This window comes from Lemur catta, chromosome 1 (assembly GCF_020740605.2).
Source record: "Lemur catta isolate mLemCat1 chromosome 1, mLemCat1.pri, whole genome shotgun sequence".
NCBI lineage: Eukaryota > Metazoa > Chordata > Mammalia > Primates > Lemuridae > Lemur > Lemur catta.
In genome coordinates this window covers 170,763,096-170,906,818 of record NC_059128.1, presented here as the reverse complement: position 1 = coordinate 170,906,818, position 143,723 = coordinate 170,763,096, and the positions used below count along the sequence as shown (strand labels likewise).

At 47.9% G+C, this 143,723-nt stretch overlaps 2 protein-coding genes and 1 pseudogene across 10 annotated transcripts in view; 1 reads left to right on the top strand and 2 right to left on the bottom strand.

Moving 5' to 3' along the window:
• ESYT3 (extended synaptotagmin 3) overlaps positions 1-32,477 on the bottom strand; it is a 42,292-nt gene extending 9,815 nt beyond the window's left edge. Inside the window, exons 1-13 of the mRNA XM_045539193.1 lie at positions 31,920-32,477; positions 14,934-14,975; positions 13,164-13,298; positions 9,861-9,937; positions 8,348-8,414; positions 7,578-7,667; positions 6,999-7,054; positions 5,388-5,508; positions 3,785-3,955; positions 2,916-2,998; positions 1,190-1,238; positions 616-705; positions 95-157 (exon numbers count right to left, since the gene is read on the bottom strand). Coding sequence (XP_045395149.1) covers positions 95-157; positions 616-705; positions 1,190-1,238; positions 2,916-2,998; positions 3,785-3,955; positions 5,388-5,508; positions 6,999-7,054; positions 7,578-7,667; positions 8,348-8,414; positions 9,861-9,937; positions 13,164-13,298; positions 14,934-14,975; positions 31,920-32,246 — 1,371 coding nt within the window. The 5' untranslated portion in view covers positions 32,247-32,477. The remainder of the gene's footprint in view (positions 1-94; positions 158-615; positions 706-1,189; positions 1,239-2,915; positions 2,999-3,784; positions 3,956-5,387; positions 5,509-6,998; positions 7,055-7,577; positions 7,668-8,347; positions 8,415-9,860; positions 9,938-13,163; positions 13,299-14,933; positions 14,976-31,919) is intronic.
• A 48,069-nt stretch (positions 32,478-80,546) lies between these two features.
• On the bottom strand, positions 80,547-137,237 carry MRAS (muscle RAS oncogene homolog). Of its 9 annotated transcripts, none has more exons than XM_045539175.1 (8): positions 136,361-136,496; positions 124,824-124,905; positions 120,311-120,460; positions 113,121-113,331; positions 88,536-88,689; positions 87,116-87,215; positions 82,743-82,822; positions 80,547-81,479 (listed from the first exon to the last, which is right to left on the bottom strand). In XM_045539175.1, exons 4-8 carry the CDS (start codon positions 113,311-113,313, stop codon positions 81,380-81,382), a joined length of 627 nt encoding a protein of 208 aa, XP_045395131.1. In that variant the 5' UTR covers positions 113,314-113,331; positions 120,311-120,460; positions 124,824-124,905; positions 136,361-136,496; the 3' UTR covers positions 80,547-81,379. The 9 variants fall into 9 exon arrangements, with proteins under 9 accessions (XP_045395131.1, XP_045395133.1, XP_045395130.1 ...); XM_045539177.1 differs by lacking the exon at positions 136,361-136,496 and adding an exon at positions 136,090-136,257; XM_045539174.1 differs by lacking the exon at positions 124,824-124,905.
• On the top strand, positions 105,504-106,860 carry LOC123643189 (annotated as a pseudogene).
• Positions 137,238-143,723: the final 6,486 nt, after the last annotated feature.

The window sequence follows — 143,723 nt, the reverse complement described above, 5'->3', positions numbered from 1 at the left end:
CACAAGAATAATAGGGTTGAAGGAACACATGGACATGTGAAACTGATGGGCCCAAGGTCGGGGAGTATGACACTCAGGACACGTCGCCACTCACCGGCAGGTTGCAGGCACTCTCCAAGAAGACCACGAGGATGGCAGTGGAAAGGCCACCATGGTCCTGCAAACACACACAGACCCTCACTGGGTGCCTGCAGCAGCAGGAGACACGGACTGGTTTGGGGGACACCTACTCATGGCAGAAGGAAGCCAGCCAGCCCTTACACTCCAGACTAGCAGTAAGATCTCTCACAACTTAGCTTTTTGTTGAGGCTAAGAATGCTCCTGCAGCATGACAGATTCAAGTTAGACACAAGGGTGGATTTCCCTATGAACTTGGATGACAGGCACTGACACGGAGCTCTAAGGACCCCATCATTCCTGAAGCTGACTGAGGTGCTCAGAGCTATTTGCTGAGAGATTAGGAACTCCCCTCTGGAGACAGGGGCTGAGTGACATACTGTCCAAGTGAGCAAGGACAGGGGCTCCGTCTCCCTCTCAGCCTCCACCTGCACACAGCCTGTGTCACATGGGACCCTCCACCTTCCTGCCAGGGAGTCCTTGACACCCTGCACTCACCTGGGTCAGAGCTTCCTGGTCAGTGAGCAGTGAAAGCCACTCCAGCCGCAGGTGCAGCCGCCCGCTGGTGGTGCCATTGAGGACAAACCACTGTGGGGCGAGAGCAGGGGTAGAAAGCTCGAGGTAAGGGCCGGGGAGATGCTACTGACCCTCTTGGGGCAGCCCAGTCCTGGGACTGGTAGGGCCCTAGCAGGGGCTCCAGGGAAAACGTGGACCAGCCCAGACAGGGTCACTCTGGGCTCACGGGGACTGGGAGACGTGGTTATAGGAAGGCAGAAGTGCTACCATTTAGGATGGAAAACCCATGTCTAGCCTGCCCTCCCCTATGATGTCACTGTCCTTTGCTGGGGTTCCTTAGGCCATGGGCATTTCTCAGGGGAGCTTCTTCCAAGCAGGCCCTGGGGAGTTCCCTGGAGCCATCTGTGCCTCAACCAGCTCTTGGCCCTGAGGATGGGCCCTGTGTGCAGCACAGAGGGGGCCCATTTCATCGGACTCGCCGGGCTGAAGCAACCTGCTGTCCGTAGGGAGGGGGGCTACACTGAAACTCCCGCGGGGCTGCAGGTACCAACTCTACCTCATCCACCACTCTGTTCGTCATGACATCCCCGAGGCAGATCTGCAGGCTGCAAGACACAGGGAGAGGGGGCAGCTCAGAGGAGGCAGGCAGCAGAGGGTGTGGAGGCACACCCTGGAATCTATGTTGAAATGTCAGTGGGACCATTAAGACGGAGGATCTCATTCATCCCATGGAACCAATGGGAGACCAATTTTGGCTCAGGTGAAGGAAGGACTAGCTAATAACCATCAGGGCTGCTCCCAGGGGGTGTGCTGCCCGGGGAGCAGAGGCTGCTAGACACGTCGCCTCGGGATTTCACAATGACGGTGCTACTGGTATTCTGAGTGGGATGAATCTCCATTGTACAAAACTGTCCGTGCGTTGCAGGAATTTAGCCTCCCAGTCCTGTGCCCTCTAAATGCCAGGGCCATCACCTCCCCCAGTCATTTTAACAACCCCAAATGCTCTTTGGTTTCCAAAACTGCCCTAAGTGCCCTGCAAAGGATAAGTATAGTTGGCACGTGTGTGTGAGAGGAGGTAACACCCACATCACAGCGTCCCCCTAACCTGCCTGGAACCAAGGCCAGCCAGAAGGGCCGGCCTGATAGCCAGAGGGATAGTGTAAATCTGCGTAACTGTTAGCACAGCTGAGCACAAAACACACCAGAGCTCAGTTACATAAAGCAAGACCCACAGGCCACATTTCTAATCTGCAACATTACAAAAACTGCAACTGTTTTCATTAAGATGAAAACCAAAAAATGGTAAGCAACATCTGCTGGTGGGCTGTTTCTTGGGCTGTCACATTGTGCCCCGCCCATTTTGTTTTATTTCTACTTTTTAAAATTATGTGCTCATGGAAACAAGCTAAACAATACAGGAGCCCCCTGAAGATCTGGGTAAAACTCCCTTCTCTGCCTCCTAATCTGAGATGAGCAATGTTTAAAGGCCGCCGTGTAGCTTCCACACCTTTCTCTGCTCATATGCACACGCAAAAATACATACTCGAGGGGCTCTCCTGGAGGATCAAACAAATGACAGGTTACTCCCAACTGTTCTCCCCCACTTACTAACACAGCATGGATTCTACTTATTTTTCAAAGCTGCAGACTATTCTGTAGTTTAGCAATGGCAAACTTATTCAAACATTCAGCCAATATCCTCTGAGGCTGGATATTCATATTTCCAGTGGGTTGTTTTGCTACTACAGATAACTTCTGCAATGAACATTTCAGGTTCTAGTGTTTATTTTACAGGAGATTCCCAGGGGTGGGACTGCTGGACCGAGAGACATAGAAATTTGGGGTTTTGCTAGCCAGCCCACCCTGGCCATTTCAGTCCTCCCATAACCCTGAGGGTTCCAGCCCTGAGAGCACAGCCAGGGTCCCTTGGGACTGGGCGCCTAGCCCATGCCAGCCTTGCCCACTACTCTAGACGGGGACACCTGGGTACATTATCAGGAGGCCAGAAAGCAAAGCCAAAGGTGTACAAACCCTGAAGCCCTCTCCGTACCCCACCAGGGCCTAGGTCAGGGCTGGGCACTCAGGAGACATCTAGAAAGGCTTGTGGCAGGAATATGGAAAAGTGGGGCAGGTGGCCTGGCACAGTCCCCAGGTCAGAGTGGCCAGAGAGGGTTGCAGGTCACTGAGTGATGGAAGCAGGGGTGCCGTGGCCCAAGGCCTGGCCCAGCGCCGGGGAGGGGAGGGAAGGCTGCCCCCAAGCCCAGCTCCACTGTCCTCCTCACCTGCCCAGGAAGTCATCCCTGTCAGGATCCTCATCATACAGGTCCACCTCCAGGTCCTGCCCAGGGACCTCATACACCATGAACTAGAAGGAAAGACAGGGGTCTCAACCTGTTGGCCAGCACGACCGATGAACTGACCTTACGTAGGACCCAAGGGGAGCCAGTTCCCAGCTCAGAGCCCTGGCAGGTTCCTGGCCTTCTCAGTGCCTTGAAAACCCCACCCATGAGAAGGGAGTGATGTCCCTCCCCTGCAGTGTGGAAGAAAGTATTAGAGACAACACGTGCCAGCCTGCGGCAGAGCGGGTACTCAGGGGACAGCAGCTCCCAGAGCACTTGCCTGTCATACTCCCCTGGCCCCATGGGTCTGGAACACCAGGAAGCCAAGCTGCCTTTTATCAGCCCTGCTCCCACTGCCTCCCCCCAAATGTTACAAATCACCCACATGATGTGTTGGGAGGGGTCACCTTGGAGGTGTAATCAGAGGGCCTTCAAGGCCTAGACAGGCTGTGGTCCCACCCTTCAAGCAGTAGGGATTGTGACAACTTCAGGCTCCTGGTGCTTGCCTCTGGCAGGGAAGCCTGGGAGGAGTGGGGCAGAACTTCCTCTGAGGTTCTTTTAGTTTGATCTGAAAACTTCTAACAAAGCCAACCGTGGTGGGGAAAGGAGGTAGGAATTTGCCTGTGGGCTGCCCCTCCGCCTCTGGAAGCCTGGTACGTACGGGAAGCAGAAACTGCACAGACCTGCCTGCCCGTCTCCAAGGCCCACTCCCCGGGGCTCGTGTTGCCCCGTGAGTACGTGAGGGAAAGGCCCTCCCTTGCCTGTGCCCAGCATGACCCAGAGTGGAGCCTGGAGGGCACTGAGACCCTCACCTCAAACACCTCGTTCCAGGTGGGGTTCAGGTTCTTGTAGATGGTCCTGCTCCGGAAATGCTGCAGGCCGATGCTCACCTTGGCGTAGGGGTCTGACTTGCCTCGGAGGCCCAGGAAGTGGTCCTTCTGGGCCAGCTCCTCTGCCGCCAGCAAGTGGACTCTGATCACGCCCTGGAAATTGCCCAAGCCCAGGACTCACAGCTACTTCCTGGGCCACACCAGCCCCCAATACCCAGAATATCAGAGAAAAAGCCATCAGAAATCCCCCCACCCCCATCTTGCCCGTCCCTGGTCTGGACAAGGAGTCAGAAGCCAGAGATAGCAGTGACCTGTCCAAGACCACACAGCGAGTGACGGCAGGGCCCAGGGCTCTCTCCACGGCATTAGGAAGTCTGCCCACATCCCTGGCCTGCCTACACTCCCTGCCTCCAAACTGCTCCAAACTGCGGCTATTTGCCCCTCCTGTGCCAACAACCCCGCCACCCCACCACACTCTGGGCTAAGCTGTAGGGCAGACCCCTTCCCCACACTCACATGCATGGTTGTTAAAAAAGAAATAAAAAAAAAAAAATAACTTCTTACAAAGAACAGAGCACAGGGATTAGCAAAAGCAAAGTTCATGGGGTTTAAGGTATACCTCCTTCCTAGAAATATTATTTTTTTAAATATCAGTAAATATACATGCATTTACCCTTTGACCCCAAAATCCAACTTCTAGCAATCTATCCCAAGGGCATACTAGCAAAAACATAAAAAGACATGTGCTCACGGCTATTCATTACACTATTATTTATAAAAGCAAAAGACTCAACACAGCTGTCCACCAGTGGAGACCTGGCTGAACAAACTTCAGTACATTCACAGAGTGGAGTACTCTCCAGCTGTTAAAAGGGATGAGGAAGGTCTCGCCAGGCGTGGTGGCTCACGCCTGTAATCCTAGCACTCTGGAAGGCCGAGACAGGAGGATCGCTTGAGCTCAGGAATTTGAGACCAGCCTGAGCAAGCAGGAGATCCTGTCTCTACTAAAAATAGAAAAATTAGCTGGGCGTGGTGGTGCGCGGGCATGCCTGTAGTCTCAACTGCTCGGGAGGCTGAGGCAGGGGGATCACTTGAGCTCAGGTGTTTGAGACCAGCCTAAGCAAGAGTGAGACCCCGTCTCCATAAAAAATAGAAAACTAGCTGGGCGTAGTGGTGTGTGCCTGTAGTCCCAGCTGCTAGGGGGGCTGACAAAGGAGGATGGCTTCAGCCCAGGAGTGTGAAGTTGCAGTGAGCTATAATGACGCCAGTGCACTCTGGCTGGGGCGACAGAGCAAGATCTGTTTCCAAAAAAAATGAATGTGGAAGATCTCGATCCACACTAGCATGGTGTGATCTCCATGACGTATTTAGTGATAAAGCTCTCCTCTCCAGATGGGTGACTTTGGACAAGTCATTCAGCTTCCCCAAGCCTCATTCTCCTCCCTATTAAAGGGGCGTGCTCTCACAGGGCAGAAATAAGGATTGCCACCTGAGAACGCACTCAAGGTGACAGGACACCCCCCCGACCACCCATCTGTCCCTCAGCACTGGGCCCAGGGCTCTGTGGCTGGTACTGGGTACTCACGCAGGGCAGAGGGAAGCGCAGGTTGGTCACATCCAGTCCCTTCTTCACAGGCACAGTGACGCGGTTGGGTAGCACCAGGTGGGTGGCAATGAGGTCCTCCAGCAGGCTGTCTGACACCTCACTGGAATGCCAGGCAAGACCAGCTGTGGACGGGGCCTTTCCTCCCCATGCTACCTGCCCCTCCGTCCATCTGCAGAGCTGGAACCAGGGCCAGCTTGGCAGAGTGGGCCCTGCCTAGAAAACAGCCCTGACCCCATCTTGCCCGGATGCAGGCGGGGGTATGTATACACTGTGACAACCCGACATTCTGTGGCAACAGCAGCCCTCCCGCTACTCGTCCCCACGCCATGCCCCTATCCTGCTTTGTTCCCTGAGACGGCACAGCATGGTGGCTTAGAGCAGGGGCCCCTAAGCCTGTGTTACAATCTCAGCCACACCACCACTAGCTGTGTGACCTCGGCAAGTCGCTGACCTCTCTGGACTTTGGCGTCCTCATTTCTGCCATGGGGCTATTAATGTCTACTCCTACGGTGGCTGTGGGATGAGCAAGTGGTGCGAGGTGCTGGGAACAGCGCCTAGGCCACAGCAGGTGCTGCGACACAGCCCTTCCACTCCCTGACATCGCTCACGTTCTCTGCACTGCCTGACTCTACCTCCCGGTACAGGGAGACAGGGACATGGCCTGGAACAGGCCCGGCACAAAGTGTAAGTGCTTAATAAATATTTTTTGAATGAAAGAGTGCACGCCTGCATTCTCTTTGTCCAGAGCACCTGAGATCAGTGTGGGTGTCCCCAGTGAGCGAGCTGAGTGGCCCTCCCCTGAGCCATCCAGTAGGGCCGGAACCCTTTTCTGCTCCTCTCAGTGGGTCTGGGGCTGTGCGAGCAGCCTTCACCTGGCCCCAGGAAGGTGGGGTCTCCAGGACCAGCTCCTCCTCGCTGGCCTCTGCGGTGACAGCCGCCCTCCTACCCTGGGTTTGTGACCATGGTCGGGGGAGGTAACACAGGCTTCTTGCCACACACGTGGGTCGAGGAGGGGCTGGAATGAGGAAGAAAGGACGACACTCGTGCGTCCACACCCACTGTGCTGCCACCACACACACCTGAGTGTTCTCCCAGGGACCCCAAGACAGGAACCAGGCTCCCCTTTTACTGAGGAAGAGCCTGGAGAAGTGAAGTAACTCATCCACTGTCACTCGTTGCTAAGTGACAGAGCCAGGAGCTGGCCGGGTCTACTTCCAGGGCCTGTGCTCGCCTCTTGCTAGCCCACACGGCCTCCTCTAGCACCACATCTCATCGGATCAGAGCCACTCTCCCCTGCAGCAGGACAGAGACCTGAACGTCCCTCAGCCCGACATTCAACAAAGCAGTTCTCGCTCACGGCGTGCGTGTGCGTGTGCGTGTGCCCGCTCCGGGCACAGTGCCTGCCCACGGAGGCCGCACACACCGTCAGCCTCCCGCGCCCACCGCAAACACGTGCACGCTCTTCCCCCGCAGAGGGAGGGCAGGGCCTCCGTGCGCCCCGAGAACAGGGCCCCGGCCATGCGAGCGCGACGCAGAGCCCCGAGGACCCCCACGCTTAGGACCTCCCTGGCGGCTCTCCCAGGCCCCTACTTGATTCCTGGCGCGTCCAGCAGGTTCGTCAGGCCTGTCCAGTTGATCTGCAGGTGCTGCAGGGGCAGAGGGGGGCTGTTAGGCTGCAGAGGGCTGGGGGCCCAGGGCCGACACCTCTGTGAAGGAACGGAAAACCCGGCCTGCTGGGAGGCGCCTTCTGCAGGGGTGTCAGGCAGCTGAGGGCTCCTCCCGGCCCTGCTCAGGCCCCCAGGGGCGCCCAGGCCCAAGCTCTAGCACAGGATGGGGCAGGGGCCGCCGGGCCTGCTGCTTCCCGCAGGGACCCCCCCAGGAGCGGGCCAGGCACGTGGCCACGGCCGGCCTGGACTTCCAGAGCTCTGCTTTGAGTCTCAGCCCCACTTCAGGCCATCTGTGTGCTCTGAGCTTAGCTGCCTCCTCTCTGGGAGGGCAGAGTCTAGCTCCTCCGGCTGCCTTAAGGATTCAATGAGACAGGGTGTGAGCGCCCGGGTCTAGGCGGGCTAGGACAGTGGGGTTTGTGAGCTCAAACCCAATGTCTGGGGTCCAGCGGACAAATGCTCACTCACAGGGGCAGCAGGCCGGCCTCTCGTCCCCGGGACTCACCGGCTTCTGAAGGAAGAACACAGTCACGGCTCCCACGAAGGGCTTGTCCACCAGGAGGGGCTCCAGGATGATCCGCAGGGTGCCCTGCAACTGGATGGGCACAGAGGCCCATGAGGGGCCCAAGCCTCCTTTCTTCCCACGCCTGCTGGGCTTGGCTGAGGCCATCTGCAGCCTCATTTCATGCCCATGCCACCCCCAAATGTCAGGACCACCTGCCATAGGCCACTTGCTGTCACGCAGGGTATAGAGGCTTGGACATAGGTGTGCCCCCTTTGCCGGCCACCAGGGGCCACGAGCCGGCCCCCACTGCCTCCCTCTGGTGCGCTGGCCCGAGGGACCTGCAGCCTTTGCCCAGTTTCAGGCTGGCCCAGCCAGCGGGGACCCAGGAGCCATTTCCAGCCCCAACTCAGCTCCTCTACTCCTGGCATGAGTTATTTCCACCTCCTGGGCCCACCTCGGTTTCTAAGCGATGGCTGTCCGTCACCCCGCGAGCACCACCTCTACTTGTGCGGGCAGCCAAAGCCTCTGGGGGCCTCTGCCATCAGAGGCAGGCGTGTGGGACCCGGAGGCGGAGCAGCAGGTTGGTAAAGCCCAGCCGCCACTTCCCGGCCATGTGACCTCATGCCAGCAGTTCCTCTCTGGTCACCAGCCTCTGTGTCTGGTGCCCTCGCTGCCTCCTGCATCCTGCTCTGGCATGAGCCCGCTTCCCCCTTCCCTGGTCCCCACCCCCAGGGGCTGGAACTGAGGCAGCCAGGCTGGGCCCCACCCACCTGGATCCCGTTCACACCAGCCTGTATCTTCTGCAGCTCCACACTGATCTCACAGTCCCCGATGTAGCTGAAACAGGGAGGGACAGGAAAGGTTGGGGGAGGGGCGGGTCCACCGCTCAGAGAGGTTGAGAAACTTGCCCAGCATCACACAGCCTGAGCTTGGGTAGCCAGTCGCCAAGCCCCATAATACCGCAAAGATGAAAAGGAGGGGCTCTTGGTAAATACATCGCCCACTTCTCCACACTGCTGCCCCCTGCCCCATCTCTGCCCAGGTCTCTCCCACGAGGGCACAGAAGCAGCCCCTGCTGTATACATCCAGCCACTGTCCCAGGTGGTGCTGGGGGTGGAGGGGGGCAAAGGTAATGAGCCCTCAGGACAGGAGCCCGAGTCCAGCTGATGGCTCTTGCCAGGTGATGGGCACAGGGAGGCCAGGTGGGTGCCCTTGAGGGTGAAGATCAGGAGACCCCGTCAATGGACTGAAGGAGACTAAGGGGAGGAGAGAGCGGCTGTCAAACATCTGCAGGGCACGGGCACAGGAGCCCAGTGTCACAAGTAACAGAAATGCGGATGCCCCTTGAGAGGATGGAGGAGATGGGAACCCCAGGAGCTGCCTGAGTGGCTGAGTGGGCCAGATGACCTCAGTGTGCCCCAGCTATTCATGCAGGGATCTTATGGCAGAGCCCCAGGGGCCAGGAGCAATGGATAGCCCATCACTATCCCAATACACTTGAGACTGGCCCCCAAACGGGGATGGGTAGTCCCAGAACTGGCTCCTGTCTTCCCAATATGCTCTCAGTGCCAGCCTCTGGGCTAAGGACAGGAAATATGAAACACTGGAAAGGAATGGCAACACTCTGGAACTTCAGGAGTTGACCCTTTGCCTTTTAAAGGACAATTCAAATCTCGCCACCTCCAGGAAGACTTCCTGGATTGAATCTCCCTTCTTCCTGACTCAAGCCCATTATGAACCTCATTCAAAAGAGATACCCTTGCCCAATCCCCTGAATTAGTCACTGATGTGTCTTCGTGTCCTCTAGCTTTCCTGAGGAGCCACAAAGCCCAGTTCTCCAGCTAGCCTCTCACAGTCTGCACTTGGAATTCTCCAGGCCTCACTACAAGATCCCAGATCTTCTTGTCACAGCTGTTCCCTCCAGCCACCTCCTCTCTGAGGCAGTTGGTCTGACCCACCAGGTGGCCTGGCCATGGCTTCCAAGAAAGCTGTTGTCTGTGCTTTGATACCCAGAGTGTGCCATGGGATGGCAGAAGCCAGGCCTGGGCCAAGGGGTCAGAGGTGGCTCCCCTGGAACCTGTCATTCTTCCATTTCATCATCCTGACACTCCTCTCCCTCCTCAAGAAGGACCTTATGCCCCAGCCCCAGGGGGAGGGTCCAGTGAGGGGTTTCACACCCCAAATCAGAGTGTGTATGGTGCCTTTCCATCTTCAAACTGGCTGTTCCCAGTGTCCCCTGCCACCCCGCAGCGCACACCTGGCCCCTCAGGCAACAGGGCTCACCATATCTGCAGGTCCAGGACCACCTGTCTTCGGTTGCACTTGTTAGTGTGTGCCTTGACTCCGTTGACCCTGGGGCACTGGAAGAGGGTGCCAGAAGGGTTAGGTCAGAGGGTTCTTGCGGCAGGGCATGGCTGCCAGCCCCTCTCCTAGCCCCGGGCCTCGTCAGCAACACTCGTGACCACCACACTCTCGGGATGAGGCACAAACACAGAAAGCCGCCCTCATGCCCCCTGAGACCTCCCTCCCGGGAATGTGTCCCCTCTCTTTCTCTACCCTGCCACAGGTGTTTGTGGAGCACGCACTCTGTGCCGGGCACTGGACAGCGGAGAAGGCCGGGCAAGGCGGCCGAGCCTGCCCCGTGGGCTCACGGCCCAGCACAGGAGGCGAATGGGGGCCTCGCGATGAGGAGCAGCCCATGCTGTCACATGGGGGTCTGGGGACTGCAGGAACACCTCCCAACCCAGCCTGGGGTGGGGGGATGTTAGTGGAGGCTTCCTGGAGGAAGAAGCATCTAAACTAAGTCTGCAGATGAGTAGGAGCCGCACCACGAGGGCAAGGGAAGTTACCAGGGTCCCTGCTGAGGGCTCTAACCCTCAGAATTGAAGTGCCCACTCCAGAGCCGCCTAGGTAATTTTTCTTATGTTATCATCTTCTCCCTCGGCCCAGGCTCTCCTCCTCCTGTCGGGTGGCATTGGAGTGGGGTCTGGTTATTAATCATCAAGAAAAAACAAATTTCATTTGAATTTGAGTTAATGATATGTATGCTGAAGTGGTTAGGGATGAAGTTCACTGATGTCTGCTATTTAATTTGAAATGCATTTTTAATCATGAATAGAGAGGTAGATGCAAAGACGTGCAATGAAGCAAAAACAGCAAAAAGTTAACACTTGTACAACCCAGATGGTAGGTATGTGATGTTCACTGAATAATTCTTCCAACTCTTTTTTATGTTTGGAATTTTTCATAATAAAATGCTGGGGGAAATATTCAACAATCACATTAGAGGAAAGAATCCATCATCTTTTGATTTGCTCCATAGAAAGTGGTAAGTACACATGCACTGTCACATGAAAAGGTTCTCAGAGGACGGAGCCCAAAATGCAGGGGGAAAGTATCACAGGGACACGCTGAGCTGTTAATTAAAAATATCAGGTGGTTTTTCCAGGGTTTGTGATATGTATGATATGTCAGCTTTTTAAAATGTATAGCTTGCTGTGATTTTCTTTCTTCCTTTCTCATATTTACTTAATATTCATTTTTTGTCCTAATTTTGCATTTTTAATTTTATATTCTTTTTCTTTAAGAGGGTCCCCAGGATTGTAGAAGCTTCAGACCTCACAGCCCCTGGCTCCACCCTGGGCTCGATGGAAGCCTGGGTCAGACGACAGGGCGCTGTGACGAACCTCCCACAGCCCGGGCCTGCAGGGGGGTGGTTTGCCCGGCACCTAGGAAAGCCCAGCCAGCCCAAGACCCCCATGTGCAGAGACAGGTCCTGGGGAGGGCTCCCTGCCCAGAGGTCACTACCACAGAGAGGAGAGTAACCTCCATTCGAGCACCGCTCAATGCCAGGCAGGGTGGCCCTGGCCCAGGGCTACAGTCAGGCAAGGGCGCCAGGCTAGAACCTGGCCTCCCCCGGCCCTCTCAGCCAGGGGCCCTGTGCAGGGCACAACCCACACAGCCGCACAGGGCGGCCCTGGGGCCAGGCCTGTTGCTCATGCCTCACAACAACCTTTACAAGTGGTGCCTTCCTTTTATACAAGAGGAAACTGGAGCTCAAAAAAGTCAAGTACTGGCCCAAGGTCCCCCCAGCACCGAGGGGAGCTGGCCATAGACACAGGAATCGGAAGGAACAGGTGTGAAGGAAGCGGGTACACAGAGTGCACTGAGTCCTGGCCAGGCCCAGGAGGGTCCCATGAGGTGTTCTCTGTGACCCCAGAACGGAGAAGAGGGGAAATGTGGGGAATGGGAGCACAGAGGGGAGGCGAGAGGAGTCAGGACACGGAGGGCCGTGAATGCCAGGATCAGGAGTCCGTGCTTCTCCTGCAGGGCAGGGACATCTGGTCAGCCTGCAGCTTCCCCCTCCATGTTCTCCTGACACAGTAAAAATCATTTCTTGGGGTCGCCTGCCAGCAACCACATCCCAAAGACCAAAGACACCATGGCCAGAGCAGCAGCCTGGCCAAGCAGGCTCTGCTAGAAACGCAGCAGTCTGCAGGCTTCCTGGCTCCTGGCCTGCTCAACTTGTCAAAGGCCAACTCAGATACCACCTCCTCCTGGAAGTCTTCCCCAACTACCACAGCCCCTCCACCCCTCCACTTCGGAACTCATGCATTCCTCTACCGCCGTGCGCACACACACTGCCGTGTTGTCATCCACCAGTTTATGTCCCTGCCTCCCACAGGCAGGGGCGCGGCCCCACCCTACTCTGTCTGGGGTGCCTAGTGCACAGCACGCGCTCAGTCACAGGTGATGGAACAAGGGATGAATACACGAACCAACACATGCTGGCACAAGCCTGTCCTGGCAGAGTCTGCGTGGCATAAACCAGAATCTCCAGGGCTCAGGCATGCCTAGCGCAGCCCCTATTAGGGCCTAGCCAGGCAGGGCTGGCAGGCAGCTCTCAGCAGGCTGGCCCGCGCTCTGACACCTGCTCCTTCCAGAACAGACTGGATGCCAACACCTCTGATTTGCTGGGTGACAGACGTCACAGCAGCTCTCTGCCTGGGAGACGCATTTTGGATGATCAAGTTAAGACTCACATCATTGGGACGCACTGGAACAGGAAGAGTGGGGCACAGAGGGTGAAACAGGAAGCTTGGTCTAGAACAGGGACCCTGACGGTAGGTACAATAAACATAAACTTCTTTGCCGAGGACCATCTTATCCTGCGACACCTACTGATCGTCACAGAGCTAGAGAGGACTTGGAACGCTGATTGCCAGAACCAACCAATTAGTAGAGAATTATAAACCGCTGTGGCACTGACTATCTCAAGCCACGAAGGTGTGTTTGCCCAGCTGGTGCCCGAGGTTAGCGACTATGAATGTTCATCTCTATATCTGTCTGGCTACCACCATGGCACGTTTCCAAAATTTTGCTTAAGAAACGTGGAACTATTCCCAACCTCTCCTTTCTGTTCCCTGAGCCAGGCTTCCTTGGAACCTGGAGAGACGGATGCGCTGGGACGAGTGGTCCAGGGGGATCTTTGCAGTCAGGTGACAGACTGGGGTGGGGGTTGGCGGGAGGGGAGGGAACAGAGACTGCACAGCGAGGCCAGGCTGACCTTCCTGAGGCAGCACCCACCTTCTGTCCAAAGTAGAGCTTGGTGAAGGTGAAGGTCCTCAGGTGGGCGCTCTTCTCCCGGATCTTGGGCTCCAGTTTCTCCCGGAACTTGTTTTCCATGATAATGCTTAGGTAGGGCCAGATCTGCGAGATGACCTATGACAACAGGAAGAGGCCTTCGGCGGTCAGGTCTGTGACCCGCAGCTGTGCAGAACAAGGGCCTGACGCGCTGCAGCACCCCTCTGCCTGCCTGCCCACCCCCACCTATCCGACCGTCTCCATCACACACCTGGTAACTACAGCAGTGGTTCCCACTCCCGTGTAGGCAGCAGGACCCCGAGATTTGGTGCCATTTTGCAGAGCACCATGAAATATTCATTCACGAAATTTAAAATTATGAAGCCCTTTAATTCTGAGCTAAAACATAATCTCATTCTACATTATAGTTTAAATGAAACATAGCAGATACTAGAAGTGTAGGACCAAAATTACAGAAGAGAAAGTTAAGTTGTTTCCTGTGGATTCAGTTTTCTAACAATCAGAAAAGGCAGCCTTTGGCTGACTTCTGCAGCAGAGTGACTCCTTGAGCTGGTCCGGGAACCTGGCTGGGACCTGGGGAGCAGAAGGTGGCAGAAATGGCTCGTGATGGCAGTGATCAGAGAGGGGTCAGGACAGCCAGCAGGTACATGTGCCCTGTTTGGGGCAGAGGCTTCTCCCTCTTCTCTCCTGTGGACTTGGGCTGCAGTTTAAACACGAGCCTGCTTCCTCCGTGCACCCATTCCAAACCCACCACGGGAGGAGCCCGAACACGGAGATTTCAGGGCTCATTGTTCCCATTTCTCTCAGGGGTCTCTTCCAACCCCAGGCTCTACTTTCTAGGGGCCAGTCCCATCTTCCTGTCTCGCTGGTTTGTCATTCGCTGAGGGCTGCTTGACGCACTTGCCAATGACATTTCTGGTAATGCGAAGAAAATCCCAACCTTAGGTCAATAACTGTCAGGAAGTCCTTTCTTATACCTAACCTAAGTCATTCCTACCAGAACAGAGGCAAGGTTTGTATCAGAAAAAGTCCCAAGCCGGGAGAGTTGAGGTGGGGGCTGCGATGGAGCCTTCTCATTTAGGGAAAGGTCTGGCAGATCAGGTACGGGCAGGACTCTGGTTCCTCATCTGTAAAGCCGGGATTCCTGGGGGAGGGCGACAGGGAGGCATCCGACAGGGCCCTCCTCAGGGCATCTGGCAGCGGAGCCCACGGGAGTTCCCCTGGTGACCTAATAGCCATCACAACAATGACATCAGTGGATCTAAGCCAGGGCAGGAACCATAAGCATTCCCATTTTACGGATAAGGAAACCAGTGAGAGACATTGGGCAATCTGCCCAAGGTCACACAGCCAGTGGTGTGAATCTAGGCTGGGAACCAGGAGGAACCCAGAAGCTATTGTCTAATTAGTGTTTTCCTCTCCCTCAGAAAGTGCAGATCTTGGCCTGGTGGGTCAGTGGAGGATTGTACTTTTCTCTATACTTCTCTGTATTTTCTAACTTTTCTGGTGTGGCCATGTATTAATTTAAGATGTATTAATTAAAAAAAAAACATTTTTAAAGAGAAGAAAGCCATTCTGGTGAATGAAGAAGGAGGGGAAGCTGCCTCCCCAGCAGTAGAGAAGCCATCCCTGCCCCTCCCCTACCCCGGGGCCTTTGATCACATGCCTGCGGCCACCATCACCACTGCTGATGGCGCTGGAGACGCAGGGAGGACAGGTCCGAAGTGTGTCTAGCCCCACCGGTGGCCTTACCTTGTTGGCCCACTCCACCCGCTCCACGTCCGGGAAGTGGATCTAGGAAACAGAAGCCCAGAGGAGAAGTTAGACTCAAATCCCCATGCCCCTGGGAACGAAGCAAGCATGCCCGGCCTTGCAGGCTCCTGGTTCATCACAAACGCACTCTCAGCACCCCCTCACAGCCAGCCCTGCCCTGAAGGAGCACACTGTCGGGTGGGGTAGGCAGCAAATAAACAGAGAAGCCAGCGAGCCGGCATGGATTGGCGGTGGAAGCCAGTTCCTGGGCGTCCCTGGGCCTGTGATCAGTCAAGTAGTTTCGCCCCTCCCCTCCCCAGTCCTACACGCCAGGGGAGGTGGGATGCCAGGCGGCAAGAGGGGTTGGAAACTGCTTGTTTGTGTAGGCAAATAAGCCCCACCCTGCCCCGCCCCCTCCCTGCAGAAGCACAGGTCTCCCCCATCTGGACCGGGCTAGGGTAACACTCGAGTTTGCTCCTTGCAAATTCCATCCTCCTTATTCGTCTTAATGACACAAGCAATACAGTCTGTGTAGAAAAGTTACAAAACACAAAAACCAGCTAAGTAAAAAGAGAAAATATTTCATTAGAGAATGCCACCACCCAATGACAAGTATCTAACAGGCTGCTGTTTTCATTGACAACTGGGGGTGGAGTGCTGTGGGGCACCCCTCCCACCCCTGCCCACCTAGGCTCCCAGGAGGTGGTCCCAAGCCTACCCGCTTCCCCCGCAGGGAGGGCCCTCAGGCCCTGTCTTACAGCCACACAGCTTCCAACTATGTGGCACAACTCCCAGCCACTCCACCTGCTGGGTGAATCTTGGCTGAGCCACAGTGGGGGGCCACGGGGGCTGGGTCTGAGAGTGTTTAATCCCCTCCTCACAGGAGTCTCAGTCTTTGCATATGGTCTCCAGAGCTTCTCATTCCTCCCTCCCTCCCCAGGGTTTTCTGGGAAGGACAGAGGAGTAAGTGTGTGCGTGTACAGGGTGCCTGGCACACAAAATGTGGATCACTAAAATGGCAGCCACAGCCACCACTGTCACCATGTCCCAAGTCCCCTGAGCATGAGGCTGGTCTGGAACCACCCAAGTTGGGGAAGGGCCTGCCCTCCCCATCTGGGGGCTCAAAGGGCTCGCTCTCCAGGGACTGAGTAGATGTGTTGGTGCAGTTCACGTACTCCTGCACACCCACAAAGTACCAGGCCCTAAGCTAGCTTTGCAGTTGCCCTGAAGAGTCAAATGCATGACAGCCATTCCCAAAGGAGGGAACAGAGTAATTTAATTCTCTTAGAACAGCTTTTAACATCCTTGGGAGGCCAGAGGAGTCTCATGCTCCTGACAGCCCTAGGACATCATGCTATTCTCACAGCCTCAGTTTTCTCAACTCTGGGCAATGGCCTGTACTAACGCAGGGAAGTTAATATTCCTAGATGCTGAAAGAAAAATACTGCCTGCTTTCCAGAGGCGGAGCTGGCCCGGCCCACAGGAACAGAGGGGAACGACAGGGGAAGGAACCTAGGGCAAGTGTGCAGGAGCACGGGTCAGCCCACCCTGTCCAGCTGGGCAGATGCAGCCTGTCACCACACAGTCCCTGCAGCCGCCCTGGGTCAGGTCCCAAGCTGGGAACCAGGCATGTGCAGGGAGAGACCCTATCACCACTGCTCCCTGTCACACCAACCAGCACTAAAGTAAAACCTCCTGCACATGGGCCTGGAGAGGGGCCCCAGCTCACATCACAGCCTCATTCCCCACTCCCCGTGGGACCTTCCAGTGCAGCCACCTTCTCCGTTTCTGTTCCCCCCAAGGGCCTGCCCATGCCATCCCCTGTGTCGGAAACAGTCTTCCCTACTCCCCTTTGATCGCTTCGTTCATCACCGTCTTAGACTTCACTTCTCCAGGAAGCCTCTCCAGGTCTCCCAAGTTGGAGACAGGTGTCCCCATTAGGTGGCTGCTGGCTGTCCATCGCAGCATTTGACACACATCATTAGAGCTGCTTGGTCTTACTGCTTGCCCCTCTACTCCACTGGAAGGTCTAGGAGGGCTGACTGGGCCTAGTTCCCTGTTAGAGCCTCTCCCTAGCCTATGAACATCTTAATAAATATCTGTGGAATGAATGAATGTATGAATGAATGCAAGGTTCTTGCCCTCCCAGGCTTGCGAAGGAGGCAGGCAAGGGACAGGCCATCCCGGTCCAGCATCAGTACCAAGGCGGGGAGCTTGCTGGCTGCACTGCTCACTCTCTTCCTCCCAGCCCAGTCATTGCACTTCCCATCGCACCCTGGCACATCTCACACACACACCCCTTCCACATCCCAGCCCACGTGGCTCCACATCCTTGGGAGCTGAGTCTACCTCCAGACCCTGGAAAGGGGATCCAGCTTGGCAGGTCCAACCCTGGCCGCCCTTGGGAGCTGGTCAGACAAAGATTCCTGAGCTGCCTCGCACCTGCTGAATCAGAATACATCAGGGTGGGGCCCTGCAACTTATTTTTAACAAGCTCCTGGCCTGATTCTGGAATTTAGTCAGGGCTGGTATTAATGACCAGCCCACCTCTTGCATTAGGGTGACCCACACCCACCCTGAAAGCGTGGGCAGCAACAGATTGACCAAGGCCCACACTGATGAAGTTTTCATGGTCTCTCTTGGCTGTCCACACCTGTATTCGAGGCTCTTCACTAAGAGGTTCCTCCATAGATGAGTCTGAACCCCCTGAAAACAGCAGCAATTCAGTCCAAGAAAATAAAAGATCATCAAGTGTCCCTATTCTGCGTAGGAAGCGGAAAGCCCTGCCTCAGCCGGATCCCAGCACCTGCCTTCACTCTCCTTCCTCCTGACAGCCCCTGAGTAAATCTGGAGCAGGGGATGAAATCACAGACACTGATACTCAGGGAGCAACTACCCAATGCTTTCCCATTTTGACATAGCTCAGTCTATTTTTCCATTATAATTGGTCTTTTCTGGAAGAAATCTTTCCCCACCCCAAATTCTCAGAATTATCCTACATTTTTTATCTATTGTTTTTCACATTTAGGTCTTCAATCTTTCTGGAAATTTTTTATATAGGGTGAGATAGGAATATAATTTTATTTCTCTCTCCTCTCTACTTCATTAAAGCAATTTTCCAGTAAAATAAAAAAAAAAATCCATCTTTTCCCCTGACCTGTGAAGCTACTTCACTCAAAAAACAGCTACTTGGCTCAAAACACAGCTTCTCGTACTTACTCAGTTGTGCTTCTGGACTCGGCATTTAACTCCATCGGCCTGTTGGCTCGTTCCTGTGCCAGTGTCACCCCGTTTTATTCACTATGTTTTTGCAAAATGATCCCGTTTTGCTTTTCTTTTTCAAACTGATTGAGACAATAGTAGGCATTTATTCTGCCAGATGAATTTTAGAATCAGCTTGTAAATCTTCAGAAAAAATCCTTCTGGGCGTTTGATTGTTATATTTTTGAAGTTACAATTTGTGGGAGAACTGACATCTTTACAATATTAAGTTCTGCATCCATGAACAAAATATTCCCATTTATTCACATTATATTCATGTTTAGGATCATAAACTTTTAAAAATAAAAGTCCTATATATTTTTTGTTAGATTACTCTGTGATATTCCATTTTCTGGGCAACTTTGCTGAAATGTGTTAATAGCTCTAATTTTTCACTGATTCTCCTAGGTCAGCGGTGGGGACGCAGGTTCCCCATCCCTGTCCCAGGTTCTTTATATACTTCTATTATCTCCAAATAATAATTTTTGTCTTTTTGGCTCCCATCCTTATTTTTCTTACTTTACTTCATTGGCCAGGCCCTCTGGTACTGTGGTAAGCTGCAGTGGAGGTAGCCAGAATCTTTGTCTTGCTCCTGATTTTAAAGGGAAGCTCCTAAAGTTTTCCCATTAAACAGATTTTTCCTGTAGATATTTGGAGGACAGTGTCTATCACATTGAGGAAATTCTTTTCAATTCCTAATTTTCCAAGAGCTTTCATTATAAACAGGCATTGAACTATATTCAATACTTTCTTAAACCTATTGAAATAATCATGTTCCTCCTCCCCCCTCAGTCCGTTACTGTGGTACTTAAGTAGTGATGGTTCTTGCCACAGACTCTCTAGTTTCTGAGATAAACCTCTCTTGTTATAACACAGCTGGCCTGATACTTCATTTAGGTTCTATACGCCCTGATTCAAATTGATACCCGTAATTTTTGTATCTGGTTTTAGTATAAAGATTTTATAATAAATTGTAAAACAAATGGGACAGCTTTCCCTACCCTCCTATTTTCTGAAGCAAGTGGTAAATGTAGGAATTGTATGATCCATGAAGTTTAGTATAGCTTACCTATAAAACCATCTAGGTCTAAGGCTTTTAGGGGTGGTGAATTACCACTTAATCACTAATCACTATTTGTGGTTAATGGTGTATTCAAGGTCTACTTATCTCTTATTACAGCAATTTTGGCATTTATATTTTTCTAGAAATATATCTACTTCAAGTAGGTTTCAAACTGATATATAGTTGGTTATACTAGTTTATTAGTTTCAATCTGTTATATCTGTATAATTTTTATACATGCTATATCTGTATAATTTTTATATCTGTATTAGTTTTTTTCATTCTGTATTTTATTTTATTTTCCTATTTTTAAATGATCCATCCTGCCAAAGGTTTTGCGATTGTATTAGCCTTTTCAGAGGACTAGCTTTCGTTCTTAGTGCTATTCATTCTCTTTCCTCTTTTCCTTTATTTTAAAAATACTGTTCATTTTCATCTTTATATTTATTATTTCCTTCCTTATTTCTTTAATCCAAATCAGTTGCTCTTTTATGTTTTTAGAGTTGAATTTCTTGAGTCTTAGAGTTGTACCATTTACTTTCAATGTTTTATGATAAATAAATGCAAAGCTTTATATCCCAAGTTTTTAACATGTTTTCTTGTTATTCTGCTCTCAGTTTTTTCTATTTCATGACTTCTTTTTAATGAGTTTTTAAAATAGTTATGTTTTAAAATATCTAGACATGAGACTTTGATAGCTACATATTTATTGTTTTCCAATAATAATTTCATTTCTTTGTGGTCCACACAGTTTAAAGGATGTCAGTTCATTGGAATGTATGGATAATTCCTTTTGGCCTAGTATATGATTAATCTCCTTGACTATTCCATGTGTGATCGAGTTATTAATCATGTCCTTCTAATATACTTTATCCTTGCTTGTGTACTTGATTTATCACTTCCAGAAAGGGATGTATTAAAAATTTCCAAGCCCAACTGTTGATTTATCTACTTCCTCATGTCAGTTGTTGATTTATATTTCAAGTTTATATTGTACAGTACATATATGTCCATGGTCATTATGGCCTAACTATTGCCCTTTACAAGTAATATCCTTCTTTGTCTTTATCATACATTTGAGTTATATTCTATTTTTGGCCTAGTATGTAAATTTCTACCCCAGCTTTGTTTCAAAATTGCCCAGTTGTATCTTTTTCCATCCTATTTTCAACCTTTTTGAGTTCATGTTGCCTCATGTCATTTAATATTCACCTACTCCCTTATCAGCCCCATTTTACAGATAAGGAAACCAAGGCTCAGGGAGGTCACATGACCTAATTGCCAGCTGTGGAGTGCTAGCACTGAGACCCAGATCAGGTCTGTCTGTGCTTTTCCACTCTGCCCCACTCACTCCTCTGAAGAAAATCTTACATAGCACTATATTTCTCTCTTTTATAGGAAGTCTGGCACAGCGGAAGATTGCCCTCATGCCATGCTTCATAGCTTACAAAGGGCACTCCATAAACATTTTCATCTGATACTCCTAATACTCTATAAGGCGAACAGCAAAGATGTAATTATACTTATTATACAAATGAGGAGAGGCTCAGAGACTAGTTAATACTTGCCAAGATTACCCAGGTGACCAGAACCCAGATCTCACCTGTATGTGATTTGAGCCCAACCATAAAACCTTTTTCTCATCAATTTCTCCTCCCCTTTCTTCACCTGAAATGTCAGCATTTGAAGTCCATTCCTAGTGTTTTTCTAACCCATTCCTTGTGCATTTAAAATCCCATCTCTCTAAGCCTCAGTTTTCTCATGTACAAGATGGGTACAGCACCGCCAGCTTCACAGTTCCTGAGAAGACTACATGCACGGCAGGTGCTCAGTACCCTTTCTGGCTCAGAGTAAGTACTCCAGAAGTCATAGCTGCTGTTGGGAATTGTACGGACCCTGACCACTTTGACCCCAGGTACCTGTAAGAACAGGTCACTTGGGCATGTGTCCAGTTCTGCCTGACCCAAAGCCCAGCAAATTCTCGAGTTTCCTAGAGCACTTTGAGAGACACCACTAAGAGGGGAGAACGAGGAAAGGAGAGAACACAGCGGAAGAAGGAACACGGTTGTTGTATCCCCGGCCTCCGCTGACTGGCCAGGGGACCTGTAGCCCAGACAAAGAGCCACAGACAGGCCAGGCCCAGTGCCTGCCAGGCACCCAGGTGAAACTCTGCCCAGTGGGGCACTCCACAGTGAAGCCTGGCAAAGGGACCCAATCAGAGCCACTGTCTTGTGTCTTTCTTTGCTAAGGAAACAAAGAGAAGGCTGAAAAATGAGTGGCTCACCATCAGACTGAGTCCTAAAATCACTGAACTTTTGTTTCAATTCCCTGTGAGTCTAGGAGGCTCTGGGACAAGCTAGGAGGAGATACCCCACGCCACCTGGCAAGGCAAAGAGAGAGACTGCAGGGATTCTCAGACTTTGTGTACAAAAATACCACCTGGAGAGCTCGTTAAAATAAAGATTCTTGGCCTGGCATGGTGGCTTATGCCTGTAATCCTAGCACTCTGGGAGGCTGAGGCAAGAGGATCATTTGAGGTCAGGAGTGAGAGACTGAGCAAGAGCAAGACCCCATCTCTACTAAGAATAGAAAAAATTAGCCAAGCGTGGTGGCGCACGCCTGTAGTCCCAGCTACGGGGGAGGCTGGGGCAGGAGGATCACTGGGCCAGGAGTTTGATGATACAATGAGCTATGACGACATCACTGCGCTCTGGCCTGGGCAACAGAGTGAGGCTGTCTGGGGGCGCGGGGAGAAGCAGATTCTCAGTCAGGGCCCAGAGATTTTGGTTCAGGAGGATTGGGGCAGGGGCCTGGAAACCTGCATGTCTACCAAGCTCCTGGGTGGTTCTGAGCTTGGTGGAGGGTATGGAAGAAGGAATAGACAGGGCCCCCCAGGCTGGAGGGCCTGCTCAGGCCCTGGAAGAAGATGGCCCTTCTGCCCGCAGGGGTTCCTGACTAGGCTCCAAAGTCACAGCCTGGGTCTCCAGCTGTCACTGCTGGGAGAATACTGCTGTGTCACCAAATTCTCCCCAGCAGCCCATGGACCTCAATTCCTTCACAAAGGGAACTCTTCCACAAAGAGCAAGGGGAGGCGAGGGCTAGAAGGCAAAAAGCAATTACAATATTATGATTTTTCCTCACTCTGGGAACTGCTATTCTGCTCAAAGGTGATCATCCCCAGCCACTAATCTGTTTTCTGTAGCCAGGCAGGAAGAGAGAGTGCAGCTGGGGGTCAGAGGAGCAGAGTTCTGCTCCCAACTTCTTTAGCCTCAGGTTTCTCACTAATAGATAAGTGAGGCTGGTACTTCCTGTTCTCCCCAGATTCACAATTTAAGCAGGGTAATGGACGTGAATCTCCCTCTAAATGGTTTAGTGCTGGACCCAAATTCAGTGCTCTAGTAATCTTCATCCTTGTAGAATCATGTACACTATCCCGACTGATGTATTCCAGGTGGGAACATTTCCCTGAGCAGGCCTGGAAAATTGAAAAAATGCCCATGCACATGATCAAGTCTCCAGCATCTCAGATCTCTGCCCCTGCCCCTGCACAACCTCTCAGAGAAGTTTCAATAGTTCACAGCCCCACCCCCATCTAGATGCTGTTAGTGTACTCGGGCCAAAGCCTTCCAGGCACAGTGAGCTAGTGTTTTAATGACAGCATTTTTAGACATTGTCAAGGGGGTGGTGGCAATGAGAATTTAGAGAGGAGACACAGACTACACAGGAAACTCAAGTCTAAGTCAGAATTCCACGCTAGCAGAGGCCACAAAGAGGCCCGCACCAAAACTCCATCTTTAGGTGGTGACACCTGTGCTTTATTTCTTAAACCCTTTAGGAAAATGATGCCACAGCAGTGAGGAAATGGAGCCAGAGTGATGGCTGCCTCCCAGCAGGGCCAAGGCCTGGGTGGGGCTCACACAGATGGGTCTGGGGTTGGGGTAGGAGGCCTTGGCAGGAGGCAGAGGGAATGGGGGCTTCACTTAAAGGGCCTCCCTGTCACTAGGTGGACTCTGCCAACTCCCTCTTACAGGGATGGTAGTTCCTCCCATGGGGGCAGCCACGCACAGACACAAGAGATGCAGAGACACTCCCAGATACAGAGATACACAGATAAACACACACAAAGATACACACTCACAACTATAGAGACACATCCACAGAATCACACATACAAATACACACACTCTTTCCTAAAAAAGCCTCATGGCTCTTCCCTGCTCCAAAGGGCATCCTTACACACACACACACACACACACCCCAGCACCTCATCATGTCCCCATGCTCAGACAGGAGAGGAGACCTACTCACTCTGGTGAGTCAGTGGTGTCTACAATTGGTGTCACCAATTCTGGTGCCCTGCAGAATTGTCCTACAGAAGGAGGCCGCTGGACTCCAGGCTGGTTCTTGTCTTCCTGAGATAAGCCACTGCTCAGGGGGGCCCAGTCAGTGGTTCCTGCTTTACTCACTTTTCTCCTTGTGCCCCTTTTTTCCTCTCTTCAAGGGAACCAAACATTTAACCATGAAAACTGCTTCTAAATCTTCTCACTCTTCTGCTTTAAATTACCCTGCTAAAAGTGCTTTAAGCGAAATAATTGCTTGGCCAACTTGAAATTCTGTCTAACACTGCTCTCTAATCCACAGGCTCCTTAACGCCACGCCCTGTGGGAGGACTGGCCTAATCAGCCGGACCCAGCAGCAGAACCGAGACGAAAGTCCACGGGCCGTCAGTCACCAGTGGTGAGAACACTGATGCCCGGAAGCCTGGCACCTTTGCTAAGGAACGAGGGCTCAGAGCAGAGGGGGTTGGCCCTGAGCTGTCCACAGAGCAGGTTTTTAAAGGGGACCTGAGTGATAATGGTAAGTTGCAGGAGAGTTCCATGATCCAGTTAGGTTTGGTAAAGCCTGAGGTTAAAAAACTTATCCTCTTGCTTGTCAAACTAGTAAACGTCCAAAAAAGGTAATATTCAATATTGATAAGGCCACAAGGAAGTGGGCGAAAGTGTCTTTAAAATGTTCATAAGCTTTGATATATTGGTTTAACTTCTAGGAATCTACAGTAAGGAAATTGAGAAATGTGGACTTAGATTTACATAGCAGACATCCGCTGTAATGTTCATTCGACAGATCTTTACCGAGTGCTTACTACGTACTGGGCACTGAGCTGGGAACTAAGGGTACAGAGATGCACAAAAAACATGCTTTACTTTAAAAGAACATTCAGTATGTTAAAAAAGTCAGACATAAAAATAGGTAAGTGCTTCGAAACCACAGTACAGTCCATAAAAAAAGAAAAAATAGGTAGGTGCAGATCAGTATGGGAGGCTCAGGGTTCTTTGGGAGCCCGGGGAGAAGGGTCCCGGGGTGGGGGGTGCCTGAGCTTGGACTTGACAGATGAGTCACGGGATCCGGATGGCCAGATCAGAAGGAAAATTCCAGACAGATATAGGAAGCACTGCCCCCTCAGATAGCCACACAAATAGGAGAACTTGGAAATAACCGAAATAATCGTTAGAGAAATGGTTAAGCAACTTACGGTATATTCATATTAAGGACACCATAGTCCTTAAACACGTTTTTAGAAAATGTTTGTAATATAAGGACATGAAAAATGAGAAGGAAAGAAAAAGGGGGGAAAGGGTGTTAGTTATTTTAGAAATTGTTTTCCTGTACCTTCTATGTAAAGGAAGTACACCCAAATACAACACCACGTCTCTGGGGGGAGGGGCTGTAAATGCTTACTCAAATTTTAACATTTAGGCCATTTTCAAATATTCTACAGTGAGAATACCTTTACTTTTATAACCAGAAAAACCAGATTTTTAACCAGTTTATAACCAGTTATGTTAAAAAAGTAAATAAAAAATAGGCAAAGGAATGGAGTAGGTGATTACGATCTTGAAACATCTGGGATCTTGTAAAAAAAAAAAATATTGCTTTGACCCTTTAATAGTTCCCAATGAGGCAGAAAAACCTCTTAAATCCCTCTTCAGTATTTGCAGTAGAGGAGGAGGAGGAAAAAGGAAGTCACTTGCCTCAAGCACACGTGAACACCTGTGTGCTGCAAGCTCCAGGCTCCCAGAGACTGAGAAAGCCCTGGAACGCTGCTGGGAGGAGGAGGAGGAGGAAGGCAGTCTGAGGCCCCCGCTCCCATATGTGGCTGTGCTGTGGCCCTCCCAGGTCCTCAGGGGGGCAGCTCACACCTCCCAGAGGCTCCCTCAAAGTCACTGGGGACATTCCCACAGAAGCGCCGTCTCTGCCTGCTACAAGGCTCAGGACCAGGAGCTGAGGGAAGCCGGTGATCAGCTCTCCACACCTCTCCTCCCACTGGAGAGGGGGCTGCCCCCACTCTTGGCCCTCATCCTCTCCCACCATGTGACCTCCCAATTACCTGGACACCTGGCTTGCAGAAAAGGGTGCCCTGGACACTCCTGTCCCAGGAAGAGTCAGCCCTTGTAAATGAAGCAATGGGTAGTCTCACGTGAGTCTAGGTATCGTAAGTGCTGTCCCAGGAGCTGCTCACCCCAGGATGAGATGATGGACTCAACTGAACAAACCTGTGAAAACCTTTGGGCCCAGAGTCCCCCAGTCCCCCCACAGCCAGCAACACTAGAGCGCCTTTTCCTCCAAGAAGGCGTCCCGGGCCACTTCCTGCCTGGGCTAGATCCCTCCCCTGTGCTTCCTCAGCACCTTGGCCGGCCACCTCACAGGACGATCACACTGTATCAGAAAAGGCTGTTTTTGTGGGTCTGAATCCCCATCTAGCTCATGAGCAGGGGCCATGTGTCACTGACATCTGTGGCCCTGCCTGCAGCACCGTGCCTGACACACTGCAGGCCCTTGATAAATGCTTGCTGACTGAGTACAGTAATGAATACACGGATGCCTGAGATCCCTGTGTTGGGCTTGGAGGAAAGAAGGCCCACACTCTGTCACTAGTGTTGCTCAATCCTGGTCTCCGGGGACAATAAGTCCATGAACCATCATTAAGACATAGGGCAGAAACCCAAGGGACATGACTAAAACCTGTCTGCCTCGTCCTTCCTGAGGACAGGCCTGACTCCAAGCCCATCTGAATAACTTCTCAGGGCCACAGGGACCTCAGGGGTAAGAGGTCCCCTAAATTCCAAGTGGCCTCCAGCCAGTCCTGACATTTAAAACTAGGCACCATGACACTGGCTCCAAGGATTAAGCTTTATGGTCTCATTTAAGAGTGCCGGCCAGCTCAGAGCTGTCACTGCATTTACTTCCCTTAATTAACAGACGTATCAGCACAGGACAGACCATGGAGTGCCTGGGTCCCAGCATGTTTGCTGCTGCACCCGTAGAAAGGGTCAAATCTCAGCACCAGGAAAGCAAAGCACTCAGCCCTGGCTGTCTCCTGAATAGCTGGCAGGGAGGTCTTGAGGGGACAGTCCCCAGGGCCACTGCCATGAGCCTCAGGGTGCTCACTGCTAAGGTGAATGGTTCACCTTTCCCTGGTGCTCACCTCGCTGGCATCCCCAGTTAGATGAGGGCAGCAGGAAAGGTTGGGGAATGGGTCCTGTGGACGTGCGGTCCCAGAGAAAAGCTGACTTGGGGCTGGTTAATGATGGCAGGTTCCTGCAGCTAAAAAGACTCTAGAGCATCTCCCAAAACTTTATTTTCAGAGAGAAATCAGAGGCTGGGAGAGGGGAGGAGATCTTCTCAAGCTCCCCCAGAGAATGAGCATCAGACTCTAAGCCCATACCTCCCCCCACATCAGACCACCCCCCTCCAGCAGATACACAGGGTTAATTGTCCCTAACAAAGCTGCCAACCAATTGCTACCAGCTGGTAGGAGAGCAAGCCCAACCACAGACAGAAGGCCAAGTTTCCCGACAGCTCTTGCTCCTCGCTACCCTGCCTCGGGCTATTTTCCTACCACTCGCTCTCATTCCCCAAACACATCCAACCTGACCTGGAACCAGGTGAGGCTTTCACCAAACTTCCCTCCTCACACCAGCCCAGTCATGGCAGGAGCAAAATAAATGTATGATAAACAAACCAATCATCCAATTGGTACACTGATCAATAACTCAGTGAATAACTGGAAACCGCATGGGTCTGTCAAGGGCTGAACCAGGGCACAAATCCAGGGATGAGGCTGCAGAGCTTCAAACCGGGGCCCACGCCCTGGGAGTTGGTCAGGGGACAGCGGCAGCAAAGGTTACCCCAAGAAGGGCCTTGAGGAGCTCAGAGCACAAAGGATGGCTCTGAAGGCTGGAAGGGAAGCCCCAGTGGAGCAGCGCAGCTGGAACTCTGGGAACCCACAGGAGCAGGCCCCAGGGAGAGCCAGGGGCCCAGGACGGAGGTTCACTGAAGTGCTCTGCATGTCCCTCCTGCTCACTCCACTCCTCAACAGCCATCCAGCACCCACAAAGACGAGTTTGCCACAGGGGCACCAAGTCATTAATTTCCTATCAGGTAGGGTTAGGAGGCTGGGACATTTGAGGAGCATAAAGTGACAGCCCCCACCAAGCGCATACTTGTGTCTGGCTCTGCACAAGCGGCTTCTCAAACATTCAACTCATCACAACCAGCTTTAGTGATGGCTTCAGTGGTTGACCAGGGCCTACGGCTGAATGAGTAATAGCGAGGGCTTCCTGCATGTCACTGTGCTGCCCACAGTCCCCACTCCTGACAAGGGCAGCTGACTGAGGCGGCTCTTCATTCCTCCAAAAATGCATCTAAACACCGAGTCAGAGGAGCGTCCTCATGCAATCCTGCAGCCTCTGCTCTGTTCAAGGGTGAGCAGCAGGGGTCACCTGCCTCCTCCTTGTGGTCAGGCCACACTCCCAAGACAAAGGGGATCCACTGCTTCTATATTAGGGGCCACTTTTAAAGCCCAAGAATTTTTCCTTCTAGCTATATCCCCCATAAAAGGGAACCTAGGGGAGGGGCAGGACTGTCGGCAGTTTGACTAGAAATCAGACATCAGGGCTGAGATGGCTTTAAAAGACCATCCAACACAACCTCCTTTTACAGGTTGACAACTGAGCTTCAGCAAGGGAAAGCAATTTCTACGATCACCTGGAGGCAGCAGCTTGTGGCAACGTGTTGAGGAGTTCAAGACCAGGCAAGAAAGATGTGCACAACTGAGGACTGACGATGGCAGCTGTGGCCTCACAGAGGACAGTGATGGCATCTCCACTCCAGCTCTGCCTGCCCTCAGCCTCTACCCCTTCATGGGCACTTGGTACAAATTAGAAAAAGGTACAGGTGGGCTGGACAGTCATCCCCGCTCACTGGGGGCTTATGTACCAGGAACACAGGGGCTTGTGTACCTTGCACAGCTGTGCAAGGCAGGCCAGAGTGTGGCAGCACATGGGAGGCCCTCGGATGCACAACTTTCCTCCAATCTCCCCATTATTGATTTGCCATCTGTTAACTTACAAAAATATTTCTTGATACCAAAGGAGGTCACAAGCCGTCATCCCTTCTTCCCTGTGAAGAAATCAGTTCTCAAAAGAGGGAAGGCAGGCTAAAAGGTCAGCAGGTAATGATAAAGATATCCCTTCATTCATCCGTGCTCCAAAATCTTGGGCAAGGGTTGTGCTGCCCCCACCACACCCAGAGCCCCGTCTCTTTGCCTTCACAAACAGCATGTTCCTCTCGGGGCAGAGAGAAGGGAGAAGAGTATTCAACCAAGTAGGCTCCAGGTTTTCCACATCAACCCTGCGCTTGGAAACTTTCCCGAGGCGAGTCAAAAAGCCCACACTTGCATCGTGTTATATGGTCTTCCAGGTGCTCCCACAGGTAATCAACCCCCCCAGACCTGCTTCTCATTCTGGAATCCCAATCACAGTCATAGGCACCTAGCTCCCCAAGCCAGAAAATTCCCTGGAAGACCCCTGGGTCTCTCCCACACTCCCACTCTAGAGGCCACCAGGCATCTAGAGCCCCACTCGCACACATCTCTCACCCCTCCTCATGGTTCCCACTACTGCCATCTTGGCTCAAATCATTTTCCAACTGATCTGTCTCCTACAGCCTTACTTGTCCCTCCTATGCTGCTTTCTGAAGGGCCTTTCAAAACCTCGCACAGGCTCCTTGCAGCCTTCGGAATCGAGCCCAACCTCCATCAAGCCCGCCTCAGCCTGGCCCTGTCAGCTCCTACCACACACTTTAGCCAGGCCAAGCACACAGTGCTCCCTCATACAGGGGCCAGGCCTCGCCTTCACGCTGCGCCTACAGCCTCCTTTGACCTGGAATGCCTTCTGCAGCACCAGTGCCTCAAGCCAATGGGTCGTCCAGGCTCTGACCCTGCAAACTGGCCAGATAAGCCAGCCAGGGAGTCTGGAGAATGTAGGCTGAGGCCAGAGCCTTCCAAGGAGGCAGGAGGCTATGGTTTGGGAACTCCGATATGGAAACCAGGTAGGAAGTCCTCTACCCCAGGCCTTCGACCTGACTCAGCCCTGTTCAGACTCCTGCCTCCAACTTCTCCAGGACCTCTAAGGCAATTACCTGTTATGCATCTGTCTCCTGTCTAAGACTGCCCTCTTGGTATGAGAGACACCATCACTTTCCTCTGTGTATCCCTATGCCAAACTGAGTCAGGCATGGGGTACAGCTTGTGGGGTAAAAACCCAGGAGGTGCCTTCTTGTGTTCAGGTTGAGCTCCCTGTTGGTTAGGTCATGCTGCTCCTGGGGTCCCTCTCCCCAGCAGAGGCCAGAACTGTTTCTATGGTGTGGGAGGGTGGAGGGTGTCGATGCCCCTACAGGATCTGATTCTTGGCCCAATCTCAGAAATGCGGCCTTTGCATACTGCTAAGTGTCTAGAGGCTTCCCTAATACAAAAAGGGAAAAAAAGGAGGGCTGTTACTTGGCGAGGTCTCACAGGCTCACCCTCATGGGCTGAGATCACCATGGGGTCACAACAGAGGTCTGACAGGCAGCCTGGGCTCCCTCAACAGTGAACAAAGGATGTGGACAGGTCAGGCATGTTCTCTAGGTCCACTCCTTTCAGAATCTCAAGTCCTCATAGAACCACCGGGATGGGAAGGTCTGGGGAGTCAGGACCTATCCCCTTCCCCTATGGCTGGTATCACAGCAAAGTGGTCACTATGTTTTTTATTGTGTACTCTTATCAGTAAAAGTCTTTAGCCCCCTCATCCCCAATATATTAATATGTAAGCCTATTTACAAAGCTGTACTTTTAAGCTTTACTGTACATTAAATATTAGTAAGTCTAATGGGCTGAATTGTGTGCCCCCTCCCAATTCACATATTGAAGTGCTAATCCCTAGTGTCTCAGAATGTGACTGTATTTGGAGCTAAGGTGTTTAAAGAGGTAATTAAGTTAAAGTAAGGTCATTAGGGTGGGCCCCAATCCAATACGTCTGGTGTCCTTATGAGATTAGGACACGGACACACACAGAAGACCACACGAAGACAGGAAGAAGACGGGCATCTGCACGCAAGGAAAGAGGCCTCAGGAAAGACCAACCCTGCCAACACCTTGATCGTGGACTTCCGGGCCCCAGAAATAAGAGGAAAACAGTGTTGTATAAGCCACCCAGCCTGTGGTACTTTGTTATGGCAGCCTGAGCAGACTCTTAGTAAGGCTTAATTTTGCTTTTATTTTTGTTAAAATAAATAGGCCTTTCTCATATTTTCTTCTCACACCCTACTTTGGAGGCTACAGTCATGAGGAACCTATGGCCCAGCTGGATTTTAGAGTACAGGCCTCAGGCTAGAGAAAACGAGGGTTCTGGTAGTCTCTGGACACCCCACCCCTCGTGGGCCTGAGCGTATCTGGACGAAATCTGAGAAGCCAGAGCCCCCAGTTCCAGAGGGACAGTACAGGTTTGCCCAGGCCAACCCTCCGACTGAACACCCCTCTTGCCAGTGTTTCCCAAACTCACCTAATCGAGAGAATCGCCCCGGCTGCCTTGGCCCCACCCTGGGAGCTGTACCATGGGGCCCAGAACTCAGTTTTGTCAAGCGAGCCAGGCGATTCTCGGGACCAGAAGCGTTGGAGAGGCCGTAGTCCAGGCCATTCCACGCCAGGAGACGGGCGTGCAGCGGCAGCGCGCGTGCTCCGGTGTGTGCGCATCCCGGGCGGGCAGCGAGGGGAGCCCGCGGCCCTGCGCAGGCGGCCTCCTCCCCGCCGCTCCCACCTGCGGCCCGCGGAGGCCGCCCCGCTCCGCTCCCGCCTCCCCCCCCGCCCCTCCCCCGTTCCGGCCCCCACTGAGAGCCACCGGGGTCCGCGTTTCTGCCAGTCCTGTATTTGTCCATCTACGTTTTGCGTACTGCGTTGGTTCTTTGAATCAACAAGCAGGTGGAAGAAATGCCTCTGTTTCCCTCACAAATAACTTTGCAAAGTTCAACACGCCCTTGTTTTTCTTCTGGGTGTGGCCCGCCCTAGACTTTTGGCTCAGGCTCTGGCCCTTAACTGAAACCCAGGTTCCTCGCTCCCACCGCAGCCGGACCAGAGGAGGCCACGATGCGGGACGCCGCGGCTCTGGGACGGCCGCCGACCCCGGGGCCTGCATGCCGGGCACGGTGGGGAACGGGGTATGCGGGTCGCGGGGCTCCCGCCCTCCCTTGGGTTTGCGCGCCCCAGATCCCCGGCTGACGGCAGGTTCCTCCCGAACCTCGAAAGGCATCTGGCCCACCTCGGACCCCGGCCCAGCGCGGCTCACCCAGGCTGGCAGGTGCAGGCCCCGCAGCTCACGGCTGATGAACTGGCGTTCGTTGTCCAGGAATTCGAAGGCGGCCGCCAGGCGCCCGAGCTTCCCACGGCGGTTCCTGCGCCACCACATCCACAGCAGAGCGCCGAGCAGCAACCAAGTTATGCTGAGCCCCAGGTAGCCAGCTAGGTAGACAGGCCCCAGGTAGAACAGCACGCGCGCCACGAAGGTATAGAGCTCGGGCAGCAGCCGGCTGGACAGGCGCAGCTCGGGGCCCGGCTCGCGCTGGGTTCCCTGGGCGTGGGGCGCACCGGGGGCGCGGGGCTCCTCCGCTTGCATCTCGTCGCCGCCGTCTCTCCCTTCCCAAGAGCTTCACCCGAGCTCGAGTCCGCAAACTTCAACGCCCAGGCACATCTGTTCTCCAAGCTCGAGGACCCGTCGCCGCGCCACGCCTGCCCTGCTGGGACTCGCCGGCGCCGTCTCAGCGCTCGGAGCTCAGGGGCCTCCAAGGCGTCCAGGAGCGCGGCGTCTGCGCTGCCGGAGCCGCCCCGCGTGGCCCCTGCGCTAGGCTCCAGGGGAGCCCACAGCTCCGGCAGTCTCCTCCCCGGGGGCGGGCCCAGGTGCGAGGGGGCGGGCTCGTGCCGCCGGCCTGGCTCCCGCCGTGCTCCGAAGGCAAACCTGCCAGCCCGGGCGCCCGCGGACCCCGGCGCCCCGCTCAGGCGTCAGCAACAATGGCACGCTTGCCACTGGCGGTGGACCAACTGCTGCCACAGGCGGTTTATGACTAACCGAGGCATGTGTACAAGTGACTTATCATGGATAAACATCACCTAAAACCTGTTTCCTACCGTAGTCTACAATATGCAGTCTAGTCTAGTCTCAGCTGAGCATTCGAGGCTCTCCACAGACTAGCTCAGCCCCAGCCCCAGCCCCTGCGTCGGGACCCGCTAACTGGCCCCTAGAGCCTGCAACGCTGCCCCCTCCTCTGGCATCTGTAAAGCTCAGACCTAGCCCCTGGCCTGGCCTGGCCTAGGCAAACTCAGGCCGTCCCCCAGGCCCCCCCCCCAAAACCCTCTGCCTCGCTCTGCCCACCCTCTCTGCGGGGTTTCCGTTTGGATCTTTATTTCCTGAGTCATCAGAACAGAGCTTCTGGGGGCCTGTCTGTCCTGTTGATTTATGGGGCACCTAGCAAGGGCAAGTGACCAGTGAATGAAAAGAGAAATGAAGAGCAAGCCGTTAGGTGCTTGGGAACCAGTGGTGAAGCCCGTGGTTTCAATCTCACCCTTTCTGAATGGTCAGAGCAAATGGAGATCCGAATCTCTAAGTTCAGGTAGTAAATCATCTTGTGGATGGCATATATTTTAGGTGGCCACATGCCAGGGTTCACATCAATTACTGGGATGTGATTTTGGAGTTGACAAGAGTACTAGGATGATTCTATACTCTTTCAACAGTTTTATTGAAAGGCTGGACCAGATAAACAGCACTCAAAAGATCAATGTATTCTCTCTCTGTCCGTTCAGGTGTCTCTCAATCTCTCCCTTCTCTCTCCTGGATAAAATTACTTGCTGCAATGAGTTTTTCCAACAATGGGCGTGTTCCTGGGGATCAGAATGTTGGGATCCTCCTCTAGTCTTGGCTTTTCAGGACTCAGCTGAAACAGAGGCTGAACGCCCCAAGCTTAACGTCCTGTTGCACTGGCATCCCCAGTGTGGCCTGAGAAATCAGCATAAGGAATCCTGCTCATTGGAGTTTGTTTTGGAGATTCACATGTACACAATCCTGTTAAAGGCTCTGAGTAGTTCTGCAGATAAAAAGCTATTAAACTTTGTTTAAACCCAGTGTTTCCCAAATTATTTGACCACAGAACTCTTTCCTCAAAGCACTTCTCTAACCAGGTCAGCAGAAGCTAATGAAATGAGAACGTATGATAAGGATACAGGCAATCTCCTGGAGCCTGAGACAGAATGAGGCTGGCTCTTCAGGGTGGACGGACCAGAAGTTAATTAACTGTCCGAACTCTGCTCCTCATCCTTGTTTCTCCCTGCTGACCTGCCTCCTTGGCTCTCTGGCTGAGTGCAGAGCACAGCACCTTCCCCAGCGTCCGGGGTTGCAGGGCACAGGTCTCACCAGCCCGGAGAGACTGCCTTGACCCTGCCCCTGTCCCAATTCCAAATTCCTTGGAGAGAGGAGCCACCTGTATCTATCGTCCCCTTCCGTCTTCACACGCACCAGGTCCGCACCTCATCCCCCACCTGGGTTAGTGTGTTGGGGGAGCATTACCAGAGAAAGGAAGGCTGCTGGTTTGTGAACTGGATGGACACCCTCAAAGACAGATGCGCAGCGTGAGACCTGCCGACGCCCTGCAGGCATTGCTGCCCGCCAGCTGCACTGCCTTTTCTGTTCCTTGAACACATCAGGCTCATTTATGTCTCAAGGCTTTTGTACTTGCTATTCTCTCTGAGCTGTTCCTCCTCTAAATCTTCCTCCTAAGTACATTAGGATGGTGGGATAATTTGATTTTTTTTTTTACCTTTGGTAATCCTTATTTATAACGCCATGAAATTACTCTCATAAATTAAATACATGAGAACATGGAGAATATGACATCTAAAACTTCATACCCTGCCTGAGGTCAAATCTGTACCTAGAATACTGGAGCTTTTATTTCCCTTGGCATTGTCAGGCCCAGCCTCTTGGCAGACTGTTGTCCTGGTTCTTTGGCTCCTTGCTTGGAAAATTCACAAGCAGGGCCTGTGTGACGGAGTGACCACAGACAGGAAGCAATTCCACACAAACAGCTCTTATTGCAGAAAAGGGAGCTATACAAAGCGAGAGTACGTCCCAGAGAGGAATGGGTCAGTCTCCATAAGTAGAGAAAGACATTGAGGACGCCCAGGTGGTTTCCTCTTATTGGCCTGGTCCAGGGGTGGGCTTGCCAGAGGTGTGGGGTGTTACCAGATGATTGCTATACATGATTGACAGGTGTTCTTATAACAAAGCCGCAGCTCCACAAGTGTGTGTGCCTCAAATCCTCCAGTTCCTGCTCTTTGTGGTTGTTAGCTGCGTTTTCCTGCAGTCCCTTCCCCAGCTTCTCTGCCCCTAGGAATCGCCCTCCTGGCCTGTATCTGCCATCTGCAGATTTGGTCCCTGCCTAACATTCCCATGAGAGAATGGAACCTAAAAATCTTTGGGGCTTGAGCCTGAAGGTCTGTCTTCTGTAGCTGCTTGAAGCTCAACAGATCTCCAGGCTCCAAGACCTCTTTTAAGAGCTGCAGGTGGATGATACTTGTGGCCTTATCTGGTGGCTCCATGGGAGGTGGTATTGTCTTGTTCAGATGCCGGTGTGAAATCCCGGAGCTAGCATAAGTTTCACGTGGAACTGCTGAAGCCTTGAAGACACACAAACTTGGTAAGAAGGTTAAAAATGCATGAGCCAAATATTAACAGAAGGACAATAGCCACTAAAGGTCCCAGGAATGTTAGCAACCAGGTCATACTTGGTAATAGTGAAGAAAAGTAGTTGTAAGAGGAAGAAAAATGAAATCACAATGAAAATATGAAAATTATGGGTGCTTGAGAATAGGCAAGCACAGAATTATTCCTTCGTGGCACAATATATCTAATATGCAGAGGATTCCAGCAAAACCTAACATAAGAAAGATGAGGAAATATATGGAGAGATTCTTTACTATCTGTGGTGGCATAGCCCTTGAGGTTTAATTATTTTGCCTTTTTGAAGAGAAGCTTTAATCCCTCAGTTGGGTCACACTTTTAGGCATCTGTGGTTTCAGCGTCCTTGCTGGTTTCTGGGCTCTGAGCGTCCACCGGTTCAGCTCTCAAGATGTGCACCCAGCCTGCGGGCGATGCCTTTCACTTTCACTCCTGTGGGGGTAGACAAGATAGGGCCCTTCCACGTGGGCTCTATCTGATCGGCAGGGCCTCTTTCTTTCCAATCTTTAAGGAGGATCCAGTCCCCCGCTTGCATGGGGGCAGTGATTGTCCCTTCCTTGTGCATCAGTCAGGACTTGTTGCCCATAGTCCAACAATGCCCGTTGTACTTTCTATGATGTGTTTTAGAAGATAAGTAGCCTCAACACATTCCCTGATAATTTGTTCTTGGAATGTTCAGCCACATAAGATTTCAAAAGGACTGAATTTCAGTGTCCCTCTGGGAGAGACACAGATCCACATCAAAGCAATGGGAAGGTTTTGGGCCCAATCTGTCTTAGTTTCCTGACACAGCTTAGCTAGGGTGCTTTTTAGAGTTTGGTTGGTTCTCTCGACTTTGCCAGAAGCCTGAGGCCGCCAGGAGGTGTGTAAGTGGTAATCTACTCCTAAGGCAGTTGTCAGTCCCTGGGTTATTTTGGATGTAAATGCTGATCCACTATCACCCTGAAGCCTAAGGGGAAGACCAAAGTGAGATATGATCTCTCAACAATATTTTACACACCTCTGCAGCCCTTTCTGTATGGGTTGGGTACACCTCAACCCATCCTGAGAAGGTGTCTACTAATACCAAAAGATATTTGAAACCTCTGCACTGATTCATCACAGTAAAATCCAGTTGCCAGTCTTCCTCCAGGTACCTGCCTCGTGGCTGTTTTAGCTCTAGCAACAAAGGCAGGTGAGCTCCCCCTGGTGGGTTATTTTGCATACACAGGTAGCACAAAGCAGTAACTTATTTGACCAATTTGTCTAATCCTTGGATAATCACCATTTTTCCTAAAAGGATCTTTAAAGACTTGGCCCCCACATGGAAGGCTTGGTGGAAGCTAGAGACCACCTTTTGAGAAATATTAGAAGGGACGAGGGGCTTTCCTGCTTGCTCCCACCATCCCATGGAGTAAAGGTGAATCCCCTTCCCTTGGCCCAGTCCTCCTCCTCTTTGGGATAGACCCACCTTTCTTGTATTTCTAAGGGTGCAGATAACACCGGTAACACCGTAGAGACAAACTCCTCTTCCCTCATGACCCTCTTGGCCTCTTGATCAGCTTTGTCGTTTCCCTGTGCTCTGTCCCCTTCTTTTTGGTGCCCTCTACAATGCATGGCTGAGATTTCTGTTGGTAAATACACTGCCTGTAAAAGTCTGAATTTCTTCTTCATGTTTGATCAGAGAGTTTCTAGCTGAGAGTAGCCCCTCTTCTTCCAAATTTGGCCTTGTGAATGGAGAATCATGAAGGCATATTTGCAGTCAAATGCTCTACCACTGAGCTATACCTGCCATGAAGGCATATTTAATGTCAGTGTATATTTGTATTATTTTATCTTTGGCCAGTCCTAGTGCCCACCTTAGGGCTATTAGCTCAGCCTTGTGAGCTGAGGTACTTGGTGGTAAGGGGCCACTCTCTAGAACCTGAGTATGGGAGACCACTGCATACCCAGCTCTCCGATGTCCTTCTATCACCATACTACCGTCCCTAAACAAAATGTCCTCTGGGTCCAACAACGGGGTATTCTTTCAATCTGTTCTCCCTGCCGATCCTGTTAGTACTGATTCTTGACAATTATGATCAACAGTTCCATGTTCTCCTGGTTCTGCCAGAATGAGTGTGGCTGGATTTAAGGCCACACAAGTTTCCAGTGTAACATCTGGGTGTTCTATTAAGGGGAGCTGATAACGTAACACCTGGCAATTGGAGAGCCAACTCCGTCCATGTTCAGTTAAAAGAGGGGCCAGGCCTGGCTTGGTGGCTCACGCCTGTAATCCTAGCACTCTGGGAGGCCGAGGCGGGTGGATCGTTTGAGCTCAGGAGTTCGAGACCAGCCTAAGCAAGAGCGAGACCCCGTCTCTACTAAAAAATAGAAAGAAATTATCTGGCCAACTAAAAATATATATAGAAAATATTAGCCGGGCATGGTGGTGCACGCCTGTAGTCCAGCTACTTGGGAGGCTGAGGCAGTAGGATCGTTAAGCACAGGAGTTTGAGGTTGCTGTGAGCTAGGCTGACACCACGGCACTCACTCTAGCCCGGGCAACAGAGCAAGACTCTGTCTCAAAAAAAAAAAAATAATAATAAAATAAAAGAGGGGCCAGATTAAGTGGTGCCTGAAACTTCAAAGTCCCAGAAAGGACCAACTTTTGAGCTTCCTCTACCAGGAGAGCTGCAGCAGCCAGCACTCCCAAACAATGGGGCCAGCCTCTGGCTATGGGGTCTACATTTTTAGAAAAATATCCTACCAGTCTCAATCCCCCTCCAAACTCTTGTACCAAAACTCCCACAGCCACTTTATATTATATGTTGATGAGAAAAAGAAAATGTTTGTCTAAGTTTGGTATTCCCAAGGCCAGTACATGGGTTAAGGCTTCTTTTAGGTCTTGAAAGTCTTTCTCCTGTTCTTTCCCCCACATCAGGACTTCACTCTCATCCGCTTTTAAGGCTTCATATAAGGGTTTGCTATTTTTCCAAATTGGGGAATCCAAATTCTATAATGTCCAGCCATTCCAAGAAATTCTCTTAATTTTTTTTTGTAGTTGGGGTTACTGGGGAGCAAATGACCTGCACTCTACTTGAGGACAGTTTTCGTTGTCCTGGAATTATAACAAATCCCAAGCAGGTTGCCTCTGGTACACACAATTGACCTTTTCCCCTAGAAACCTTAAAGCCTTCTTTCCCCAGGAACTCTAGGGTTGCTCTGGTACTTATAATTGAGACTTCGTAAGAGGGGCTATGAATGAGTATGTCACTGACATACTGTATCAGTGTATTTGGAGGTTATGTTCTTAATTCTGTGAGCAATTTCTGTAATGCTCCCCTGAGCAAATGGGGGCTATCCTAGAACCCCTGAGGAAGGACAGTCCACATTAACTGTCTAGCTCTTCCTGTAGTGGGAATCCTCCAGTTCAAAAGCAAACAGGAATTGACTGGGTGTAAAGGAACTGAGAAGGCATCCTTTAAATCTAGGACAGAAAAATGGGCTGATCCTGGTGGAATGTGAGTGATAATCGTATACGGATTTGGGACCTCCAGGTATAAAGGCATGACGGCCTCATTTATGATTTTTAGTCTTGAACAAGTCTTTATTTCCCACGCGGTTTTTTACTTCTAGAATGGCAGTGTTGCAAGGGGATGAACATTCTACCAACATCTAGTCTTCAACATTGTTGTATTATCGGGGCAATTCCCCACCGCCCCTCCGGGAACAATGGATACTGTCCCTTGCAGGGAAAGGGAATTCCTGGTTTGAGGATTACCTTTACTAGTGGAATCCTTACAGCTTGTCCTGCATTTCCATTTGCCCAGACTCCAGGATCTACATTCTATGCCTGTTGGTAGCTTCTGTTCTCCCCCCAAATCCTCTCAAGGGTTACCCAGCCACATAATAGTGTGTGGTTGTAATTATAATTGGAGACCCAACTTGACCAAAAAGTCTCTTCCTAATAAGGAAATTGGCACTTCAGGGATAAGCAGAAATTGGTGAGTAACTAATATTCCTTCCCAGCTACATAATAAAGCAGGAATATAATACCTTCTGGTGAGGGATCCATCAATGACCACAACCATACAGGAGGAGGATGACAGGGGTCTGCCAAAGGTTTTTACAACAGCAGAAAAAGGATTTTCTTACCGGCCACATCCAAGGTTACCCAGGATTCTTCAAGTGTGATCTCACCTCTGTTGTCCACATCTGGGGCACAGTTTTCTGGGCCCCACGGCCTTCCCGGTGTGGTTCCAGGCTCCTTCGGGCTTGACTTGGCACTCCTTTCACACTGAAAACAGATCTTATCACCACCTCTTGGGTTCCTCGGAGTAGCCAAGTGAGCCATAGTGGCAATAGCTGCTGCCAGTAGTTTGGCCTTTTGGCAGTCACTTTGCGTCACCTCTATATCCCGTTTATTGTAGACAGTGGAGGCCGCTGACAGCAGCTGGGCTGTATGTGGGGTTCCAAGGCCAACTTCTGGAGTTTTCTGCAAATATCAGAGTAAGAGTTGTTAGTGAGATATTTACAACTATTATTGCCTCTGCTGAGTTAAGGCCCATATTGGTATATTTCTTGACAGCTTTAGTGATTTTTTTTCCCTAAATATTGCTGGGCTTTCTTCCCTTCCTTGAACTATCTCTGCGAATTTAGAAAAGTTGACTGGTTTTACTTGAATAGCTTTCATGCCTCCTATAAAACACACTATCAGGTGACTGCAGAGATGGGGTCCTCTTTGACCCTGTTGCTAATTCCACCCTGAGTCCCCTTGGAGAACTGCTTGATTTCCAGGTGGAAGATTTTGATTTAGTGCATGAAGCTGATCTCCATAAACCTGACCAGCTGCCCAAATCCTATTTCTTTTGTCTAGTGAGCAGCAATGTGAGAGCAAGACCCACACATCCTTCCAGGTTAAGTCAAAAACAATCATCAGGTGTTTAAATTCTTCTATGAACCTCCCTGGGTCAACTGAGAAGCTTCCCAGTTTTTCCTTACATGTTTTGAGATCCCCACTGAGAATGGAACGTGACCCCTCACAGACTGTCCTGTGGGCCCTGCTACTTCCTGTACAGGATATATGGGAGGTAGATTTGGACTCAGAAAAGAGGGGTAAAAAGGAGGGGGTGGACCATATTCTGGTGGGGTTTGAGGCACCTCTGGGGCCAAGGCTATAGCCACAGTCCCTTAATCTTCACTTGATTTCTTTTCTGAAATTTGAGGTTTGTCTGGGGCCAAAGAGATACCTGTACCTTTTTCTGTCCCCCTAATTTGATACTTCTGCACACAAGACTCACAATATTGGGGATTATCTCTCAGGTATATAAGGGCCTGAACATATGGAATTTCTGACCCCTTTCCCTCCCTTCTACAAAAGAGATCTAATTGTAGGATAGTATTCCAGTTAAGACTCCTATTCTCAGGCCAGGATTCTCTGCCTGGCAGTTGGTTTGGGGGCCAGGCTGTGTTGTAGGAAAAACACTAGTTTCCTTTTGCAGAGGCTGTTGAGTCCAAGGGCCTTCCAGTTTTTTTAACAGACATCCCAGGGGAGAATTGGTGGCGACTGAGGTTTCCTGTCCCACTGTCTCTATGGAAGAGAACAGAATAGACCAGGAGTAGATTACCTGTTGGACCAGACGTCCTCATGGCTGGCAGGTTTGGCTCAGAGCTTGCTTAATTAGGCCGTGCCCAAAACCTCTATCCTGACTGCCTGTCGGACCAGGCATGCCTGGTCCTGACACACCAGCCACCCCCCGGGCAGGCATCCCTCCCTTGGGTGGTACTTTATCATGGGGACACCATGTCCTGTCCCCATGGTCAGAGCCCCCTCCTGGCTCCGGAGGCCCTGTGAAAACTTTCCCCCATGACCACATGGCATATGGCAGGGGACGGTCTACCCTCAGTTCTCTAAGTCTGAAACAGCATGGAATGTCATGGGATATAGTCCTAGAAAACTGTTTCCGTTAGAAAAATAAAGATAGGATTATAGGGGTGAGGGAGACCACGTGTTTCTACAGGGGCCTCACTGCAGTCAGGGAGTTTTCCAGCCAGGGGATCCCCTCAACTGCTCCACTACTTCCTCAGCCTGAGGACGAACCGCTGTCCACACAGAGCAGGAGCCCCTTGGCTGAGGGTGCGGGGAGTTGCATGAGACCTTGACGGGCATGCAGCAGTTCTGGATTTCCAAAATGCCATTTCCTGAGTCCTAGTGTCATTTAAAAAAAACAACAGGACAGGAACTCTGGGTTTGCACCACATTCGCACTACTCACCACGTCTCACCAGACTTGGTAAAGGAGACATAAAGGTGACGTGACAAGGCAACCTCCAGAAAACACACTACTCCAGCACCTTACCTTCAAAAGAAAAAGCCTCCTGGGTTTTGGCACCAAATGTCAGGTCTGGCCTCTTTGTGGACTGTTGTCCTGGTTCTTTGGCTCCTTGCTTGGAAAATTCATAAGCAGGGCTGGTGCGATGGAGTGAACACAGACAGGAAGCAACTTCACACAGTTTTTATTGCAGAAAAGAAGGGAGCTACACAAAGAGAGAGTATGTTCCAAAGAGGAATGGGTCAGTCTCTACGAGTGGAAAAAGACATTGAGGATGCCCAGGTGGTTTCCTTTTATTAGCTTGGTCTGGGTGAGGGCTTACAGGAGGCGTGGGATGGTACCAGATGATTGACATATAAAACCTCAAGTTCCTGTTCTTTGTGGTTGTTAGCAGTGTTTTCCTGCAGTTCCTTCCCCAGCTTCTCTGCCCCTACGAATGACCCTCCTGGCCTGTTTCTGCCACCTGCAGATTTGGTCCCTGCCTAACAATGTGGACACTCTAGTTCAGGGGTGGGGAACCTGCATCCTTGGGGCCACGTGTAGCCTTCTGGATCCTTGAGTGTGGCCTTTCAATGAGTCCAGATTTTACAGAGCAAATCCTTTTAATAAAGTCTAGTTATTACAGCCAGCAAAGAAATCTTATGCACTGTTTGATTAGAGCAAAACTGAGTAGAATGAAGCCTTCCAGAGCCTTTGCAAGCTCATTTGAGTGTCCATCATATTACATACCAGCTTTTCAGAGAACAGTAGCTCAAATATCTATTGGCCATTGTTGTGGGCTGAATTGTGTTCTCCAAAAGCTATGTTGTAGGCCTAACCCTTGGTAACTATGAATGTGATCTTATTTGGAAATAGGGTCTTTGCAGATGTAATCAAGTTAAAATGAGATCATAATGGATTAGGATGGGCCCTAAATCCAATGACTGGCGTCCCTATAAGAAAAGACAATTTGGAGACAGAGACACAGAGGAGACACAGAAAGGGAAGAAGGCCATGTGAAGACAGAAGTAGAAACTGGGAGGATGGAGCTACAACGGATGCAAAGGATTGCTGGCAACCGCCAGGTGCTAGGAAGAAGCAAGGAAGGATTATTCCATAGAGCCTTCGGAGAGAACTTGGCCTTGCCAACACCTTGATTTCAGACTGCTAGCCTCCACCACTGTGAGAGAACAAATTCCTGTTGTTTTAAGCCATCCAGTTTATGTCACTTTGTTATAGCTGCCCTTGGAAACAAATACAGCCTCCTACTGAGTACCAGGCCCTGTTGTAGGCACAAGAGATTCAGTGTGAACAGAACAGACAGGCTCCCTGCTCTCACATAGCTGACATTCTAGGTGGGGAAGACAGACAACAAACATTTAAATAGAGAACAAGAAAATTGCAGGTAAGGAAAATTGCTCTGAAGATAGTGCAGTGAGTGGGATGACAGAGAGTGACTGGCGTCGGGCAGAGAGCTGTTTTAGCCAGGTTGATTTGGAAATTTGAGTTGAGAACTAAATAAAAAAGAAGACTAAAAGTGTACATACAATTTTATCTTTTTTAAAACTTAATATCTCATAAAATCATCTCTTCTTTAGAACAGAACGATAAATGTCCTCCGCTATGTAGGTGTCATTAGTTTTACTTTTGCATTTTCATATGGAGCTAGAATAATTTCCTATATGTCTGTCCTCTCTGTCAGACTGGGGATTCTTTGAGGGCAGCGGCTGTGTCTGATACATCCTTCTGCCTCCGTGCCTAGGTTCACGCTAGGCCTATAAGAAGAGGCTAGAGAGCACTGGGTAAGAGCACAGTCTTTGTCATTCATTTGCCTGGGTTTTTTTTTTTTTTTAATTTTTTATTCTCTTCCAAGCCATGTGAGCCTGGGTTTCAATCTAGACTCAAGCACTTACTGACTCTAGGACTCTGGGAAAGATCCTTAATTCTCTGCAGTTCCATTTCCTTATCTGTAAAATGGAAATCATGATACTTAAATCACAGGGTAATTATGAGGATTCAGTAAGACACAATGTGTGTTAAGTTGTATGTCCAGATGGGGAAGTTTTCAAGGAAGAACTTAGTTTTATCTATATTGCTTGACTTTTTACAACAAGAATGTATTTGTGTATTATCTGTATAATTTAAACAATTTTATTGTTGTAAAATACATATAATATTTACCATCTTAACCATTGTTAAGTGGACAACTCAGTGGTCTCAAGTATACTTACATTGTGCAAACATCACCACCATCTCCAGAACTCTTTTCATCTTGCACAACTGAAACCTTATACCCCTTAACCAGTAACTCCCATTCCCCTCCCTTCAGCTACTGGCAACCACCATTCTATTAATGTTTTCTGTCTCTATGATTTTGACTACTCTAGGGTCCTCATATAAGTGGAACAATACAGTGTCTTTTTTTGTGACTGGCTTATTTTACTTAGCATAATGTCCTCAAAGTTCATCCACGACGTAGGACATGTCAGGATTTCCTTCCTTTTCAAGGCTAATATTTCAGGGTCTGTATACACCACATTTAGTGTATCCATTCATTTGTCAATGAACACTTGGGTTGCTTCCACATTTTAACTATTGTGAATAATGCTGTTATGAACATGGATGTACAAATATCTCTGAGACCCTGAAATCCTTTTGGGTATATGCTCAGAAGTGGACTTGCTGGGTCATATGGTAACTCGGTTTAAATTTTGCAGACCTGCCACACTGTTTTCCACAGCAGCTGAACCATTTTACACTCCCAGCAACAATGCACAAAGGTTCCAGTTTCCCTGCATCCTTGCCAACACTTGTTATTTTCTGGTTTTTTGACAGTAGCCCTCCTAATGGGTGTGAGGTGTCGGCCACTAGATTAATATTAGTATATTAGAGACAGAAATCATTTCAGGAGTTTTGCAAGGCTTTGCCCTGAAGGAATATGTGACCATGTTAGTTCACATATCAAAAGCTGCCTCGCCTCAGGAGGGCGTCTCAATGGTCAGTAGTAGCTGCTTTCCAAGGTGACGCTGCAGTCTCAAGCCTGTGGCTTTCGCCTGCTTTGAACGACAAAGCAGGTTTGCATGGAGCCCCGGGATGGGAGCTGATCAAAGAGAGTGTCCTCCCGCCCGAGAGACAGACACCTGTGGCTAAAAGCAACTAGCCCAAGGGACAGCTTTTGCTAGACTTCTGACGACCTGTCTCAATACACAATAACTAAAAAAAATATGAAGCCACTATGTCTCTGTTTAACTTTTCTGCTAAAGTGATAGTTTTATCTTAGAACTTAGAAGTTTGTCCTAGAAAGATTTTGTAACTGTTCACATAGAGTTAATTAAGGGATCTATAGAAGCCTTGTGGAAGACTCTGAAGTTAAAACGAACTACCTGTTATTATGTAAATCTGTTACCTCTGGCAACTGATCACTGTACCTATAAATACTGATGTGAAACTTCAGTCTTGGCCCTACAATTCATGGGAATATTGTGGGGACCCCAAAGTACCCTCTCTGTTTCTATTTTCATAAATCTATTCTTTATAAACTGGAATGCAGAAGGTGCTTAATGTTTGTGAAGAAACAGACACATGAATGTGTTTGAGCCAAAAACAGGACAGTCCTTAATCACATCATCAGAGAAACAGCTAGAGAGGGAGCCACACCTCTTAGGCTGTTCACCTATAATCTTTTCAGGCTGGGCCTGCAACTAATACAGCAGCCAGTGAAATGTGGCAACATTTAGAGCTCTGTGTGGGGTCCTCGGGGTGGGGGCAGGTGCAGAGACTACACCTAGGAAGTCAATTATTTTACAGTCCCAAAAACGTGGTGGAGGTAGGTGTGTGGTAAAGGTGGTGGGCAGCAGGAAGGCATGGGGGTGGAGGGCTGAGCATGTCTCTCTACAATGTCCTGCGGGATCTGGCCCCTGCCTACCACCCCGAGATCACCTCCTCGAATCCAGCCTGCACCTGTGTCTTCAACCCCACTACACTCTAAGTGTGGAGCAGGAGGCCCGGTGGGCGTTCACGGTCCTGGGTGACGGTGGAGTTGCTGCCGTCCTGGAGAGTCAGGCTCTGATTGCTTCTCCTTCTCTAACATGGAGTGGGATGGAGGCCAGGGGCAACCACCTTGTTAAGACTTCAGCCAGGCCTCCCTCGAAGACCACAGGCAGGATCTGTGTCCTCATGTCCCTCCACATACCCACAGGCGAGGTTGTGGAAATGCTCAGATCGGGCCTGGAAGCTGCAGTTTGGGGAATCCTGCTTCACCCTCCTTCAGAACTCCTGCCCTGCCCCTCTTCTCTGTCTCTTTGGCTCCACCCTCCACTCCTGCAGTTCTTGACACCCCAAATCCAGTACTTTATTTACCAAAAGTAAATGAGACCAAAGGTGTCTCATTTTTTTTATTATAGTAAAATATACATAACATAAAATTTACCAATTTAACCATTTTTAGGTGCACAGTTCAGTACATTAAGTACATTCACATTATTCTGCAACCATCACCATCATCCATCTCTAGAACTTTTTCCATATCCCAGACTGAAACTCTGTACCTGTCAAACCATGAGTCTCATCCTTCCCTCCCCCAGCTCCCAGCAACCACCATACTACTTTCTGTCCCTACGAGTTTGACCTCTCTAGGTACCTCATACAGGTGGAATAGCCGTCCTTTTGTGTCTGACTTATTTCATTTAGCATAATGTCTTTAAGCTTCGTTCATGTTGTAGCATGTGCCAGAATTTGGTTCCTTTTAAAGGCTAATATTCCATTGTATGTATGTGCCACATTTAGTTCATTCATTCATCCAGCAATGGACATTTGTGTTGTTTTGATATTTTGACTATTAGGAATAATGTGCTGTGATCATTGGTGTATCTGTTTGAGTCCTTGCTTTCAACAGAAGTGAAATTGCTGGATCATATGGTAATTCTATGTTTAATTTTTGAGGAAACACCATATTGTTTCTCATTTGTTTTTTAAATTTACTTAAATTCATGAAATTACAAAAGTCTTCATGTTTGTTTTAACAAATAATACAAAGGTATATGGAGAAAAGTTTCATAATCACATACCTTATGTGCAATAAATGTTATCCATTTGCATTAAATCCTTCTGCACCTCTCTCTGTTTGCACAATGACATACAAGCAGAGGTATCTTTAGTTTTGATTTTCCATTTTCTTTCTTTCCCTTTTGATTGTTTAAAAAAGGAATAATAGAAACTCAAAATCACTCCGATATCACTCCTTATGAAGTCTCTATGAGGTACGTATTGTATTGAAATTATTTTATACAGTTGCCCTTCAGTATCCTGAGGGGACTGGGCTCAGGACTCCTATAGATACCAGACTCTGAGGGTTCTCGAGTCCTTTATATAAAATAGCATGGTATTTGCAAATAACCTGTGCATCCTCCAGTATAGTTTAAATCATCTCTAGATTACTTATACCTAATATAATGTAAATGCTATATAACTAATTGTTTTACTATTTGGTTTTTTGCTTGTATTTTTTATCATCATATTGTTATTTTTCATTGTTTTGTTTCCTGAATATTTTCCATCTGCAGTTGGTTGAATTCAAAGATGCAGAACCCGTGGGTACAGAGGGCTGACTGTAGTTGGCTATTAAAATAGATCAAAATAACATTCATCTGCTCCTTAAAGTAGTAGAAGTATGAGGGAAGCAGGAGGGGAGGAACAACTAAATAGGAAAAAAAGTGCTAACCCAGAATAGTCTTCCAGGTCATTTATCATTCATGGGTTACTTTGTAGATGGTAAAGGAGTTTTAAATGAGGCCAGTAGAGAACAGAAAGTTAAGTGTTTTTTCCATAAAAGCAAATATGAACTCTGTCATTCAAATTGTGAAATGCAATCTTGCCTCAAGTTCAGGAAAAGTAAGAATAGATCTTATTTTGAGCAGAAGAAGGATGTCACAGTGACTGCTGCAGTGAAACCTTCTTGATTTCTTGTCTGAATTCACCAACACCCAGCCTACTGTGTGGACAGCCTCTTCCCACCTCTGCCAAGAGTCTCCAAGACACACTCTCAGCCTCACCCCTTATTTCATTTACACTTGTCTCCTATTTCTACCCCCAGGAACACCTGGCTGAAGCAAATCCCAGCTGAACACTGTCACCTCTGGGATAAGTAATTGCTTTGATTATAAGGAGAATTTTGTCTTTCCAAAAGTCCACGTATCTATTTATAATTAGACTGCCTTAAATGTGTTCATAATATTCTTTTAGGCCACGCTATTAGGAAGGAAAACTGCAAGTAATTTCTTAATTAGAATAGATTGTGGGGGTTTATGATTGGGTTTTTATACCTATTTTTGTAGATAATTATTTAATATCTGTTACAAATTCCAATTCTGACTGTACACACCTATACTCAATGAGATTTTTTTAGTGTCAAAACATGATCTGAAAGTTTTGATGTTTTTATTTGGTTTTGCCACAATAAGCTTTCCTTATCCTGTAACAAAGAGGTCTACCTCCTCCAATCTGGTGTTTCGTTCTCCTCACCAATATTTTCCCTTTGTTTTTAGCTATTTCATTCATTCTTTCAAAAAGTATTCATTGAGGGCCTATGTGCCAGACACTGTTTACAACTGGACTAGAGCAATGAATAAGACAGACAAAACCCTGGCCCTGGGAAGCTTATGTGCTAGTTTTGGTTTTCCAGCCTCATTGGCTAGATAATATATATATTTCTCTAACATCTTCCACTCTACTGTTTAGGGGCCTAATATAACTGTTGAACAACTTTTTCCTGTGGGTGGAAGCAGGCAAACTCTCTTCAGACCTCAGACGGCAGTCCTTAGTTGTCGGCAGAGAACTCTGGAGTCTTCGCACACACCAGTCAGGGAAATTGATTGTTCTGTTTCCCGTGCAGTTCTGGTTTCTTTGATCTGGGAACTTTTGTCAATCCCAGTTCTGTTACCCAGCTGAAGTGGCTCCTCATGTTCTTCTGTGGGATACAGGATTGTGTCCCATGGATCCTCCCGGGGCTGGCAGACATAGAAGTCACTGTGGAAGGTCACTAATAATCCACATTGATATTGCAGCTCATCCCCACCTGGAGGTCCATTACTGCCACCACAGTCACCAGTAAATAATGAATGTCAGTGTTGGCCAAGGGCAAATCTGACTCGGCAGGGCAAGGACCAGCTAGGAAATGGGCTCTGTCCTCACTGCCCTGGAAAAAAAGCAGGCTATCCAATGGCAGATGTCCACACTGGCAGCAATTCTACCTCCAGCCCCTGCGCTCCAACCAATGATTCTATATTTCATATTCAGTTGTATTAATAATTATATGGCTTTAAGATTTTCTCTTTAAAATCAGTTGTGTTTTCAAAACTGATTGTGAAGTTGTTTTGAATTTTTCAATTTTACCTAAATCTTAAAATGTCTTGGTATAGATGTGTTTATAATATTACTTTTTAAAAAATAAATGTCTGTAGGATCTGTAGTGATGTTTATTTTAAATTCTTTTTTTTTTTTTTTTTTGAGACAAAGTCTTGCTCTGTCACCCAGGTTAGTGTGCCATGGTGTCAGCCTAGCTCACAGCAACCTCAAACTCCCAGGCTCAAGCAATCCTCCTGCCTCAGCCTCCCAAGTAGCTGGGACTACAGGTGCTTGCCACCACCTCTCGCTAATTTTTTGTTTCTATTTTTAGTTGCCCGGCTAATTTTTTGTATTTTTAGTAGAGACCGGGTCTCACTCTTGCTCAAGTTGGTCTCAAACTCCTGACCTCAAGCGATCCTCCCACCTCGGCCTCCCATAGTGTTAGTATTACAGGCATGAGCCACTGCTCCCGGCCTAAAATTCTTGTTATAGATACTTTGCATTTTCTTTTTTTTTTTTTTGTTCCCTTTATCAGTGTTGTTAGGGGCTTATCAATTTCAATTAATCTGTTCAAATAACCAACTTTTGATTTTAATTATTTTTTTCTGTTGTATGTCTGCTTATTATTTCATTGATTCTGCTCCTATCTTATTTCATTTCTTCTATGTTCTTTAGGTTTACTTTCCTGTAAACCCAACATATTTTTTCTTTTTTTTTTTAGTTAGCTTTTTGAGATAGAAATTAAGGTAATTAATGTTCAACCTCTTTTATCCTATATGCACTTAGAGCTATAAATTTCCTTCTATGCACAACTATAACTGCATCCTACAAGTTTTTAAAAGAACAAATTGCTAACATTTAAGATCATACTGGATGGAAGGCATTGTATTAAAGGCTTTACAAGCACTCTCTATTTCCACATTTATTTTCATTAAATATAATTTATATAGTAAAATACACAAATCTTAAAAGTATATCTCATTCAATTTTTACCAATTATACACCAAATCCAGATATGGAACATCTTTATCACCCCAGAAAGTTTTCTCATGCTTCTTTCAGTTAAAACCTATGTTCAGAGATAAATACTCTTCTGACTTTTATAACCATTGACTAGATGTGCCTGTTCTTGAACTTCATGTACATCAAATTCAACAGTAATCCAACAGTATATACACTTTTGTATCTGGCTTTTTTGCTCAACTTAATGTTTTTTATATTCACTGTATTGTTGTATGTGTGAGAACTGGAGTTTTTAAACTGCTATGTAATATTCCATTACATGGATATATTACAGTTTACTGATCCATTCTCCTGAAGATGAAAGTTTAGCTTTTTAGGTTTGGGCCATTATTATTTTGGGCTATTTTATTCTGAATAAAACTGCTATGAAAATTCTTATACATATTTCTAGGTGGACATATGCTCTCTTGGTTTTGTGTGGAACTGCTTGGCCATAGGATATATGAATTTTTAGTTTTCAATGTTTCTAATGTTTTAAATTACAGAGTATTAAATAAATAATAGTTTCACTATCTTTCCCATTTCCCTATACATTTATAACTGACAGTAAGAGAATTTTTAATGTTTTGTCGAACATTTTTAAAGGTTAAAGAACAATCATAATTTCCCCTGTTGATTATTAACATCACTTTGAACAAATTCAGCTTGTCCCACACTACCATGCAAAGCGAGGACTATTTGTATATACAGCATAACGTAATCACAGGAGTGACAGACAGCCCATCGCCTTTGTCCTGTGCTATTGGTTGGTTAGAAGCAAGCCCGTGCTCAAGGAGAGTGGATTACACAGAACTTAACACTAGAGGGCAGAGATCCATTTCATAATTCTGCCCACCACAGCATCTTAACTATCTTGAGTTTTCCAATCTAACAGCACATTATTGCCCATCATTTTCTTTTAGGACTTCTGTAGTTTGTTTGCACAATGTTTGTAGCTTTCAGAATAGAGGAATTGCATAACTTTTATAAGAGTTATTCCTAGATTTTTAATATTTTTGAAGCTATTGTAAGTGCTATTGATTTTTCAATTTCATTTTCTAGAGTTTGGCTAGCATATAGAAATAACATTAATTTTTGTATGTCAACTTTATATTCAGCAACCTTACTAAATTAGCATACTACTTTGCTTGCAGATTCTTTTGGATATTATATTCCAAAAACGTCATGTTATCTGTCAATAAGCACATTTTTACTTCTTCCTTTTTAATCTCTATATCCTTTGTTTCTTTTCACCATCTTTTGGAATGGCTAGACCTTCCAGTACAACGTGGAATAGGCATGAGAGCAGAATCCTTGTCTTATTCCTGATCTTAGAGGAAAAGTGTTCAGTATTTCATCATTATGCATGAGTTAGCTGTAATTTTAAAAAAGATATCCTTCATCAGATTAAGGAATTTCCCCTCTTATATTAGCTTACTGAATTTGATGTTGAATTTGACTAAATGCTTTTCTGAATCTGTGGAGATGATCATATGGTTTTTCCCTCCTTATTCTGCTAATGCAAAATTATGGTGATTGATTATGGATGTATATAATTAATGCTACATGACTAGGGCAAAACTCAGTTGAGGGAGGGAGGGACACATACACACACACATACACACACATAAACTCAGTAGGTCATTAGGTATTATCTTTTTATTAGTGGATTTTATTTGCTAATATTTTGCTTAGAATTTTTGTATCTATGTTCATGAGGGATATTGGTCTGCAATTTTCTGCTGTTGTGATTCTCTCTCCTTGTCAGTTTTTGATATCAAGATTATGCTAATAAGTTGAGAAGTTTTCTTTTTCCTCTATGCTTTGAAATAATTTGCATATGGTTGGTATTATTTCTTCCCTCGATGTTTTGTAGACTTTACCAGTGAAACCATCTGAGCCTAGAATGTTCTTTGTGGGATGATTCTTAATTATTGATTTAATTGTATTAACACATATGATTTTTCAGACATTTTGTTTATTCTTATGTCAGGTTTAGGTCCAATATGTTATAGTTTCCTTATTTTTCAGTTAAAAAATATTCTGTTTCCCATTGTGATTTTCTCTTTGATTCATTGATTAATTTGAAGTCCCTTTTAAAATTTTTAAATAGTTGGGGATTTTCTAGCTTATTTGTTATTAATTTCTTATTTAATGCCATTATGGTTAGAGAGTGTACTTTGTATGTTTTAAAACCTCAGAAATGTGTTGAGTCTTATTTTATGGCCCAGGATACAGCTTATCTTGGTTCTATGTGTGCTGAAAAAAGTGTGTTCTGTAGCATTGGGGAAAATATTCTATACATGTCTTTTAGATCAAAGGATTGATAGTATTGTTCAGAACTTCTACATCCTAATTTTTTGCCTGACTGTCCTATAAGTTACCCAGAGGAGTATTAAATTTCCTATTGTGCTTGTTTGTCTATCTCTTCTTCAGATTCTGCCAAATACTGCTTTGTGCATTCTGAAGCTCTGCTATTAGGCATATACACATTTATAATTCTGTCTTCCTAACGAATTCCCCATTTTTTGTTATAAAATGTCCCTGCTTATCTTTGATAGTTCTCCTTATCTTGAAGTCTATTTTGCCAAATATAAACATACCCACGCCAGCTTTCTTGTGCTCACTGTATGTATATCTCTAGTCATCCTTTTACTTTCATCCTATCTGCAGCTTTATATTTAGAATGTGTCTCTTATATAACTAAAGCTGGGTCATTTCAAAAAACTCATCAGATGATTTCTGTCTTAAATTGCAGTGTTAAATCCTTTTGTATTTAATGGAATAACTGATGTATTTGGGTTTAAATATGCTGTGTTGCTCTTTGTTTTCTCTTAGCTCCATCTGGTATTTATTCCCTTTTCTCCTTTTCTACCATTTAAAAATTAAGCAAAGGGAGAATTGACAATTCATCAATCATAATTGGAGGTTTTAACACCCCTCCCTCAGCAATTTATAGAACTAGACAAAAAATCAGCAAAAATATAGAAGATCTGAAAAGCTCCATCAAACCTCAACTTACAGAACGAGAGAAGGTGGCAGACTAGGAGCAGCCCACCAGCACACCGCTCGCAAGGAAAGGAGAGTAAACTGCAGGCAGATGCCCACCTACGGCTGGCTCTTCTCAGAAGGAACACTGGGAAATCACTGACAAGCAACGTGGGACACTCAGTATGAAAAACAAGGTGACAGGGCAATACACTGGACAAGATCAGAGGGATCTGTGGGGAGGCATCTACACGCAGGGAAGAATAGGAGGATAGAGCGCTGGGGTGCCACACTCCCCCCCCCCCACCACCACAGGTGCTGTGTGGGTTGTGAGAGGGCTCCCTCCATTGCCACAGGCCTCTGTCTGGACAGACCAGGGACATGCCTAGAGTATGTGCAGAGTCATTGCACCAGACAGTAGTTACGGTAAGGATCTGGCAGCAGCAATCCCAGATTTCTGCAGTTGACACCACCTTGTGCTCTCGGTGCACGGCCCAGGTCAGCACAGGACTCGGCTTTGCAGCGCTAGCCTTCACCTCCCTCCCACTGGGCTGAGGAGGGAGCAGACTGGGCAGACACTCTTTTGAGCTGTACCCTGTGACGGGGAGCCAAGAGCCCCTCCCCTCCAGTGCAGTGGGATCTGAGCAGAGGAGTTAAGCAGGTCCCGGGTGGGGTGGGGATAACTGGGCCTCTGGACCCGACCCCCACCTGCATGATTTAGCACCGAGGGTCCCAGAGTCTGTGGAACAGCTCACTGCCTCCTCGGCCCCGCCTTCACCATCCTCTGTCAGGTGGGATCAGTCTGCTGCCTGCACAGCCCTGCTTCCAGGTCTGAGGTCCTGCTCAGAATCCCTGCTTCTGGCTCCACCCCAGTCCCAGCTGTGAGGCTCTCCTGCAGGAACCTGAGGTTTCAGCCCTGTGGCTCCACCCCTGTGACTCCATAGCCAGGCCCAGGACACTGACCCCAAGATTCCAGCTCTATATCTGGAATAGATACAAGATCCAGCCAGATATAAGATGGTCATGAAACACTGGGAAGATTCATAGCAAATAGGACATCTCTAAGACACATAGTAATCAACCTTCCCAAAGTCAAAATGAAGGAGAAAATTCTGCAAGCAGCAAGATGAAAGCAACAAATAACCTACAAAGGAAAACCCATCAGGCTAACTGCAGATTTCTCCGTGGAAACCTTAAAAACCAGAAGGGGATGGGGCCACATCTTCAATCTTCTTAAACAGAACAACTGCTAGCCTAGAATTTTATATCCTGCAAAACTAAGTTTCACAATTGATGGAGAAATTAAGTCTTTTCAAGACAAGCAAACACTGAGGGAATTTGCCATGATTAGACCTGCCGTGCAGGAAATACTCAGAACTACATTATACGTGAATCAACACAATAGATACTCACCAGTGTAAAATAACCCAAAAACTAAAGCTCATAATTCTTTTCAAATAATACCACAAAAGGGAAAACAAAGCAGTAAGGTACTACTCAACATGATGAACAGAACAACATCCCACATATCAATTCTCTCAAAAAGAACAGTTTAAATGCACCATTCAAAAGACATAGGCTGGTTGAATGGATGAAAAAACACAAACCAAGTATCTGCTGTCCCCAGGAAACACGTCTAAACCACAAGGACACACATAGGCTTGATGTGAAAGGATGGGACAAAATATTCCACACAAATGGAAACCAAAAGAGAGGTGTAGCCATTCTCATATCAGATAAAATTGATCTTAAATCAACAATGGTAAAGAAAGACAAAGATAGTCATTATATAATGATAAAGGGAGCACTTCAACAAGAAGACATAACAACAATAAATATATATACACCTAACACAGGAGCTCCCAGATACATAAAACAAATTCTATTAGAGCTAAGCATGGAAATAAATAGTAGTATTATAATTGCTGGGGACTTCAACACCACACTGTCAGAGCTGGAGAAATCATCAAAGCAGGAAATAAATTTAAAAAACACTGGACTTAAATGGAACCCTAAAACAAATGGACCTAACAGACAGTTACAGAACACTCTATCCAAAACCTACTGAATATACATTCTTCTCATCAGCACATGGTACATTCTCCAAGATTGATTATATCTCAGGCCACAAAACATTTCTCAACAAATTTTTAAAAATTTAGATCATACCATATATCTTCTCAGACCATAGGTGGAATAAAACTAAAAATCAATTCCAAGAATAACACTCGATTCTACATAAAGTCATAGAAATTAAGGGGAAAATTCATAGCCTTAAATGCCTACATCAAAAAAAAAAGAAAAGAAAGATCACAAATTAACAACCTAATCTCATATCTCAAGGAACTAGAAAAAGAAGAGCAAACTAAAACCAAAGCCAGTAGAAGAAAACAAATAACAAAGGTTAGAGTAGAGCTAAATGAAATGGGGAAACAACAACAATGAAAAAAAAAGCACAAAAGTTCAGTGAAACAAAAAGTTCTTTGAAAAGATAAAAAAAATTGATAGACCTCTTGCTAGATTAACCAGGAATAAAAGAGAAAGGATCCAAATAAGTTCAATCAGAAATGAAAAAGGAGGCATTATAACTGATACCACAGACATACAAAACATCATCCATGAATACTACAAAAATCTCTACACACATAAACTAGAAAACATAGAGAAAATGGACAAATTCCTGGAAACACACAACCTCCTAAGACTCAATCATGAATAAATAGAACCCCTGAACAGACTAATAACAAGCAGCAAGATTTAAGCAGTAATAAAAAGTCTTCCAACATCAACAACAAAAAGTCCCAGGCCAGATGGACACATAGCTGAATTCTGCCAGACCCACAAAGAAGAACTTGTACCCATACTGCAGAAATTATTCCATAACATTGAAGAGGGAATCCTTCCCAACTCATTTTGCAAAGCCAGTATCACCCTGATACCAAGCCCAGGAAAGGACAAAAGAAAAAAAATGTTCAGACCAATGTTCCTTATGCATATAGATGTAAAAATATTCAATAAAATACTAGCAAGCCAAATTCAATAGCACATCAAAAAAATAAGCTACCTTGACCAGAAGTGGACTTTATCCCAGGGATGCAAGGATGGTTCAACATATGTATCAATAAATTTGATTCACCACATAAACAGAAGCAAAAACAAAGACCATATAATCATGTTAATAGATGCTCAAAAGGCATTTGACAAAATCCAGCACCATTTCATGATAAAAACCCTCAACAACCTAAGCCTAGCAGGAACAAATCTCAAAATTATAAAAGCCATATATGACAAACCCACAGCCAACATCATACTGAATAGGGAAAAGTTGAAAGCATCCCTCCTAAGAACTGAAACAAGACAATGATGTCCACTGTCACCACTTCTATTCAACATAGTGTTGGAAGTCCTAGCCAGAGAAATCAGGCAAGAGGAAGAAATAAAGTGAATCCAAATTGAGAAAGGAGGGGGTCAAACTATTGCTTTTCACTGATGATATGATCTTGTATTTAGAAAACCCCAAAGACTATACCAAGAGACTCCTAGAACTGATAAATAGATTCAGCAAAGTCTTAGGTTACAAAGTCAATGTACACAAATTAGTAGCATTTCTATATACCAATAATGGTCAAGCTGAGAGTCAAATCTAAGACTCAATACCATTCACAATAGCTACAAAGAAAATAAAATACCTAGGAATACACTTAACCAAAAAGGTGAAAGATCTCTACAAAAAGAGCTACAAAACACTAAAAAAGGAAATCGCAGATGACACAAACAAATGGAAAAACATATCATGCTCATGGATTGGTAGAATCAACATTGTTAAAATGTCCATACTTCCCAAAGTGATTTACAGATTCAATGCAACCCCTGTCAAATACCAATGTCATATTTCACAGTTCTAGAAAAAATAATTCTGTACATTTGGAACCAGAAAAGAGCCTGAATAGCCAAACCAATCTTAAGCAAAAAGAACTAATCCGGAGGCATCACATTACCAAACTATACTACAAGACTATAGTAACCAAAACAGCATGGTATTGGTACAAAAATGGTGACATAGACCAATGGAACAGAATAGAGAACCCAGATATAAAACCATGTACCCATAGCCAACTGACCTTTTACAAAGCAGACAACAACATACAGTGGGAAAAGGAAGCCCTATTCAATAAATGGTTCCAGGAAAATTGGATAGCCACATGCAGAAGAATGAAACAGGACTCCTATCTCTCACTACTCACAATAATTAATCCAAGATGGATAAAAGACTTAAATCTAAGGCATGAAACCATAAGAATTCTAGAAGAAAATGTAGGGAAAACTCTTCTAGATATCAGATTAGGCAAAGAATTTATGACTAAGATCCCAATGGCAATTACAGCAACAACAAAGATGAATAATTGTGACTTGATTAAATTAAAAGGCTTCTACACAGGTAAGAAAATAATCAACAGAGCAAACAGACAACCTACAGAATGGAAGAAAACTACAGAAACTATACATCCAATAAAGGGCTAATATCCAGAATCTACAAAGAACTCAAGCAAATCAGCAAGAAAAAAACAAACAACCCTATTACAAAGTGGGCAAAATACATGAATGAAAGCTTTTCAAAAGAAAATAGACAAATGGCCAATAAACATATGAAAAAAAGCTCAACATCACTAATCATCAGGGCAATGCAAATTAAAACCACAATGAGATATATCACCTTATTCTTGTTAGAATGGCTTTTATTAAAATGTCCAAAAACAATAGATGCTGGTGTGCATGCAAAGAAAAAAGAATGCTTATACACTATTGGTGGGACTTCAAACTAGTACAACCTCTATGGAAAACAGTATGGAGATTTCTCAAAGAACTAAAAGTAGACCTATGATTCAATTCAGCAATCCCACTACTAGGCATCCACCCAAAGGAAAACAGGTAATTTTATCAAAAAAACACCTGCCCTTGAATGTTTATTGCAGCACAATTCACAATTGCAAAGATCTGGAATCAACTCAAGTGTTATGAATTCATGAGTGGATTAACAATGTGCGGTAAATGTATAACATGAACTATGTATACTCAATTAATGCCTTTTGCAGCAATTTGGAAGGAACTGGAAACCATTATCCTAAGCAAAGTATCTCAAGAATGGAAAAATAAACACTGCATGTACTCTCTCATAAATTGGAATAAACCTGTGAGCATAGAAGTACACAGAGGGAAGTAAAAGTCATTGGAAATCAAGCAGAGGGAGGGGGGAATGGGGTGGAGGGAAGGGGGAAAAAACCTACCTAACAGGTACAATAAACACTATTTGAGTGATAGGCATACTTGTAGCCCTGACTCAAGCATATAACAAAATCATTTATACCCCTTGAATATTTTGGGGAAAAAAAGAGAGAATGAAAAAGAAAAAATGAAAAAAAAAAAAAAACCCTCAACTTAATTGGTAACGTAGGACTTCACAGCACAAAATGTCCAATTACATTCTTTTCAAGTGTACATGATACACTTTATACTACGCCATAAAATTAAAAGGACTGAAATTAATAGAGTATATTCTCTGGTCACAATGGAATTAAATTAGAACTCAATAAAAATGAGATAATTAGAAAAACCCAAAATATTTGGGAATTAAATAATACACTTTCATATCATCCATGAGTCAGAGAAGAAATCACAAGGGAAGTTGGAAAATATTTTAATCTAATGATAATGAATATACAACATATCCAATCTTACAAGATGTAGCTAAAGCAGTTCTAAGAAAACAATTGATAGCTTTACATGTTTATATTAGAAAGAAGAAAAATCTAAAACCGATTATCTGTATCCCTACCTCAAGAAGTTGGAAAAAGAAGACAAATTAAACTGAAAGTGGAAGGAAAAATTCATAAAGACAAGTACAGTAACTGATTAAATAAAACAGATTAACAATAGAGAAAAATCAATGAAATCAAAAGCTAGTTCTTTGAAAATATAAATAAAATGGATACATTTTTAACTAAACTAATGAAATAAAAAAGAGGGAGGACACAAAATATTAATACCAGAACTGAAAGAGGGGACATCACTATGGTCTCTACGGATATTAAAAGGATAAGAGAATAGGCCAGGTGCAGTGTCCCATGCCTGTGATCCTAGCAGTTTGGGAGGATCACTTGAGGCCAGTTCAAGACCAGCCCTGGCAACATAGCAAGACCCTGTCTGTACAAAAAATTTAAAAACTAGCCAGGCATGGTGGTGTGGCTGTAGTCCCAGTTATGCGGGAGGCTGGGGCAGGAGAATTGCTGGAGCCCAGGAGTTCAGGGTTACAGTAAGCTATGATTAGGCCATTGTACTCCAGCCTGGGCAACAGAGTAAGACTCTGTCTATATTTTTAAAAAAAGGTTAAGAGAATAGAATATTATGAACAACTTTATGCCCCCAAATTGGACAACCTAAATGAAATGGAAAAATTTCTTCAAAGACAGAAACTACCCAAACTGGCCCAAGAAGAAATGGAAACTTTGAATATCCCTATATTAATTTGAAAAACTGAATTTGTAATTTAAAACTTCCCACAGAGGAAAAAGAAACTTTAGGCTCGGAAGGCTTTATTCATGGATTCTATGAAACATTTTAAAAAGAAAATACTAATACTGAGGAAAGAAATTGCAGAGCACATAAACAGGTGGAAAACTATACCATGCTCGTGGATCAGAAGAATCAACATTGTTAATATGTCTATACTACCCAAAGTGATCTACAGATTCAATGCAATCCCTATTAAATTACCAACATCATTTTTCACAGATATAGAAAAAATAATTTTACACTTTGTATGGAACCAGAGAAGACCCTGTTTAGCAAAAGCAATTTTAGGCAACAAGAACAAAATGGGAGGTATCAATTTACCAGACTTCAAACTATACTACAAGGCTGTGGTTATTAAATCAGCTTGGTAATGGCACAAGAACAGGAACACAGACCAGTGGAGCAGAACTGAGAATCCAGGTATAAAACCATCCTCATATAGCCATCTAATCTTTGACAAAGCAGACAAAAACATATACTGTGGAAAAGATTCCTTATTCAATAAATGGTGCTGGGAAAACTGGATAGCCACATGTAGAAGACTGAAACAGGACCCACACCTTCCACCCTCACAAAAATCAAATCATGGTGGATAACAGACTTAAACCTAAGGTGTGAAACTATTAGAATTCTAGAAGAAAATGTGGGAAAAACTCTTACAGACATTGGCCTAGGCAAAGAATTTATGAAGAAGACCCCAAAAGCAATCACAGCAACAACAAAAATAAATAATGGGACCTGACTAAATTAAAAAGCTTCTGCACAGGCAAAGAAACTGTCACGAGAGCAAACAGACAACCTACAGAATGAGAAAAAATTTTCGCAGGCTACACATCCGATAAAGGACTGATAACTAGAATCTATTTAGAACTCAGGAAAATCAGCAAGAAAAAAATCAAACAACCCTATCAAAAATTGGGCAAAGGACATGAATAGAAATTTTTAAAAAGAAGACAGAAGAATGGCCAACAAACATATGAAAAATGCTCAACATCTCTAATCAGCAGGGAAATGAAAATGAAAACCACAATGAAGTATCACTTAACTCCAGTGAGAATGGGCTTTAACAAAAAGTCCCAAAACAATAAATATTGGCATGGATATGGAGAGACAGGAACACTCATACACTGCTGGTGGGACTGCAAACTAGTGCAACCTCTGTGGAAAGCAATATGGAGATACCTTAAACAGATACAAGTAGACCTATCATTTGATCCAGCAATCCCATTATTGGGCATCTACCCAAAAGAACAAAAGACATTCAGTAAAAAATACATCTGCGCTTGAATGTTTACAGCAGCACAATTCACAATTGCAAAGATGTGGAAACAACCCAAGTGCCCATCAGGACATGAGTGGATTAATAAAATGTGGTATATATATACCATGGAGTTCTACTCAGCTATAAGAAACAATGGTGATATAGCACCTCTTGTATTTTCCTGGATAGAGCTGGAGCCCATTCTACTAAGTGAAGTATCCCAAGAATGGAAAAATAAGCACCACATGTACTCACCATCAAATTGGTTTCAGTGATCATCACCTAAGAGCACATTTAGGAATAACATTAATCGGGTGTTGGGCAGATGTGGGGTGCAGAGGGGATGGGTGTATGCATACATAATGAGCGTGATGCACACTGTCTGGGGGATAGACACGCTTGAAGCTCTGATTCGGGAGGGAGGGGGGCAAGGGCAATATACGTAACCTAAACTTTTGTATCCCCATAATTTGCTGAAATTAAAAAAAAGAAAGAAAGAAAATACTAATAGTGTATCAATGCTTTTTTTTTCAAATAGGGATGTATAGAACACTTCCCAATTCATTTTATGAGGCCTGTGTCACCTTAATACCCAAATCAGATGAAGACATTATAGGAAAAGAGGAGTACAGGCCAATATTCCTCATGAACATGGATACAAACTTAAGAATCTATCCTTCTATCTATAAATATGCATTGAAAGATACCTGAAATGATGTTTACTAATATTAATGACTGTTTTTTGTTGGTGATTTAAAAAAATATTTCATTGTTGCAATTTTTTCCATTGTTTGAATTCTTTTTAACAAACATGTATTATGCAGAATAATTTTTCTTTAAAAAAAGCAAATATGCCAGCTTATTAGCTCTAGGTGATACGAATATGAGAGATTGTTTTTCTTTGTACTTTTCTTCATTTTTAAATCAAAAATAGGTACTAGTTGTAGGTTTTAGGTACACAGTCTTTAAAATTTTAAATGGTTCTTTTGATGCCTATTTTACCAGTGTTTTCTATTAGGACTGCGTGTTGAATTTTATCAACTGTCTTCCTGACATCTATAGAGATGATCATATGACTTTAAATTATACTAATACCACGAGCCACACTTGCATTCCTGGTGGAACCAGTGTGTTGCATAGTTGTCTACTCAGTAAGCTGCAAGCAGAAAGTGAACTTTTCCCACTGCCCTCCAAGCCGACTGCTCAGTGTGCTCTTCCTCCCCTGGATAAAATCTTGGACCACTTTCATAACTTTTCTCATCATTTTGGTCAAAGAAAAGTTTCATTTTAGTGATAAAAATGCCTATCCAATCCAATATTAAAAACTCCAATCTTTTATCTAATTTAAATCTCTCCTGACCCTTAGCTCTGCCTTCAGCTGGGAAATCTACAGTAGGGGCAGCAGCTTCACTTCTTTCCTAAGTGCTGTTTTGGAGGCTGTATTAGTCAGGGTTCACCAGAGACACAGAACCCATAGGAGACACACACACACACACACACACACACACACACACACACACACACACACATTTATAATGAGGGATTGGCTCAAATGATGACAGAGGCTGAGAAGTCCCACCGTCTGCCCTCTGCAAGCTGGAGACCCAGCGGAGCTGGTGGTATAGTTGAGTCTGAGTTTGAATGCCTGACAACCAGGGGAGCTGATGATATAAATCCCAGTCCCAGGGCAGGAGAAGAATGATGTTCCAGGAGTCAGGCAGAGAGGGTGAGTTCTCCTTCCCCTGCTTTTTGTTCTATTCAGGACCTCAATGGAGTGGATGGTGTCCACCCACACTGGGGTGGGCCTTTACTCAGTCCACCAATTCAAATGCTAGCCTCTCCCCAAAACCCCTCAGAGACACACCCAAAAGTACTGTTCACTCAAATATCTAGATACCCCGTGAGCCAGTCAAGTTGACACACAGAATTGACGATTGCAGGGGCTTTCTGGGAGAGAGCAGAGATGAGGAGCAGGAAGGTCCTAGTAGCTTGGTACATGGCTATCTGGTGCTGGTACCCGCAGTCACAGTTACTGAGGGGGGCTCGCTCCCCAACACTGAGGCTCTCTCTCCCACAGAGCCTTCCATCCAGGCAATGCCTCCTCGAGGTGGTGGTGTAGACTTCTCCCTCAGACCCCTGGCTGTTGTTCTGCCAGGTGTGGGGACCCCTACCAAGTACCACTCCCTTCCCTGGGATCCACCTCTGGCCCACAGGAAACGTACACATGCCGTTGCCCACTGAAGGCTGGAAACGCAGGCCTTTCTGTGCAGTCCTCGCCCACAGTCTGCTCCCAGACCAGGGCGGCTCCAGCCACATCCCTCACCTTGAGTCTTTATTGGCTCCTGTGTCCCTCGACTGTCAGCAGCCCCTTCTTTGACTTGAGGTGGGAAATGAGGTGGAAGGCCAGGTGCGGGGCATGCTCACCGATGACACTATCCCCCAACCTCCTCACTCCCACTCTTCAACCTCTGAAAAGAAACTCATCGTCTGGGGGCCTCTAAGGGGAGGCAGGGAGGCCAGGTCTCTCTTTATACGTTATCAGGTTTATTAAGATTATATTTTAATGTTTACATTAATTTTCATAAGCAAATTTCTTGTTTTTTCTGCTTGCTTTACCAGACTCTAATACTAAGGTGTTTCTAGGTTTACGAAATGACTTATGGGCTTTTCTCTCTAGTCGTTATAGTTTGAATAACAAGGGAATTATTTATTTGGGGAAGTTAAGTAAAACTTAGCTGTAAAACAATCTCAGCATGGTGCTTTATAAAGAGATAACTCTTTAGCAAATTTTCCAGGTTTTTCTATTGTTTGCTGAACAGCTGAAGTTTTCTACCTCTTTCTGGGTCATATTTTTGGCGGTATAAATGTTGTCAGAGAATCATCCCTTTTCTTTGTTGACTTTCAAATTTATTGCCATAAAATACCACCTAATGTTTTTGTGTTAATTTCTAGGACTGTTGTAACCAATTACCACAAACTGGGTGGCTTAAAGCAACTGAAATTTATTCTCTGTTCTGGAGGCCACATGTCCAGGATCAAGGAGTTGACAGGATTGGATCCTCTGGGGGCAGCGAGGGAGAGTCTGTCTCAGGCCTCTCTCCTGCCTTCTGGTGGCTCTGGCAATCCTCGGTGTTCCTTTGCTTGCAGACACGTCACTGCAATGGCTGCCTCTGTCTGCGCAAGGCATTCCCTCTGTGTGTCTCCAATCTCCCTCTCCCCTCTCTTACAAGGACACCATTCGGTGGATTGGGGGCCCACCATGAATCCAGAATGATCTCATCTCAAGATCCTTTACTAATTATATCTGCAAAGGCCCTATTTCCAAATAAGGTGACATTCACAGGTACTGGAGGGATAGGACATGAGCATATCTCCTTGGGGCTACTATTCAACCCCCTACACTTCTAATTATAGAATCATGACAATTGGGTTGAGGGTTTCTGAGAAACATACAGGTCTATTAATAACTAAAAAGGAAAATTTTCATTTTTCAGCAGCTTCCAGCATTAAAAAGCCTGTTTACACAATGCCACCAGATCCATTTCCACAGGACATAGTCTGTCTTTTCTATCTTACTACATGTGGGTGGGGGGCGGGGGGGAGCGGATTTGGGTGGCAATTCTGAGTTCAGTGAAACTCTTCTCTTGAAAGTGACTGGCAGGGAAGGCAGTGAATTGTTCACACTTTCTGCCCAAAGCGTGTTTGTCTATTTGAGATTTTTTTTTTTTTTTTTTTTGAGACAGAGTCTCACTCTGTTGCCCGGGCTAGAGTGCCGTGGCATCAGCCTAGCTCACAGCAACCTCAAACTCCTGGGCTCAAGCGATCCTTCTGCCTCAGCCTCCCGAGTAGCTGGGACTACAGGCGTGCACCACCATGGCCGGCTAATTTTTTATATATATATTTTTTAGCTGTCCAGATAATTTCTTTCTATTTTTAGTAGAGACAGGGCCTCACTCTTGCTCAGGCTGGTCTTGAACTCCTGACCTTGAGCAATCCTCCCACCTTGGCCTCCCAGAGTGCTAGGATTACAGGCGTGAGCCACCACACCCGGCCTCTATTTGAGATTATAAGCTTCCTAAAGAATGGGTCTGGTCCTCTTTTTCCTCCAGGTAGTGTGGCTGCTCCCATCCTGGGCTGGTCCCTCCCCAGGGCAGGGGCTGATATGGTGTGTGAGTGAGTGTGAGTGTGTGTGTGTGTATGTGTGTGCAGGGGAAGGGATGGAGGGAGGCCTGCCGCTCCTCCTTTCCCCACTATAACAGGATCACCTCAATGTCTCAGTGCATCTTCCTCCTGCCTCAAAGGAGAAAAAATATTACAGCTGTCGGAAACAAGATAGAGCATGTAATCTGATAATTTGTGAAGCTGGCTGTCACAAGTCAGGGTTCTATTTACTAAGCAACTATAATGAAAACATTACATATTTTCATCAAGATTAAACATTAAAACCAGGCTGGGTGCAATGAATGGTTCATGCCTGTAATTCCAGCTCTTGGAAGGCTGAGGTGGGAGGATCACTTGAGGCCGGGAGTTTGAGATCAGCCTGGGTGACATAGGGAGACCCCATCTCTACAAAAAAATAGAAAAAATAGCTGAGTGTGGTGGTGTGCGCCTGCAGTCTTAGCTACTTGGAAGGCTGAGGCAGGAGGATTGCGTGAGCCCAGGAGTTTGAGGTTGCAGTGAGCTATGATCATGCCACTGCACTCCAGCACTCCATAATGCAGTGAGACTCTGTCTCTTAAAAAACAAACAAACAAAAAACCCCGAAAACCTAAAACCACAATAGCTTTGAGTACCATCATATGAGAAAATATGTACCACAACCATCTCCAGTGGTGCACTGTGCCATCCACCAACCACACTAGCCTTGGGGATGATGTGCTGGCCTTGCTGGAGCACTGGAGGGAGAGACTTGGCACCACCTGTGCTGATGGACCCTGCAGCCACAGAAGAGGGGCGGAGTGCAGGCCAGTGGGCCTCAAACTTCTCCATACAGCAGCAGCACCTAGCGGGCTTGTTAACGCACATCCTGCTGGGCCCCACCCCAGCGTTTCTGATTCAGTGGGTCTGGAGTGGGGAGCATTTGCATTTCTTACAAGTGCCCAGGAGATGTGCTGCCCTTATCCTGGGACCACACTTTGAGGACTACTGGCCCCAGGAGATGCTTTGGAATCCACCCTTTTAAGAAGCTCCATCTGTGCTGTGAGGCAGGCGGACCTCACACAACACTGTGAAATGCTGGGTGCAGAGTGAACAGGCCAGAGACCAGGGCCTTGGGGTCTCCCAAGGTAGAGGTGGCGGTAGGTTTGTGCATGTGTGTGCAGCCCCATGAGAACAGAGCCAAGAGAGCCTTTCTCACAGCCGTTGGGCATCTCTCATTCCTTGTGTCTACCTGGAAAGCTCAAAGCAGATGGAGCAATGAGCCCCTAGAAGGCACTGGAGTTCAGCAGTGAGGGGGCTGCGCTTGGATTTCCATAGAAAGCGTCCAGAAGGGGCCAGGCTGGCATTGGGTGGGGAACTTTAGACCCAGAGGGTTCCTGAAACAGTTCCTGAGAAGGTTCCTTGGCCTGGCCCTGTGCAAAGCATTTTGCAAGTACAAATGCTGCACTTGCTCTGGCCCAGACACTGGGTCCCTGATGTATGCATGTATCTGGGTACAAGCAGCTCCAGAGGGCAAGAAGTCCTAGAGGGCAGGGGTGAGAACAGGAGCAGGTGTGTGGAGGGGTCTGACCTTTGATATTCCCCTTCCGGAGGAGGCACTGTTTCTCTCCCAGGCCTCTGTGGGAGCTAGAGGGCTTCCCTACAAACGGGGAGCAAGGATGCCGTCGGGAAGGGGCCCATCCGCTCTGCGATGGTGCCATTTGGTGGACAAGAGGGGCATTGGTCCAGCTTGCCTCGTGTTCTAGGGCTGGCCAGGGGAAGCTCAAATAGCGAGCATATCACCTGCAACTGCTCCTACAATTATAATCTGGTAATGCTAGAAATAGCAAATATGGAATATTGAGAGTTTTCTACGTGTATGCCAGCTACTAGTTTAAGCTCTTTGAATGCATTAATTCCTTTTACCTTCCCAACAACCCTAGAGCTAGTACTCATATGATTTCTGTTTTTCAAAAGAGAGATCCCAGGCCCATAGAGTTGGAATAACTTACCCAAGGCCAATTAATGAGGAAATGTCCTCTGATCCTAGTCTGGGGTTGGCATGGAACGGAGTCAGACACCCTTAGGTCTGAGTCCTGGCTCTGCTGCTCAGGCCCGTGAGACCTTGAGAGAGTTACTTACCTCTCTGAAGCTCAGTTCCTTGTCTGAGAGAGGTCTACTATCTCATGGGATAAGTGAGAATTAGCATAGTCAAAGCTCTCAGCACATGCCTTGGGGCCACGAAGACCAGGGGGCACCATTCACACAAATGCCATGTCAATAGTGCTCCAGGGCTGTGCAGCTTCTGGCCCTGCCCAGCACAGGGTGAGCTCTCAAAAAGTGGCATTTCAGTTCTTTGCCTAATAAAAAGAGGCCTGTCCATCAACGAATCCCATCTGCTTCCCCAATCTGTGATATCATGCCTCCAGAAAAAATGTGTGTTACTTCTGAAGAACTTCCATCAGAGGTGAATGTTAAGAAGAGAGGAATTAACACTGCTAGAGCTTCAGACCAAGGAAGTCTGGCCCTGCCGTGGGCCCAGGAACTTCCGCTGGACAGAAAGCCCGGCTGAGTGTCCCCTCCGAGGGAGAGAAGCACCCCCACCCTCGCCACCACCCAGTGCTGGACCAAGGGACTGCCCTCCCCTTGGCTCTTACCTGGCGTGCGGGCCTGGGAGGAGGGCCGTAGGTGACCTTGGCCAAGCAGCTCACTGGGCTGCGGGGGAGGCTTAGAGAAAATGGGATCTCATTGGCCCCAGCCGCCTAAGTGAAGGGAAAGAGGGAGGGTTTGTAGGACTGGCGCTATGGGACCCTTGTGAAAGTTATCACACTGATTGGGACATTCCTGTCTTACCCAATGAAATCAGAGTTGAGGGGGTTGGGGGGAAGCACTCTGGGCACATAATGGTACTCCGAGAATGTAATTCTCTGCAAATTGGGCTGCTGAAACTGCCTGTTGGTTGTAACCTGAAACCAGTTTTACCTAATGGCTAGGAAAACAACCTGCTTCTACTCTAAGACTCGTTTTACCCATGGCCCTCACTCGTCTGTCATAGCTTGCCAGCTTCCCAAAACCCTACTAGTGCCAATGAACTTTCTTAAAGAGCAACACATAACATTTTTCCTTTTTATAAAACCCCCAACCTTCCTGAAGGGATGGTCAGTCTTGCTAACAAAATAACAACAAAAAAGTGCTCGCCCTGCATGCACACAAGCACGCACTCTCTCTCCCCCTGCCCCCCAGCTGATGGACACCCTACAGGATTGCATTTTCACAACATCTAAAACGATCCAAAAAGAGAGAAAGAGACGTAGATTTTTCTGTTTACATTCACCAGCTCACTGCCTTTTACATTTGTTTTATAGTCTTAAGGAGTGCAAACTCCAGGCCTCAGTTTTCCTACCCAAAACCATATCTCAGGGTAGAGATCACAGAACCAGCGGATAAGCCTGACTGCATTTCAGAGATAACCAAGTCTCCAGGGACAAAAACAAACAAAACAGAAAAGACAGACAACCTGAAGTCTTACATCTGCCTCTTGCTAATTACTCCACAGCTGCTTCTGTTATCAACTGACAACAATCACTATTTTTCTTTTCCTTTCTCTTTGTCCCCATAAAAAGAACAAGCTACTTGGCCTTGGTCCTGCACCTCCCTGCTGATTTCCTGGGAGCAACACACCCCTCTTTCTCCATCTCACTGCACAGCTCCCCTCTCTTTCCCTTAATTTCCCTTTTCTCTCTTCCATTCTCTCATTCTGTCCCTCCCCTTCTAAAATGATAAAATAAATTTTATACTTTTATATCCTAATCTCTGTGTGAGAAATTTTTCTCCACCCACGCTGGGGGTACCTGCTAAGTTTTCCACCCTAACGCTTTCTTTGTTCTTTGGATATAAATATGTATGTGCCCCACATTGCAATTTTTGCTTCCCCAAAAAAACATTAAATTTAGAGATTTATCTCCACATTTTTATGTTGACTCTGACACCCTGAACCTGGGCTGGGCAAGGAGAGAGCAGTCAGGCTGAACGTGTCTCGGCTCTGCACCCACCGTTAGGAAACCCATGGTGAACTTGGCACAGGAGGGGGCTGGTGAGAGGATGAGCAAGGAAGTTCGGAATAACCTCACCCTCAGCACAGAGCTCTGTAAAGGGAATTCCCCTGGGGCTGGGGTCAGCAAAAAGAGTGAATTCCAGCTAGAGGCTCCATGTTGAGGACAAGATACGATATTGAATAAATGGTGTTGGGACAATTGGCATAACATGAAGCTACTTTACACCCCACTCCAGAATAAATCTGCAATGAATTAAAGTTTAAATTAATAATAGCTAACAACAGAGGACCTACTATGTGCCAGTCATTGTTTCTAAAGCTTTCCATAAATTAGTTCATTTAATCTTCAATGTATTCCCTTATTATATGGATAGGAAGTCATCTATAAAAGAGGTGTAACCATAAATGTATTAAAAAATATTGTACTATTTGGATGAGAAAGGACCCTGTTAGCATCGCACCAAAGACAAAAACCATAAGGAGAAAATGATAGCTTTGAACATTTAACATTTAAAATGTCTGTTCAAAGGGTGAACGAATGACCCAAAGGACACATTTCACACACAGGCTATGTGAGAGCAACATGGGGGTTTATTCACCCGGGGGCGGGTGGGCTGAGTCCGAAAAGAGAGTTAGCACAGAAGCAGGTTTAGTGAGGGTTCTTATAAATGGGGATAGCTGACCCCCTCCCACCAGCCCTGTTCAGTTGTTTGTTTCTGGGCCAAACTGGTAGGTGAAGAATTGCTTCCTGCTCCATGCAGCAGAGAATGGTGGGCAGAACAGCTGTTTGCAGTAAATTCTTCTTCAAACAACCAACTCCTACTACTCCTTTGCCCCAGTCGCATCCATCCTTCTGCTCTGGCTGCGTCCTTGTCAGGAGACCTAGGGAGGGATGGCCCTGGTCTCCATCAGGGAGGGAGGGGGAGGAATGCTGGCTGTAGCCGTCTGCCAGATCTACAAAGTCCAGGGACTCCTCAGACTCCTACGGCTATTGTATTACAGGCCTAAGTCTTGCATTAACCACATTCTGTCCTATACACACTTTTTGGGTTCCCACCTGGAATAAACCTAACATCTATAGCGTGAAAAGAAATCATTAATGCAATGAAAAAAGAAATTATATTCTAGGAAAAAAACCTCATAATAAATATGACAAATAAGTGTTCAATAAACTGAATACATAAAATCCAATAAATAAGAAAAAATGAAATCTTAAACAGAAAATGGAAGAAAGGGCATAAACAGACAATTTATAAGGAAGAAAAATTGAGAAGCCTTAAAAATCCAATCAAAGAAATGAAAATAAAATAGAAACTGGATGCCATTTTTTTTCACATTTCTACTAAGCAAAGATTTCAAAAAAGATGCTGCATTCAGGGATGGTGAAAGTGCAGGAAACAAACGTTTCTTCTGCTGCCACCTGTTAGCTGCGCAATCCTCCATTCTATGGATACAGCACTATTTATTTAACTATTCCCTAATTATTGTTCATTTAAAATTTTGTATCTTATCAAGTGAAGACCATCTTTGTTCATCATTCTTTGCATCTTTGATTATTTCTTAAGGAGAGAGTCCTAGGAGTGGTATTTTTCAGGATAGAAGATTGTTTTTTCTGTTGTTGTTGTGAGGTTTTTTGTTGTTTTGTTTTAGAGACCGGGTCTCACTCTGTCACCTGGGCTGGAGTGCAGCAACACAATCATAGCTCACTGCAACCTTGAACTCCTAGGCTCAAGTGATCCTCCTGAGTAGCTGGGACTATAGGCTTGTGCCACCATGCCCAGCTAATTTTTAAATTTTCATGTAGAGATGGGCTCTTGCTATGTTGTCTGGGCTGGTCTCAAACTTCTGGCCTCAAGCAATCTTCCTGCCTCAACCTCCTAAAGTGCTAGAATTAGATGCGTGAGCCACCACACCCCGCCAGGATAGAGGATCTTAAACCTCCTGATACTGGATACCAAATTGCTTCCTATGAGGGCTGAATCTTTTGATTGACAAGGGGAGCTGGGCAAGAGCAGAGCTCAGAGTAGCCCTGGGACACAGGAGAGGTGAGGGCATCAGGAAGCTGGTTTTTGGGTAAGAAGCATCTGGGGAGAGGCAGGGGAGGCAGGCAGGGGAGAGGTGGGAGGGAAGGCAGGGGCTGTGGTCAGAGGATGACAGGGAGGCCAAGACTCCTTGCTGAATGCCCAGCCCAGGGCCTGCCCACAAGAGACGGAGGGAGTCCTGCTGGACAGGTCAGCCTGGACTGGGAACCAATGCAAACAGCATAGAGTGCACTTACACAAGCCTAGATAGTGTGGCCTACTATACACGCAGGCTGCATGGTACAGCCTACTGCTCCTAGGCTATAAACCTGCGCAGCATGTTACTGTACTGAATACTGTGGACAACTGGAACACAACGGTAAGTATCTGTGTATCTACACATAGATAAATACAGAAAGAGTACAGTAAGATTATAATCTAATGGGACCACCTTCGTATATGTAGTCTATCATTGACCAAAATGTCATTATTTGGTGCATGACGGTATTTAATTCAAATCTAACAATAGCTTAATAGTCCTAAGAAGTTAAGTACTGTGATCATCAGCCCAGTTTGACAAATGAGGAAATCAAGGCATGGAGGGGTTGGACAACTTGCCTGAAGCTGTCAGTCAGCAGCATAGCTGGGCTAGATCTAGGCAGCCTTTTCCCCTTACTCACCCCACACAGCCTCGAATACCAGAAACCTCAGCAATGCCAACCACAAAGAAGGAACCAAAAGTTGGGATTAATTGGGGGGGTAGAAGGGAGAAATTACTATATTAACAAGAAAAACAGTTGCAGTGCCTCGCATGGAGGGATCCATCTGCAGCAGCCTCAGCCTGCAGGCTCCTTCCAAGGGAGCAGGGCTGGGGTCACAGCCCAGGGCTGTGGGTGCCCCCTGGGCTGCCGGCCAGAGGCCCCTGGACTGTGCTCACGCTCCAGACCTCCTGGGTCTCACCCGCTGTGCTAACTGCTGGGCTGTCCTGGCCGGGACTTTCTTACAGGGAGGCCAGGGCAAGGCCGCAGGGGCACAGAACTGGAGGTGGCGTCCAAGACCACAGCAAGGGCTGCCCCCGGAAGAAAGTCTCTGGAAAATGACCATCATGGAAGTTCAGAATGCTGCTGCTGAGTCATCCAGGGGAAGTTGATCTGCACTTAGCTCACTCGGGAGAAGGCGGAGACGTGGGAGATGCATAGAAAGATTTTCCTCAAATAAGGTTAAAATTAAAAAAGGGTGGGGCAGCTAGCTGGGACTAGCTCAGTCCTCTGGGTGGCAGGGGTGCAATGGAGCTCAGGCGTCAGAGTCAGAACTGGGGGCATGTCCAGGCTCAGTCACTTCCAGCTGTCCCTAGACCTCAGTTTGCCTTTCTGTAAAACAAGCATCATATCACCTACCTCACAGGGTCATCATGAGGATTCAGTGGGATAATATGGAGAACTAGCATAGGTTCTGGCTTACAGTAAGTGCTCAACAAAACGTTAGCTGATAACTAGTATTTCTCGTGCATTTACTCTGTGCCAAGCCTTCTGCTGAATGTGTAATGTGGATTAGCTAATTCAAGGTTCTCAAAATGTGGTCCCAGACCAGCAATATCACATCACCTGGAAACTTGTTAGAAATGCAAATTCTCAGGCTCCACCCCAGAACTGCTAAATCCTAAAAGCCTGTGTTTTAACTAGCCGCCCAGGTGATTGTGATGGTTGCTAAAGATTGAGGACCACCAGCTAATTTATAGTTGGTAGTACTATTATTACAGAACAAGGTGAAAATTTCATTCTTACCAGTAGGGTGACCAATGGTCCTAGTTTGCCCGGGACTGTACCAGATTTAGCCATGAAGGTCCCGTGTCCTAGGAAATTCCTCAGCTCTGCAAACTGGAGGCTTTGGTCATCCTTTTAACAGTTGAAACCATATTTCACCCTAGGAAGAGATTATGGAATTATGGCTAAAGGAAGCAAATGAGATTGAGAGAATCCGAGGATGTATATTTAACTCATGGGGGGGCTGATGTTGGCCGTCTCAGCCTCCCAAGTAGCTGGGACTATAGGCATGTGCATGATGCCTGGCCAATTTTTTCTATTTTTTTTTTTTTTTTTAGTAGAGACAGGGTCTTGCTGTTGCTGGTCTGGAACTCCTGAGCTCAAGCATTCCTCCGGCCTCAGCCTCCCAGAGTGCTGGGAATACGGGTGTGAGCCACTGCGTCCAGCCCAGGCAACTATTTTTTAATTAACCAATGATTACTGAAAAACCTAGTATTCAAAGAACAAGAACAAAATGCAGGCCGGCAAGTGGTCTCAAGCTGTGGCTGCACATCAAATCACCTGGGGAGCTTTAAAACATCTTGATGCCTGAGCCCCAACCCAGGCCAATCACACCAGACTCTGAAGCTATTGTCTGGGCAGCAAGATTATTTTCCAAGTTCCTGGGTGGTTCTATTACACAGCCTGAGTTTTGAAACACTGGTCTAGGTTGTTATGAATTGGAATTCAAGCTGATGGCATTTGACTCCAAGTGCTTCCTCTATATCCCTTACTCCCTGTTCCCACTCCTCAGCCGGGATCCCATCCCGGTAATGGGTTGTCAGATAGTCCTGGAGCTGTCATGGTACCTCGAATTTCCTCTGCTCCTCTGCCAACTTTGGACCAGGGTGCTGAGGGCCAGAGAGGCAAGTGGTGTTAACCACAGTGGGGGAGGGGGTGGGTGAGTCACATGTCGGCCACACACTTGGTTGTGTGGGGGGAACTGAGAGAAGAGAGCAGCCCAGCCACCTCCCTTCCCTCAAGATGTTGTGGGAACAAGTTCAGGGATGTGTCCAGCAAGTGAACAATTTAGAATTTCTTAGAAGTTGTGGAGTAGATGGGTCTATACTCCTTTCATTTCCTCTTTCCACTCTCTGCGGCTGTGAAACTACCAGAAGGGCCTTCAGTAAGAAAAAGTGAAAGAAGCTGGTTAATTTTCATGCTAGTAACACTCAGTGGTACAGTGAGAATCTGATAAAGCGTGATTTTGTCCCCAGAAGAATGCACATATATATATAATTTTGCATGTGTTTCAGGGGTGTCAGCCACCCTACCTGTAACCCCATGGAGCCAAGGTTAACAACCCCTGTACTGGGGTCCCTGGGTCCCAGACCTTGAGGAACCCCCCATTAATCAGACGCAGGAAGGAAAGAAGAAGGACCTGTGCACCTCTGACCAGAGAGTCAGCAGCTGTCTTGCATATGAGATCAAACCAAGCTGCTATTTACCTTCCTATGGTAGAACTTTTATTTTTACCTAAATTTACCTATTATAATTTGGTGGTTCTCAAACTTTCGGGAGCATCAGAATCTCCTGGAGGGTTTAATTAACACAGATTGCTGGGCCTTACCTCAGAACTGATTCAGTAGGTGGAGCCAGACGACTTCCATTTCTGACCCCCAGGGACACAGTAGCTGCTGGTCTGGGGGATACACTTTGAGAACCTCTTGTCCAGTGATCTTTTCACCTTTGCTCATCAGCCCAGGTGCAGGGCTCATGACTGACTACAAGGCTGGATTGAGTCAGAGTTAATGGTTTACTCCATAATTGCCAGGATGTACATTTCACTGAAAGCATCTGTCAGTTCTTTGCTCAAACTCAGCTTTCCTCTTTTATGTTTAAATGTTCACATTAGCGTGGTAATGAGCTATTTGGTGTGATGTTGGAGCACAGCAGCTAGCAAAGTGAAAGTCCTAGGAAATGAAAGTATCTCCAGCTACCATAGAATATCCCACCCTTTAGAGTGCTTGACAAACACAGCCTCTAGTTCTCAGATTGTTAGATTTCTCTTGTTCTTTACATTTAACACAATTGTACACATTTTAAGAGAAATGCAAGTGTTTGAGAAGCAAACTGGGAGCCCACTTGCCTTTGTGTAAAAACTTCCCATAATTAAAGGAAGCACGTGCTGGTGCTGACCGTGGGTGGATACTTTGGAGCTCACCACCTCCTCCCTCCGCAGAATCTTGCAGCTGTTAAAAGGCAGAGGAGGGAACTCTTTGTTAAATGAATGCAGATGAGGCTTCCTCTGGTTGGATGAAGTTGAACTGGGTCCTGAGGCACACTGAGTCCTGGGCTGGACGTCGTTTCCATCCGCAGCTTGATGTTCTGGAGCAGTGGCTACTTAAACCTAACTGTGCCCATGAATCACCTAAGGATCTTGTTAAAATGCAGATTCTGATTTGGAAGCTCAGAATAGAGCCCAAGAATCTGCATTTCCAGCCAGCTCCAGGGAGATGACAATGCTGACATCTCTGACACCTGGGAACTATCCACAGCCTCTTTAGAGGTGTGCGGAGATGGAGGTGGACTTTATTTAAAGTAGTCCTGGTATGGACCTAGGAACCTGGGCATGCTTTAGAAAGTGAAACCTTTAATCTTCAAAAGTGATGCAATAAGTGGGCCCCAAATGTGACTAAATGTTTAGTCAGTGAACCACCTTCTCATCTACTGAGTACAAGGTTTATGAGAGACTGAGGTGTATGGGAGCCCCTCATTTCAGCTCCCCCAGGTCAAGGGATCCCCCTTAATGCACAGGTCACCACAGCTCATCATCCCCATTAGCCCGTGAACCCCTGAGACACAGTGACTGAGTTTAACGTTCTCCGTAGCCCTGATGTGGGGCTCAGAGCTCAGTGTGTGTTGCTCAAAGGAACTGGCATATTTGACAGCACTTTCCTTGGGGCTAATGAATAGCAGCCCGTTACTAGGTGTTCAGTCCACTCTGTCACATCTTAAAAATCAGATGGGGGAGCCATTGGGGTGGGGGTTGGAGCAGAATAGAGACATAATTTGACTTCCATTTTACCCAAAATTCTCTGGTTGCCGTATTGAGAATGAACTGCAGGGAGGTAAGAGTGAAGCAGGCATGAATGACGGCAGCTTGAGTGTGAGCCGTGCAGATTCTGGATATAGTTAGCAGGTGGAGTCAGGATTTGCTGACAGATTGGACGTGAGATGCAAGAGAAAGAGAGGCATGAAGGACAAGCCTTTTAACAAGAAGCACGGCGTTGCCATTAACTGAGCTGGGGAAGGCTATGGGTAGAGCAGGTGTGGGAGGGTGTAAATCAGGAATTCTGTTTCAGACACATTAACTTTGAGACACTGTACCTGAGACATCCAAGTGGAGACAAGTCGGCTGTTGGCCACCAGTGGGGTTTGGGAGAGTTTCGAGCTGGAGATATGCCACTGGGAGCCATCAGCACATGAAAGGCATCTGCTTCAAGACTGGATGAGATCATCAAGGAAGTGTTTAGCCAGAGAGGAGCTCTCAGGTGCTCCAGAGTTAACAGGTTGGTGTTAGAGGAGCCAGCAAAGGAGACTAAGAGTGACCAGTGAAGGGGGAAAACCAAGAGATGGCAGCATCCTACAAGCCAATGGAAGGAAGTTTAACAAGGAAGAGGGAGTGATTCTATTAATGCTGCAGGGAGGTCAAGTATGAGAAGACTGAGGACCAGACACTGAATTTAGCCAGATGGAGGCCAGTGGTAACTTTGGGAACTGTGGTGGTGGCAGAGTGGCAAATGAACACTCATTTGGAGCAGTTTAAAGACAAAGGAGTGAGAGCAATTCATGACAGTGAGTACAGATTGCTCATTTAAGACGATTGCCTGCAAAAGATAGCAGAGAAGCAAGTGGTTTCTGGCAGAGGAAGTGCCTCTGCCAAAACAAAAAAAGGTTTTGTTCTTGTTTAAGCTGAGGAAGATCCAGCAGGGAAAAACTAATGTTCAGAAGAGGGGCGAAGTGCCCCACTAATGTCCTGGTGTGTTCTGGGGTGCAGGGGAAGGGCTTGCTTTAGCCAGGAGCATGGAGGGTTCCTCTGTAACAACCAAGCAGGTGAGTGGGTAAAGGTGGAGGAAGGAGTCTGGAAATCCTGTCCAGCTGCCTTCAACTTCCTCAGTGATGGAGGGAGCGTCAGCTGAGAGTGAGGGAGATTTGACACTCATGGAGAAGGCAATGTGAGCATGGAAAATTGAGAGACTTGAAGATACTGGCCTTGAAGATTGGAGTGATGGGGCCAAGCCAAGGAATGGCAGAAGCTGGGATGAGCAAGGAGCAGCTTCTCCCCTGGAGCCTCCAGAGTGCAGCCTGGCCGACACCTTGATCTCAGCCCAGTGATACTGAGTTTGGACTTCTCGTCTCTAGAACTGTGAGAGGATACATTTCTGCTTTAAGCCACTAAGTTTGTGGTAATTTGTTACAACAGCCACAGGAAACTATCAGAAGACCCTTTGCCCTGTTCACCACTGTACAGCTAGCACTCAGCCCAATGCCTGGCGTATGGCAGGGCCCATGCCGTATTTGTGGAATGAATGGATGGACGGGCAGGCAGCCAGGCACATCACCCCTCTCCCCTCCAGTCTGCAGCCCCAGCTTCTTTGCCCCCAGCCCAGAGGGCATGAGAAGCATCCTCCAGCCCCCAAGTTTACTTACATGTTTCAACTAGAGTTGCCCAAAGAGGTACCAAGAGAGGGATTTGGCTTCTGTTCCCTGGAAGAGCAATCCTGAAATGCCCAGGTTGGTCAAGTACCAACTGGATTCCATCAACAAAGAAATGAAGCCACATTGTACAAAAGACCATAATCTTGTGGATGGAGGGGGTTTAGTTTCTGTGAAAAGGAATGTCAGGCAGATAACCCAATAGGCGTCCTGTACAAAGCACAGCATTTCTGGGCTCCTCACCACACGCCTACATTTAGCTTTAGTCCTTGAGCTACTATGGAGGTGCATACGATTGTCCTAGTCACAGGCAGAGCAGCTGAAAACTAAAGCAAGTCTTTTGCTCAAAGGCACATAAAGGTTGGTGGCAGAGCTGGGATCCATGTCTGCCCAGCATCAAGAGGCTGATGCCCCTAAATGTCATGCTAACACTGGGCGTGGTAGTGTGCGCCTGTAGTCCCAGCTACTCGGGAGGCTGACATGGGAGGATCACTTGAGCCCAGGAGTTTGAGTCCAGCCTGGGCAAAATAGTGAGATCTCAGTCTTTAAAAAAAAAGAAAAAATACAATAAAAATGCTGTGCTAACCTGCCTTCATCCTCTGGCTCCGTGCAGGAAGGAGACCAGTGGTCTCTTCCTTACTTTAGGTTTGCCGAGGCCCAAGACCATGCTCCGTAACAGGTGAGTGTTCTGGGCAGAACATGATAGCTTACAATGTTCTCAGCAAAACTTCAGGAAAATTTGAATAAGAGGAATGAGACAGACAAGTATTTCGTTTCTTTTCTTTATTAATGAGTCAAGATACACAAAGACTTAATAAAAAGTTACATAAAAGGCTCAAGCATCATTGAGATCTTTAGGGATCACTCTCATTTCACAACGGCAGCCTGTTAATACTGTGACACAGTTGGGCGCTCACAGGCGCTCCATAATTCAAGTATCTTTCACTCTAAGTAAATCCAAAATGGAATCCCAAACCCAATGGGCCACCAAGGCAGGAAACCTGTTTATGGCTCTAGATTTGCTGTAACATGTCTAAGGGGCATTTGGGTTAGAGTTGCCACGTGTGAGTGGGTCGCGTCTCCTGGTAAGGTGAGATAGGCTCCACGAGGCCAACCGGGCCCTCTGTGAAGCAAGCGCCATGAGAAGGTGGTGGGCAAAGCGTTAAGAGAAACTCTCCAAGCATCCCGTGTAGCAAGGTGCGTGGGAAGCAAGTAGCCATAGCCCCAGCCTGTGGGGACAGGGAGGATGGCTAGGATGACCTCTGGGGAGAAAAGCAGCCCTCTAAGGAGGGTTTCAGAACAGTGAAGGAAATCTGAGAGCACACAATGGCAAAGGCATGGGGTGAGGGGATTTCAGGAAGAGTGTGCTCCAGGGCACCTGTAGGCAGCACTATTCTCTGGAAAACCAGTGAGAACACGAGAATGTCAACACAGCCACAAGTCCCAGTGGGCTCCTTGGTCATGGTGTTGCATGGCCAACCAGGTTCCCCAGACTGACCCTCTGAGGTGATGATGGAGAAGATGCCTCTACTCTGGCCTATCTGGAAGCTGCCTCTGTCACAAGGGCCCAGGTCTAAAAATGGTGCTATTTACCCATTCACCTACGGGGAAAACAAGGTCACAGGAGAAGAAAGCTTACCGTCAGCCCTACAGCTGCAGAAGCCAACTCTTCACCAGTCTCCCCTTGGGCACAGTTTAACTGTGGAGTTAAGCTGCGGGCCAGATGCAGCACCCCTTCTGCAGGAGGGGCCAGGAGTGGTTGGAACCCCCATGCCTGGCTACCCATATGGCTAAGGGCTTCATTCTAGGTTGCCTGATCTGTTTCCAGTAAGACCCCCACTCCGTGCTGGCAGGGAGACGCAGCTCCACAGTGAGCAGGGTGTGCGCTGGTAGGGGCTGGTGTTGCCGGAAGTTTTCCAGCAGTGGACGCCGCCCTGTGCAGGGCTTCCTGTCCTGCTCCACCACGCTCTCAACTCGAAGCTCTCCCTCCTCACTGCTTCCCGCGGGCTTTTCCTCCACCTCAGCTCCAGTCTGCAGCCGCTGTGGAACTGCCTGCCGCAGTCGCAGCTTAGGGGAGCATAAGGGCTGGTTAGAGCCTTGTCCTTTTAGTGTTTAAAATACCTATTAATGTTATAGGATCTTGGAAAACTCTGAAGTGTCTCATCCAGAATGTTCTCTCTTATCCTTCTTCTTAGGAATAGAAAAAGGGGCCATTTAGACAAATAAGAAGCTTGATTTCCAACTAACGAGTCCCAGCTGTTTCCTTCTGCGGCAGAATCACTCTTCGGCTGGGCCCCTCGGTGCTGGTGACCTCGCCGCGCTAGGAATTCAGCACATCTCAGAACCGGAGAAGAATCTAAGTGTCTTCACATCCATGTGGGCACTCACTTTCCTCAGGATTCTTTTTCCACAGTGGCCAGGCCACTTGCTGGGGATGTTCTCGTTTGAATAGCGACCTGATTTGTAACATCTGGAAAATAAGGTCACTAGCTGTGCCACCTCATCTTTTGACTTTCTCTCAGGTGTTGTTCCTGCTGCCCATCCACCCCCAACCTGGCTGGAAAAAATCCAGTCTTTGGCTCACAGCAGCAGCACCAGAGAGGGAGGTGGGCCTCCCAGGGGGTTGGGGGGACCGTCCCCTCGCAGAAGGTGTATGGGAGCCACGCCATCAGCCCAACCTTCCTTTCTCCTCTGATCATGTTACAGTCAAGATCCAACAGGTTAATAAAAATTGCCAAAAAGGCAACCTAATACTAAGTTTGCAAATACTGGAAGGTTTTTGCTCATTTACTGGGCTTACAGGGGTGGTAGACTGTTGGCTCAAAGAACTCATGGCTTCAGATGTTGGTGCTGTTTTAGTGATAACAGTACTGAATCGTGTTTGGTTAAGATTCGGCATGAACTGGAGTTTTCTGGATGGTGTCCACATGAGCTTACCTTGATGCGTCAATGCATTTGTATCAGAGAGGCACAAGTAGCACAGGTGATGTGAGAAATCAGGAAGAGACAGATTGGAGAAACCCTCTTAGACATCTGGGAAGAACTCAGAACCTAACCCACACTGTCTAAAACATCAACACTTTTGCACAGGCGATCAGCTCACTTTAGGTTATACATTTCCAGAATACTGAAAACCCCTTTGAGAACTGACATGCTTATGCCAGCCACTCCCCTCAGCAAAATAAAATTCTGTTTTCTAATATCTGCATCCTCAATCATAGCAAAACGTCTGGGTTAGCACATCTCTCTGCGCTCCAGTTTCCAGGCCATGAGTAGGGCCTGTTTCCCTCCAGCTCCCACCCTGTAAACTCTGTCCTCCATCAGTTGCCTTGCACGTGGAGTTGCGTTTTGGCACTGCTGGGAAAACTCAGGTAAAAAGCAACAATATTCCAGACATGTGACCAGGGAGATCTGCTGAAAACCTGAAGCTTCACCAGGCAGTGGGTCCAGACCCCTTTAATAAAATAATAATCACTAAAATAATTTAAAAATCTACAAAATACATCCAAGCTCAGACACTGTGGACCAGGGGCAAGGGAAGGCGGCTTGTTCATGGCTTATTTTGTACTTTGTATGTGGATAGACACTTCCACATCAAATCAACACTATGGAGTTAAAAGAAACAACACACCCACCACGACAGGGAGGAACCAGACTGAATCGACACATGGGGGGCTTGGAAATGCTGCTTCTGTTTACGGGTGGCTTCCTTGTCCCTTGTGAGGGACGGAAAAGCCCGAGCCCTTTGGGCAAAGCCAGACCCTGTCTGTTCCCTGCCCACCCTCCCTTCTCCCTTCCCGTGCCAAGTCCCGTGCCAAGGGTGGTGGTTAGAAATGGTTTCAGTGCAGTTAGGCAGCGAAGGGTCCCGAGGGCTGGCCAGGCCACTGTCACTGTGCCCCGGGCCCCGGGCCCGTCACAAGATCGCACACTGCAGTTTGTGGGTGCCAGTGGCCCGGTCTCCCCGCCATTTGGTTTTCTTCTTCTTCTTCTGGCTTTTTTCTGGAATCTGTTCCCTTTTGAAACAATAAAGGACAGAAAGACAAAGTCAGAATGGGTTTTGCTTCTGCTCTTCCCCTTTCCCCCCTCAGCCCTGGATCTGCGGCAGAGGCAGAGGCGGCTCGTTCTGGCAGGGGTGGGGGGTGGGGAAGGGCTCAGAGGTGCTGCTGTCCCTGCTGGAGGAGGGCCTGGCCGACGGCATCTCCTGGGCAGTGAAACTGGGAGGGAGAGGAGGGACACACTGAAACCATCCCACTGATGGGGATTACTGACAAGACTATGCTGTAAACCACCAGCAACATCATGTTCTATGTTTCATATTTTAAATACAATGACAGGCCATCTGAGTGCAAAATGCTTTTACACGTTTTCTCTTAACTTCTCTCATGTCTAAAACCTGCCCTTGGCAGTGCAGGTCCATACCCAGGCAACAGCACGGCAACGAAGCAGTAGTGTATCTTAAGCAGAGGCAAATGCCCCAGGGAAAGTCAGCTCAAGAGTGCAAAACTGCAAGCACACAAAGGGAAGACTGCGGCTCCCCGCTGTGCTGGGGAATAATGAGAAGACAAGCTTGCTGAGTGTGTCTGGGGGGTGGGGGGTGGCAAACAGGGAAGGACACTGTCAGAGCCCTGGGTCTGATTTCACACCTCACCAGCAGCCCTCGAGTTGCCCGCCAATGCATGGTGTCTGAGAACACCATGGGCTGCTCTGCGTGCTGAAACTGGGAAACGGGACGGGTGGGTGGCAGGGGACTCGGCCAGGAGGCTGTTTCAGTCCTGAGCACATGAGGTGACCAAGGTCTGGCCCCTGACCACGCAAAGGAACACACCAGGACTGCTGACAATACTGGGACAGCGACAGAGTGTGGGGTCTGGAAAGGACACGTGTGCAACGCCTCTGAAATTTGAGCCCTGGAATGAAAACTTTGGTTGTTGAGGGGAAATGGCAAAGGGCAGGGAAGAGGACAGGGATCTACTCTGTACCGTGCTGAAAGCTCCGGTGTGGGGAGGACACTGCAGACAGGCTGGAGGGAGCCGCTGCCCCAGGCAGGAAGGCACGGCCACTGAGCAGTGTGCCGCAGACCGCACCTAAGACCCGTTTGGGCAGAGGAGGATGGAAAGGGCAAGGGAAGGAAAAGGAGGGAGGGACAAGAAACCCCACACCAGGCCCAGAACTGCCCACGGCCTCAGAGCAGGAGCTGGGTTCCTGGAGCCCTGCAGCTGTGGCCAGGAGCCCAGCCCTGCCACAGGGCCTGTTCCTAGGGAGGTGGCGGCACTCACCTAATGACTCTGACGAGGTCATGGAAGGCTTTGTCGACATTGAGAGGTGGGTCCTTGGCACTGGTTTCTATGTATGGAATCTGGAAGGCAAAGCTCACTCAGTCAATGTGATGCTGAGATTTCCAAAGCCTTGCACCACCCTCAGAAATTCTCAGAGGTCCTAAGGAGCCCAGGTGCTTTCAAAGCCCCCCACAGAGCCCCTGGCCCCCCACAGCCTCAAGATACCTTTGGTGGCTTCTCACTCTGTAAGGCTGGAAAGTTTTACTAATGGCTTTTCTAATTCTCTCTTGTTCTCTAGTCATAGAGATATTTAATAGTTCCCTAAAAATAGAATAAAAATGATCTTTTTATATACTTGAAGACAAAAGACTGTTTCCACTGATCAAACTGAAATACACTCTGATTCTATTCAGTTTTCTCTCTGAGGCCTGTTTCTCTACCTTACGGTGACTTCTGCCCCTCTTGCCGGGCCCGGCCAGAGGGGACTCTGGTGGGAGAGGCTGAGGAGAGGCTGAGCCCCGGGCAGGACTCTGACCCGGGTGAGCCTGGCTAATGCGTGCCGGCTGCCACCCCCACAAGCCTGCCCGGCCCGGCGCTTGTTTGGTCTGTCTCGCCGAGCCTGGGCGCTCAGCCACGTTTACACAAGGTTTCTGCCTGCACAGCTCATGCTGAGGAAGCACCACCGGCTGAAAGTGAGCAGCACGTGGGAGACGTGACCAAGGTGACCCCATCGGACGAGTTTCCAGGGCCATGTCTACACCAAGCCGTGGGCTGGCAAGGAGAGAAGAAAGGCTCTATGAGGCCAGGACACACTCCCCAGCGCTCGTCTCCTCCCACAGCGCGGACCACACAGAGGCAGGAGGTGCTCACACCCCACATGCGGGGGCTCAGGAAAACATGCACAGGCCCCTCGATGAGACGGAAGTAAGCCGACTGTGCTCAGGCTGAAGACCGTGTTGTTTTTCATAACTTTTTTCTGATGACAGAATTAATGCCTTTCATTATAATACATTTGGAAAAGAAAATAAAAATGATTGACACTTAAAATGCACAGGGGAGGGGGACCGAGTTGTTTTAGAGGAGAATACTGTAAGTCACTGCCCAGAACACCGTTGCAGCCAGATGTTCACACATTGCTGTGGCTTCACAGAGGTCTTGCGGCCAACAGACACACAGAGCACAGAGGCAGAGCTCAGACCTTCGAAATACTCATTTGGAGAATCTGAGCCTCTAATAACACCAAATAGAAAGTGCCCTCCACGTGGGCTGTTGGATTGCGGGCTGTCTGGATTTCCAGGTCTCAATGTCCCTGAGCTCATTTAATCCTCACATTAACCCTCTGGGGTCAGTGGGTCTCTCCATTCCGCAGCTGGGGAGACTGAGCTCAGAGGGAAGCACTTGCCCAAGGTCAACAGCGGCCAGCAGAGAATCAGGGTCTGAACCAGGCACACTTTCCGCTTCCCCTCCGGGCCTCTTGTGGATAGCTGGGGGGTGCTGAGTCAGCTTGGGAGCCTCCTCAGGCTGGACACCATGTCCAGGTATAGAAGGCACCCCTGATAAGTGGCTGGTAGAGCCCTATGAGGCCCCTGTGAGGCCAGGATAATGCGCTGCCTTGTGTACATCCATAAGGGACGCAGGAAGGGACCCGCAGCTGGAGCTGGGACCTACCTGGAGCCCCTTCGCATCCTATACTCCTGCCAGCTCGGGAATCTCCAGTTCCAGGGGTCTCAGACCACTGCTGCCTGTGGTCCCACATCACCTCTCAGAAGTACCTGAGTTGTACTATCCCCCAGGTCCCCAGACACCTTCCATCTTCTTTCCAGGTGTCCTGCCTCTACCACTGAAGAAACACTGATGTGCATTATCCAGATTCTTGGAATTCCAGGATTTCAATAGCAACAAGACTTAAACTAAGAGAAACCCTGCAATGACTAGTAGTATCATTAAACTCCACCAAAGGGCTAGGAAATGCCATCTTTCTGCATTAGGGGGAGTGACCTGTCTTAGCTAAAGAGGAATCTACCTTATGAGCTATAAAATCAGGGTGTCATTGAAAGTAGCTTGCAAAGTCATCTGGTCAAGTGACACACGGGGCAGCAGCATTAGCTACAGCAGCATCAGGCTGAGCGGGTGGAGACCTGGGTACTACTTGGGGGGCAGTATCACAGGCTGTGAGCCCCCAAAAGTCACTTAACCTCCTGTGTCTCATTCTCTTTACTTGTAAAATGAGGCTGCTGCCAGTGCGGCACCCCTGTGCCCCAGGGCTGCTGGGAGGGACACTGAGAAGGTGTGTGTGAAAGCCCTTGGCAAACCCTCCCCTGATCAGCGGGACTGGTCATTTATGGAGCCCAAGACTGAAACAGAACAGCTCCAGCTCCCCTGGCCTGTCTCTGCTCAGGGTGTCAGACACCTGTGTACTCTCCACAAGGCCTGTTTCCCACACTAAACCTGGGTCACTGCCTGGGCCTCGTCTGGAGACTTCTGAGCAGCTCCTGTCTTGGTTGACCGCTCCTCCTCCTTGAGGCGTCTTCTCGACTTGGCTCCCAAGACCCCCCACTTGGGTCCTCACACCGCACTGATGCCTCGGCTCGTCTCTCTTGCCATTCCTCTTCGTCTGCCACACCACGACACGGAAGGGCACCAGCCTTGACTCTGGCACCCCTTCCCTGCCTACACGCGCTCCCTTGGGTCTCAGGGCCTTACTCTCCACCTGCCTGCTGATGATAATGTCCCATGTTCACCTGCAGACAGGTACAAGTGACTGCTGTCCTAACTGCTCCATGTGATTATCCACCAGGCTCCTCACGCTGAAGGGATCATGAGCAGCTCCTGGTCCTTCCTCCCACGCTTACTCTGATGGTCCTTCCCTGCTCAGTTACTGCAACTCCAGTCTCCTGAACGTGACTCATGCCCTGAACCTTGGGTTCATCCTCCATTATCTTTCTTTCACCCGACAACCAATCTGTGAGCAATCCTGCTGGTTCTGTTAGAAACATAGCTGGACTCCCACCCTTCCTCCTCACCACCTTCATGAGCACCACACTGGCCCCAGTCAGCCTGCACCGACGTCACTGTGCAGCCCGGGACTGGTCTCCCTGCTCTCGCTCTTGCCCCACAGGCTATTCTCCATGCTCCACTGTAGGTCACTCTGCACTCAGCACCCTGCAGTGGTTTCCCTTCTCCCTCACAGTGACAGCCCAGGAGGCCTCACGCCACCTCTCCGCCCTCGCCTCCCACTACTCACCCTCCTGCTCCCGCTGCTGGAACTTTCCTTCTCCAGATACCTGCACGGCTTATTCCTTTACCTCTGTAAGCCCCTGCTGAAGCAGACCTTTCCCAGCAAGGCCTCCCCTGAACACCTACTTGGAAAAGCATGTCCCTCCATCACACATGCCCTGTCCCCTGCCCCGGCTTGTTTCCATCCCATATCACCTTTGGATGCTAATTTGCTTTGTTTATTGTCCCTCTGCTGTCACTAGAGGTAAGCACCGTGAGGTAGGGAGCATTGCTTCCCAGGGCCTGGAATCACTGAGTGAGTGAGTGAGTGAACACAGAAGGCAGGGACAGGCACAACTCCTCCCCTGTGCACCCTCCTCCTCTACCCACAGCGGGCCCCCTGGGCCGAGGGGAGAGGCACCTGGCAGTAGAGGGCCGGCACAGGGAACTTGGGCACAAGTGACCCCAGGAGGCCAGGGCCACATGCTGTGCCGGCTGGGAAGGAGGAGGAAGCCCAGAGACCCCACCTAGCATCCTCCAGAGGGCAAACAGGCGTCACAATAAACTGGAAAAACAAATAAAGATGTCTGCTGACACACGCTGTGGGGCCCGGGGTGCACCCCAGGTCGGTCACTTGGCAAACGGGGACGCTACCTACCGCAGGTGTGGCTGCGAGGAGCTGTGAGGGGCTGTGAGGTGGTGTTCATGCTCCCCAGCACAACGCCGGGCACAGCGCAGGGCTCGGGGAGCAGCAGCTGATCCTGACGATCCTGAGCACAGCCAGGCAGCGCAGAGGAGGGCGCAGGAGCCAGCCCCGCTGCGCTGCCCCCACCCTGTGAGGAAGCCACTGTGCCCGGGCGGGGCTGAGCGGCCCTTGGCCAGGAGGTGGGCTGAACACCACAGCCTCCAGGCCACTTGGAAGGCACCTGGACCCCACATCAGAGCCTCTAACGACTGACAGGAGGTGCTTTCTCTCTGGTCTGTTACCTTGTTTCCAATATACCCCCCATCACATATGCCCTCCGAGGCCACCCTGGGCAGGCCACCCGATGGCTACCCAGGAGGCCAGAGGCCACTTCTGGAGACCAGGACTGCAGGGGTGACGGGCTATCGACTTTTACACATCCCCTGATCCCCCAACACACACACACACCTACATTGTGTTTGGTTGCCATTTCTTTTCCTTGCTCCCTGGTGATTTTCCTCAAGTGCATCAAATCGACCTTGTTGGCCACAAGGATCATCGGGAATGACTCTCTGGGAAATAAAGCAACAGCAGCTCTGTGAGGTTTCACCCCCCCACACACCTGGTCACGGAGGTGCAGCCACACCTCAGGCATACACAGCCCCACCCCTCCGCAGTCGGCTGGCTGCAGTCACTCTGCCCTCCTCTCCAGAGAGCGAAGGGCTTGGGGAAGGGCCTGAGGCTGCTGGCTGTCTTGGCCTAAAGCCTCGGGCCTGTCTCAGGCCAGCAGTGAGGTCTCGAGGGGCCGCTGGCCAGGGCCTGGCTCCCCAGACCTGCTTCCCTCCTCTCGGTCACTCAGATGTACCAACCATGCGGGGCTGCTGTGGCCTCTGCGACCACTCGCAAAGAGCGCCAGGGCCGTGCCTGGCTCACGGTGGGCACCGGACAAACAGCAGCTGCACAGTGGGGTCAAGAGGCAAGTCCATCTTAAAGATTCTTATTGACGTACGTGGCCAAACTGCTGTGCGAAAGTGAGTGAAACAACAACGGTCTCACAGCATCTTTGGCTGCACTGGATATTTTCATTTAAAAGATAATTTGACAGGTAAAAAATGGTACTTTATTATTTTCCTTACATTTCTTTGATTAGCAAGAAAGGTGAATATTTTCCAACATCTGAGGCATTTATGTTTTCTCGTTTGAGATTCATATATTCAGGGGCTTAACCCATTAATCTCTTGAATCTGTATGTGTATATATGTGCGTGTGTCCCTTTGCCTGGCAAAGTTATTAACACTTTGCCTTTGGAATAGGTGTTAACTGGATTTTTCTGTCTTTACTGGGATTTGTTCAAAGCTTGCTATTTTCCTATTTTTTTTTTTTTTGTCCTTTCATTTTCTTGACATTGCCTCTTTGCGATCCAATTAACTGATAAGACCAGTTGGGTTTAAAACAGGCTCCAGATTATTTAATTACTCCACATAATGCTAAAAAAAATGAGCCTTTAATTAGGGGCTTATAGTCTCATAGTCAAATGGGATTTAACCAATTACAATGCATACTGGAGAGAAAATTCACTTTTTCTTTGAACATAATATAATTTGGTTAAATTGGAGTTGAAAAACAAAGATGTTACTGGTGATTCCTTGATTGAGGGGGCACTTTAGGAGAGACAGGAGGGAGAGACCCCTTGAAGCCTTGGATGCAGTTTGGCCCTGTAGAAAGAACTAGGGTAGGTGCTGGAGGAACTGACGGGGAGAGAATTCAGTGCGGCCCCTCTGTGCCTCCCCGCTCCCCGAATATCTAAGAGAGACAGACAGACAGACAGAGGAAGACAGACGGAGCCCAGATCCCTCTGAGGTAGGAGCAGGGACACCCTGCCAGGCCCTCACCTGTCCTTGACACGCAGGATGAGCTGGTGGAAGCGGTCCACGTGCTCGAAGCTGGCCTTGTCGGTGACAGAGTAGACGATGAGGAAGCCGTCCCCCGTGCGCATGTACTGCTCCCGCATGGCGCTGAACTCCTCCTGCCCGGCTGTGTCCAGAACTAGGGTGGGATGAGGCCACTCAGGGGCTGTCCCTGCCCACTCTGGAGCCCCCATGGCTGCAGACCCCGTGCTGCTGCTGTCCCCACTGTGGCTCAGTCCCAGCTGCCCCACAAGGGGCCGCACAAGCTCCCTGGGGCTGTAAAGGGCCCGAGGGGGGCTTCAGCCACCCAAAGGCTGCTTCAGTGTGAGGCTCTAGCTGACTCATTGTGGACCCACCAAACCCTTCTCCCCACTTTCAACCCACGGCGCTCTCTGGGCCTAAACTCTCAGCCTACAGACAAACCTCAGGAAGGCAGTGATCCACTCTGCTACAAAATCCCTCTGGGGAGTCCCCAGACCCCGGCTTGGATGCCTGCTGCAGCCCTTACAAACTGTGAGTCCACGCGAAGTTACCTGACTCTGAGGCTCCATTTCCTCCTCTATAAAATGAAACAGTCGCAGCCCCTTGGGGGCCGCCTCTACCTTGCAGAGCTTTCGTGCAGACGGGCCTGGGGGAGCATAGAAGAGGCCATCCCGGGCAGGGGCCCATCTCGAGCTCCTCAGCCCCTGCAGGACAGATACCAAGTAGGCCTTGGGGAAGGAGTGGCCCCTCGGCAGCCAGGGCCACTCACCTCCTAGGAGGGGGCTGTGGTGGGTGTGGGGCAGGAAGGAGGGTGCTGGGGAGAAAGAGGCCAGGAGGACCACCTCAGCCAAGGCTCTTCCCCATCCCGCCCAGCTATGGACTCCCGCCGCTCGCCTTCCTTCCTACTGAGGTAAAGTGCCCCCCCTGCTCACAACCAGCTGTGCAGGCCTGAGCCCTCCCGCCCCCTGGGGGCATCCCCCCAGCCCCTGCTCATGGTGACGGCTCCCCTCCACCCTCCAGCTTCCTCTACCCTCTGACCAGACCCACCTGTCCCCTCTCCCCGGAGGCAGTGGAGTGAGTGGTTACAGATTTTGGAGCCAGACCACCAGGCCGAGTGTGGATCCTCATTCGAGGGTGTGACCCTGGGCGAGCTCACTTCTCTGTGACCATGTTTCCTAACACAGAGGCGGCCAAGGTTGTTTTGAGTTGTTACAGGCAATGCCTCTCACGCAGTGACCGGTACAAAGAAGTTCTGCAGGAGGGTCCGCTGTGAGCTTGCCATCCTCACCTGGGGTCTTCTCTCCCACTCAGCTACCTTCTCAGCCTGGGCCTCCTTCCTCCAACTCCTCCTCCTCTCCCCTTCTCCCCCGGCCTTGGCCAGCTGGCTCCGATCAGCGTTCTGCTGCCAGAGCCCCCAGGACTCTCCCCAACCCCTACCGACCTTTCTTGGCACAACATAGCTGGGTGGAGGGTCGCTGGCAGAAGTTGGTGTCCTTTTGGATAGAAAAGGAGGGCCTCTCTCAGGTGACATCTGAGCAGTGACCAATTGAGGAGGGGGGGAGGGAGCCACGTGATATAGCAGAAGGGCACTCCAGGCAGAGGGACACCACAGAGCGAAGGCTCAGAGGTGGAGCAGAGGTGGAGGTGTGCGAGGGCAGGCCTGGGGAGCTGAGGGGGAGGCGGGGAGGGGCGTGGGGTGGAGGTGGAGGGGGCAGGTCCCAGGGCCTGGCGCACTGTGTAAGCAAGACGGGGGCCATTGCAGAGTTTGGGCAAAGGAACGGCACGCTGTGGAGTACATCCTGACAAGTTCGTTCTGGTTGCTGGGGAAAACAGGCAAAGAGTGGAAGCAGGGGACCAGGAGGAGGCTCGTGCAATAATCCAGCATGACATGCTGGAGAGCTGCACCAACGGCGCTGTGGGAGGTGACCAGGTCCAGGCCACTTTCTAAGACACAGCCAACAGGAGTGGGGCTTCCTGGAGGAAAATGTGGGGATAGGAGGATGACAGAGAGCGGCACTGAGGACAAGCCCTGTGTCAGCCTGAGCGCCTGGTGGATGCTGGTGCCACATGCTGCAGTGGGGACGGCTGGGTGAGAAACAGGGTCTGGAGGGCTCCATTTCTGACACAGGCCCAGAGCCCATCAGACATGTATATGGGACATGGGACTTCCAGTAGGCATTTGGGGACTTAAGTCAGACACAGAGAAGAGAGGATGGGGCAAGAGGCACAGATGTGGGAGCTGCCAGGGTGTGTAGTTGGCAAGGAAAGCCGCAGGAGGACACCCAGGAGGAATTCGCACCGCCTTAGGCAGGCACCTTATTTATTTATTTATTTATTTATTTATTTTTCCTTGAGACAGTCTTGCTCTGTTGCCCTGGGTAGAGTGCAGTGGTGTCATCATAGCTCACAGCAACCTCAAACTCCTGGCTCAAGCGATCCTCCTGCGTCAGCCTCCCGAGTAGCTGGGACTACAGGCATGCACCACCACACTTGGCTAATTTTTTCTATTTTTAATAGAGATGGGGCCTCACTCTTGCTCAGGCTGGTCTTGAAATCCTGAGCTCAAGTGATCCTCCCGCCTCGGCCTCCCAGAGTGCTAGGATTATAGGCGTGAGCCACCGCACCCTGCCAGACAGGCACCTTAGTGCCCAAGGAAGTGGCCCATCCCCACAGCTTGTCAGTGCTGCATGTCCCCCAGAGTCATTCAGCACTTCAGAGACACAACTGACAGACATGAGGACCCAAGATGTGCCCTTGACGTAAGACCAGCTCGTGGCTATTCTTGTGTACTCCCTGGGCCTCCGTCTCCTGTGGGAAATGAGGGCGGGGCTCCGGGACCTTCAGGCCTTTGCAGCTCTGACAACTTGCAACTGGTTCATTTGGATGTAAAATGAAGGGGCCAAGAAGACAGGACCAGCTGAGGGCCACGGGGCAGTTTCCCCAGTATTTCCCAGGGATGCACCTTCACCAGAAGGAGTGCAGCCTTATTTTCCTAAAAAAAATTTCCACCCAGAACTGCAATCAATGAAACAGATGAAAATGGCATGAATTTGGCTGAAGCAGGGATGGGAAGGTCTGAATTGAATAGCAGAAGATATTACGGTAATATTGTAATTAATATATTTACAGATTTTAAAGGTATATGTTATCCAAAACAAAACCCAGGGATCTAGGATATTTAAAAATATGATCATTCAGAGAAATTTTTAAAAACTCAATAAGAAGCTGAAAATCAAAATGGGCCTTGTAGAAAGGTAACAGTCATTGCAGGCACTGAAGGGCTCAGAAATTATATTACCCATGCTTTCTAAAAGAATTCTTGGAGAATGTACTCCAGCAAAGTAAAAAATAAATCCATGAAAAAGACCAGTGGTAAGCAAAGAAAACAGAAAAACAGAACAGTTTAGTTTAAATAAATGTTGCATAATTTGAAGCGAACGGATGACAATTTAGAACTAAAACCTCACCCATGTGTGAGGGTAGGGGCCGGGAAAAAGTAAGTTAGTACTTAAGTTCTTACTTTATTTGGGAAGAGGCTAAAGATCCTGATTGCACCCAGATGCTGATAGAAAAATATAACTATACACATGTATGTATATAGCATAACTACCAGAAAACAGAAATAAAACCCCAAACTTTGTAATTAATAGAGGACAGAAAAACAGAACAAGCAAATGAAGCCAATCCAACAAAAGGCAAAAATAAGCAAGTATAATAAATAGTAGACATAAAATAATCTGGCAGAAATAAATCTAACTATGATTAATTATAGTAAATGCAAATGGGTTAAGTTTACTTATTAACAGCAGATACTTAATACAAAATTCATTTGTCTGCTACTTACAAAAGACACATTAGAAAGCAAAATGACACAGAAAGAGTGAAAAAAGGAAGGATAAAAAAGAATATATCAGTTACATGCTAAGCAAAAGAAAAGAAGTATACCCACAAAACAGAATTCAAGGCCAAATCATTAAACAGGACAAAGACAGGGTATTTATAGTGGGAAAAGGTACAAGCGTCAAGAAGTGTCAAAGTCATGAATCATAAGCATCCAAGAACATTGCTTAAAAATATACTAATATATGCAAGTAAGGCACGGTGGCACACCTGTAGTCCCAGCTACTCAGGAGACTGAGGCAGGAGGATTGCCCGAGGCCAGGAGTTCAGCCTGGGCAACACAGTGAGACCTTGTCTCTTAATAAATAAATAAATGAATAATAAATGAATAAAATAAAATAAATGTATCAAAACTGAGTTTTAAAAACAGTAGGAGCCAACAGATCCTGTAATATCATGGGAGACTTGAAGAGGCCTCTCTTAAAGACAGAACAAACAGCTTCCCAAAAGGACTCATCTGTCATTAAATAATACAATTTAAAAACTTAATCTTAGAGATAGAGAGAATAAACTTTCTGTTCAAACAGTGAATAAGCATTTTTAAACAGATGAAATAGTCACAAAAATGGCCATAAATAAAAATTTCAACAAATTCCAAAAAGTAGAAATCATGTAAGTTACCTATACAGGTTGATTATCCTTTATTGAAAATGCTTGGGACCAGAAGTGTTTCAGATTTTGAAATTTTTTCAGATTTTGGAATATTTGCATATACATAATAAGCTAGCTTGGGGATGGGACCCAAATCTAAACATGAAATTCATTTATGTTTCATAAATACACCTTATATACATAGCCTGAAGGTAATTTTATACAATATTTTTAATAATTTTGCACACAAAATGAAGTTTGTGTTAAGTACTTATGTGTGGAATTTTCCACTGTGGTACCATGTAAGTGCTCAAAAAGTTTCAGATTTTGGAGCACTTCAGATTTCAGATTTTTAGATAAAGGATGCTCAACCTATAATGTAATAAGATCAGAAATGAACCGAAACAAGAGTATAAAAGGATCTATCTATTTGAAAATTTAAAAAGTTATACTGCTCTGTAACTCTCTAGTTAAAGAGAAAAGCAAAGCAGAAATTACAAACAATTTAGAGCAGAAGGACAATGAACAGTAATAAAACCTCTGGTTTGAGGCCAAAGTGGTACTCAGAGGAAAATTACAGCTTTAAGTGCATTTCAGAAAACAAAACTGAAAATTAAGCATTTAAAGCAAGGGGCTACAAAAGGAAAAATAAAATAAAACCAAAGAAAGAAGAAATCAATAAAACCAGGAATGACCGAAGTGGGAAGAGAGAGAAAGTAGTTGATACCTAAAAATCAAAAGCTGATTCTTTCAAAGGACCAAAACAAACAAACAAACAAACAAAAAAACCAAACCAAGCAACAAACAAAAAAAACTTCACCAATTCTTATCAGAGAAAAAAAGAAAAAACAAATAAGCATTTGGGATGAGAAAAGGCAGATGACTAGGGAAGCAGCTACATAGGTCATTATGAGAGAAAATTATACAGTTTATAGCAATAACTTTTCAATTCTTGAAATGTGTGATTAAGAAAATATAAATGAAAATTGGCTCAAGAAAATATATAAAGCCTGAATATGTCAATAATTGCAGATAAAACTGAAGAGACAAAATCTGCCCAGGAACAGCACAAAGCTATTCTTTGGCCCAGGAGGGCAGGTGCAAGCAGGGAGGAGGGGAGTTCTGAGCTGGGCTGAGTCTGGTTGGGGGGTCTGTCCCTCGTCCAGCCCTCCCCTCCACACTCCCACACCTGGAAATGCCTGGTTACAGGGCCCCTGTTGGCAGTTCTGCCTCCAGGACTTCCTGGGGGAGGCTGAAGATAATGGGCAGCTGTGCTTTTAAAAAATTATGATTTTGTCTGCATTCCTTAGGCTTGATGTCCTGAAGGTAGGAGGATTCCAGAGACAGAAAGTATTAGTCACTGTGGAGAAGAGGTATTCTGCCGGGGGTGGGGGAGCCAGACTGGGGCAGGAGGACGGAAAAAGAGAAACAGAGATTCTAGAGACAGAGAGGTCAGCGTTGTGCACACTCATCTGCCCTGCCCCAATCCTCCTACCTGGGGATGGTGGGGGCCAGCAGCGCTGCAGGGTTGGATTTAAGTGGAGACTCTGGGACCACTCTTAGATCTTGTGGATTTCAGCAGCCAAGCCCTACATGCTGGCGTGGCATGCGGTCGGAGGTAGGCAGGTAGCCAGCACGGAGGGGCACCAGCCTGTGTCCCATGTGACTGTCAAGATCTCCTCCTCCTTCCCCCTCCTGCCCTCTGCTTCTCTCCCTCCTCCCTTCCCTGCCCCTCCTCACCCCTCCCCCTTCTCCCCCTCTCCTTCCTCCTCCTTCCTATCCTCCTCCTTCTCCTGGACTTCCAGAGGGAGGTAAACCCCAGCAAGGGGTCTGGCAGCTCTGACAGTACCTGCAGCCCAGGGTACAGAGCCCTTTGGCTGACAGTAGTCCCATCCGCTGTGTTCCTGCTGGCAGCAAGCACTGTGCCAGGGCTTTATACACACCCACCCTCTCAGTCCTCTACAAAGCTTTGGAAGAAAGGTATTATCATCCCCTTAGTACAGATGGCGACATTAAAGCCCAGGGAGTTGAAGGGACGTGCTCAAGGCTGTAAACTGGGAAGGAAGGCATTCCCGTTTCCCAAAGGCCTAAGTGTCTAGTCATTTTTCTTCAACCGTAACCACACCATCTGGCCATCCTAAAACTGGCCAGGCTGTGTCTTGGGCAAGCCTTTGCTCACGCCGTGACCTCTGCCTAGAATGCCCTTTCCCTCCTTTCCGCCGCTGTCCCAGTCGCCCTCTAGCTGGGATGCAGTCCAGCTCCCCTTCTCTCAGCAGAGGGCCCAGCCGGCCTCCGTCTTTGAACCCTTCCTATTGCACGTGTCATCTGTTCCTCCAAGTTTGTGTCTGTCAGCCTGGCTCAGCTCCCACCATGTGTGGAGCCCCAGAGGGCGGGAGCCCGGCTTTCATTTCCCTGGGCCCTCCAAAAGCTTCGCACCCAATGAGGGCCCCCAAATACTTGCAGAATGGCTAGACAAATGACATGCCATAACAGTGTTAAAACAGCCCACTCCAGCTTTAAGGGAAATCACTAAAAATTGACTTTTTAACTTTTATGACACACCCTTCAGCATGAAATAGGGGTGCTGGAATATCAAATAGAGATTATAATTTCTAGAGATAATATGCCTACAAGTACCATGCCTAGAGTTTTCTAAGTATCTGTAATCCACAGACCCACCGTGGGAAGCAGGAATGATTATGCCCATTTTACAGAAGAGTTAGGTGAGGAAGCCTGTGCCCTTCCTGGGAATAGATTCAAATAAAATAATGTCACTGAATTGGGCATACATGGTGAGGCATGCTCTTTGTTTTAATGTGTGCTCCCCTTTCTGGGTAAACGGTATGTACTGAGTCGGGTTGGATGCTCTGCCATGCACGGTCCCCAGAAAAAAGGCTGCTTTCTGCAACGTCTCCAAGGTGCTGCCAGGGCGTGGACAGCCCGACCCCTTGGGACTCTCCCAAGGGGAAGGAGCTGACGTCCTGTAGTGGCGCTGGCTGCTCCCCGGCCATGGAGAAGACTCCCTCTTACAGTGACCCCAACCTCCTCAACATGCTGACTTAAGACAGCATCGGGGGAGAAGCGCTGGCCACCAGCCCCACAGGATGCTCGTTCTAGAGCCCATGGTACTGCAGCTGCAGGGAATGGAATGAAAAGGTGCTGGGAAAAGTTTTCATGCGGTCCACCATCCCCTTAGTTGGTATGCAAACTGCAAGAAACCGAGGCAGGGCAAGGCTAGTGACCTGCTCAGGTTCACACTGCTAATGAGCAATAGAGGCAGGATTTGAATCCAAGCCCATCTGAGTCCAAGCCTTGCTCTGCTCCTCGTGCCAGCCTGTCTTTAAGCAGGGAGCCAGCAGCAGCGTCCCCAAAGCCTGTGAAGAGGAGGTCTCAATGGAGAGGTGAGGATGGAGATGGAGGATGAAGGTCCAGAGGCCATGCTTTCTACACACACCCCCACCTGCTTATACCAAACTTTCTACCCATGCCACACCTGCACCCGGGCAGCCACGTGTGGCTGAGAGGAGAAGACTCATGGCTGTGCACCAGCCTGGCTCCCTTTAAAGTCCTGAGCACCAACTCCCAGGGCCTTCCAAGCCCCCCCCACCCCATCCTTCTCTAGTCATTCTCCTGCTCCCTGGGCAACCATTGCCCATCACCTCCTCTTTCATCCTGCTTCCATGCTGAGCTCAGAGACCGCAACAGATCCATCAGGAGATAAACTCCACGTGCCTCCACCTCAAACCAATCCACCTCAGAGGTGGCAGACCCCTTCTACACTGCTGGTGGGAATGTAAGATGGTGCAGTCACTTTGGTAACTCCTCAAAATGTTAAACGTAGAGTTACCATATGACCCAGCAACTCCACTTCTAGGTACAAACCCAAGAGAATTTAAAACATATGTCCACACAGAAATTTGCACATGAATGTTCACAGCAAAATTATTCATAATAGCCAAAAAGTGGAGACAACCCAAATGTCCACCAGTTGATGAAGGAATAAACAAAATGTAGTACATCCACATACTAGAATATCATTCATGCATACAAAGAAATGAAATTCTGATAATACTACAACATGATGAACCTTGAAAACATTGTGCTAAATGGAAGAAGCCAATCACAAAAGACTATGTGTTGTATGATGCCATTTATATGAAATGTCCAGAGCAGGCAAATCCACAAAGGCAGAAAGCAGGTTAGTGGTGTCAGGGACTGAGGAGAGGGGGAGTAGGGAGTGACTTCTCTGAGTGTGGGGTGTTGAGGGGGTGATGAAAACATTCAGCAATTAGATAGTGGTGTTTCCGGTGATTACTGATTTGTGAATCAATCAGCTATTTGTGGTTGTACAACTTTGTGAATACATTAAAAATCACTGAACTGTATGTGAATTTTACATGTGAATTTTATCTCAATAAAAAAATTATATGAGGAAAAAACCCAACCTATCTCCATTTCTCTGAAACACCTGCTCCACCTGCCCTCTTGCTGCAGTGGCCAACCTGGCCCTGCTCCTGTCCCCCACCTCCCATGCAAGGACACTGCCACTATTATTGTTCCTCCTTCTCCTGCATCATCCTGTTCTCTATCGGTTTATTTACATCGGTATGTAAACATGCTATAATTTCTTTCATTTAAAAAAATCAAATTAAATTGAAATTTAAAATTACAAGAAAAAAACCTCACCTCCAGTCTTATTTCTCCCTCCAGCTGCTGTCCACTTCTCTGTTCCTCTCTATAGCTGCACTCCTTGACTTGACCAGTCTCCGGGCCTGCTCATTCTCTCCCGCACTCTTTCTTGAACCCATTCTAATCAGAATTTCATTCTTGACTACACCACCAAAACCTATCTAGTCAAGTCCCCAGTGACCTCCATGTCACTAAGTCCAACGGGCACTTCTCAGTCCTCATCCCATTGGGCTCCTCGCCTGCATCTGAGGCGGCTGATGTTTCGTTCCTTTGCGAAGCACCTTCTTCACTTGCCTGGGGACACCATTCTCACTTGGCTCTTCTCCAGCTGCAGGGTCTGGCCTGCTCTGCCCCCTCAGCCTCTACACATATTCACTCCTTAGTGATCTCTCATCTCGTGGCTTTACTCCACTCGCAGATTTCCATCTCCAGCCCACACATCTCCCCTCCAGGCTAAGGCATCCAGCTGCTGCCCTGATTACTACTTGTACGTGTGAAAGGCATCTTGGATTTAGCATGTCCAAAATCAGACTCGTGATTCCCCCCAAAATGTGCTTTTTACCAGTCTTCCTAACCTTGAGAAACATAACTCTGTTTTACCAGTCGTACTAGCCAAAGACTCTTCCCTCTCTACCCCCTGCCCTATCCCATATACTTCACCAACAAATCCTGTTGTTTCCTCCTTCAAAACACAGCCAAGACCCACCCCTACTCGCCACCTCCTCCACCAGTGCCCTAGCCCACCATCAGGAGCCTCTTAACTGGTCTCCATAATGCTGCCCTGGTTCCCCTATAGTCTGCTATCCACACGGGAGCCACAGGGAGCCTTTTAAGACATCAGTCAGATCACTGTCGCTTCTCTGCTGGAAACCCTCCAAGGGCTTTTTATTTCCCTACAAGGCCCTACAAGGCCAGTCCCCTCCAGCGACCTCTCTGACCTCTCCTACTAGCCTCTCCCTCATCTGCTCTGTACCCTGGCTTCCCTCCATTCCCCAAACAGGTCAGACACACTCCTGCCTCAGGGCCTTTGCACCTGATACTCTCACTGCCTGAGAGTCCTTCCCCCTGACACAGGCACAGCTTTCTCCTTTAGATCCCTCTCCAACATCACCTTATCCCGGAGGCCTTCCCTGACCAGCCCACATAAGATAGCGACCTCACCTTGCCTTACTCTCCTTCACACACACCTGATGCCACATGTATTTGTCTATGCTCTGTCCCCACACCCCACTCTAACATAGCTTTATGAGAGGAGAGGCTTTGATTTGCCAATTACTGCATCCTCAGAGCCCCAGAGAAAGCCAGGTACATAGCAGGTACTCAGAAGTATTTGCTGGATGACTTAGTGAACACATCCAGGTACCCAAGACTCGGTCCAATTCACACACCACTGGGGGAAGACGTGGTATCCCTAAGCCAGGAGCTGGAGCCTCACTCCCGGGCCTCCTCAGACACAGGGGCATGGGTCAGTGGTCCCTATCCACACAGGTGATAGGGCCTGTTCTTGAAAGCACCAAGCCATCCTCATAAATAATATTATAAATCATACTAGAGCAATTGCAACAACAACAGCATCTATTGAAGTTTACTGTGTGCCAAGGCCCTCACAAGGTGCCTTGTTCCTTCCCTCGCTCAATAAAAAACAATTAAACATCTAATAGATGCCAGATCCAGCTGGCTTCAGGGATACATTGGTGGGTGAAGGACACAGTCCCTTTCCTCAAGGAGCTTACAATTTGAATTTTTCCGTTTATCCTTTGCATCAACTGTGAGGATATATCCCATCTGGATACAGATCTCACCAATGAGGGTACAAGGTCTTTGTCCAGAGCCTGTCTCTGCCTAAAGGGAACAGGAGCCCCCCAGTCACCAGACCTGGGGTGAGCACACAGCAAAAGCTGACAGAGGTGACACTGGGGCCCAGAGCAGGTAGCATCACCCAACACGAGGGCAGACAGGGGAGATCTCACACCCCCTGGTCAGGCTGGTGTGCTTGGACCAAACTGGTCAGATGACTTCTAACAGTGATCAACATGAAGTTCTGAAATTTGGGCAAAACCCCACATCAACTGCAGGAGTATATGACCCGACTGTCAGCAGTGAAAGAGGAAAAACATCTGGAGTTTGGGGAGCTGACAAGCTTGGAATGTGCCCAGGCGGTGCTGAGACTTGGTGGGGGCAGGCAAACTCCTCACACCTTCATCACTGAGTCCAGGCCTCCCTGGGCTGATTCTGAGCTCACTCTGCGGCTGGTGGTGAGTCCTTTAGCTCCCAGCTTGACTAGTGGGGCTACGATGAGCACAGAGCAGGATTAAGATCCCTGGCTTTAGGATCAGGAGGAGGGAGGCTCTAATCAGCTGCGTGACCCGGAACAGGCTACTTCACCTCTCTGAGTCTCAGTTCCTTCACCTGCAGGGACGAACCGGAGAGCTGCTGGACAGGTGCCGGAGCAGGAGGTCTGGGGTACCCAGGCGAAGGGCCCAGGGGCACAGGGCAGCAGCAGATGCTGCAGCAATTTTCCAATAGTACAGAGGATTTCTCCATTTTACCAACTAGCACAGCAGTGCTGAGGTATACTGGCTGCAGAGCAGCTGTGCTTACCTGTCAAGTGATCTAATCTCACTTTACTAATCTCAATTTATCCCACTAATCTCAGTTTAGCAAAACTGTTACAAAGATGGGATAAAGCAATCCTTGTAAAACCCTTTAGCCTAGGGCCTTAAAGAAAAGTCTTGGTCCTTAGTAATAGCTATCATTGCTGAGGGCAGAAGGAGCAACAGCAGGAGAGGGTTTGGGAGGAGATCTGACCTCAGCGTGAGGAAGAGCTTTCTTGAGCAAGCACTGCCCCAGGCACCGTGGAGATCAGTGAAGCATTCAGGCAGCAGGGCCCTTGCAGCCAGGACAAAGGGTCAGCGAAGGCCTGCAGGGCTGGGTTCCATAATCTTAGGCCAGCAGCCCTGCTCCCTCACAAAGGGAAAGAGGGCAATTCCTCCCACATCACTGCCGGCAGGGGAAGGGGAGGATGGGTGGGAGGACAGGCCAGCTCTGCCTGCACCCCATTCTTAGTTGGGGCCCATGGGGAGTGCCTACTCTACAGCTGGCCTAAGGGCTGCTGAGCATAGATGCCTATTGGGTAAAGCCCCTGGCTCAGAAAAAATCCCTGCCCTTCTCTCGATACCCAGAAAGAATATGGATTCAAGTGTTCGGGAAAAAGCCAGGTTTAGGCCCCTCCGGGAAGACAACAGCACTTGTGTCTGAGATTTGGGTAGAAGCCAGGGTGGAAATGTCCCAGCTTCTGAGGGTGCAGAAGAGCCAGGCTTTTGCTCTTTGTAAAGACTGAGCCCTTTCTGGGGAAGCAGGGGACAGAGAGGCTGCAGAGCTGGGCTCAAGAGCTCCGAGGTAGGAAGGGGTGTCTGGAGACTCAGACCCCACTGCTGTTCTCCGATGATGGAAGAAAGATGCAAAGTTCCAGAGGCTGGCTAGGTAGAGGGTGGGGCTGGGAGCCATAAGGGTGGGAAGGCCCAGAAACACTTGTCCCTGTTGTAAGTGGGCAGAGGATCTGGTCAGAATCCCACCCTAGAGGCCTGAGGCTTGGGCCAAAGTAGGAGGCAGCAGGACAGGGTGGAGGACACATGTGGCAGTGTCAAGAGGCCCAAGGCCTGGCTCTCCTGCTAGCTAGGTGCGATCCTCGGCAAGTCACTTCTCCATCGGCACCTTGGTTTCCACAGGTGTAGAGTGAGGAGCCGACACCACAGAACTTTAGCAGCCTTCCAGCCCTAACCCAACAGAAAAAAATAGGCACACAAGAACTCTATGACAAAAGAAGGAAAGCGGGGACTTAAACAGATATTGGTACACCTTGTTCATAGCAGCATTATTCACAATAGCCAAAAGGTGGAAACTACCCAAGTGGCTGTTGACAGATGAACAGATAATAAATATGTGGTGGAATATCATTCAGCTTTAAAAAGGATGAAAATTCAAACACATGCTACAACATGGATGAACCTTAAAGATATTATACGAATTAAAATAAGCCAGCCACAAAAGGACAAATATTGCATGATTCCACTTATTATAACACTTATGAGGTATCTAGAGTAGTCAAATTCATAGAGACAGACAGTAGAATGGTGGTTGCTATGGACTGAGGAGAAGGGAGAATGGGGAGTTAGTGTTTAAAGGACAAGGGACTGATTAATAATCAGAATATATAAGGAACTCAAACAACTCAATAGCAAAAACAAATAATTTGATTTTAAAAATGGGCAAAAGGCCTGAACAGACATTTCTCAAAAGAAAGCATAGATACGGCCAGCAGGTGTATGACAAAATGCTCAACATCACTGATCATCAGGGAAACACACAGCAAAACCACAATGAGATGTCATCTCACCCTAGTTATAATGACAAAAAGACAAAAAAGAATAATAAATGATGGTGAGGATGTGGCAAAAGGAGAATGCTCCTACATTGTTGGTGGGAATGTAACAGCCATTACAGAAAACAGTATGGAGTTTCCTCAAAAATACTAAAAATAGAACTACCATGTGATCCAGCAATCCCACTGCTGGGTATATATCCAAAAGAAACGAAAACTATCTCAAAGAGATATCTGCACTCCCATGTTTATTGCAGCACTATTCACAATAGCCAAGATATGGAATCAACCTAAGTGCCCATCAATGGATGAATGGATAAAGCAAGCATCGTTTATATACACAATGAAATATTATTCAGCCACTAAAAAGAGTGACATCCTGTCATTTGCAGCAACATGGATGGAACTGAAGGTCATTATGTTAAGCGAAATAAGCCAGGCACAAAAAGATAAATACTGCATGTTCTCATTCATATGTGGGAGCTAAAAAAGTGGATCTCAGGGAGGTAGAGAGTAGATCTGTGGTTACCAGAGGCTGGGAAGGGATGGGGGAAGGAGATTGAAAAGACCCTGGTTAATGGGAACAACCCTACAGTTAGATAGAAGGAATAAGTTCTAGTCCTTGAGGGTACAGTGGGGAAATTATAGTTAACAATAATTTATTGTATATTTCAAAATAGCTAGAAAAGAAGAATCATAATGTTCCCAACACAAAGAAAAGACAAATGTTTGAGGTGATGGATACCCCAATTACCCTGATTTGATCATTACACATTGTATAAATGTATCAAAATATCACCTGTACCCCCCAAAATATGTACAACTATGATACATCAATAAAGAAAGAAAAGAGAAGGAAGAAAAGAGAGAGTAGAATGGCAGTTTCCAGGGACCGAGGGGAGGGGAGAATGGGGAGTCGGTGTGTAACGGGTACAGAGTTTCAGTTGGGGAAGATGAAAGAGTTCTGGAGATGGATGGCAGGGACGTGGCAGAACAATGTGAATGTACTGTACACTTAAAAATGGTTAAGATGGTAAATTTTATGATATATATATATATACACATAACCACAATTAAAAAAAACAAACGAACACAAAACCCCAAGGCTTTGGGGCTTCCTGATTCCTGAGGTGAGTAGTGGGGTAAGGAGAGCAACACAAGTGAATGCAATGCAGGGTGAGGTGGGGCCCCAGGTCAGAGACCGGAAGAGAGGGCTGGCAGACACGGAGCAGGTGCAGCCGCAGCCAACCCCACAGCAGAGAGGCGGGGACCAAACGGGGAGGAGGAGATGTTCCCAGAGTGGAAAGTGAGACAAGGGTCCCGAACCCTTGTGGGTAAGAACTTCAGAGCAGGCTTTCTCCAAAGCCTGTGGGTCCCGCAGACCCCGGAAGACCCTGGCTGCTGGCCCCTGAGCCAGCCATCTCCTGTCTCTTAGGTTCTGGGAGGACACAGGCAATGTGGGCTCTTGAAAGAAAATAAGAAACAGGTTTGTAAGAAAGTGAGAAGCCTGTGAGAATCCTCAGTGTGAAAAGCACAAAGAAGGCTCCTGGGCAAGCGTACAGGTCTCTGACGTGAGATTCAGCTCACAACCAGAGCACCTGGCCCTCTGGGGGACCTTGGGCGAGGAGCAAGAAGCGCAGGTGAGGTGTCTGTTGATCTCAACAATCCAGCCGCACTCCCCAGGGGCACAGGGATCAGCTGTGTCGTGGGAGAGGCTTTTCTCCTAGACAACCAGACTGACCCTGAGTTGGAGTCAAAAGGGAGCTCGAACAGTCGCATGTGAAACTGCTTTGTGTTCTTCAGCTACAGAATGGAGGCAACTGCAGCAGCCACCACAATAGTGTCGGCAAGGATTAAAAGAGAGCATATTCCATGTGCTTAGCACGGGCCTTCCACACAGGAACTGCCCGGTAAACATCACTGTCATCATAATTATTATTCTCCTCATCATCATGCTGCCACGTTTTTACTCCGAGTTTGGAAGAAGAGAAACGCAGAGTTCAGAGCACCCGGTGTTCAGCGGGGTGTGGGGCACGGGAAGGCACCTCCAGGCTTAGCACCTGCCCCACGATGGAATGGCCTCAGGAAGCAGCCCCAGGGCAGGAAGCCACCCCAGAAGGTTCAGCCCCAGAAAGGTTCAGAGTCACACTCAAGCCTAAACACAACTAGCTTTTGATTAAAGTTTCCAAACTATGGATCGGCACTCTTTTAAAGGCCATACTAATTAATATTTAGCTGTAACATTTTAAGCTTTCCTTTTCTTAATAGAAGACCTAATGGAGTAGAGAAGTGTGCTAATCTAGAACTCTGGTATCTACTTCCAAGGAAGGCCTGGGTGGGCAATGCCTAAATCAGGCCTGACTCAGTGGCAGGATTAGAGGCTTGGCAAATGCACGCTCCAAAAGTAATGCCATGCAGGGCCCAGGAGCTTAGGCACACAGGCTTTGCAAATTCATGCTTCTAAAGTAATACTGTGGCCATATTTCCCCTCTCCCTGCTGCTACTGCTACAAATGTTATCACAACATCTTTCTAAAAATTACCCTTGAGGAAAACTCTTTTCCCTCGAAAACTAAATTAATGTCCAAAGTTACTTTAAAAAAAGTTAGAGAAGTTTATATGGCTGTAGAGAGAAATAATTGTGACTGAGCTCAAACTATATACCAAGCATGGTATTACTCTCTTACGTGCATTATGCAATGTGTTTCAGAATATTTTCTATGGAACATAGCCCAAAATGATGTACAAAAAATGGTCCCTTTGGGAAATTCTAAGGACAATATATCCTACCAATATACTTCTAATATGTTTATATATGAAAGGTTCTTATAAGTCCTGCAGTAAAAGAACTTGTTTACATTTATTTAACTTGGTATACCCCAAAGTGTGGCATATATTCCAATGGGTGATGTGTGAAATGATTTTAGAAAGTGCATAAATGTATGTTTTTTAATTTTAATGGTTACATACATTTATTCTAATATGAATTAGAAAAAAAAATAGGAACATGGATGTAAAGCAGTCCAGGCGGCCCAACGTGCAGTGGGGTGTGTAGCAGGCAGGACTCGGTCCCCAGCACTGGTGGCTGCAACTCTCCAGAGTATGAGCTTCCCGAGCTAAACTCGCACGCTTTCCATGCGGGTGCCTTTGGGGAGCTGTGGTGTGGCTGGCCACACGGGCCAGGAACTTGTCGCTGAGGGAGCTGCCAGGACCTGCGCTGCCTGGGCTTGGAGAGGCCACTGACTCAGACTGGGAGGATGCCTTGGTGGCCCAGGATCTGGGCTGTAGCCAGGAGGTGGCGGCTGAGCTGAGGGCAGCATGCAGCCTTGATGAACCGAAATGCTTTGAGGAAGGCCAGGATCCAAAAGTCATCCAGAGGATACTGACCTGGTGACTTTGGGCACACATCACATGGAAAATGGGCATCAAGAAGTTAGCTCTCGCACCAGCTGCTGTGGAGCTTGGTGTAGAAACTCTATAGCTTCCTCTGCAGATGAAGAACCTGTCATCAGAAACTACAGACTGTTGAAAACAATTGGCAAGGGGAGTTTTGCAAAAGTAAAATTAGTAAGACAAATCCTTACAGGCAATAAAAATAACTGACAAAACTCAATTGAATCCAACAAGTCTACAAAGATTCTTCAAAGAAGTCAGAATAATGAAGAATTCACACCATCTACACACAGTAAAGTCATGCGAAGTCACTGAAACTGGAAAAACACTCTATATGATCATGGAATACGCAAGTAGAGGTGAAAGTCCTTGACTATTTGGTTGAACATGGAAGAATGGAGGAAGAAGCAGCAAGAGCTAAATTTAGACAGATCGTGTCTGCATTCCAGTACTGCCATTAAAAACAGATCGTTCACAGAGACCTCAAGGCTGAAAATCTATTATTAGGTGCTAAAATGAACATCAAAATATCAGATTTTGGTTTAAGCAATGAATTTACTTTTGGCAGTAAACAGGAAACATTTTTTGTGGTACTCCTCCATACTCAGCCCCCGAGTTCTTCCAGAGCAAGAAATAGGATGGGCCTGCTGTTGATGTGTGGAACCTTGGGGTAATACTGTACGTCCTTGTCACCGGCTCACTTCCCTTTGCTGGGCAACACCTGAAGGAACTGGGAGCAAGCATATAGACAGGGAAATACACAATCCCTTTCTACATGTTTACAGACTGTAAAAAACTTCTCAAACATTTCCTGGTACTAAATCCAATTAAATGAGGCACTCTGCAGGAAATCATGAACGACAGATGGCTCAATGCAGGGCATGAGGATGATGAACTTAAACCATTTGTGGAAGCAGAACTAGACATCTCAGGCCAGATACATATAGATATTTTTGGCGAGAATGGGATATTCACAGGAAGAAATTTAAGGATCTCTTAGTAAAATGAAATATGATGAAATTATAGCCACATATGGTTGTTGGGGAGAAAATCTTCAGAACTGGATGCTAGTGAATCCAGTTCAAGCAGCAGTCTTTCACTTGCTAAGCTTAGGTCGAGCAGTGATCTCAACAATGGCAGTGGCCACTCTTCTCAACACGAAGTGCAGAGAAGTGTTTCTTCAAGCCAGAAACAGAGACGTTATAGTGACCGTGGGCGTCAATTGGAGAGGATTGCTGTTGGAGGAAGGGGAATTGCTCCAGCCAGTCCCACGCTTGGGAATTTCCCAGAGAAGAGAAGGACCTCAGTCTCAGCCTTCATTCAGGACTTTCTGCTCCTGCCACTTTTATCCACACGCTGCCCTTCCAAAAAGTAACACAGCATCTGGAGGAATGACATGGCGAAACAGGTGCGTTTGCAGTGAGAGAGCTACAGATGACAGACACTCAGAGATTCAGAATGGCAAAGAAAACAGCACTATTCCTGATCACAGAAGTCCAGTTGCTTCAACACACAGTATTACCAGTGCAATCACCCCGGGTCGAATCCACTTCCCAAGAGGTACTGCCAGTCTTAGCACTTTCCATGGCCAGCCACGGAAGCAGCGAACTGCAACGTGTAACAGCCCTCCTGCCTCTCCCAGCCTTTCCCATGAAGCCAAACTGTTGCCCCAGACTCAAAGCCAAGCCTCCACTAATCTTTTTAGTAAATTAACTTCAAAACTCAGAAGGAGGTAAGTGTCAGGTGATACTAGTTGTTTTGGAGTGAACACTTAGAGAATAAGGAAAAATGTTTTTCCTGTTGTGTGAAGCCAATGCCCAGATATTTTTCATTCTGCCTTCACCTCGTGTTTTTCTGGGCTATATATATCTAACTGTATACGTTAAAACTGTTAAAATAGAAATTATAGGAAAAAAATAAAATAAAATGACATAGCTAGCATATTAAATCTGTGACCACACACGCATTGTTTAGGATTTATTTATTCATTCCACTTTTTTTTTTTTTTTTTTTTAAGAGACAGGATTTCGCTCTGTGGCCCAGGCTCACTGCAGCTTCAAACTCCTGGGCTCAAGTGATCTTCCCACCTCAGCCTCTTGAGTAGTCATTCTACAAATATTTACTGCGGACCTACTATGTCCTAAACAGTGTTCTAGATGCTAGGGATATTGCAGTAAGTAAAATAAAGTCACTGTTCTCACACAGTTATATTTTAGTGAGTATAGACAAAAAGTCAAACAAACAAATAAGCATATAATATGTTCAACAGTAAAAGGTAGAATAAAGAAAAAGAGAGTTGGATAAGGGGATAGAAATGACAGGAGGTGGGAGTGGATACTAGTGTAGATGGTTTGGTCAGGGAAGACCTCTTAGATAGAGTGACATTTGAGCTGAGACCTAAATGAAGTATTTCTGCAGGAAGAAAGTTCTTGACAAAGAGAAGACAAAATGCCAAGTCCCTGAGGTTGGAATGTGCTTGGTACCTGCTGGAACTATTTAAAGTCCCAAGGCTACAAACAAGCCCCTGAAGGATGGTGCTTTTCTAAAAATTAAGATATAATTCACATACCATAATATTCACAAGTGTATACTTTGGTGGTTTTTTTTAGTATATTCACAGTTGTATTTTTTTTAAGTGATGATTTGGTTCTGCTTCTGACCAAGATGGAGTAACAGGGACCAGATTTACCTTCTCACTTGAAACAACCAAAAAACAGACAAAATATGTGAAACAGTGGTTTTCAGGACACCAGACAACAGGCAATGAAGGACACTGATCCTTGAGAGATGGGATACAAAAGAGGTGAGGGTGTCTAAGAACGCCCAGCTGACTTCTTGAGAGAACTTCCAGGCTGCAGGGCAGGGAGGGGAAACCCAGCGACAAAGAAAGTCATTTTATAATCAAAGGGCCAGTCAAGAGGATCTACCAGTCCTAAACATTTATGCACTTAATAAGAGAATGTTAAAATACATACAGCAAAAATAGAACTGAAAGGGAAAATAGACAAATCCATAATTATACTCTGAAATTCAACAGCCCACTCTCAATAATTGACAGAAAAAGTAGCTGGAAAATCAATGAGGATACAGAAGATTTAGATAATACTGGCAACCAACTTGATCTAATTAACATTCATGGAACACTCCACCCAACAGCAGCAGAATACATGTTCTTTTCACATGCACACAAAACATTTACCAAGATAGACCATATTCTGGGCAATAAAACAAGCCTCAATAAATTTTTAAAAATTCAAATAATACACTGTATGTGTTCTGACACAATGGAATTAAAATAGAGATCAAGAAGAGAAAGATCTCAGGAAAATTCCTAAATACTTGGCAACTAAATAATGTATGCTTCTAAATAATCTATGGGTCAAAGGAGTAAATAAAAGGGAAGTTAGAAAGTATTTTGAACTGAATGAAAATGAAAGCACAACATACTAAAATCTGTGGGATGCAGCTAAAGGAGTCGTTGGGGGAATTTATAGCACCAAATGAATATCCTAGGAAAGAAGAAATGTCTCAAATTAGGAAATGACATCAGTTTCCACTTTAAAAAATTAAAACAAGAAGAGAAAATTAAATCCAAAGTAAAAAGACAAAAGGAAATAATAAAGAGTGAAAATCAATGGAACCAAATGAGAAAAATCAATGAACCCAAAAGCCAGTTCTTTGAGAAAGTCAATGTTTTTTTTTCCCTTGCAATTACATATGAATTTTAATTATTTATTTTTATTTCAGCATATTATGGGTGTACAAAATTTAGGTTATGTATATTTCCCATGCCCCCCCACTGAGTCAGAACTTCAAGCGTGTCCATTTCCCAGACAGTGCGCATCGCACTCATTATGTAGGTATACACCCATCCCCTCCCCCCTCCACATCTGCCCGACACCCAATTGGTGTTATTCCAAAATGTGCACCTAGGTGATGATCAGGGAAACCAATTTGCTGGTGAGTACCTGTGGTGCTTATTTTTCCATTCTTGGGATACTTCGCTTAGTAGAATGGGTTCCAACTCTATCCAGGAGAACATAAGAGATTCTATATCACCATTATTTCTTATAACTGAGTAATACTCCATGGCATACATATACCACATTTTACTAATCCACTCATGTATTGATGGGCACTTGCGTTGTTTCCACATCTTTGCAATTGTGAATTGTGCTGCTATAAACATTTGGGTGCAGATGTCTTTTTTATAGAATGACTTTTGTTCTTTTGGGTATATGCCCAATAATGGGATTGCTGGATCAAATGGTAGGTCTACTTGAATCTGTTTAAAGTATCTCCATATTGCTTTCCACAGAGAAAGTCAATAATGTTGACATATCGCTAGCCAGCCTGATCAGGAAAAAAAGAGAAGACACAGGCCAGGCAGAGTGGCTCATGCCTACATCCCCAGCACTTTGGGAGGCGGAGGTGGGAGGATCACTTGAGCCCAGGAGTTGGAGACCAGCCTGAGAAATATAGCAAGACCCTGTCTCTATAAAAAAACAAAACTATTAGCTGGGTGTGGTAGCATGCACCTGTAGTCCTAGCTACTGGGGAGGCTGAGGTGGGAGGATCACTTGAGCCCAAGAGTTTGAGGTTACAGAGAGCTACGATCACACTACTGTGCTCCAACCTGAGCAACAGAGTGAGACCCTGTCTCTAAAAAAAAAGAGAAGACATAAGTTACCAATATCAGGTATGAGAGAAGTGATATCCCTACAGATGCTATAGATATTAAAAAGATAATAGAATATTATGAACAACTTTGTGCCAATAAATTCCATAACTTTGACAAATTAGACAGATTTCTGAAAGATACAAGCTACCAAAGCTCACTGAAAAACTTTAAAAAACCTGAATAGTCCTTTATCTATTAAAGAAATTTAATTTGTAGTTAAAAACCTTCCTATAGACAAAATTCCAAGCCCAAATGGCCTCATTGGTGAATTCTGCTAAACATTTAAGAAATAATATCAATTTAACTCAAACTTTTCCAGAAAATTGAAGGCTTGGGGATACTTTCCAACTCATTCTGTAAGGCTAGTATTACTCTGATACCAAAATCAAATAAAGACATTACAAGAAAACTATAGACCAATATCCCTCAAGAACAAAGATGTAAAAATACTAAACAAACTTTTAGCAAACCAAAGCCAACAATAATACAGTAAAGGATAATACATCATAACCAAGTGTGGTTTATCCCAGGAATACAAATGTTGGTTTAATATTAGAAAAAATTCAATGTAATTTACCATATTAGCAAACTTAAAAAGAAAAACCATATGATTATCTCAGTAGACACACAAAAAAGCATTTGAAAAAATCCAACATCCATTCCTGATGAAAACTCTCAGCAAACTAGGACTAGAAAGGAACTTCCTTGACTTGATAAAGGGCGTCTACAAAAAACCATATGGCTAACATCATACTTAATGCTGAAAGACTGAACGCTTCCCCCTTAAGATCAAGAACAAGACAAGGAAGTCTGTTTCTATTACTTCTTTGCAACAGTGTAGTAGAATGAAATAAGGTCTGTTTCTATTACTTCTCTGCAACAGTGTAGTAGAAGGAAATAAGGTATGAAAAAGAAATAAAAGCCATCCAGATTGGAAAGAAGTAACAACGTCTTTACTCATAGACATGGTTGTTTATGCAGAAAAATCCAGTGGAATCTACAAAAAAGCCCCTAGAACTAATATGTGAGTTTATCACAGTTGCAGGTTACAAGGTTAATATACAAAAATCTATCATATTTATCTATACTAGCAACAAACAATTAAAAATGGAAATTAAAAACAAAAAGGGGGCTGGGTGCAGTGGCTCACGTCTGTAATCCTAGCACTCTGGGAAGCTGAGGCAGGAGGATTGCTTGAGCTCGGGAGTTCAAGACCAGCCTGAGCAAGAGCAAGACCCCATTTCTACTAAAAACAGAAAAAATTAGCCAGGCATGGTGGGACGTGCCTATAATCCCAGCTACTAGGGAGGCTGAGGCAGGAGGAACGCTTGAGCCCAGGAGTTTGAGGCTGTGGTGAGCTATGATGACACCACCGCATTCTAGCTGGGGCCACAGAGTGAGACTCTGTCTCAAAAAAAAAAAAAAAAAAAAAAGAAAGAAAAGAATAGTTTACACTAGCATTGACACAGATGTAGGGTATAAATCTGATAAAATATGTAAAAGCCTATGTCTAAAGCCACCAAAATATTGATGAGAGAAATTAAAGACTTAAATAAATGGGAAGAGACACTGTGTTGACAGAAAGGAAGGATCAACATTGTTAAAATGTCAGTTCTCCTCAAATTGATCTACAGATTCAACATAATCCCAATCAAAACCTATAATTTTAGGTTTTAAAATTCATACAGACATACCCAGGACCTGCACAAGTCAAAACAACTTTGAAAAGGAGCAAAGTTGGACATTTAATACTACCTGATCTCAAGATTTGTTATATAGCTACAGTATCAAGACAGTATGGTACTGGTGTTAAGAGACAAATAGGTCAAAGAAACAGAATATATGGACAACTAATTTTCACCAAAGGTACAAAGGTAATTCAGTGGGGAAAAGATAATTTTTTCAACAAATAGTCTTAGAATAACTACATATTCATACACAGAAAAATGAACTTAGATTCATATTCACACCATATATGAAATTAACTCAGGGTAAATCATAAGCCTAAAGGTAAAACCATTAAACTTTTAGCAGAAAACATAGGAAAAACCCTTTGTGACCCTGGGTTAGGCAAAGATTACTTACATACAACATCAAAAGCACAATACATGAGAGAACAAACTAACAAACTGGGCTTCATCAAAATTAAAAACTCTGATCTTAGAAAAAAACTGTTAAGAGAATGAAAAACAAGCCAAGGACTGCGAGAAAATATCTACAAATCACATATCTGATAGAGGACTTGTATCGTGGTGGTTTTCAAAGCTCCCCTCCTACGCAGACATGCTATGATTAATGGATCTTTGTTTAAGAGGGAGACTCAGGCAATACAAAGCAATAATCAGTAAGCATCCAGAACAGTGGTTCTCTAACCTCAGTGTGGCCTAGAGGCTGTGTTAAGACACAGGTTGTTAGGCCCCACCCTCAGAATTTCTGAGTCAGTAGAGGCCTGAGAATTGCAATTTCTATAATAATAAGTTCCCTGGTGCTGCTGCTGCTGTGGGCCTGACTACCACCCTTAGAACCACGAATCTAGACTAATTCACACTAAACTAGAAATATAATGTCAGATGCAAGATTTTTCCCTCCAAAGGACAATTACCAAATAAACTATGTTCGTTAAGAAATAATGTGTTTTTCCCTTTTTTATTGGCTAGAGACATCCGTAACTGTTAATCAGAGATTCTGATCAGCAAAAAATAACAAACATGACATCACTGAGTTGGCATGATTCTAGCCTCGCCTCTTTGTTGAATGCACATTTGGGTTTCCACAAAGCTTTTCAAGTCCTCTAAGCCTAAGGCCTTCCCTGTTCAGAATTCACCCTGGAAACTATGCACGGCCTTAGACTAACCATCCCATAATAGCAACATGAAGGGAACGGTCTTGCCACACTGAAGCCTGACCCTCCCACCTCACGTCTCCCCCATGCAGGGCTGCCACCCAGGTCTCACCGTCCAGGATAGCCCACTGATTGTCAATTTCTGTATGTTTCAGGTAGGAGTCCTCAATGGTGGGGTCGTAGTCAGGCACAAAGATCTTCTGGAAAAACTGGATGGTGAGGGCACTCTTGCCCACACCCCCATCCCCCACCACCACCAGCTTGTATGTGGGGAGGTTGTCACTGGGGACAGCGCTGGTTGCCATGTTTCTCGTAGATCAGACCTGGGGAGGCAAGACATGTGGAATGAGGCAGGGGCCTTTTTTCTTTCTCACCTAGGGGAAAGGATTCATGTGTTTTCCTCCCTTCTTATAAAGTAATAAATATTCCCAATTATAGAAAGGCTTAAAATTGAAAAAAATGATGCAAAAGAAAACAAAAGTAGTACCTACCCCTGGTCCCACCGCCCAGGACAATCACTGTTAAAATGAGTCATTCAACCATCATTTATTAAACACCAACCATGTGCCAGGCCTGATCTTGGGGATTCAGTACCACTAGTCTTGTTTAACAAGTACAGCCAAAAGCTATGTCAAAGAAGCTTTTCAACCAATAAGTTTCTGCCCTGGACCTGCACAGGTAAACATGAGGGTATTGGTCTGAGCAGGGATGGCGTGAAGGTTCACCTTTCAAATAATCTCTTATCAGTTGGGATGCTATGCTGAGAAGGATGTAAGGCCACGTCTAAGCGAACAGAGAAAGGGGGCCATGATAGCTTGGCACACCTGAGCCCAGGGACTCCATGGCCCCTTCCCACTCTCGGAATTCTGTGATCTTGCCTCCTTTCCCTCTGTCTCCTTGCCCTTTATCATGTACAAAGTCATGCTGGAATCTTAGGGCATCTGGTTAATCCCATTTTAGTAGGGGAGGAGCAGGCAGAAGTTTTGTTTTGATGATGTTGAGTCTAGCTAAGGCAGTGGTTTCCAACAGGGGTTTTGCCGCCCAGGGATATTTGCAATGTCTGAAGATCTTTCTAGTTGTCAGAACTGAGTGGGTGCTACTGACATCTAGTCAGCAGAGGCCAGGGACCCTACAATGCACAGGGCAGTCAGTCCCCCCCAACAAAGAATTATTCTTCCTAAAGTGTCAATAGCGCCAAGGTTGAGGAACCCTGAGCTAAAGTGACTAGGAGACAGCTGGAAATGTGGGATGGACCAGGATTCTAAAGAATAATTGGGCCTTAACAGATAAGGACTGATTGTGAAGAGGTGAGAGCAGAGAAGTGAAGAGTAACCTTTGGAAACGGTGTCACAAAGGGACAAGGAGAAGAAGCAAGCAGGGAGCATGGAAGGAGCACTCAGAAACAGGAGGGAAACCAGGATCTGTCAATAATAGAGGCCAGCAGTTTCCAGAAGGAGATGGACATCACTAAATGTTAAACACTAGTAGGGGGTGGGAAGTCACCTAAAGAACAACTTGGGGGCTGTTGCCAGGAACCCAACCTGCTAGCCGAGGACCCTGCCAAGGAAAAGCACTACTACCTCCTGGTGGGGCATTCCCGGGTAGCAGAAAAACTGACCATGAACGGAGGGAGGAAAAGCTTGATCCTACTCTTGTGTAGAGAAGAAAAGATCCTCGTGCAAGTCGGGAGGGGGAAAGGCATGGTGCACGTGTGACAGGGAAGCCTATGGTCTCCTAGAGGGCAGGAGGCAGTGTGGCCAGGAGGACAAGGAACTGAGCGCCCCGCATGCTCTGCCAATGCTTGGGAAGGCCACTGTCCTCTCGGAGCCATAGTTTTCTTATCTATCAAAGGATTAGATGATGTTATTTTAGTTATTTTCAGTTCTCAAAGTCTTCAATCCTAGATTTTGACAGAAAGGATTTTAGGCACAAATGTGGGTTACGTGGCCACACTGATTTGCATGGGGTTACAGGCAAGAGTCATTGCAGAATTCTTTGCAATTGCTGAAGCCTGATGTTGACATTTAGGACTTCCCCAAAGTGTGGGGGAAGTACAAGCTTTTATACACTGTGATTAGAGTGTAAAGCTGCCTGGGCTGGGCTGAGAATACACTTGCATAAATATTTAAAGTTGAAAATGGACATACCCTCTCCTGCAGCTCTACCACATGTGAGAATTTATTCTAAGGAGATAATCAGAGAAGTGTACAAAGATGTTAAGAATGGGGAGAAATGGAAATAACTTAAATGTTGGGGGAAAACAGTTAAAGAAAACGTTTATCCACATTAATAGATTATGCAGTCATTTAAAAGGATGATATTCACTAACCTAGAAAAAGTTTATATTATGTATAAACAAACAAACAGACAAAAAACCAAGCTGGTCAAGCACAGTGGCTCACGCCTGTAATCCCAGCACTTTGGGAGGACAAGGCAGGAGGATTGCTTGAGGCCAGGAGTTCGAGACCAACTTGGGCAAAAAGCGAGACTTTGTCTCCACAAAAAAATACAAAAATTAGCTGAGTGTGGTGGCGCACGCCTGTGATCCTAGCTGCTCCAGCGGCTAAAGCAGCGGCTAAACCCCTGGAGTTAGAGGTTTGCACCACTGCACTCCAGCCTGGGCAACAGATCAAGACCCTGTCTCTGGAAAAAAAAAAAAACAAAACAGGCTGCAAAACAGCCAGTAAATATGATCACACTTACATGGAGGAACCAATCTATGAATCTAGTTATCTAGGTGTGGATTCAGGCACCAAGAGGTTTAGCAGGTGGTTGTCTCTTGAGGCAGATTTCAGGGCATTTTCATTTTCTCAATGTTTCAATTTTCTACAATAAGCATGTGTTATATATGTATACTGGAAATTTTACTAATGTTAAAATGTTCCCAACAAATTAACATGTTCAAGTTGCCTGAAAAAGTTTGATTCCCCCTCATTCGAGTGGAGATTTAAGCTCCTCTGGGGCAGGATATGCTCAGGTGCTAGCTGCAGCCTCCGAATCTGGTTCCGGCATCTCCAGACAAGCTGGGGCTTCCATTAACCGAGCTCTGCCACAGCCAAACCCATGACAGTGGTGGCAGTCCAGAGGGGCTGGAGGCAGCTGGAGGGCCAGCTCCCTCTCTCCTCTGCCTCTCAGGGCCTCAGAGTGTGGGGTGAGCCCCTCATCAACCACTGTCCTAGCCTGGGGTGGACCAGGGGCAAAACATGTTTGCTGGTAAGAGAGGCTGTTTTTAAAGTTTCCATTCTTTGCTGGTAGCGACATGAACAAAAATACTAAGTGAGTGGGAAGATACTGGGAAGGAAAACTGTTTCTCTTGATTTTCTTCTCAAAAAGAAAACAAGAAATACACTAAGAGGTATGATGGAGGACATGAATTGAACCTTTGAGTCTGCGCTCAGACCACCCACAGCAGAATCACCTGGGGACTTGTTTAAAAATGCCCTCTGCTTGCCAAGGCAGGTGGCAGGAAATGGCCAATTGAGGGCCCCTCCTTTTCACAGCATCCTGCACGCAGAGATTGAACCCATGGAAAGCACAGGGAGCCAAGTTGGGGTTCCCTTCCCATTTGGGGTTTCCTTCTAATTTGGACTCAATGGAACAGGGTTAGACTACATGGTTAACACAGACATTGGAATGGGTCCCTTGTGGTGAAAAACCTTTCAGTGCTGCTCACAGCTGAGCCAGGTTCCAGGCTCCCGCACTGCACGTTCAGGCCCTGTCGCAAGCTGCCGTCGCTGACCTCTCCAGCTGTGCCCGCTGCAGCCCCTCACGCTCTACTCTCACCCCCAACCAGCTGTGTTCTCCCAGCGTTCCCTGTGGTCACACTGCATCCTCTGCACACACCCAGGACCCCTGGGAGAGCGCACACCTCTTTGTGGGTCAGGATGAGGCCCTGGGGTCGCCTCCCAAGGGAGGCACTGCCTCCATCTGTGCTTTGAGCCCTGAGGTTCCTGGTACAGGGGCCGCCATCATGCCTGGAATCTTCCACATCTGGAGTCTTGTGTTTACTGTGCACACAAGGTCAGGGACTGCATCTTGTTCCTCTCTGTACCCCCAGATCCTGGCACAGCACTGGCACAGAGCAGACACTTGCTGAATGGACCAGACGTTGCTCAACACTGGTGTTTCTGAACAATGGTCAGACAAACTACTAGCCACAGAGCTGGCCTCACCACGCACACGGCTAAGGACAACTCTCAGCCAGGGATTGGGGCTATCTCCCTCCCTCTACCCAGAGGCCAAACCAATTTGACCAGTCAGGACCCTCTGGAAGCAAATGTGAGCCCAGGAAGAAAGACGGGGTTGCCAGGGCAGGAGACTGAGTCCAGGGAACCTTCCAATTCATAAAGGCTCTAGGCTATATCTTCTTCTGATAGTCATGTTTTTCTACCCCAAACCTCCTGACCAAATAATGTCTTTGTAAATGGGGAGGTTAGCACGTAGTCTCATGTGGTAGAAAGAAAGACTTTTACAAAAACCACTCACAGGCTATGATGAAAGTTGGTTGGTGGTTAAGGAGCAAACTGCTTACACTCACAACACCCCCTGCTCTCCAGCCTTCCCAACTAAAAGGCACTTTAGAGCTCATTCTAGGACGCTGGTTCTTCACTTTTGGAGATCATGAATTGGACCCCCTGAGATGGGAGGGTGGCATAAGGCAGACCTGGGGTTCTCCTTAAAGTTTCCCACTCTTTCTCTGTGCTGGATACTCTCTTACAGACCAGTTGAGTGACCGTGGGCAAGTTACCTCTCATGGCCTCAGGATCTTACTTGTAAAATGGGCTTGGTTAGAGAATCGTACTTTGCAGTACTGCTACAAGTGTGAAACAAAAATGTATGAGATATGCCCAGCTCAGAGAAGGCGCCCAAACGTTCACTCTCTCGCCTTGTTTACTGTGTTCCCAGAAGACAGAGCACGCTCACACACACTCACTCCTGGTGCTGCTGCTCTGAGGCTCAGATTCCCAGTCTCCTCCTCCCCCATGAGAAACTGTGCTGCCATCTCAGCGCCATCAAGCCAGATGCAGGAGGCCTGTGTGGGAATGTCACCCATCATTTGGAGCACTGTTTCCATGGGAAATGGCTCTGAGGTTCCAGACAGCCCCCTCCATGCAGAAACCAACTTTTGGAACAGCAGCCACTTGGCAGTGGAGGCGGCAGAGCTGGTTCCCATGGCAACCACTGCTCTCAGGGCCCCGCCCAGTCTACATGCTGCATGGCAACCCAAACCATTGCTCATACTGGAAACTTCTTCCTAAAAGGCAATAATGCTCCCACAACAATTTTAATAACATGTATATGAAAACCTTAGGCATCTTTAAACTGAGACGTAAGCTTTTTAGGTTGTTGTCTGTCTTTTGCTCCCTTTTTCTCCCACAGTTAGCAGCACCATCTTGCATGGTTTGAAGTTGTTTCCTGAATGCTAGATTCACCCCCTAAACAGATGGTAAGCTCCACGAGGACAAGAGCCACCTCCTCTCATCCCCGTGCCTCTCACATGGCCAGACAGGGCCCAACACTTGGGAGGCTCAGAGTCTGCTCATTGACTGACCACTTGTTACTGTCCCAAGGCAGCCTTCCACCTGCGGAGCCCTCCCTCATGCCAAGAAGCAGGGGGTGATGCCCATCCTTCTGATGGGGCTGGCTCACAACCCTAGAAGTGGGTGGCTGGGTGGACTGATGACCCCAGTATAACCTTTTCAAAGTTTGGTAGGTGGCTCCAAGACCTCCTGGGAACAGTCTTGTGCAAAGCCCCAGTGGTTCTCAGTGGGGCAACCTAGGGCATCAGCGACAGCCTCACCTCTGCAGCCAGGCAGCCCCTGAGTTCCACTCATGCCTCTGCTATGGACTCCCTGCGTGACCTGGGGTAGGTTTCTTAACTTCCTGGTACCTCAGTTTCCCCATTTATAAAACAGGAGAACAAAGCCCCCAAGAATGTGTAAGGCCCCAGTGAAAAAAACCTGGAGGGTCCCTCAGCAAGGGCGTATTTGCATTGACATACAAACCTGGTGGGCTTCAGTGATTTAGACCATTTCCCTGCCCCAGCCCAAGCTAAGTGCACCCACAGCACATGGGACTGTGAGAGAACCCTGTGCAGTGATAAATAGGAATGCCTAGGACAGCAGTGGGCCCCAGCAGCCCCCCAAAATAGCAGTGCCCAGTGGTTATTATCCCTCACAAAATGTGCCCTCTTCTCCCCAAGTTCCCGGTTCTAGGGCTTCTACAGAGGCTGTTTTCAAAAACAATAGCCCCCAAAGATAGCGTCCATTGTTCTAAGTAAGCTACACATGAAAAAAAATGGCTTTGGCTACTGACATTGTCAGAGGGTCCACGGGCTCCCTGACCTCTCCATGCACCCCCCTTCCTACTCCCCATCCAGCACCACTTCCAAAGCAGTGTCATATGTCCTGGCCAGAAAAAAATGGTGACCAGGAGGAGTGGCACAGCAGTAACAACCCCACTATTTAGTGGACATCTGCTGTGAATTGGTCAGATGCCAAAGGTCATGCTTAGAACTGACATGCCACACTGCCTCCAATTCTTCTGTCAATTAGTTTTACAGCATCACATGGCTTTTCTTTAACTGTCATCGTGATTCATTACCCTATAGGGCACTCTTCATCCTTGTTGCTGCTTCTCCTGGCCCCGACCATAGGACCACAGATTCGCAGAGGCTGGGGCGGTAGCCAACCCAGAGACCCTCCCAACGATGCCGCCAACTTTATTGAAGGTTTGGCATTCATTGTTTTTTGCTTTTCTAATTCTATACTAATTATTTTAAAGATTTTCCCCTTACTCCATTAATTGAATTACAAGTTTTTTAGGTAAATAAGGCTGGAAGAGGAGGACACATTCATTATTAATGGAGCTCTTGGGAGAGTGAATGGACTTTCATTCACATTGAGCTGAATCAGTCCTGGGAAGCCATCTCATCTTTATGATGTCTGGGTGTGCCCAAGGCAGGGGGATGAGGACACACAGCGGGGAGTGACCCAACCCATGTGGAGGAAATAGCTCTGCATTCCAGGAGCTGCCCTTCCCTTCTGCACAATTCCCAGAAATGGGCAGCTTCCCCAGAGCTGGTGACCTGCCGGCTGTGCATAAACAGTGTGTGACCCCACCAGGGGTCTAGGCCACTTGGCATCCCTTAAGGCTTCATTTTCCCCTCCCCAAGACTTTGCTCCAGCCCTTTGTTTCATACCTTTGCTCATCCAAGCCCAGCACTGTCACTGGGCCACTCAGCTTCTCTGGGAAGCCACCACTGCTTCTAGCTTACTCCAATATTAAGACTTAACCACCCACCTGACCATGTACGTGACTTCATGCTGTCCAGACGGCAAGTACGTGGAGTGGGTGCTGCTCCTCCCATTCCCGAGCCATGGCAGACATCACTGTTCAACACGGTCCTCTTCCTTGCTCAATCTCAGTAATAGAATCCTTTTCAACACAGCACTGATCCAGAGAGAAAACTCGTTTGCCATCCCAGATCTAACACTCCACCCTTCTGGTTCCCTCCAAAATATCCCACTTAGTGGCCATCCTTTTCCATGGGAAGGGCTCAGGACCTTTATGGATAGCCTGCTTGGTTATCTCTGGAGAACTCTACTACCCAAGTCTTCTGTTAATCTATCAGCCCTGCTTTTCTACCAATCCAAACTCCTCTGCCAGGATCCCACCTGCACTGCTTGCAGCAGGGCAGAAATGATCAGACAGGAGTCCAGAGATCCAGGCAAAGGCCACGGCTGAAGTAAGCCAGGGGAGGGACACATGCACTTGGGCTTTCCCATGGCCCCCAAGTACCACATGCTTCCTTATATTGCAACTGTCGACACCTGCGTCTTTCTTACTAGCATGGGAGCACCTCCCGGATAAGGGCCTGGGGCTTAGCTATACGAGTCCCAGAGTATGAGTGCAGAAACCTTCTGTGATAATTACAATAGTGATCATATTAGGTTAGAAACAGCAGGAACATTAAATGTAAGCAATGTGCCAGATGCTGTTGGAAGATTTTACCAAATTAACTTATTTAATTCTCACAAGAACCCTATGAGGTAAGAACTTTGATTATCCCCATTTTACAGATGAAGAAACTGAGACACAGAGAAGTATTAATAAAATAACTTTTCTAAGGTCTCCCAGCCAGAAAGTGGCAGTGCCAGGATCTGAAACCAAGCAGTGTGGTTCCAGAGCCACGCCAGCCTGTCGTGCTGGGCATCCTCTCGAGACTGTGGTGCTGGTGGGCACCTGTGTGTGGAGTCAGGCCAGGGCAGACGCTGCAGATCCAGGGGTGCTGGGAAGAGGTCAGCAGTGAGCGGGGGGTGGGGGGGGGGGTGGCGCCAGAGTCCAGGAGCCCCCAAGGCCAGATCACTGCCCCTGTGGGAGGAGCAGCTCGGCAGGGCAGGATGTTGGAGGCACCCAGGGCAAATACTAGTCATTGGGAACAGACACCCCCTGCCCCTGCCACCCCAGATCCTGACTGGGTCAGACTGCTGAACAGGACATAGATCTGGTACTGGCAGGTGGCCCGCTGCACTGAAGACCAGGGAAGAAGCTGGGGGCATCAGGCAGCTCTGAAACCCTTATTTTCTATCCCCTCTGTTTGGGAGCCTCTTCCCAGGTCCCTGCCCCAGCCCCAGCCCATCTCCTTGTGTTCCTGCACACTAGCCGCTCCCCGCCCAGCCCAGGGCTGGCCCCTCATTTGGAACCCCTTGCCAAGGAGCTTGAGCCATGCAGACAGCCTGCAACCTTAGGCAAGTCATTTACCTTCTGTGCCTCAGTGGCGACAGTGGCAGCATTTGCCCCATGGTGGCTGTGAAAGGCTACACGTATCTGCTTGGCCTCATATCTGCCACAGAGTGACTGCTCAATAAACACCAAGCTGTTACCATCAACGTCCTTCTTTGAAATCCATCCCAAGTCCTGCCCCCTACAGGAAGTCTCCTGGCTTCTCCAAAGCCCTTCTTGAGCTCCTTGAGCTCCCTGCAAACCGGCCAGTTGCACAGGAGACAGCTCAACACGATTCAGCCCCCACCACTCCCACCTGGAAGGCTCTCACACGATGTGCGTCTGATCTCAGCTGCCTGACTTCACCTTGGAGGGCAGCACCTGTGTCCCAGCCTGCTGCGAATCCCTACAGCAATGCCCTAGGACAGCAAGCCCCCAAATGCCTGCTGGCTGCATGACAGATGAGAGGCAAGCTCCCCAAAGACAGTTCCTCAAACATTCTCTTTTGCATCTTCCCAAGTATTCAGGAGATGCTTGTTTACTAAATAGAATGCAGAAGACTCCAAACTGCTAGCAAACTCAGCGTTGAAATTTCTCCCTCTGGTCCTTAAAGCCACAAGTGTTCTCCATCATAAAACCTAGCCCCTCTCTGGGTGCCCTGTGGTTTTGGGGGTATATCCTTGAAAAGAAAAAAACTAAGAGGCCACATGACATGAGAAAGGGCCCAGTTCTACCTGACTCTAGAGAAAAACCATCTAGGAGCAGTAAACTGGGTGAGGAACCGGTGCTGGCCACCCTCCCCAAGACACGCACATGCTCAGGCTGTGCGGGACCTACACATCCAGTCACCGCTCCCAGAGCTCCTCCTGTGTGCCTGGTCCCGGGAACAGGGATACCAAGGCAAATGAGCCCAGCCCAGCCCCAGTCCTGGGCCTCATTATGTGTAGGGTGGCGGTGGAGGGGAGGCAGACACAGGGCTATGGTACACAGGGGTAAGGAATGTGGGAGCACAGGAGTGGGGGGCATGGCACCCAGCCTAGTAGAGTTAATGCCAGAATGGAGTCTTGAAGGCCAAGTAGATATTAGCCAGGCAAATAATAAGGACAGGTGTGTCCAAGGTAAAGAATAGAAGCTGCAAAGGTATAAAGCATGGAGGCATGAAACACCAAGGAGGAACGGGGGTACCGCGAGCAACATGACGCGGCTGGAGTGTGAAATGTGTATGTGCGTACAGTGGTCGGGGTGGGTGGTAACAGTGGTGGGGATGAGGTTGCTGTCAGCTCCCTGAGAACTAGGGATCTTCATCTTTGCGTCCCTACACTAGGCACAGTGCCTGGCACACAGTGGCTGCTTAATAAGCATTGAATGGTGACAAAGCAAGTGCCCAAGGCTGCAGGGCTGCGCAGGGGAGGGTGCGATGGGCCTCACATGCAGTGGGGGCCCTCACACCCTAATCTACCCCACCCCAAGCACACATGGGAGCGCAACGTAGCCTTGCTGGATGGCTGCGCGATCAAGCAGGATCCCCACTACTCTTTTTCATGACCACACTGAGGTTAACCGGCAGGAAAAGCCCAGAGGAGACAGGATAGATGCACAGTGCAAACTCCAGAAGCTCAGAGGGGAGGGGATTGGGAAGGGGTACAGGGCTGGGAGGGACAGGAGACCCAGGGGAGGGCCAGCTGGGCCACAAAGGCCAGAGGCCGGAACCTCTGGGGAGGGTTGTCATCCCCATTTTAACAGTGGGCAGACAGAGGCAGAGATGTTAAGGCGTTTGCCCAAGAGCACAGGTTAGTAAAGGGAAAGTCTGGGATTGGCACTGAGACCTGGCAAGCGGCAAAACTGAAACTGCCCCACTCACCACCCAGAGAGTCCACCAAGCCACGGGTCTGAGTGGCTCTCAGAACTGAGGCGGTAACAAGGGCCTCAGTGTCTAAGGGGCCACACAGCCTCCCCAGCTCACCTGGCCCCCTGGCCTCTGGGGTCCCACCCCAGCCCCTACCAACGACAAGGGTGGGAGGAACGTAATCTAGGGGTGAGGGGGAGGTTGTGGGCTCTGTGAGGGCACAGCTGCCACCAGGCTCCAGGTTTCCTTGAGTGGCAGCTGAGGGAAGAGAGGAAGTGGCTTTATTTTTAAATCCTTGTTCTCAGTCCCTGGGGGTCTATTAATATTGTCCTTGTGCTGGGGCAGTCTCACCTGCAGCTTTCCATAGGAATCTGCACACAATTGTGAAGGTCATGCTGGGGCCCCCGCCACGGGGAGGGGAGCTCCCCACACTGAGGGCCCTCACCTCCCCCAGCCTGGCAGGCTGCTGTCCTACCCGCTCCCCACTCTCACTCTGCTGAGCCCTCTGCTTGCACCAGCCCCTCACTGCTCCTTCCGGGCTGCTCAGGCCCAACCCTGCACGAACTGGACTCAGCCAGCGCCTGCCCCCACCAGCCAGGCCCCTTTCCCACCTTTCTGCCCTGAACTCTTACTCTTTCTCGCCCAGGAGCTCAAACATCCATTTACCTCAAATCTGCCTTTGTGGCTTGCCCACCTCTGTGGTTCGCCTGGGGCCCCCTCCACCAGCGCCATTCCCCCCCCCCAGTGTGATAGCTCCTCAGCTCACCCCCGAGCACATCGTCCTCCTGAAAAACTGCCCATGGGTGCCTGAAGCTCTCCCCCCCCACCACGGCATTCCAGGCCCTCCCTGAGCCACGCCAACACCCCTTACCCTCCCACAGCCCGAGCTCCGCTGGTGCCTAGTCCCCCATCCTTGAGGACTGGGATGGTGCCCTGGCTGGGTGCCTGGCGCCCATGGGCACAGTCTGCCCCTGAGTGTTCTCTGCCCGAACTGCTTCTCACCTGTTCTCTGCCTGTGAGAACAGCCCCTCTTCTAAGGAGCAGCCTGCCTGTTTTCCCCAGGAAGCCTTTCTTCAATAAACCCAGCCTCCGGAAGTGATTCCTTCCCCTGGGCCCTCTTCCACCTCCTGAGGCCTCCTTCCACGGGGCCACCTTGCTTCCATCTATGGAATGCCAGCCAGATGGCAGGCGGCAGCCTGAGTGCTTTGCAGCCATTACTGCATTTGAAGACTCAAGACATCTTACCGGGAGGCATTGTTTAGGTCCTTTGGGAACCACGCAGGTCGTCAAGAGGTTCTGTGGTTTGTCCAAGGCCATGCATCTCCATCTGCAAGTTTGACCACAGAGCTTGGTGTGTCCCTCTCCATCTCCCCGCAAATCTAGGAGCTGGGTGTTGCTTTACTGTCATATTCCCCTGCTAGAGTGGATGGTGGCTGAGGGCCAGGCCTCACCTTCTTCACCTCTGGGCACCCTAGAGCGGACACAACTTTCTGCACAGAGATGCCCCAGGTGCCTGCTGTCTGCATTTCTACAATGCAGGGACGACACTAGGAGCTGGCTAGGAGCCGGCTTGCGTGGATGGAGTGGGCACTCTGTTGGGGCCACACAGGGCCTACAGGAGTGGGGTGGCAGCCCTCATAAGGGAGACACCATGGAAGGAGTCCCACTGGACACACATGGGCACCAGCCCTGCAGGAGAAGCAGTGACAAGGAGGAGTCCTTCCTTGCTGCCCGCACTCCCAGAGCACTGAGCCCCCCACTAGCGCCCAGAGCCCCAGATCCGTGACCAGCCCTGCCTTCTGGGCTGGGGGCGCCACACCCAGCCCCCGCATGGCTACAGGGCAAACTCCTCTCACACTGCCTTTCTCGAAGGTGGGTTTGTGTGGAGCTAAACAGAACACAACTCCACCGGTTGTGCCCTAGGCTGCCCCAGCCCAGAGCTGCCCACCTCACGGAATTCACAGCCTTCCACCTGCCCCCTGCGGTAAGTGGCCCAGGAAGAGGGCAGGGGTGGCGACAGAGAGGAAGGGAAGGCAATCAGCAGCCTTCCTGCGAGATGGATGCTTCTTGCGAGGCGTAGTCTTCCTCTAGTAGCACAAAGAGGGACTCAAGAACAAAATGCACATCCCAGACTCACACGCTGGCAGAGGCCAGGTGGACAAATGAGAGCAGGGGGCCTCCAGGCAACAGGGAGCAGCGGGGCCTGTGGCAAACGGGAGGCCACTGTGACCCTGCACCAGCTGGCCGCTGCGCCATGAGAAGGTATCAACTGGGTTGCCAGCTAGTCTAAATTTTCAAATAGCAGCCAGAAGTCTGAGTTTTTAAGTGAAAACTCCTGATTTTTAAATACTGGCCACCAATTTAAAAGTTTCACACATTGTATAAGCCAAACAAATTAGGCCTCTAGCCCTGTCCCTGGCCTTCTTGAGCACACACACATCCGAGAGGTGTGGCCGCCCCATGGCAGAGCTGAGGGGGCTTTGGCCGCAGGAGGTGCTAGCGGAAGGGACACTGAGGAGGGCAGCAGCAGGGCTTACCCAGCCTGCGGGAGCCGGCAGCGCAGCACTCTTGAGGGGAAGGCACACAGCCCACCCCGGGAGTGTAGCAGAGCCCAGGAGGTGGAGGGCAAAGAGGCACACTCAGAAAGAACTGTTGCTTTGATTTGTTTTCGTCATTTATGTTCAAGATGTTAAACACCATTGATGAAGAATGTGAAAATTTTGATGCTTGTCCAAAAATAGGAAAGAAACAGGGTTTAGGCTCTTCCCTAAGGTGAAGAGAGGTGATCTAATCACTACTGTTAAAGAGTAACCAGGCTGCAGAGAGACAGACTGGAGTCAAATAAAAGGGAAACTTCCTGAAAACGAGGCGGGCATGGCAATGAGCGTGGGACTTTCCTCTGCGAAAGCCCGTGAAGTGGACGCTGGAGGGAGGACGGGCCACCTGGCTCTGGAGTGGCGAACAGGGCTGGAGGCAGGGTGGGATGACTTCTCAGGGACCCTTCCAAATCCAGGATTTTAAGCCCACTGAGCTGCAAAGGCAGGAGGCCACTCTTTACATCTCTTTCCCCAGGCCCTAAATGGCCGCTGCGTTCTTCCTGCCCGCCTAATGAGCCTGGCCAGGCCAGGCCGCTGCCGTTGCCAGAGCAGCAGCAAAGGCAGAGCTGGCGACTGCTCCGTTCCCAGGGGCAGGGCCCGTCCGAAAGCCGGTATTGGCTGGGGAGCCAGCCTCCCACCCCTCTGCTTCCCACATACAGCACTTTTGTAAAAAAGCATGAATCAAAGCATTTGCCCCTCTGCTAGCTGTATAACCTTGGGCAAATTATAAACCTCTCTGTGCAAAATTATTGTTGGTGGGAATGAAAATAAAATCTTATGCCCCCCCCAGCTGACTAAATGGACCCCCTCTTGGCCAAGGGGATGCCCTAAAACTGAGTTACTGGCCACAAGAATGGAGGTCAGACATGCCTCATCATGTCCCCCTCTGTTCTTAGAGACATCCTTTGCAAAGCATTAACAGGCCTCAAGCTATGCAAGACAAAGCTTAAACCACACGTCCTCGATTTACCCATATACCAGACCATATACCTGGTGGCTCGCCTCTGATTAACAGACTTCCTTATCTTAACTTAAAACATTCCAGGCCTTTAGACAAAGCTTTATTTCTTTAACCAATTACAAATCAAAGAGTCTTTAAACCCACCTTAAGCTGTTAAGCCCCCACTTTGAGATGTCCCACCTTTTAGGACCAAACCAATGTACGCCTTCCGTGTATTGATATACGACTTTACATGTAATTCCTGTCTCCCTGAAATGTATAAAATCAAACTGTAACCCAACCACAGCAAGTCCATTGGCTCAAGGCTTCTTGGGCGTGGCTCCAGGCCATGGTCCTCAAACTTGGCTCAGAATAAACCTCTTTAAATTATTTTATAGAGTTTGGCTTTTTTTCCATTGATAGGTGGTAGCAGCAGAACCAGGCTGGGCCCTGTGGTCAGGGTTGATTATAATGACTATTTATTAAGCCATGACCACATGCTAAGCACCTCACATTGTATACTTTCCTGACCCCATTGCACTCCAGACAAGCTGAGATTACTGTTATGTTCTTCCAAAGCACCCAGCTGTCTGCCTTGACAGCACTGTGCATGCTGGCACTTTGCTTAGTAGTTTATGATGTAATGTGCCTTCATCCACTAGACTGTCGGCCCCAGGAGGGCAGGGCCCATCCTCTGTTTTACTGTCCACTGTATCTTTGGTACCTAGCATGTGCCTGACACAGAGAAGGTGCTCAATTAGTATGTGTTGATCTACATCATCTCTAATCCTCACAGTTACTCTGCAAAATGTTCTAACAGGAAAGGAAAAAAACCAACATGTGGGTTTGCTCTGGTCATTAGGCAAGAAGGCCTGACTTAAGAACTTGATCTAGGCCAGGCACAGTGGCTCACACCTGTAATCCTAGCACTCTGGGAGGCTGAGGCAGAGGATCACTTATAGTCACGAGTTTGAGACCAGCCTGAGCAAGAGTGAGACCCCCATTGCTACTCAAAATAGAAAAATTAGCCGGCTGTCATGGCGCACGCCTGTAGCCCCAGCTACTTGGAAGGCTGAGGCAGGAGGATCACTTGAGCCCAGGAGTTTCAGGTTGCAGTGAGCTATGATGGCACCACTGCACTCCACCCGGGGCAATAGAGCAAGACTCTGTCTCAAAAAAAAAAAACAAACAAAAAAAAAAACGAATTTGATCTAGCTAGTAATAATGATAGTTTAATAATCCCATTGGTTCTGCTGGTTCTTACTATAGGTAACAGCGTAGGCCTAGGGTGCACAATTCTTGTTTAGACAAGCTCTTTAATGGTCCTTTTCAGATGTATTAATAAAAGGGTAGCCCATAGCCTAGCACAGATGTCATCATTGTTCTGCAATCAAAAATAACAGAAATTTGGAGTTTTTGGAAGGTCTGGGGAAAAGTGTCCAGGAAAACTGGTCCCTGGAAAATGGCAGTAAACTACGTTTGAGGAGACAGCCACAGAGTAATTCTCCAAGGGTGTGACCAAGCAAGGGGAGGATATCTGACATTCAGTTTTAACTTCTGCCCTGTTTCGAGTGCTTGGTGAAAGCCTGTTACATACAAGAGCAACAGCTTAGTGGGGCTTAGGGAATGAAGGTGCCAAGCCTAGTATATGTGCATGGGGCGAAGCGACAGCTGACCCTGGATGCCAGATGGCCAGTGGGCATGGTCCCCACCCTGAAATCCTGAAAAATACTACAGATGGGGAGAGTTTGCACCAACATTTGGGCAATATTTTAAGAAAATAAATGATAACCTCAGAGAACTTCTACAAGGAGAAAATCCTTTGGGAAGAATTAAGAAATGTGGGGGAATGCACCTCCCCTTTCCATATATGCGGGATGAGGGCTTCAGCCAGCATAACTGCACTAGAGAAGGAAGGGGCACAGGGGGTGGTTGGGACATGCCCCCTTATGGGTAAGGAAGAAGAGGCTCACAGAGGTGGGGTCATAAAGACAACACGTAGTGGGACAGGAATTGCAGGAGGGGTCCTTCAGGAAGGGAGGATGGAGAGTCCCTGAGGCCCCCAGGCTGCTGCCAATTCTGCAGCCAGGCTAGGTGGCCCCAGATCCCTCCCTGCCTGAATACCAGGCGCTGGCGGATACCCTGCTCGGGGCAAGGGCTGTCCCACCCTCTCCTTCAGCACAAAGGGGCTCTCCTAGCCCTCCACCCATCTTTCCTATTCACCCACACCAACCCTAAATAGAAAAAGTCCCTGTTACATGCTCTCTTAGAATGGCTATTTTGTTGAAGTGCCAAGTGACCTGCTCCTCCTGCTCCCCCATTCCATCCCTCCAGCCATCCCCAGTTGGAGTCCATAAATAAAACAAAGGCTTTGTTTCTTTATTTTGATTTCCTCCTAAAATCTCAAACATGCAGGAAACACCCACCCAGCCCCAGATAAGTGGACTCAGGCAGCTGTCCACTGTGGGTGGGTGGGGCCGGGCCAGTGAGTGTGGGTGGCGGGAAGGCTGTGATGCCAGCTGGCCTGAGCTGCCTGGGAGCGCCAACAAGCACCTGACCTCTCCTGGGCCAGATTTCCTTAGTGGGAAAAGAAGGGCTTGGGCATGAGAAGCGCTAGGCCTTCCAGCCATCTGCCCAAGGAAGCTCGACCTGAGGAATGTGGGTACAGAAGGGAGGCTGAAGAGATATATCTGACACAAGTCTTTTTTAATATATGCCCCCAAGGCTTTGGGACAGTGGCTTCACCCTTCTTCCATCATCTCCGGTCACAATAAAGCAGGCATTGAAAGAAGACCATGATAGAGGCTTCCCAGAAGGGGACCAGCCAAGAAAGAAGGCTCTGCCTCTGCCTCCTAACCTTGGGCCAGCACTTCCAGTGGAGTTAAAATATAAAGGAGTGAATTTGTCGTTTATTTGAAAAGGGGGAATTTTCAAGAAGGTATGCTGAAATTCTAAAGAATAAAAAGAAAAACATGCTAAGCTGAACTAAAATTAATTGTACTTTTGAAATGAATATATAATGCTTTTACATATTTCATTTTATATTTTGAGAACCTGTCCCCAATGCCCCTCCCAAAATGGTCAGCTCCTAAAGGGGTGGGTGGGCCACCTGAGTCCATCACGCTCCAGCAATCTCTAGCCAGCTCCCTGTGCCCCCCAAAACTGTTACTTTTAATTTGTGCACTTGGTATAACAGGGACAGCCTAAGACACTGTATGAATAGTAGGTTGTTTCTAAACCCAAACTTGCCTTTTAGAAGTGGGCCTGTAAACATAACACATGTGTATATATCTGTATAATCAAATAGGCATTGGTTTTCTCGTACGTTTAGCTGCCTTCATTGGCACTGCTTCTATTGCAAGACGAGCCCAACAAAGCAGGTCCTTCTGTGGGCTCCGGGCTCCCAGCCCCTGCTGGCTTTGCGGCAGCGCCATCCGAGTGAGGGAAGAGAGCCCGGTGGTGTTATTCTTTGCTGGCATCTCAGGGACAGAAAACATTTCAAGTCCTTCTTGCCACTTAAGGAAGAGGACTTGGGGATCCTCTCAGGTCCTCATGTTCTGTTGTGAAACTAGTTCCATAATAATCTTGATCCCCAATCGTGACTCACTGAAAATGGGCTCTGCCTGGGTAAGGCAGGCCTTTCTAGAAGTTTTTGAGTCTTTGCTACCCAGTTCTAAAAAGCAGTACTTTGCTCACTGCTCGTTTTAACTGCAGCCAAGCTACGTGCAAATGGGATCACGCCAGGCTCCAGCTCAGGAGCCGATCAGGGTGTGGAACGGAGAAGGCTGCACACAGTTGGGTGAGAAACTGGGTGCTGTCGTCAGGGAGCGATTCTAGCCTCTGCAGCTGCAGAGCTGGCTCTCCCGCCTCGCTCCTGCTTGGAGGAGAGGAGGACCAAGTACCAGGCACCTGGCTCTTCTGTGAAAGCTGCGGGAAGGGAAAGCTGGAGCAGGTGAGGCTAGAGATTAGAAAGTACTCTGTCCTGCTTTAGTCTCCTTACATCAAAGTAGTGCTATGCTCTAGAATATAAAATGTATTTTTTTAAAGATTGTTTCAGATGAGCTGCTTAACAAATCGTCATCTAATTATAAAGAGAATCATGTTTTCTCTGTCTTCCAAATATACAAATCTACCATCTAAACTACAGTTCGGTTTGGGCAGCTATGACTAAACCATACTCTGCAGCCTGGCCTGAACCCACGATGATCAAGGCGGGTGTTTGTGAGGGTGGATGAACTTCTCTGAAAAAGGTCACTGCCAAAAATGCACACTCGTCCGACTCGCCCGTGGCCTCTCCCCAGCGTGGTCAGAAACAGCAAAAGGCTCTTCAATCAACAAACTCGAGGGGGGCCCCGCTGGCATCTTCATCGAATTAGCTGAGGACATGAGGCCCAAAGAGAGAGCCAACCATGGAAACTCAGGAGCAGGGCTCCCAGAGCCCAGCACAGGGGGTCCAAAGCAGCCAGGCCAAATGACCAGGGATCCGTTGTTAAGTCCTGCTCTAGCATGGAAAGGATCAAGCACAGGCAAAATGGTCACGTCTGTTCATTTTGGGTAATGAGTACAAGGTATTTGTTATATTATCCTTGACATATTTTTTCTTTTTCAAAACAAAGTGCACAAATGATTTAGGGGTTCATACTTGACTATAAGATGACTGTCATCTAGGCACTCTGCCTCTTTGCCCTCCAGCCAAATCTGCACCTCTGTGGCTTCAGCCGCCTCACTGGTGCTCGTCCACAGGCTGCTCCATCCCTTCCCCTCCTGAGCCTTTGCCCCACAGCAGCACTGACTGTGTACAGCCATACCCCCATGGGATATGTCCCATAAGCACCGGGAGAGAAGGGACCATGTCATTTTGGTCATTCAGTTCTGGGGACAGCACAATGTAACAGAAGGGACATGTGCTCCAGGAACACACAGACCTGGGTCAGACCCCTTCCTGGCTCTGCTTCTCTCAAGGTACAACCGTGGGTGACCTACTTAACCTCCCTGAGCCTCAGTTCCCGCAGCTATAAAAGGCTAACAGCATCTAACAAAATTGTTGTGAGGCTTACAGACAGCAGATGTAAAGTGCACGGTACAGGGCCAGCCCACCAGTCCTTGCTGAAGGAAAGTAGGATGGATGGATGAGTGGATGGGTGGGTGGACAGGAGGAAGGAAGGAAGGACATACATAAGGGCTGTCTTTAAACCATGACATTTGAGGAGCAGTTGAAGAAAGTAAAGCTGCTCATGCTGGAGAAGAGCAAGACTGTCAAAGGTTCATGGGGGATGGATCCAGTGGGACAGGTTAAGGGGAGAAAGGAAAGAACTTCACAGGGATAAAAGACTCCCCAAATGGAGTGGACCGACTTGAAGGGCAGCAAGTGCTCATCTCTAGAAGCAGAAGTCAAAGATCCACCCTTAACAGGCTGTCACAGAAGGAGGGACTCCCCTGTTAAAATTTCTCCTTGAGCCTTTCTTTACTCAGGAGTCACTTTCCCATCTTGGCCACATTTGTCTGCTACTGTACTAATACCAGCTTAGTCTGAAAATCACCACACTTTTTAAATTCTTTCTTTAGCCTTAATCTGAGTAAAACATTCATTTAAAAAAACCAGGTTTGATGTGATGCCTATATTTTTTATAACACATATTATATAAACCAGTATATAACTATTAAAATGAAAGATCCTGTCTGTGTCTCACCTAAAATTATCTCCCTCACTACTATGAGAAATGTGCTCTACTGGGTGTGAACCTAGGCTGAATGTACTCGAGGGGCCCTTCTCCGTCTAGGATTCTGTAACCTGAAGTTTGCTTGAATACTGATAATGCTCTTCATTCTTACAGTCCTTTTTGGTCTCCCAAGCACATTTTCATCTAATCCCCATGACAACCCTGAGGGCTGGGCAGAGAAGTTGCAGATGGAGCCTGGGGCCATGTAGCACAGGCCACGTAGCACACCCAAGCCAAGCCCTACAGATAGTCACACAGGGCCAAAGCTCAGAGCTCCCACTCTCCATCCCACCCTCCTTTGTTCCACCACTAGATGCTGCACAGCCAGATTCATTCTTGGTGCTCTCCAAAACCTTACTAGCAACAAAATCATGATGTGTTATCCCTCGAGGTAGCCTGATGCCAGGCGTACAGCCCTCTGAGACCTCAGCAACTGGTGATGACCTACCTTGTCATTTGGACATCTGGACATCAGCAGGCCCCACCCAGTACTATCTGAAGCAGGAGGTAGCAGTGCTGCCCTCTGTCAGAGCTCCACAGGACTGACCCGCTGGCTGACTGCACAGGCTGAGCAATGATAACTGTCCCATTCTATCTGCATCCTTGATCTCTGCCTCTGCCTGCTCAGGCAGCCCTGGAGTGGCATACTGGCTTGGCTGGACAACAAGGCCACAGAGTAGATCCTCAATGAACATTAGGAAAGTCACGTGCCTTTAGACCAGAGGTTGCTAACCTGGGATCCCGGGCTGGTTTTCGGAGCTCCATGAATTCCCTGAATTATGAGCCCAACTTTGTATGTCGAACAGTTTTTTCTGGGCTTCTCATTGGCATATTAAAGAGGTTATGACCCAAGAAGGTAGACACCATCACTCTGAACTCTGGAAACGCAGCCTTCTTGGCTACCTGTTGCATGTAAGAACTTGCTGGAAGTGGCACTAATATCCCATTCCTGTGTACAGAGATCTCACAAGAGTGAGTACATCTTTGGGAGACCTGAGCTCTGCTTAACCTTACTGTTGCTTGGACTTTGTTACTTGCAGCCAAAAGCATCCCCACTGATTCAGCACTGTAAGGCCTCATCCAAGACGAGGGTGCAGGGCCTTCGAGTCCACAAATAAAATTTCTCTCAAAGCTTGAATTCTCTGCTCAGTAACCAGAAAACAGGTACCTGCCAGATACCCCAGGTCATAGGGAACTCCCCCAGATCCTTCTTTTTTCCCATCCCCAGACAAGGGTGACTGAACCTTATAGCTGGCTGAATGCCTGCCCAGGGCTGGCCGGTACAGAGCCTCTGGAACTCAATGTACACCCTCTGGATACTTGAGGACATTCCAGCTTTGCACAAGAACATATTCCCACTTAGTTCACATGATATGGTTAGTATAAACAACACAATGCTCATGAGCAGGTGCCAATCGCTTGCGGTAGACATACTCTGGGGGCATTTCATTGGTAGAACGGATTACAGTGATTACATCAGATGTAAAATTTAAAATGGAGACCATATTTCCCTGATAACTCACTGGATCCAGGAGGCTGGTCAACATGGAATTCTGACTATGGTTAGGACCAGTCACCCCAGGGGCTCAATTTATCAGAGTCCATCAGTCTTTCCTGGTTCCAGATGACCACTTGAGCTCATGAACCAACCCAGGGGTAACTTTATAAGTAACTTTATAAGTAGCTGAGATCAACTGAAAGTATGAAATACCTGTGGCTAGAGCTAATGATAAAACAAAAGTTAAACCGGTCACAAAAATGTCTTATTACATGAAAATATAAGTGAAAAACATAAACTGTCTTTTTCAGGAGCAAAGGTGACAACCCTGAAAAATAATCACTTGCGTCACCAGGCCTTGACTACCCCTCCATAAGGAAATGTCAAGGTCACATCTAGGGGAGCAGTCTCCACTAGAGCACCAGGCTTGTTCAACATACCGCCCCCCTCAAAGAGGTTGGGAGACCTGGAAAACCCCAGAGCATCAAAGCCCCATGCCTCCCACCCTTGCAGAGAAAGGACAAACTACACCATCAACCACAGACAAAGAAGCTAACTGGCTTCTGGGCAGTATGAACAGACCCAAGAGTGAAAACCATTGCCTGAAACATTTTCAGCCTCGTTCAGTAGAGACATGAGATTTACAGGAAATTAGAAGGTTTACAAAATGTTAGCAGCTCAAGTTTCTTCCCTGGGAAAAGAGGCAGGAGAAACTCTAAGAACTGTCTCCGGGAAAGTGCTTTGTTCACTGCTAAGCCTCTGACACCAGTTATTAATAACCACAGTTCGCTACCTCACACTTCAACCCACCAGTGAATGTCTACAGCAAATGCTATGTTATAAAGCATAATACAGGCAGCACTAGAGCCTTCAAGCCCAGGACAGCCAGACCCTCACAACAGGGACCAGGCCAGCTAAATGGCCAAAAGCATGAGTTGTTGACCCTTTCTTGTCCCAGTTCTTCCACCTTTACAATAATAAAACCTTTCTGGAGGCATTTTGTCAAATGATGAACAAATCCACTTCAAGTGCTACGGGCTTTGTAAGCCCTGCTGGCTGCTGTTAATACAGTGGAGCTTCAGGGATTTTAAGTCACATTTCCTTCTTGCTCCTGGTGCCAGGCAATCCTCTGGGGGCCACAGTTCTGAGCCTTGTCAGTCACCCTCTCTGGTCAGGCCCAGGACAGAGTGAGTCCTGCAGAAGCCAGAATCACTCTAGCCCAAGGAAGTGCCCTACCAGCAGGGGCCCATGGGGGAGGAGGGCCAATCCCAGAGCTCTACATCAAGGCCACAGTGAAGTGGTCTTTGTCCACCTCTCCAGCCTCCACGGTGCCCCAGGCCAGCACAGACCTCAGCTCCAGCCACAGAGTTAAACTGGGTCTGCAGCGGGGATCCCACGACGCCTGGGATTCCCTATCTCAGCACTGACCACGCTGGGTTGTCACTCAGTTTGCGCCCCTGCCTTCCCCGCGGGGCAAGACTGGCACTGTGACTGACACACAGTTCGATGTATGAGCCCAGGCCCTAGTTGTGACCAGAACCCCTGCTCCCCAAACCCTGGGGGCGCAGCGATGGGTTGTTTATGAAGCAGGCTGCCTTTTACTATTCAGATAAATTTGACAACTCCCTGGCGGATCCCTGCCCCCGTTAACGCCATCTTAAACGGGGGAAAGAGCCCCCCACTCCTACCCGAGTCCTGCCGCCCATCTCCCCTACAGGTCCCCGCCAGGGCAGCCAACGAACCCAAGGGTGATTACCATGAAAGGGTCTTTTTGAGCGGTGAGCAGGCCCTCCCCACCGGGACCTCGGTTGTGGCCGGTTTTCCGTTGTCGCACCGTTACTCTGGAGCACGCGATGGGGGCAAAAGGCCACGAACAGCCAGTTCCAGGGCGCACCACGCGCTTGGGGAGCGCGGCCGAGCTCGGGGGCGGCCACACCTCCCGCCCCGGAACAAAGCGCCGGCCCGGGCAGGGGCAGGGGCAGGCGCGGCGGGGCTCCCTCCCCTCCCAGGGCCGCCGGACCACTCACCTCGCGCTCCCGCCCCGGCTCGGCTCCGGCCCTCAGGTCGCCTCCTCCATACTCGCACGGGTGAGGAGGTAGCGCCGCGCCAGCCGGGGCCCTGGGCAGCCTGACTGACGGCCACCCGCCTGCCGCCCGCCGGCCGCTCCGGCCCGTCCCCGCCCCGGCGCCGCCTTAAAGCGACCGCGCACCCCGCGCGCCCCGAGCATTCCTTATATTGCCACAGCGCCTGCTAAAAATAGAGCGCTGCGGCGGGCGCGGGGGGAGCCCAGTGCGGGCGCCTGGACCCCGCGGCCCCGCGTGCACCCCGTCCCCCGGGACGCGAGCCCTGCGAGGTCCGGCCCACCCGCGCCGACTCCTCCGGGCCGGGCAGAGCGCGCGAGCCGGGCCACGGGCCGGAGCCGGCGCCACTACCTCCCCCGCGGCCCGGCGCACTTACCCGGGTCCGAGCCGGGGAGCTGGCTTTAAGGTGGACGCCGAATGGGAATGCTCCCCGGCCTCTTTAAGAGCCTCTCCGCTCCAACCTTTAAATCTCCGCTCTAGCCCGGCCAACTTCTGAGCCTACGGGCGCCTCCCCAGTCCTCGGCCGCCACCTTAACCGCATTCCCTTCAAATGCTGAGACGACTTTCTTCCTAGATCCTGCCCCCAGCATCGCTTACCCCAGGCCTTCTTGGTGTACTGTTCGTGGGCCCAAACTTCGTTTGGGTGGATCCGACGGGGACAGGCGACACTCACACACCATTTCATTGTTTCAGTTCCCCTAACTCCTCTCCATCGGCGTCATTTTCCCCTCATTTAAAAAATTGAGATATACTCCACATATCATAAAATTCCATCTTTTAAAGTGCACAGTTCGGTGGTGTTTGGTATATTCACAAAGTTGTGCAACCATCACCGTGATCTAATAACAGAGTATTTTCATCACTCCCCACAAAAAGAAAACAAAAAAACTACCCATTCTCCCCTCCCCCAGCCTCTGGAAACCGCTAATCTACTTTCAGTCTCTGTGAATTTGCCTATTCAGGACATTTCCTATAAATGGAAAAATACAACATGTGGTCTTTTGTGGCTTCTTTTCAGTTAGCATAATATTTTCATGGTCTATATATGTTGTATGTACATGTAGCAGTACTTCACTTCTGTTCATGACTGAATAATATTTCATTGTATGTATATATCACCTTTTGTTTATCTATTCATCAGTTGATGGATATTTTTAGGTTTCCACTTTTGAGCTATTATGAATAAAGCTGGTATGAATATTTGTGTACAAGTCTGTATGAACATATGTTTTCATTTCTCTTGGGTATATACTTAGGAGTAGAACTGTTGGGTCATATGTTAACTCTATTTAACTGTTTCTTTGTTTTTATATTTTTAGAGACAGGGTCTCACTCTGCCACCCAGGCTAGAGTGCAGTGGTGTGATCATAGCTCACAGCAACTTCAAACTCCAGGGCTCAAGCGATCCTCCTGCTTCAGCCTCCCAAGTAGTTAAGAGTGCAGGCGTGCACCACGGCACGCAGCTCATTTTTCTATTTTTTGTAAAGCTGAGGTCTCTCTGTGTCACCCAGCCTGGTCTTGAACTCCTGGCCCGAAGTGATCCTCCCACCTCAGCCTCCCAAAGTGCTGAGATTACAGGTGTGAGCCACCACACCCAGCCTCTGTGTTTAACTTTTTGAGGAACTGCCAAACTGTTTTTCAAGCTGCACCACTTTCCATTCCTACCAACAATGTATAAGGGCTCCAATGTGTCCACATCCTCTAAAACTCTTGTTATTGTGAGTCTTTTTTATTGTAGCCATCCTATTGGGGGTGAAGTAGTATCTCATTGTGGTTTTGATTATCAGCGTCATTTCTGAGCACAGTCTTTTTGTGGGTGGACATCTATGACTTGGAACTAGCTTTACACATCCAAGGAACCCACTTCCTTCCCATTTTTCACCCCAGGCCTAAGGGGACCTCGCGGCCCTGCTGAGTCTTACCTGCCAAACTGATGCTCTCAGTCCCATGCAGGCTTCCACTGGCATCCCAGCCACCCAAGGAACCATTTGGTGAGAGCTGTTGTGTAGCGCCCTGTGCCCGCACTCCCACTTGCTGTTCTGAAGGCCTGGTAGACCCCAAGAATCCCTAGAGCAGGGAAGAGCAGACTGGGTGCTATCAAGAGTATCTCACCTTGGTAATAGGGAGTAAAAGAATTGGCTGGGGAGGGTGCTTGAGGGACACTAGTTCACCTTGACTGGCTGGGTCTTGCCCTAGAGCCTGCCTTGCTCCCCCTTCCATTTACTATAGGCCTTGGGGGTGTGGGCAGGGGTCTGCGTATCCTGTCCTGTGTATCCTAATGGGCTCCCTCTGGTAAGAGCTGTCCTGTCCCAGGCCCTGACTGGCACAGAAGCCTAATGTTGCCCTCAGCTTGAGCTGTGACAATGTCTACACAAGAGCTGTCTTTATACCACTTTCATACATGTATCTTTAATAACATGTTTCTCAGAAATGGAATTTAAACAGCCAGTAGTCATACCCAGCTACCTGGGATTCTCTAATGGTGAGATTAAATAGTGCAAGTTGTGATTGGGGATGGGCTGTCCCATTTGGGTTGCCTCCTCTGCTCTTTGAACCCTGAAATAGAGGTGTGGCTCAGTTGCTGGCAAATGGGGGCTTTAGAGAGTAGAGTCACAGACAGAGCAGAAGAGCAAGACCTGGGTTTGGTAGTTCATTCATCCAGTAAACGTGATCAGACGATCCATCGAGTGCCAGGCACCAGGGCAGAGACCTACCCTCAAGCAAAGTGAGTGCCAACCAAGGGGTAAGTGGTGTGGAACAGAGAAGCACAGGCTGGTGGGAGCCCAAAGGAAGGGCACCTAACCCATGTGGGCAGGGGGCAAGTGCCCAGGGCAGGACTTCTGTGAAAGCTGATGATTGAGCGAGGTCTGGAAGGACAAATAGCAATTAGCTAGGCTGAGAAGGGAAAGAGAAAACCTTATATGCTGAGGCATGAGCGAGCTGAAGTCTTTCTAAAAACTCCAGCAGCTCTACCTGGCTGATCAAGTGGGTTTGAGGCATGGCAGAAGGCCAGACTCCTGACCAAGAACCCAGGCAGGGCTCAGGCCCAAATTTCATGCCCAGAGGGCCAAGGACAGCCACATGGCCAGAGTCAATTCTTAGCATAGGGCTAAGATCAGAGCCACTGGGCTGACCCAGAGTAGGACCTCCCCAGTCAGTGACAAAGCAAACATGCTTCATCCACTGCAATGTGTCCTGTGCTTGCCTCTCTGCCCTTGGAGGCTTGCTCAGAGCAGACCCAAGCTGGTGCCTAGCGGTTCAGTGGACAAACATGGGGGCTTGGGACTTTGGGGCTGGAAACCAGCCAGGTCATTTGTGACCCACCTTCCTCTAGAACTCTCAGCCTTGGTATAGTCCCAGGGGTAAAAGTAGCTCTGAGTTCCTGAGCACATATGGTGTGCCAGACACTGGATGTAGTGATGGGTCCGCACACCTCTCAACAACCCTGTGCTGACCCATCTTAGACATAAGGAGACTATGAGCTTAATCCCACACCGTTGGTGTACTGAGAGCCAGGCTCTTTTGACCACAAAACCTGTCCTTTTTTTCTATGCCAGGTCACTCGGTGGCAGGTCAGTTTTGTATCTGGTGTTGTGGAAGCAGGGAGAAGGTGAATAGATAGCGAGCACTCAGTCCAATCACAGTCTCTTCAGGCCTGTGCCCGGAGTTAGATCTTTTGGTGACTCTGAAGCACCAGCCATGGACTAGCGAAGGACCCTTGCCTACCCCAGTGCTTGTTCAGCTGACCTTCCTTCTGTGCCAAGAACAAGGCCTGTCTATCCCCGGGCTATGGATGATATAGAATCGAGAACCATGTAGTCTACTCTCAGGGTTTTCATGGCCTTTACCAATCCAGGTCCAGTCACTTCTCATCTTTAGCCCTCTCTGCTGCCCTGCTATAGTTTGAATGTCCCCTCCAAACTCATGTTGAAATTTAGTTAAGGGAGGTGGGGCTTTTAAAGAAGTGAGTAGGTCATGAGGGCTCCACCCTCATGAATAGATAAATGCTATTATTGCGGGAGCGGGTTAGTTATCACAGGAGTGGGTTCATGATAAAAAGGAGGAGTTCAGCCCAATTTTCTCCCACTAGCTTGTGCTTTCTGCCTTTCTGCCATGGGTTGACCCACACCAGATGCTGGCACCATGCTTTTGGACTTCCCAGCCTCCAGAAACGTGAGCCAAATAAATTTCTTTTCTTTATAAGTTACCCAGTCTGTGTTATTCTGTGATAGCAGCAGAAAATAGACCCAGGAATACCCCTCCGCACTCACTACCTGCTCCAGCCTCATTAGGAGCGAAGCCTCACAAGGTTTTCCTCTCTGATGCTTACAGTTCCTCCTTCACATGGGCTCTTTCTCACTCTCTGGGGCTAGAAGAGCAGCTTCCAATCAACCTATTTCCCATTCTCAGCCAAACTTCTCCAAAAAGTTGTCCATACTCAACAAATACTTTTGTTTATGATATTTGTTTTTCTGATAATTTGGCTCTTCTTCCATTTAAACTAAAGTCCACTGACTTAAATATTTTGGACTACAACCCATAGGAAGAAGCAGGTTTTACATGGCAAACCAGAACACACACAAAGTTTTATGAAATAATACTTATCTTTACTATGTGCGACTCACTCTGCTCTATCCTATTCTTTTTATTTTAAAATGCTAGCAAGACCTACTAAATCAATTTCATGCCCCACTAATGGATTGTGACCTACAGTTTGAAAAACATTGAACAGTATTTTGACATCCAGAGCCTCAGGATAGTGACATTATAGCAGAAATTTGTCAAGAAAGAAAAATCAACTCTAAGATATTGAAACACATCCTAGGAAAACAACAGTTTAGAAAGAAAGGTTTTGAGTTTCAAAAGCTTAGGCAATTTCCTCTTCTAGGGAGACCTTAGTAAGTTGTGGCAGGCACGTATGGCAACAAAATGAGATGAGACTCTCCAGTTGTTCCCCCAGTCTCCCACCCCCCACGTGGGACATTTGTCAATTTGGGGCCCTGGCTAATGATCAAGCTTTGCCCAGAAGTAGGACCTCTAATGAAGGAAAGAGAAACCAGCAAAGCTTTTAGTGGCCACATGGTGCTAGAATGACAAATTAGAACCAGGGGCCTTAAACATGCAACCAATTTTTTCCACATGACATTTGCTGGGTTCTAGGCCTAGAAATGCATCTAAAAGCAGAAGAAAATCTTCCACAGTCTCCAGTACTTAGAAAACAAAAGCTTCCAAAGAAGGAAGGGCCTGCCTCAAACACAAAGCCAGCTGTCACTTCAAGACATTGGCCAGATTTTGAAGCTCTGTGGGGACAGAGTCTGGACAGGTAGACTGGGAACCTCTGAAGAGCAGAACTGAATCTCCATGGACTTTCACAGCTAAGGACACAGAGACCTGCAAGGGTCTCCATCAAAAGCCACATGCTAGGAATACGGGTAAACCAGAGATAGACGTGAGAAATATAGATCCCAAAACCCAAAACCCAGCTCCAACCCAGTTCAATCCTTTACTGGATTGATGTAATCATTCCTCACCCCCACCTGCCTAACAGAGGAAAGAGGGAATACTCTGTGTGGGAAATTGCATCATCTGGAGTTGCCATGCCTTTTCTATACAATGTCTGCATATAGTAAAAAATAATTAAACCTGTGAAGATGCATGAAAATATAATTGATAAGCAAGAGAAAAAGCCAGACAATAAAAGAAGACACATAGATCATCCAGATGTTGTGGTTGATAGACAAGGACTTTAAAATAACTTATTGTAGAAGAACTTACTTCTACCACACATTGCTGGTAGAAGTAAATATTGCTATATCCATGTATCAGTCAGGGTTTACTCAGGATACATAAACACACAGTAATTTGGAAGTAGATTTTAATACAAAAATTATTAAGTGTAAGAGAGGATTACTACTAAGAGGAAAAGAGAACTAATGAATACAATTATAGCAGATATAAGGAGAAGTCTTTAGGGCTGAGGCAGAGCACCCAAGGAAGGAAAAGATCCAGGTGAGGCCCAGACCTTAGCCTTTGACCACACCTTGTTGGAGATGGTACAGCCATGACCCACTGGATGGTGAAGAAGTTCACTGAAGTTCTATCTAGATGGAATTCACTGGAGAGCATTCCTCTTGGGTGCTGAGGGAAGCCATCCACAGAAAGGTGCCATCCCTTGGAAGTTTCTGGAAAACTTTCCACAGGAATGATGCACTGGAAGTTGACCTTTGGTGTGTTGGAGGAAGCTGCCAATGGAGATGTGCTGTGTGTGTCTGGCTGTTACATACCACAGGAGCTATGTGCTGCAGGAACCCACCATCTTAATCTGTTTAGTGTTGATAGAAAGGAATACCTGAGGCTGGGTAATCTATAAAGAAAAGAGGTTTCTTTGGCTCACAGTTCTCCAGGCTACACAAGAAGCATAATGCCGGCATCTGTTTTGGGTGAGGGCCTCAGGCTGCTTCTACTCATGGTGGAAGGGAAAGGGGAGCCGGCATGTGCAGAGATCACATGCTGAGTGAGGAAACAAGGAGTGGGGAGGAAGTGCCAGCCTCTTTTTAACAACCAGTTCTCCCAGGGACTAATAGTGTAAGAACTCACTCATTACCTCCAGGATGGTACCAAGCCATTCATGAGGAATCCACCCCCATGACCCAAACACCTCCTTTTAGGCCCCACCTCCAACATTGGGGATCAAATTTCAACATGAGGTTTGGGGAACAAACATCCAAACTATAGCACCTATCAAGGGGGCACATCAGAACCAAGAAGAGAAGCCCCTTTCTCCTGCACTGGCTGCCATTGCTCTCTGCTGACAAAGCTTAACATTGTGCCAGCTGGCAAAAGAGAAATGTTTTCAGGGTCCACCTCCATTATCACAGAGCAGACAATTCAGGATAGATTTGGAGCTAACAGACAATTAATTGACAACTGGCACAATCAGCTTTGAAAAATTGTTTATTAGAATCTACTAAAGCTAAATGTCACTTAACTTCTGACTCAATATTTCTACTCCTAGGTCTATATTTAAGAGAACTGAGTAAATACTTCCACCCAGAGACATGTATAAGAATGCTTATAGCAGCTTTATTCAGAATAGCCAAAAACTGGAGACAACCCAAATGTTTACCAACTGGATGATAAATAAATTGTGGTTTATTCATACAATGGATACTGCACCACAATAAATAAGAATGAAATACCAACACATTAATAACACAGATTAAACTCATAGACATTATATTTAGGGAAAGAAGCCAGATAGATACAAAGGGCAACATATATGAAGTCCAATAAAAAGTAAATCTAATTG

Coding starts and splice junctions, on each gene's coding strand:
- MRAS (XM_045539169.1), bottom strand. CDS start 113,313: ATGGCAACCAGCGCTGTCCCCAGTGACAACCTCCCCACATACAAGCTG. Junction 88,690..113,120: donor TCAGTGGGCTATCCTGGACG/GTGAGACCTGGG, acceptor ATCCCACCCTAG/TTCTGGACACAGCCGGGCAG. Junction 87,216..88,535: donor ATCCTGCGTGTCAAGGACAG/GTGAGGGCCTGG, acceptor TTTATTTCCCAG/AGAGTCATTCCCGATGATCC.